We start from the raw sequence: 144,179 nt of genomic DNA on the forward strand, positions 1-144,179 counted from the left end.
GGTCACTAGGAATAATAGTGAGTGATGCCATTCCCATTTCTACCCTTTGAATTCTGGACTTGTGAATCCTGGCTATCAATGAAACAGCACCATATATTGGAAGCTAATTCAGAGCATATACAGTTTTCTAGAGAACCTTAAGCCAGCCCTGCAAGGTTTGCCACCTAGCTGGCACTACAACTGAGTCTTTAAAAGACCATTGCATCCTTCTTTCAAGCCAGCTGCTTCAGAATGGGAAGAACATGGTAAGACCAGTGAATTCCATGAGAATGGGCCCACTGCCACATTTCTTTTGCTGTGAAATGAGTTTCTTGATCAGAAGCCATGCTGTATGGAATACCATGATAGTGGCTAAGACAGTCTGCATTTCACAGATGGTAGTTTTGATAGAAGCACTGTATGCAGGGAAAAAAAAATCTGAATCCAAAGTATTTAATCCAGTGAAAACAAAACACCACCCCTTCCACAGTGGAAATGGTTCAATGTAATCAACCTGCTATCAGCTGGCTGATCATCCCAGGGAATTTTGCCATACTGGGGACTTAGTGTTAGTTGCTATTGTGGGCAGACTAGGCACTCAGTGGTGGCCATAGCCAGGCTGGCCTTGATGAGTGAAAGTCTACATTGCTGAGCCCATTCATAATCTTCATTCCTGACGCCATGGCCACTTTCTTCATGAGCCTACTCCCAGAGGAGGCTGGGAAAAGAAATTGACTGACATCCATAGAATAGGTCATCCTACCCACTAGATTATTGAAATCCTCCTCTGCTAAGGTGAACATTCACTTGAGCACAAATATTTTCATGTGTTTTGCCCATTCTGAAAGATCTATCCACATACCTCTTCCCCAGATTTCTTTATCACTAATTTTTCAATTATGTTCCTTCCAAGTCCCTGACCATCCAGCCAAACCACTGGCCACAGTCCATGAATCACTACATAATCACACATCTGGCCATTTCTCCTTCCCAGCAAAGTAAACAAGTAGGTTAATTGCTCAGATTTCTGCCTGCTGGGAGGATTTCCTTTTACCACTGTCCTTCAGGATGTCCCAGAGCAGGACTATAATGCTGCAGCTGTCTACTTTTGGTTGGTGTCTGCATGTCATGCAGAACCATCTGTAAACAAGACCCATGGCTTTTCTTCTTCTGTCAACTGATAATAGGGAACACTCAATGGAGCCGTAGGTGCAAACTGAGAGAGTAAAGGCAGTGTAGAAGGAATGGGGACCATGGGCTTTTTGATCACTGATTCATGTAACTTATTTATGCCTTCATGGTCTGCCCAGGCCCAATCACCTGCATATCACTTCCACTTGATGATAGAACATTGCTGTGCATGCCCAACTTTATGGCTTGATAGATTAGATAACACCCAGTTCATTACAGGTAACTCAGGTTGTATGGTAACTTGGTGCCCCATGGTTAAGGGTTCAGTCTCTACTAACACCCCACAGCAGACCCAGAGCTGTTTCTCTAAAGGAAACTACTTATCTGTAGATGACAGCAGGGCCTTGCTCCAAAATCCTAAAGGCGTATGCTGCAATTTACCTATAGGAGTTCTGCCAAAGGTCCAAAACAGCATCTGTATCTGCCACTGATCCTTCAAGAATCACTGGATCTCCGGGATCATGGGCCCAAGTAGCAGAGCAGCTTGCACAGCAACTGATGATTAGTTTCTGCTGTTTATAAGCCACATGGTTTATGGTATTTTGTTATAGCAAACTGAGATGACTAAGACAGGGCCTCACTCAAAGTATCAGCTTTTCAGGTCACTCAGTAAATGAGCCAGAGTTACACACCCAGCTGAGGAATATGTTGTTTCCCAAGTTCAGAGAGGCCTCCTAGGTGTTTTGCTTTTTTCCCAGTTGTGGAAGGGATCAGATGCAGCAACTTCATCCTTCACTTTAGAAGGGATATCTCAGCATGCCTCACACAACTGCACCCATAGAAAAACTAACCATCACACTCCCTTACCCCAAACATCATTCCTCATCTTTAAAAGATATACCTGTTCTGGTGTATTTATTTGATTCTGGCACATTTAGGCATCTCAAATGCTCAAAATGCTTCTCCCAATTCCTGGCTTTACTTTAAGTTAATGAATTGTTTATTCTCTACTCCTCAGATCAAATGCTTTAAGTTTCCTTCTTATAAATGTTTTGATATCAAAAAGAACAATACCAATTACCTGTCACATTTCTATATAAGACAGATACATAAGATGCAACACCTCCCATTCTAACAAGGAAGTCAGCTATTAATGAGAATTTTGTCTGAACCTCTTAAATGGACTGCAGCATTGGTGAGCATCATTAGGTGACTTGGGTGATGAAACAAACTTAAGAATTAAAGTGTCATTCAAAAAGCAGAAGGGTCTATATTTTTCTGTTCTTAATTTTTTGAGATATTTTCTTAACACATCTTTGGAATGAGAAAGAGGATTAATTTTCTTATTATTGAGTAGAAACTCTGGAGTTGAACTTCCTGACTGAGTTCAAAAGCTGATTACTTATTTACTGGTTTTACAACCCTGGCTAAGTTATAAATGTTATGCCTCAATTTCCCTATCAGGAAAAGGTTCATAACTATGTATGTTAAAGCATTGTTGTAAGAAACTGTTAGGAATTTAGAGCGGTACTTGTCACAAACTAACAACTCAGTAAATATAAGCTACTCATTGCTATTATTATTACCATTATTATTACAAAAGAAGGTGCACATTTTTTTCTTAAGCATTTTAAAAATGTCAGTTGTCTAAATGCATATTCACAAGGTGAATCTTTGAAACATGGTAGTCTATACTTACTTATTGAGTGATTTAGAGAATCAGACTAGACAATATAAGAAAGCATTGTAAGCTACTGTGTAATATATGGTTTTATTGTATTATTATCAAACAAGAATATAGGTAGAATAGGTTATACATTTCGTAGGCAGTACATTTTTACTTCTTTCCTTGATTGCCTTTGGCATTCAGTTGACTGATCTCTCCTCATGAAAGTCTTCAGGAGCAAAGGAGAAATGCAATGTAATTTGTTCTTGATCCCTTGGTCTCTCAGAAAGCTCTCCAAACAATATGGAGATAAAACTTGAAATTTTCTTAGATCTACTGCATCCTTGTTTTAATTCTACTATGAAGTGCTTCTGACTTTATCTTAAATTCTAGCTTATATATAAACATAGACAGTGATTGATAAGTCAACCTTTTGTTATTTTCATAGCAAATATGCATGAGGTGTATGTTTTGGACAACAGAGATATGCAGCTTAACTTTTAGCCATGTTTTCTGGGGTCTTAGGAGTTCTAAGGTCTCATTCAGGACACATTGATGTTTGATAAATTATTTATCATATTGGATTACTCAAGTTGAATTAATAACACTAAAATAATTTTAAATGGTTGCTGAAGTTGAAATATTTTAAAACATTTAATCATAAAGCTACTGTTAAGCTGACAAACATTAGGCATATAGCAAAATTTCTCAAGACCCCTCTTTTCTTATGTAAAAAAAATGAATAATGAAATAATTGTTAATTTCTGAGCCTTACACATAATGATATTCTTTCATACAAAATCACAACAAACATCAAAAAGAGAAATATATCTTTCATTACTTTTATTTTTTAAACTTAATTACATTTTCTGTTACTTTTTATAAAAGATTTTATTTATTTGATTTTTTAAATATGCAGTGATGTTTAAGATATTATTGTATCTTTTTTCTTAGCATTATGAGAATATTTCTGTCTGGTCCTCATGCCCAAACTCACATGCAGTTATTTGTGAGAATCATCAGCAATGAGCCATTATGTCAAGATCAACCAGTACTGTTCTTAAAAGTGTGAGAGGGGGCTTCTCTGGTGGTGCAGTGGTTGAGAGTCTGCCTGCCGATGCAGGGTGATAGGGGTTCGTGCCCCGGTCGGGGAAGATCCCACATGCCGCGGAGCGGCTGGGCCCGTGAGCCATGGCCTCTGAGCCTGCGCATCTGGAGCCTGTGCTCTGCAACGGGAGAGGCCACAGCAGTGAGAGGCCCGTATATGGCAAAAAAAAAAAAAAGTGTGAGAGGAACAAAAAGTACCTATAGTATTATGATGCTTTTAGATGAAGACTCTACTTTTGAAAATGAGTTACATACTTTTGCCTGCTCTATTTTATCCTTTTGTTTCAGGTGAAATTTCTGGTGCCTTTACCAAATGAAATCTCCTCTAGTATTCTATTTTTTTTTTTTTTAAAGAAGATGTTGGGGGTAGGAATTTATTAATTAATTAATTTATTTTTGCTGTGTTGCGTCTTTGTTTCTGTGCAAGGGCTTTCTCTGGTTGTGGCAAGTGGGGGCCACTCTTCATCGCGGTGTGTGGACTTCTCACTATCGCGGCCTCTCTCGTTGCGGAGCACAGGCTCCGGACGCGCAGGCTCAATAGTTGTGGCTCACGGGCCTAGTTGCTCCATGGCATGTAGGATCCTCCCAGACCAGGGCTCGAACCCGTGTCCCCTGCATTAGCAAACAGACTCTCAATCACTGCGCCACCAGGGAAGCCCTCCTCTAGTATTCTAAATCTCCAGTATATATTTGGGGGAGCAGAGATGACATACACCATGCTCATTTTATCTTATTTGGTTCTCTAGTTATTTTATTTTGCAAAAGGTCAGTGGTTATTTGGTTTCTGCTTCTCACTTCCCTGGCATCAAGTGAAAATAGTTGCAGGTTCTGGCAGCTGATGAACACAGGCTGCAGTCCCAGTTCTGCTACTTACAAGCTGTGTGCCATTTGGCAAGTCCCTTAAAATCTCTGGCCCCTAATTTACTCCTTTATTAAGTGATTATAGTGATTCCAAAATACCCAGGGTTGCTGTGAGGATTATACTGATATTATACATGAAATTATGTATACCCCAGTAGGTACTCCACAAATATTAAGACAGAAATGGAGAAAGGTACCTGTTTTTCCCAGTTCCAGATTTTTGGCAAATCCTGTTAGTCACTACAGTCCACCAAGTTGCAGGCCACTAAACTTTTGTTAAATATTTATCTATGTCAAATTAAAAAGACATAAACGCTGTAGGCCATATACTCAGTGATGAATCATTCATAAAGTTGGTAATTAATTTCTAATTAATCTATCTGTGTAATTTAGGTATTTTAAATCTAAGCAAGCATTTGTTCAGTTGAACGCAAATCTTACCACCATGCAATTATGCCAAAAAAGGAATAAAATCTGAATGAGAATTATATTGTGTGGAATAATTCTTATTATCCAAACTAGAAATTTGAATTACCAATGAAAAAATCTCTCAGAGCAGACATTTTTCTCCTGGTCTAGTGCTCGCTCTTTCACCCTTTCATTAACATTAAAGGACTCACAGTTTTATGAAGGCTGGTTTCACCCTCCCCTCACCCCCAACACACACACTGTCATAACAGTTGGTTTTTCAGCAATAGATCAGTATCAATTAGTCCATTCAGTGCAATCACCAAGAGCAGCAAGAGTAGCACTCTGGCTTGCAATGATTTAATGTCACAATGGCACTGACCATTGAGAGCTTGTTTGGTATGCCATCCATGTCATTCATCATGACTGATGATGTACATATGGCTTTATGTCTCTTTTCAACCTACTCTAGACCTCAGAAATTCCCAGAATATTACTTATTTTTAGTCTTCCAAAAATTAAATTAATATGATTGGATGTTCTCCAAGCTATTATTTAGAGTTTGCTGCCTTTCAGATAAGGTTGGTGTGTTCTATGTGAAAGTGTATGTCATAGTTACATCATTTAATCCATATTAATCAGACAAATAAGGACTAAGAGATGGGACTATAGATCGTCCTGTGCTGAAGAGGTAATGTAATTTTAAAATACTAAACTAGGCTGACATCTGGAGCTGTCTGTTGGATTAACCATTTACCTCAGCACAATAGTTCAGATTTGTATATGTGTCTCAGAAATACATATCCTATGAGACATTATCACTTATCAGATTTGAAAGCTGCATAAAAACCTAAGGGGAAAATAACTGTAAAGAAAAATAGATTTGTAGAGACTTGGAACCTTCAGCGTATGACAAATCTGTCTATAGAGAATTTGCAAACAGTGTATAAGAGTATTTCCTGAAAGTAGATAGATTATAGAAATATACTGAATATAAAAGTGAGAGTTATATTTATTTTTCAGGAATAAAATTCTAGATTTCCTAAAATATAAGAAATAAAAAGAAATAACCTATAAAATTAAAGTTTTATCATTTTAAAGTTTATTTTCAGAAACCTCAATAATTTAAAATTAATATAGAGATGGAATCAACAATAACATCCTCACCATTATAAGACCAGAAGAAAAGAATGAATTACTTCCAAGTGCAAAAGTCTGTATTATCTAATAAATTCTACTTCGGTTTTGAATACCACTGTGTTAAGAAACAAACAAACAAACAAAAACTATTGAGTAGTTATCCAAAAACCCACCTGTATTTCAGTTTTCTCAACACTTTCTCACCTCCACTATAAGGACTGGAAAAGCTAAGTATGCATGCTGTCAATCACCATTTTCAGATAGTTGCCATATAACACAGTTAGGAGTTATGTGGTATAAGTTGAAGTGTTTTAGGGGCTTTTGGGAAAGGGATCTTCCTGATACAGCAAGTTCCTTCCTGCCTTGAAAGATGGTTATGAAGCTTGAAGTCTTAAGGACCATTTTGTGACAATGAGAGACAACTAAGAAAATCATCTGAAATCTTGAGCTACTGATCTCACATCAGTAGCTACCTACTTTCACTTCTTTTATTATATAAATAAAGTAACAATCCTCTTTTTATTTTTTTGTTCTTATTATTTTTAATATTTTTATACAATATTAAAGGATACTTTCCATTTACAGTTATTACAATATATTGGCTATACTCCCTGTGTTGTACAATGCATCCTTGACCCTTTCGTACACCCAACAGTTTGTACCTCCCAGTCCCCCACCCTTATATTACTCCCCCCTCCCACTGGTAACCACTAGTTTGTTCTCTATATCTGTGAGTTTGCTTCTTTTTTGTTATATTCACCAGTTTGTTGTATTTTTTAGAGTACATATATAAGTGATATCATACAGTATTTTTCTTTCTCTGTCTGACTTATTTCAGTTAGTATAATGCCCTCCAAGTCATCCATGTTGCTGCAAATGGCAAAATTTTGTTCTTTTTTATGGCTGAGTAATATTCCATTGTGTGTGTGTGGGTACACACAAATCTTCAACTTATACCATGTAACTCCTAACTGTTATATGGCAACTGTCTGAAAATGGTGATTGACAACATTCCTACTTAGCTTTTCCAGTCCTTAGTAGAGGTGAGAAAGTGTTGAGAAAACTGAAATACAGGTGAGTTTTTGGATAACTACTCAATAGTTTTTTTGTTTGTTTCTTTGTTTGTTTTTAACACAGTGGTGTTCAAAACCGAAGTAGAATTTATTAGATAATACAGACTTTTGCACTTGGAAATAATTCATATTTTTCTTCTGGTGTATATATTCTTCTAGTATATATATTCATTTGTTGATGGACACTTATGTTGCTTCCATATCTTGGCAATTGTATATAATGCTATTATTATTATTGGGGTACATGTATCTTTTTGAATTACTGTTTTCATTTTGGGGGCATATATGCCCAGGAGTGGAATTACTGGGTCATATGGTAGTTCTAGTTTTCCTTTTTTGAGAAACCTCCATACTGTTTTCCACAGTGGCTGCACTGATTTATATTCCCACCAACAGTGTACAAGGGTCCCTTTTCCCCACATCCTTGCCAACATTTGTTATTTGTGTTCATTTTTTTTTTTTTTTTTTGCGGTACGCGGGCCTCTCACTGTTGTGGCCTCTCTCGTTGCAGAGCATAGGTTCCGGACGCGCAGGCTTAGCGGCCATGGCTCACGGGCCCAGCCGCTCCGCGGCATGTGGGATCTTCCCAGACCGGGGCACGAACCCGCGTCCCCTGCATCGGCAGGCGGACTCTCAACCACTGCACCACCAGGGAAGCCCATTTGTGTTCATTTTGAGGATAGCCATTCTAAACAGGTGTGAAGTGATATCTCATTGTGGTTTTGATTTGCGTTTCCCTGATGATTAGAGATGGTGAGCATCTTTTCATGTGCCTGTTGGCCATCTGCATTTCTATTTGGAAAAATGTCTGTGTAGTTCTTCTGCCCATTTTTTAATCAGGTCATTTGTTTTTTGTTTTTTTTTTTTTGATTTTGAGTTGTATGAGCTGTTTGTATATGTTAGATATTAATCCCTTATCAGTCATATCATATGCAAATATTTTCTCCCATTGAGTAAGTTGTCTTTTTGTTTTGTCAATGGTTTCCTTTGTTGTGCAAAAGCTTTAAGTTTCATTAGGTCTCATTTGTTTATTTTTGTTTTTATTTCCCTTACTCTAGGAGGTGGGCCAAAGAAGATCTTGCTGTAACTTATGTCAAAGAGTGTTCTTCCTGTTTTCCTCTAAGAGTTTTATAGTATCCTGTCTTGCATTTAGATCTTTAATCCATTTTGAGTTTATTATTCTATATGGTATTAAAGAATGTTCTAATTTCATTCTTTCAGATGCAGCTGTCCAGTTTTCCCAGCCCCACTTATTGAAGAGACTGTCTCTTCTCCATTGTACATTCTTGCCTCCTTTGTCATAGATTAATTGGCCATAGTGCATGGGTTGATCTCTGGGCTCTCTATCCTGTTCCATTGATTTATGTTCTGCTTTTGTGCCAGTACCATACTGTTTTGATTACTGTAGCTTTGTAGTGTAGCATGAAGTCAGGGAGCTTGCTTCCTCCAGCTCTGTTCTTCTTAAGATTTGTCTTGGTTATTCAGGGTCTTTTGTGTTTTCATACAAATTTTAAAATTATTTGTTCTAGTTCTTTGAAAAATGTCATTGGTATTTTGATAGAGATTGCATTGAATTCATAGATTGCCTTGAGTAGCATAACCATTTTAACAATATTATTCTTCCAATCCAAGAACATGGTATATCTTCCCATATGTTTGTATCATCTTCAGTTTATTTCATCAGCATCTTGTAGTTTTTGGAGTACAGTTCTTTTGCCTCCATAGGTAGGTTTATTCCTAGGTATTTTATTCTTTTTGATGCTATGGTAAATGAGACTTTTTCCTTTAATTTCTCTTTCTGATACTTCATTGTTAGTGTATAGAAATGCAACAGATTTTGGTATATTAATTTTGTATCCTGCAACATTACCAAATTCATTGATGAGCTCCAGTGGTAGTTTTCTGGTAGTATCTTTAGGATTTCCTACGTATACTATCAAGTCATCTGCAAACAGTGACAGTTTTACTTCTTCCTTTACAATTTGGATTCCTTTTACAGGGAATGCAGGGTTTTTAAAATGCATTTGAAGTTAAGAGATCAGCAACCTAAAACCATCTTGTGTATATATAGAATACTATACAAAAAAATCTTATGGTAACTGCAAACCAAAAATCTATAATACATAAAAACAAAAAGATAAAAAAGAATCCAAACATAACACTAAAGACCATCATCAAATCACAAGAGAAGAGAACAAAAGAAGACAGGAAAAAAAATCTACATAAAAATTTCAAAACAATTAACAAAATAACAATAAGAGCATGCATGTAAATAATTACCTTAAAATTAAATGAACTAAATGCTCCAACTAAGAGACATACTGTGGCTGAATGGATACTAAAACAAGAGCTGTATGTATGTTGCCTACAAGAGACTCACTTCAGATCTCGAGACACATACAGACTGAAAGTGAGGGGATGGAAAAAGTATTCCATGCAAGTGGAAATCAAAAGAAAGCCTGAGTAGCAACACTTATATCAGAAAAAATAGACTTTAAAATAAAGACTGTTACAAGAGACAAAGAAGGACATTACATAATGATAAAGGGATCAATCCAAGAAGATATAACAATTGTAAATATATATGCACCCAACATAGGAACATCTCAATATATAAGACAAATATTACATATATAAAAAGAGATATCAATAGTAGCACAATAATAGTAGGGGATGTTAACACCCCACTTACATCAATGGACAGATCATCCAGACAGAAAATCAGTAAGGAAACACAGGCCTTAAATAACACATTAATATATAACAAATGAATTTAATTGATATATATGTATAGAACATTCCATACATTTTTGTATTTTATGTATCTTTATATTCAACTGATACTTGTCTCCTTCAACTTTATTAAATAGATATCAAAAAATAAAAGTTAGAAATAAATGATGAATATATATGAAAATAATAATGTCATTTATTTGAACACTAAAAATATTCAGGTGCCCCTTACACATTATATGAACCTTAGAAGGATGTGAAATTCAAAAAATCCTTTTCATGTAATCAGCTTTAAAATCCTTCTTTAAATTACTTCATGTCAATTTCAAACTAAAATTAAGTTGAGAACTATAGGAAGATACAAAATTACCATAGTAACTCAAAATTTTAAAATATCTTTAGCAAACAAGACTTTTATTTTTCCAGAAGAAAATATTTCCCCAAGGTCAGATAATTCATATGCCATTACCTTTAACTCTTACAGTAGGATGTAACTGAAAATAGTACCTAATCTTTGCTTATATCATGCCAAGATCTCAAATGATGGCAAGTGGTTGAGTGCCCTGTCCTGCCAAATAAATCACCATGGGATAATGACAAGAAGCATAGTTTTAGCTTCAAGATAATTCTTATAATTTGGAGCTCACTAAATATGGGAAAATACTAAACTTGACCTTTAAAAGGAAAAAAAATCACATTAGATGCAACCCATCCAAAATCTCTCAATGCATTTTTAGTTTCTTCTTCATGTGTCTGTGCCATTTCCTGATAATGGCTTCTCCCCCTACACCTCCTTCTCTTCCTCTTCTTCCTCCTACCCTTCCTTCTTCCCGCCCCCCTTAATGGTCTGTGACAAATGAAGTCTCTAAGCAAACTAGTGTCCTATAGCTGTAGTTTATCTGCTGCTCCTTGTGCACCCTTCCAGTCATAACAACCACAGTAGTCAGACTTGGCATTGCTATGAAATGACATATTCTTAAAATGTTTCCTTCTGGCTTTTTTTTATTATTATTCTGACATCTTTTTCTATCAAGGATAAACCATTTTCTAGTCAGCAAATTTAACCAAGTGTTAGAATCTCTACTAGTAGTGACCAACAGCTGCCATTTAGTTGATACTTTAAGGTGTCTTCATATGTCTTTCAGATCAAACTCTGGATTTTTGAAAGTTATATTCTGGCACCACTCATGATTCTTGAATATATATATGTATATATATATGTATATATATATATGTACATATATATATATATGTATATATATATGTACATATATATATATATATATCTTGAAGATATATATATATATTCCATTTATTATAAATATGAAAATAATAATTAGTATGCATAAAATGCTTGTTTTGTTTTGGCACCTGCAAAATTCTTTCTATCAATTATCTCACTAACCCCTCAAAACAACATTTTGTTTAAAGAGAAAGCGTCTTTAAGGAATTTGTTCTAAAGTCATTAGAATTGTTTTAGTGAAACAAATATAACTCCACAATCTCTCTTTCACCAGTTGCCTTACAGGTGAGCATAGTGCACTGATAGGCCCTGGGCTTGAAATCTTCATGAGCAGCAGGGGGTCATTACATCTTCTGAGTACCATTGTGACTGGAAGATTTCTATAAAAGTTCATATTCTTCTCATGATATCTTTAAGAAAGGCACATTCCTTTTTGCTCTTTAAAAGAGATGTCAGTACATAAATATCCAAGGTAGATTTATAGAATATAACATAGTGGATAGATAGTTAGCTGGATAGATATTGATATATATAAATTGAAATGTAAATTTCTAAATTGAGAAATTTACAAATATGTGGAAATTAAAATAAAAAACACAAGAAATCATAAAGAAAACTAGAAATACTTTGGGATGAATGAAAATTAAAATAATACATACAAACTTTTATGGGATATTGCTAAAGCAGTGCTTAGAGGGAAATTTATACCACAAACACTTATTAAAAAAGAAGAAATATTGTAAATTATCATCAATCTTCCACCTTAAGGCACTGGAAAACGAAGTGCAAATTAAAAATAATACAAACAGAAGGGAGGGAATAATAAAGATCGGAGGTAAAATTGAAAAACAATAGAAAAATCAACCAAACCAAATTTTGCTGTTTTAGAAAGATCAACAATTTGACAAAAATCTAGCTTGATTGCTAAGAAAAATAAAATAGAAGACTAGATTACTAATATCATGAATGAAAGAGGGGAAATGCTACAGATATTATGAAAATAAAAGTGGATTATGAGTGTATAATATGAACAACTATATGAGAAAACATTAGATAACTTAGATGAAACAAATATACTCCTTTAAAGCTACAAAATACTAGAACTGGCTCAAGAAGAAATAGAAAATCTGAATAGACCTTATATAACAAATAAAAAGACTGAATTATTTATTTAAATACTCCCCCAAAAGAACAACCCAGCCCAGATGGCATCACTGGTGAATTCCACCAAATATTTAAGAAGAATTAACGATAATTCTCCACAAACACAAAGTCTTCCAACAACGTAAGAGAGTTCCCTTTTCTCCACACCCTCCCCAGAATTTATTATTTGTAGACTTTTTAATGATTGCCATTCTGACTAGTGTGAGGTGGTACCTCATTGTTGTTTTCATTTGTATTTCTCTAATAATTAGCAATGATGAGTATCTTTTCATGAGCCTATTGGCCATCTGTATGTCTTCTTTGGAGAAATGTCTATTTAGGTCTTCTGCCCATTTTTTGATCAGGTTGTTTGTTTTTTTGGTTATTTAACTGTAGGAGATGTTTGTATTTTAGAAATTAAGCTCTTGTCTGTCACATCACTTGCAAATATTTTCTTCTAGTCCATATGCTGTCTTTCATTTTGTTTATGGTTTCCTTTGCTGTGCAAAAACTTTTAAGTTTGATTAGGTCTCATTTGTTTATTTTTGTCTTTATTTCTGTTGCCTTGGGAGACTTACACTGTTGGTGGGAATGTAAACTGGTACAGCCACTATGGAAAAGAGTGTGAAGGTTCCTCAAAAAACTAAAAATAGAGTTACCATATGATCCAACAATCCCACTCCTGGGCATATACCCAGAAAAAACTTCAATTTGAAAAGAAATAGCGGCACTATTTACAATAGCCAAGACATGGAAACAACCTAAATGTCCATCGACAGATGAATGGATAAAGAAGATGGAATATTACTCAACTATTAAAAAGAATGAAATAATGCCATTTGCAGCAACATGGATGGACCTGGAGATTATCATATTAAGTGAAGTAAGTCAGACAGAGAAAGACAGTTGCCATATGATATCACTTATATGTGGAATCTAAAATATGACACAAATGAACATATCTACAAAACAAAAACAGACTCACAAATATAGAGAACAGGCTTGTGGTTACTGAGGGGGAGAGGGGTTGGGGGAGGGAAGGATTGGGGTTTGGGATTAGCAGATACAAACTGTTGTATATAGGATGGACAAACAACAAGGTCCTACTGTATAGCACAGGGACCTATATTCAATATCCTGTGATAAAAACCACAATGGAAAAGAATATGAAAAATAATACTGCATATATAATATATAAATATGCACATATGTATAGCTGAGTCACTTTGCTGTACAGCAGAAATTAAACACAACATTGTAAATCAACTATATACTTCAATAAAATCTAAGAAAAAAAAAAGTCTTCCAAAAATTAGAAGCGGAAGGAACTGTTCCCAACTCAGTCTATAATACCAGTACTTGACAAACTTCAACAATGCTTCATAATAAAAATACTCATCATAATAAAAATAAAAGGGAATTTCCTATATCTTATATAGGGAAGCTATGGAAAACCTACAGTTAATATCATATGTAATGGTGAATAATTGAATGTTTTCTCCTTATCATGAGGAACCAAAAGAGGATGTGCATTCTTAACACTTCTCATAGCATTGTACTAGACTATTTAGCCTGGGAAATTGCTCAAGAAAAAGTAATAAAATTATCTAAGTGGGAAAAGAATAAATCAAATAATCTCTCTTTGCAGATATTATACTCTTGTATATAGAAAATCCCAATGAACCCACTAACATTTTTTTAGAATAAGTGAGTTCAACAAGTTTGCAGGATAAAAGATCAATATAAAAAATTAGTTGTATTTCTTTATACTAACAAGGGACAATCTAGAAATGAAACTAAAATAAATTCCATTTACGTAGCATCAAAAGAATAAAATGCTTAGGAATAAATATAATAAAATAAGTGTAAAGCCTATATGTTGAAAACTACAGAACATTGTTCAAAGAATTTAGAGGAGACATACTAAAAGAAAAGCATCACACATTTATGGATCAGAACATTTAATGTTGCTAAAATGACAATATTCCCCTAATTGATCTACAGAGTCAATGCATTCCCTATTAAAATTCCAACTAGATTCTTTTCAGAAATTGGCAAACTGATCCTAAAATTTGCATGACAATATTGGGGACCCAAAACAGCAAAATAATCTTGAAAAAATAAGAACAAATTTAGAAGTCTCACACATCCCAATTTCAAGATTTACTACAATGTTGCAGGAATAAAGAACTGTGGTACTCATATAAGGATGAAAATAAATTAAGAATAGAAATATAGTTAAAAGGAATGAGATTGAGATTCTAGATATAAACCTGTACATTTATGGACAATTGTTTTTTGACAAGCATGCCAAGATAATGCAATGGGGAAAGAATAGTCTCTTCAACAAATAGTTCTGGGACAAATGGATATCCATATGCATAAGACTGATATTGGACCCCCACCTCACAAAATACACAAAAATTATCTCAAAATGGATCATAATCCAAATTTAAAGCTAAAAATACACAATGTTTAGAGGAAAATGTTGGAGCAAATTTTCATGAGTTTGAATAGGCAAAGCATTAGCTATCACACCAAAAGCACAAGTGACAAAAGAGCATAAAGAAATTAGACATCATCAGAATTCAATACTTTTGGGTTTCAAAGACTACCATCAAGAATGTAAAAAGACAACCTACAGAAAGGGAGAAAATGTTTGGAAATCATACATCTGTTAAGGTGCTTATATCTATAATATATAAAGAACTCTTACAACTCACTAATAGAAAGATAAAATAACTGAATTTAAAATTTGGCAATACATCTGAAGACATTTTTCCAGAAAAGATATAAAAGTGGCCAACAAGAATATAAATAAACACTCGAGATTATTAACCATCAGGGAAATGAAAATCAAACTCACAATGAGATAACCACTTCACTTACCCTTAATGGCTGTAATCAAAAAGACAAAGTATCATGTTTTGCTGAGGATGTAGTGAAATGGCAACACCATAAATTGCTGGTTAGAATGTAAAATGCAAAATGGTGCAGTTATTTTGGAAAATACTCTGGCAGTTTCTCATTACATTAAACATAGAGTAATTAGGAATTGCACTTCTAAATATACACTTAAAAGAGATGAAAATGTACAGCCACACACACACAAGTATATACACATGCAATAGACTATTATTCAGCAATAAAAAGGAATGAAGTACTGATACATGTTACAACATGGATAAACCTCGAAAAGGTGCTAAGAGAAAGAAGCCAGTCACAAAAGACCACATATTCTATGACTCTGCTTTTTAGAAATGTTCAGAACATCAAATCTACAGAGACAGAAAGTAGATTAGTGCTTACCTAAGGCTGGAGGATTGAGGGGAAATTTAGAATAAGTCAATGGGCATGCAGGTTTGTTTTGGGTGATGAAAATGTTCAAAAAGTATTTGTGGCAGTGGTCACACAAGTTTGAAAAACATCTCAATAAAGAAGCTGTATAAAATTTTAAGAATTTATAATGTTGTACTCCAGGTGTCAGTTACATTTATTCTGTCTCTCATCTCTATCTCTATTTATATGTTTCTCTCTGGATACCTTGTGCAGCCTGAGAGCTAATTTCTGGAACTGTAATGTACATCTTTGATATCTATCTTTGTTGTTTAGCAGTTTTCTTCCTCAAATTTACCTTTCCTTAATCTATTGATTTTACATTTTTATATTCATTTTTTAAGATTAAAATTATCCTCTTGTTTTATTGAAATTGTATCTCCTTAATGCTCTCTGGGATTTTAAAAATCAAATCCCTCATTTTCTTTGTTCTTCAAGTTATTTTTTTCCTTGTTTATTGTTTGTATGTTTGTTTTGTGTGTGTGTGTGTGTGTGTGTGTTTTAGTTGGGATATCCTGGGCTTTGTCTTCCATGCTACAATTTTCTTCAAATATCAGGCAAGCAAGAGGAAGTCTTTTCCCTTGACAGTCTTATCATTGGTGGGTTATTTTTAGGATGATCATGTGTGTATCTCTCTTTTATGCTGGGACATTTGTGATAAGGGAATAATATTTTATTCTGGAATCCAATTCCCACATTATCTCCTCCAGTCTCTGCAAAGAGAGTATTGCTCAATTTCTTCAGATGACTTTTTTTTTTTTCTTTTGGTGGAGTCACTGGTGGAAAATTTCATCGTACTTTGAGTACAGCCATGGGATAAGGATAGCAGAAGACTGCTACATATGTTAATTTTCAAATATACCTCAGTTTAAGTTTCATTTAATATTCCAACCACAGTTGGCCCAATCTGCTCTGAGAACAGTCTCTCTCTAAAGCTATGCAGGGTAGATTTTATTCCTCCTTTCTTAAATCCCATCCACACATGCTCTGAAAAGCATATGATCTGTTTCATCTAACAGCATTTTTGCATCATCTTTAAGTCTTCAAAAATGTCTTTCAATCTTTCCTCCATTGATATCTCTCATTGTATCTTTTGTTTCTGTGAATTTAAACATTACTGGATTTTCAAAAAGGAATTTGGGATTTCAGAAAATCATGGACAAAGTATGTGTGTCCTCTTCATAATGTTAATTCACAGGTTCCTTGATTTTTTTTTTCATTTTAAAGAGGTGAATTGTTATTATGGTCTAATAAAATTTATTTTAAAATGCTTACTTTATGAGACTGAGAATTTTTATGTTATTCTGGCCCAAATTAGGAATTGTCTTAATGTAAAGCTCAGAGTTATACATGCCACAAGAAAGAAATTAAGTTAGGGTAGAGAATTGTATATATAAATGTTGCTCTGTAGATAGTAATCAAACAATATGACTGACATAGAAATTTAGAAACATTTATTGAGAAAAATTTGCCATGACTTGGCCTTAATCAGTACTTTAAAAGTGATATCTGAACAACAAAATTATTACACTCAGGTTAACATTTTTATAATTAAAACTGCCTTTAAGAAAGCATTTCAATGGAGATGAGCCAACCCTTTTTTCAAACATTTCTTTCCCTATGGAATTCCTACAGAAAACAAGAACCTTTAAAACAACAATTAAAGGCAATATCAATTGTGGACTAAAAGAGAACCGGGTGCCTGTTACGTGTTTGCTGTCATCATAATTGTGCTCAATAAATATTAAATACCAAAGATTTTCACTGAATAACTGAATCAGCAAATTGACCAAATTTTCTCCTGAAAAACGTTCAGAAACAGTCTGTCCAATATAAGCATCCAGGTCATATGGGACTTTTTTGCCAGTGTATATAGGATCTTTTGAAAAATCCTTAGTACCATAGTGAAATAAAAAATAAACACAAAAAATAGCCTATCATTTATTTTGAAATGATTGCACAGTAGTTTCACATAAAATAAGGCATTCATACTGTTGTATAAATTTGCTGACATCTTATAAAATTACATTACTAATTATGGAAATAATTAATTTGGCCTCTCAGTCTGTAATATAAATATCATAACATTAAAAAATTCCTAAGTGTGTAGAGAGGAGAATTAAATTTTTGGTAGTAATATAAAAATTATGATATAATTTGTAGTCTATAGCTCACTATCATACAGTACATTAGAACTGTTTTTTTTAATAAGAAAATCTAGAGGTATAGTAAGATAATGTCACACTTAAAGCTTTTTGTTTGTTTTTGTAGTTGTTTTAAAACTAAACATGCATTTAACTTTATTGAAAAGAGATTTTTCAAAGTTATTTGGTTATGGAAACCCTTATAGAAAGAAACCACTAAGATATAATATGGAAATGGAATCTCACATGTTATACCATGAGCAACAATAGTTTAAAGGAACAAGTGTCCCCTTCCAATGTAATGTATTTTTTTTATTGTGGTAAAATACATATAAAATTTTCCATTAGTAACATATAGTACATTCATAATATTGGTCAACCATCACCATATCTAGTTCCAGACCACTTTCATTAAGCAGTCAGTCATTCCCCATTCCCTCCTCCACCAAGCCTAGGAAACGGCTAATCTGTGCTCTGTCTATGGATTTGCCTATTCTGGATATTTAATATTGCATTAGCTCAAGTCCTCTGAAAGGCAGAAAAAAAATGAGATTAGATTGCAATAGATATGTCAAAGGAAATTCCTCTGAGGGTGGGGAGGTGGGACAGGAGACAAGGAGAGCCACTGGACTGAGACACAGTTCTGAACCTTGTGAAGGAGAGAGGAAACAAAGGGTTACATAGGCAGAGGCCAGACTACAGTGAAGTTAATGGAAAATTTTGACTAGGTTGCTGAGGAGTCCTTAAATCAAAGTTACCTATCAGAGGAGAGCTGCCTCTGGCAGGATTGGGCTACATTACTACGTCTTTTTGTAATTTCAGTGGAAAAGAAACACCAAGGGTTATAGTTAATATTTTATGGAAGCTGAAAAAGAAATTCTGGTTACATTACTTCCCTAATATTATCCAAAATATTTAAATAAGACCAGTGCTCCTGACCACAAAAAAGCAGGACACTATAGAAAATTCTTCTTTAAAGCTAGCCTTCAACAGCCAGGAATAACATGTGTCCTTTATTCATATTAATGGAAGGAAACAGGCTTAACAATGCATCTTTCACATCAGATGATACTATTCTTAACATATGAGAAATTGTAAAAGTAGGAATAAGTTGAGCATTTAAATCAAACGTAAAAAATATCTCTATAAATAAAAGGGTAAGGTATATTTAATGTAATAGTATTTGCTGAGGGTTAACACGTTTCCTGAAGAAATGAGAAAGCTGTTGGCATGATGATTAAAGTCTGTTTTTCAACATTTTATTGTCTAAAATATTCAGGAAATACAGTTTTACTGTGTGTCTAAAACTCTTACAGTATTTTAAGAACATAAACAGTTGTTTGGACAATCTTGATTTCTGAGGGGACAGTTTTCATTCCATGATGAAAAGTGTACCTACATCCCTTGCATACATGCTACCAAATGGCTTTCTATAATTTTTTTTAAGGGTAAGGGGATATTTGACTACATTAAGTAAATTAAATTCTTTTGTTGTTGATATTTTTATTTGTTTTTCTGAAATATGCACTCTTGTATTAATGCCCTTTCTATTGTATTTAATCACTTCTAAAATGCACATTTATTCACATTTTAATATATGTGAAATCAGAAAGTATTTTTATTGAATGATATCTTAGATGTGATAAAATAGAATAGTATCCTTGTGAAGAAAAACACTAAAGAGGTTTGCTTAGATCAAGATACTTTTCTCATCACATGTGGATTATAATTTTTAGGATCTTGGTGAAGAATTAATCACAGAGATGCTTTCTCAAATTTAGCAATGTGTCTAAAGGTATCATATAAATGTTATTTTACTTTAGATTTCACCATATTTTCCTAGTGGGGTGGATAAGGGCTAAGTTTCTAAAGATAACAATCTATCCTAAAAGTTCTTTGAATCCTTTACCTCCTTTACCTGAAAAAATATTTGAAGATTTAAACACTTGATGGAGTATATATTTCCAAAAAGACAAAATGAATTGTATCCTATTTTTTTCTTTTAACAAAAAGTAACAATGTAAACTTTGTCATTTTTAGTAACACTATTCCTGTATGATTATAAAAATAAAATTATTATTTTAAAATTTTATTTTTATAAAATTCTACATTATACATAATAAAACCATTTTGAATTGGGATTAATTTGTCAAAAGTCATTTTGACTGATACATCTCAATTTGACTATTTGATCTATCAAGTAAGTGGCATAAATCATTGTGAAAATGAGTGGGTTTGACATATCTATCAAATCCTTGTAATAGAAAGTGGAAGAGTGCTGTCTGCTTTAAGAGAAGCTTCTTCATCAAATGTGTCCTTACTTAACTCACATCTTCTAACTTCAACTGTGTTCCAGAAAAAATTTTAAAGAAATCACTAAAGTTTTGAAAATTTTGAAAGCTCATGTTTTTATTGCATGTTCTTTTATGTTACTAATGATAAACTCTGAAAGTGAAATAGTAAATCAGTGATAGAGGAAATAAAGATCTATTAAAGCAAGGATTCTTCCCCAATTTGCAACACTAAAATTCATAGGCTTACTGTTGGTTTTTTGGAGATGAACTTTCTTGGCTCATTTACCAACAAGGAAAAATATGTTAACTTTGATGTAAACTAAGTTTTCCCATGGAATAGAGGTCATAATTTTTTCATTTTTAAAATTTTATTTTTGTTTCTCTGGAGTTAGTTCTCATTTAGAAAGGTCTCCAATGTCTGCCTCCTAAATGGGTTAAAATATTAAATACTGTCATTCAAAAAAAAAAAGTATTCTTCATTCTATTTCTCTGAGACACAAAGATGGCACCTAGAGAGAATGATGTAAAAATTTAAAATAAAAAAAGTATTATTTTCTAGATTATCACATTTTTAGGGGATTGTAAGTGGATAATACAGGCTATCTCAAGAGCATACTACATACATTTTTCCTATTTTTTTATTGAGGTACAGTTGACATACAATATTATATTAGTTTCAGGTATGTGATATAACAATTTGTTATTTGTAGATATTGCAAAATGATCACTGCAATAAGTCTAGTTAATATCTATTAACAGACATAGTTACAGATTTTTTTCTCCTTGTGATGAGAAGTTTTAAGATCTACTCTTCTGGCAACTTTCAAATATGCAATACAGTTTTATTAACTATAGTCACCATGCTGTGTCTTACATTCCCCTGACTTACTTAAAATAACTGGAAGTTTTCACTTTTTGTCTTTCTTCTCCCATTCCTCTTACTCACAGCCTTCAACCCCCTGCATCTGGCAATCACCAATCAGTTGTCTGTATCTATGAGCTTATATTTTTTGGGTTTTTTAGACTCCATATATAAGCAAGTCATATGGTATTTTGTCTTTGTCTTATTTATTTCACTCAGCATAACCCCCCCAGTTCCTTCCATGTTGTTCACAAATGGCAAGATTTTGTTCTTTTTTTATGGATGAATAATATTCCATTTTATATATATATATATATATATATATATATATATATCTTCTTCATCCTTATATATATGTATGTCACATCTTCTTTGTCCATTCATCTATTGATTGATACTTAGGTTGTTTCCATATCTTGGTTATTGTAAGTAGTTCTGTAATGAACACTGGGATGTATACATCTTTTCAAATTAGTGTTTTCATTTCCTTTGGATAAATACCCAGAAGAGGAATTAATGGATCATATCATAGTTCTATTTTTAATTTTTTTAAAAAACTCCATAATGTTTTCCATAGTGACTATACCAATTTATATTCCAATTAGCAGAGCTCAAGAACTCCCTTTTCTCCACATCCTAGGCCAGGGGTCCCCAGTACCAGTGCACAGCCTGTTAGGAACCAGGGCATACAGCAGGAGGTGAGTGGCAGGTGAGCAAGGGAAGCTTCATCTGCCACTCCCCATCAATCCCCATTGCTTGCATTACTGCCTGAACCATCTCCCCTGCACCCTGTCCGTGGAAAAATTGTCTTCCACAAAACCAGTCCCTGGTGCCAAAAAGGTTGGGGACCACTGTCCTAGGCAACACTTGTTTTTTCTTGTCTTTTTGATAATAGCCATTCTAACAGGTGTGAAGTGATATCTCATTGTGGCTTTGATTTGCATTTCCCTGATGTTTAGGATGTTAAGCATCTTTTCATGTACCTGTTGTCCATCTGTCTTCTTTGGAAAAATGTCTAATCATATCCTCTGCCTATTTTGAAATCACATTTTTTGGTTTTCTGGCATTGAGTCATAAGAATGATTTATATATTTTGGATACTAACCCCTTATCAGATGTATGATTTGCAAATATTTTCTCTCATTCAGAAGATTGTCTTTTCATTTTGTTGATGGTGTCCTTTGCTGTGCAAAAACATTTAGTTTACGGTAGTCCCAGTTTTTGAATTTTGCTTTTGTTCCCTTTACTTTTGGTGTCAAATGCAAAAAATCATCACCATCACCACCTATGTTTTCTTTTAGCAGTTTTATGGTTTCAGGCCTTACAATCAAGTCAATCTATTTTGAGTCAATGTTTGTGTATGTTGCATGATAGTGGTCCAGTTTTATTCTTTTGTATATGGCTGTGTAGTTTTCCCAGAGCCATTTTTTGAAGAGAGTGTCCTTTTCCCATGTATATTCTTGACTCCTATGTAGTAAATTGATTAACCATATATGCATGGGTTTATCTCTGGGCTCTTTATTCTGTTCCATTTATCTATGTGTCTGTTATTATGCCATTATTATACTATTTTGATTACTATACCTTTGTAATGTAGTATGGAATCAGAGAGTATGATGCCTCCAGCTTTGCTCTTTCTCAAGATTGTTTGTCTATTTGGGGTATTTTGTGGTTCCATACACATTTTAGGAATTTTTTCCAGTTCCATGAAAAATGCCATTGGAATTTTCATAGTGATGGCATTGAATCTGTAGATTGCTTTTGGTAGTATGGACATTTTAACAATATTCATTCTTTCAGTCCATGAGTACAAATTATCTTTTCATTTATTTGTGTCTTTTTCAATTTCTTTCGTGATCATCTTATAGTTTTCAAGGCACAGGTCTTTTACCTCCTTGATTAAATTTATTCATAAGTATTTTATTCTCTTTATGCAGTTATAAATAGATTTTTCAAGATCTCTCTTTCAGATATTTTTTTATTAGTGTATAGAAATGCAACAGATTTCTATATATTGATTTATATCCTGCAACTTTACTGAACTTATTAGTTCTAACACTTTTTGGGTGGACTCTTTAGGGTTTTCTATATATAGTATGATCTCTTCTGCAAATAGAGTTTTACTTCTTTCTTTCCAATTTGAATGCCTTTTATTTCTTTGTCTTACCTAACTACTCTGGCTAGGACTTCCAATACTATGCTGAATAAAAGTGGTGAGAGTGGGCATCCTGGCCTTGCTACTGATCTTAGAGGAAAAGCTTTAAGATTTTCACCACTAAGTATTATGTTAGCTGTGGGCTTGTCATACATGGTCTTTATTATGCTGAGGTACATTTCCTTCTTACCTACTTTGTTGAGTAATTTTATCATAAATGGATGTTGAATTCTGTCAAATGCTTTTTTTCTTTTGCATCTATTGAGATGATCATATGACTTTTATCCTTCATTTAGTTAATGAATTGTGGATGTCGAACCATTCCTGCATCCCAGAATAAATCCTAAGTTATCATGGTATATGATCTTTTAATGCATCATGAGTTCAGTTTGCTAATATTTTGTTGAGGATTTTTGCATCTATGTTCATCAGGGATATTGGCCTATGGTTTTCTTTTCTTTCTTCTTCTTCTCTCTCTCTTTCTTTCTTTCTTTCTTTCTTTCTTTCTTTCTTTCTTTCTTTCTTTCTTTCTTTCTTTCTTTCTTTTTTTATTTTGTGGTGTCTGGTTTTGGTATCAGGGTAATTCTGGCCTTGTAAAATGAGTTTGGAGGTTTCCTTCTTTTTCCACTCTTTTGGAAGAATTTGTATTAATTCCTTTTTAAATTTTTTTAAATTAATTAATTTATTTTTGGCTGTGTCAGGTCTTAGTTGCAGCACACAGAATCTTTTGTTGCAGCTCACAGGCTCTTCATTGTGGCACACAGGTTTCTCTCTAGTTGTAGTACATGGGTTCCAGAGCACACGGGCTCAGTAGTTGTGGCACATGGGCTCTCTAGCTGTGGTGTGTGGGTGCAGTATTTGGCGGTGTCCAGTTTAGTTGCCCTGCAGCATGTGGGATCTTAGTTCCCTGACTAGGTATCGAACCCACATCCCCTGCATTGGAAGGTGGATTCTTAACCACTGGACTACCAGGGAAGTTGCCATATTAATTCTTTGAATGTTTGGTAGAAGTTACCAGTGAAGTTGTCCAGTCCTGAACATTTGTCTTGGGGGCAGTTTTTACTTACTGATTCAATCTCCTTACTAGTAAATAGTCTGTTCAGATTTTCTATTTCTTCATGATTCACTCTTAGAAGGCTGTATGTTTCTAGGAATTTATCCATTTCTTATGGATAAATGTCCATAAGAAATGTCCAATTATCCTTTTGTTATATATTGTCCAATTTGTTGGCATATACTTGATTATAGGATTCATGTATGATCCTTTGTATTTCTATGGTATCAGTTGTAATATCTCCTCTTTCATATCTGATATTATTTATTTGAACCCTCTATTTTCCTTGTGAGTATAGCTAAATGTTTATCAATTTTGTTTGTCTTTTCGAAGAACCAGCTCTTGGTTTCATTGGTGTTTCCTATTGTCTCTATTTCACTTATTTCTGCTCTGATCTTTGTTAATTCTTTTCTTCTACTAATTTTGGTCTTTGTTGGTTCTTTTATATTTTCTTGAGTTGTAAAGATAAGTTTTTTATTTGAGCTTGTTTTTGTTTCTTGAGGTAGACATTTATTGTTATGTACTTCTCTTAGAACTGCTTTTGCGGTACACATTTTGGTATGTTGTATTTCCATTTTCATTTGTCACAGTGTATTTTTTATTTCACTTTTGAGCTCTTTTTTGACCCATTGGTTGTTCAGTAGCATGCTCTTTAGTTTCCACATACTTGTGAATTTTCCAGTTTCTTCTTGTAAATGATTTCTAGTTTTATGCCATTGTGTTTAAAAATACTTTATATGATTTCAATATTCTTAAATTCGTAAAGACTTGTTTTGTGACCTAACATATGATGTATCCTGGAGAATGTTTCACGTGCACTTGAAAAGATTGTATAGTCTAGTCTAATGTGTCATTTAATGTTTTCTTAATGATTTTCTCTCTGGATGATCTAGACATTGATGTAAGTGGGGTATTAAAGTCCCCTACTATTATTGTGCTGCCATCAATTTCTCTATTTAGGTCTATTAATATTTGTGCTATGTATTTGGCTGCCCCTATGCTGGGTGCATAAGTATTTACAGATGTTATATCATCTTGTTGGATTGATCATTTTCATATGTAAAACGCTTCTTTATCTTTTGTTATAGTCTTTATTTTAAAGTCTATTTTGTCTAAGTGAGCCTAGGTAGCTATACCTCAGCCTTCTTTTGGTTTCCATTTGCATGGAATATATTTTTCCATCTCTTTACTTTCAGTCTGTGTGTGCTTACATCTGAAGTGAGCCTCTTAGTACACAATATACAGGTGTGTCTCTTTTTTTTTAAATTCATTCAGCCATTCTATGTATTTTGATTTGAGAATTTATTCCATTTATATTTAAAGTAATTATCGAAAGATATGTACCTATTGCTATTCTGTTACTTGTTTTCTGGCTGTTTTATAGTCCCTCTGTTCCCTTTTTCTTCTCTTACTTTCTTCCTTTGTGGTTTGATGACTTTCCTTAATGGTATGCTTAGATTCCTTTCTGATTATCTTTTATGTATCTACTATAAAATTTTGCTTTGTGATTACCATGTAACAACTTATATTTATAACAGTCTATTTTAAGTTGGTAGCAACTTAAGTTTGAACACATTCTAAAATTTTACATTTTTACTATCTCCCCACATACACTTTATGTTTTTGATGTCACATTTTACATCTTTTTATTTTTTGTATTTCTAACTTATTATTGTTGCTACAGTTATTTTTTACTATTTTGCCTTTTTTACCTTTATACTAGCTTTATAAGTAATTATTCTTCTGTCTTTATATATATATTTCCTTTTACCAGTGATATTTATATTTTCATATGTTTTCTTATACTAATTAGTGCCCTTTCTTTTCAGCTTAAAAAGCTCTTTTAACATTCTTGTAAGGCCAATTTAATGGTGATGACCTCCTTTAGTTTTTGATTGTATGAAAAACTCTGTCTCTTCCTCAATTCTGAATGATACCATTGTTAAGTACTGTATTCTTGGTTGGAAGTTTTTTCAGTCAGCACTTTGAATATATTGTGCCACTCCCTTCAGGCCTGGAAGATTTTTTTGCTGAATAATCTGCTAATAGTTTTATGGGTGTTCCCTTTTACATAATAAGTTGTGTTTCTCTTGTTGCTCTTTAGATTCTCTCCTTGTCTTCAACATTTTTCATTTTAATTATAATGTGTCTTGGTGTGGATCTTTTTGGATTCCTCTTTGTTTTAACTCTCTGAACTTCTTGGGTCTGGATATCTGTTTCCTTCCCCAGGTAAGGGAAATTTCCAGTCATTATTTCTTCAAATAAATTTTCTACCTCTTTCCCACTCTCTTCTCAATCTGGGACTCATAACGCACGTTAGTCTGCTTGATATTGTCCCATAAGTCCCTTAAGTATCTTCACTTTTTAAAATTCTTTTTTTCTCTTTACTCCTCTTATTGTGTAAGTTCCTCTGTCCTGTTTTTGAGTTCACTGATCCTTTCTTGGCTTCAGCTAGTCTCTTGTTGAATCTCTCTAGTGTATTTGTTAGTTTTGTTACTGTATTCTTCAGCTCCATGGCTTTTGTTTGGAACTTTCTTGTATTTTTAAATTCTTTTTTCAAGTTCTCTTTGTGTTTATTCACTCTTATCCTGAGTTCAGTGAGCATCTTTATGACTACTACTTTAAACTATTTATTAGTTGAATCACTTATCCATGTTTTGTTAAGGTTTTTTTTGTTTTGTTTTGTTTTTTAGGTCTTAACTTGTTCTTTCATTTGATACATATTCCTCTGTTTCTTCACTTTCCTTGACTCTCCGTGTTGGTTTCAATGCATTAGACGAAACAGCCACCTCTCCCAATCTTAAAGGCTTGGTCTTGTTTAAGAGATGAAACATGTATTTCAACACTGCCCTGGGTATTAATTGTCTCTCAAACATTTACAATTTTCCATATAGGCTATTTTATTTTTAATAGCTCCCAGGACCTCAGTGTGTGTCAAGACCATTCAGTGTCCAAAGGGGAGGCTCTTGGTCAGAATCTAGATTCAGGCTGATTGGGAGCCATACCCTCAGGCAGCAGCTTTTAAAGAATATAAATAAGTACAGTCCTGTGGGACCACAAGTGTAAACCTTTCTGGACCCCAGAACCAGGTGATCGGGTGGTGTTCCCTAGGCAGCAGTCACAAAAATTTAGGGCTCCAGATGAATGTTTAAGGTTGGTCCTTTCTGGGAGACACAGGTGAGCTGTAGTGTGGTAGAGAGTGAGTACAAAGATAGCATCCCCCAGCCTACATTCTCTGAGAGCACGTTTGTAGGCTCTAGATATTTACCATACAAGAAGCCTACCGCTAAAGCTGAAACTCCAGAAGCCCTCTTTCACAAAAGGCTGGGGATGTGTTTCAGTTTGCTGTCTGTGCTGTGGCCTGTGAGTAGTAGGCTGCCAAGAACTTTCTCTCTAGTTTGTCATGTGGCACCCTGCAATGCAAGCCCCTCTGGCCACCAGACCAGACGATTAAGTGTTATCCCCTGTGTGGCAACCACAAAAACCAGGGTCCCAGACATAAAAAATGGGGCACCAAATATGTATAAGGTCACCCTTCTGAGAGATGTTGGCTCTCTGGAACATAATAAAAGAAGAGTGTGAAAATAGTGCCTATCCTCCCAGGTCTCAGGAAAGGTTTATAGTCAGCCCTTAGATTCTGTTTAATTAGAAGCCAGTCCCTTAGGCTGCACCTATGATTAGAATCTAAAAGAACTCTTTAATAGAAAGATGAACTTTTGGTTCCATTGTCTCTTGCTTTGCCTTGGGGTAGTAGCTGTTTAAGAAATTTTTATCCTTTGGTTACAATTCTGTGGGACCCACAAGCATAAGCTCCACTGAATACCAGAGCCAGTCAATGTAGATATTTCCCCTAGCAGCAGATGCAAAAATCAGGGCACCAGACAAAGGTATAAGATCCTTTCTGGAAGATATCAGCAAGGTGGAATGAGGCAAGGGAGAGCACAAAGACTGTATCCACCAGCCTCCATTCTCTGAGAGCACCTCTGCAGGTCCCTATAAAAGTGCCAAACCAAAAGTCTGCTCCTCAGGCCAAAGCTTCTGGACAAGCAAATGTACTTCTTTCTCAGAAGAATGGGGGTGTTTTCAGTCTGCTTTATGTGCAGTGTCTTGGGAGTGGTAGTCTCCCAACAACTGACTCTCTTATTGTTACCATCCCATGAGACCCAGGAATGCAAGCCCCACTGGTGTCCAGTTCCAATTGATCAAAGGGTGTCTCCTGGGTGGCAGCAAAAACTGAGTCACCAAGCATAAAGACTGGGGCAGCAAACATGTATAGAAGCCTCTCTCTGGAATAAACTTGAGCTCTGGAGTGTGGCAGGGAGTAAACATAAAGATGGCACCTACCAGCTGAAGCAAAGCAGAGATGGAGTCCAAAGATGGCACCTCCTGAAAAAAGAAAAAAATAGAAAAGAAAAAGTAAAAGAAGAAAAGAGTGGTACTTCCCTGGTGGCGCAGTGGTTAAGAATCCACCTGCCAATGCAGGGGACACAGGTTCGAGCCCTGGTCCAGGAAGATCCCACATGCCGTGGAGCAACTAAGCCTGTGCACCACAACTACAAAGTCTGCCCTCTAGAGCCTGCAAGTCACAACTACTGAACCCACATGCCACAACTACTGAAGACTGCATGCCTAGAGCCCATGCTCTGAAACAAGAGAAGCCACCACAATGAGAAGCCTATGCACCACAATGAAGAGTAGCCCCCACTCACTGCAACTAGAGAAACCCCACATGCAGCAACGAAGACCCAACACAGCCAAAAATAAATAAAATAAAATAAATAAATTTATTAAAAAATATAAAGAAGAAAGAAGAAGAAAAAAAGAAAAGGGAGAAAAAAAGATGACATTCACCAGCTTTAGCAAGGCAGTGGGAGAACATAGAAGATGGTGCCTGCTGGCTGAAGCAGAAAGATGGCCTCCACTGAAAAGAACAAAAGCTGGTGCATACTAGTTTTAGCAAGGTAGAGGGAGAGCAGAAAGATGGCACTCACCAACGTCCATTCCCAGAGAGTACCCCAGGAGGTCCCTGCCCCTCAGACCACACTTTAAAAGTAAGAAATGAGCCCCTTTCACATAAAGTCTGGGTGCTTTCCAAAAGGCTGCTTCTGTACTGGCATGGGGGCAGATGAGTCTGCACAGGAGCCCTTTAAAAATGGTTCTTCAGTTCATCACAGCCACATGGGTCTCCTGGGCACAAGACAGAGCTCCAAAGACAGATGTTTGGGGAGCTTGTCTCTCAGGTGCCAATCTTAAGAGTTGAGGTGCCTAACGTGGGTACAATTTTTTCCTCAGAGAGAAGCTCCAGGTTTTGAGTTCCCTGCTGATTGTGGGTTGCCCACCATGCGAGGTGTGGGTTTTAAGGCAGAATTCTGTCTCAGCCTTGCATGTCTGCTTTTATGTGGTTTCCTTCTCATTTGCCCAGTATGAAGGAATTGCTCTGCCAGTTCTTGGGTTGTTGTTTTTTTTTTTTTTTAGTTCTTAGGTTTTTTGTTTTTTCCAGGGGAAATCATTCCATAAATAGCTGTAAATTCAGTGAGTCTATGGGAGGAGCTGAGTTCAGGAGCTTTCTACATCACCATTTTGAACTGGAACTCTATATACATTTCCGTCATGAATAATGATAAATGCTGATAATTTTTCTTGAGCCTCAGAGTAAGCAGAGAGAGATTCTAATCCCTTTGACAACCTGAAACATTGAGCTAAGAAAAGTGCTTACAGTAAAATGCAGCTTTATTATAAGTAGAATGAAAGTTTTTAAAATTGCAATAGTAGTATTACAGGTTTATCTTCTACTTCTTAAAACTTAGTTCCAAATGGGCCATTTTCAATGGAAATTTATATTCATTTATTATTTTATTACCAAGGCTTTAAATATTTTGTTTAGGAAAAAATATTTAAATTTGATTAAATAACAATATTCATTTAATGCTTAAATTTTTTCCATTCTTCCCCTTAAAAAGTTGAGGGAAATATTTCATATCAGTAACATACTCAGAAATTATTTAGAATAATAAAATATGCCATAGAATAACTTCTCTCCTGTCCACTATTTGTCATTTGTGCATTTGTACAATGATAACAGAAGTCATCTGTATGTTATTGGGGACATTGAGAACAGTTTTTGTAAAACAAAATTTATTCTAAAACACAAATTCAGATACTTCTGTTAGTAAGTGAAGGCATTTATTATAATGCATGTATACATTTATTTATCAAAAGCAGAAAAGGATAATCCAGATCCAAAATGTGTCCATTGAAATATATAAATTAAAAGTTTATTTGTCTGTTAAGTTTCCTATTCTCTGGAATTACCAACAAAATTATTCAGGAAAGATGAAATAATCAAATAAAATATAAATAGTAGGTATGTTTCTCAACTATTCCGATAAAGTATGCAGGCACATATACACAAGGGACACATGATTTTTAATCAGAAGTGATAGGTAAAAGTTGACATTGCCAGAAGCAAAATGCATTTGAAAGCTATGGTTATGCTGTGTAAAAGAAAAGAAAGCCAATTTTAAACATGAAGCTGTTAGCATAACCTTATCTTCCGCTAGGGCTTCAACTCTATTATTTTTAACTGAATTTCTATTGCAAAAATAAATAAATAAGTAATTTATAATATGCTCCTAATAGTGGTTTGGGATAAAATATAAATTCAAGGGCTCAAAAGTCAACAAACCTCTAAAAATATTACCCATATATAGGACTAAATAAGGTCCTATATATAGGACTTAGTCTGAATATTTATTAAAAAAAGAGACAAGATTAGACAGAGTAGGGGCTGAAGAGGGAGAAAAGTACATAGAGATAGGTAGATAGAGAGAAAGTGAGAGTAGAAAGAGAGGGAGGGAGTGGGAGAGAGGGAGAGAAAGACAGAGAAAGGGAGAGTATTTGATGAATACTATTTCTGAACATTGGGCAATTTTATAAATACAAGTTTATAAATAGTTTAATATTTAACTAGTTTAGAATTAAGACACTCACATTGAAATGTAAGATGGAAAATAACCAAACAAAAACCAATAAACTGCAGAAACAAAATTGATAAAAAATAGACTTATTTTGGGATTTAAAAATCATTTTCAGGGCTTCCCTGGTGGCGCAGTGGTTGAGAGTCCGCCTGCCGGTGCAGGGGACACGGGTTCGTGCCCCGGTCCGGGAGGATCCCACAGGCCGCAGAGCGGTTGGGCCCGTGAGCCGTGGCCTCTGGACCTGCGCGTCCGGAGCCTGTGCTCCGCCACGGGAGAGGCCTCAGCAGTGAGAGGCCCGCGTACCGCAAAAAGAAAAAAAATAAAAAAAATAAAAGAATAATTTTCAATGATGCAAGATTATTAAAAAATCAACTGCTCATCAAATGTAAATGTGCTGTAGAAAAGTGACTTCTAACCTAAAATTATACTTACAGTTATAAATTCCTTAGCTTCAGAGTCATTCACAAATCTATACCTTATAGTCATTCAATATGTACCTGTTGGGGAGGAAGACATTTTCCTCTACCCTTCTAGGTTCTTCTGGCTGGTCAAAGAATATAATTGATATGAGACAGATTAACAGGAGAAAATAAAACTAAAGCTTAATAACATGTATACATGAGAGGGACCACGGAGAACTGAGTAACTGTCTAAAATGGCTGAAATCCTCACTTTAAATACCATCTTCAGCTAAAGACAAAAGAGGATAGTGATTTGAGACTTCAATGGAGAGGAAGGCAATTGCCACGGAGATAGAAATGCAAAAGTTTGGTAAACAAATGTTTGTTGGACCATGCAGAGATAATAGGACAAAGAGAGGAATTTTTTTTTTTTTTTTTGCGGTACGCGGGCCTCTCACTGTTGTGGCCTCTCCCGTTGCGGAGCACAGGCTCCGGACACGCAGGCTCAGCGGCCATGGCTCATGGGCCCAGCCGCTCCACGGCATGTGGGATCTTCCCTGACCAGGGCACGAACCCGTGTCCCCTGTATAGGCAGACGGACTCTCAACCACTGCACCACCAGGGAAGCCCAAAAGAGAGGAATTTTAACAACAGACTTTGTTCCCTCTCTGCCCATACTATAGTTATCTATGGTGGTAGCTCCCTTCCTGGAACAAGTCCTCTAACTGCATTCTTTAAGCAATGAGGAGGAAGGTCAAAGTTTCTTGTGAGTCTTTTGGAGCTTGATTGTTTTCAGTTCAAAATAATCTGCATGCCGAAGAGACATTTTGGGGTGGCAAGTTTTCCTCCTCTACATATGCAATATAAGCTGTTTGTTTTTATTGCTAACACCATGAAAGTTTATGGTATAGATTGGTAGATCTCAGAGGCCAGCATTAAAACCTTTAAAATTTTTCATGTACTGTTACCTAACATAGTATTACAAATAATTATATCTATCAATGCCTTAACATTATAATAAATTATTACATTACAGATAAACTGTTATGAATCAAAATTAACTTTTGAGGATGTATATTTCTTTACAAAAAAGAATTAATAAGTTGAATTTTAAAATGGAAGTGAAACTGCACAACTCAGATTGGGACTTGAGCCCACCAGCCAGCACTCGAACCCAGCCAAACCCCATAATGGGACTTGAACCCACTGTCCTTTAACTGAGATCACATACCTGGTGTCAGTACTTAATGAAGCTTAGGTTCTTTATGTCTCATCACAGAAAGAATTCAGTGAGAGACAAAGCGATAGGTAAGAAGTGGATTTATTTAGAGAGATACACATTCCATAGACAGAATGCCATTCGTCTCAAAAGGTGAGAATGGCCCTGGGAGAAACACACTCCACATACAGAGTGTGGGCCATCTCAGAAGATGAGAGACCCCAAAATATGGGGTGGTTAGTTTTTATGGGCTGGGTAATTTCATAGGCTAATGAGTGGGAGGATTATTCCAACTATTTTGGAGAAGGGGCAGAGATTTCTAGGAATTGGGCCACTGCCCACTTTTTGGCCTTTTATGGTCAGCTTCGGAACAGTCATGGCACTAGTGGGTATGTCATTTAGCATGCTAATGCATTACAATGAGCATATAATGAGGCTCAAGGTCTGCTGGAAGTTGATTCTTCTGCTATCTTGGTTCTAACCAGTTTATGTCATATCCTTAAGTGCTATGTCATTCTTTTAGAGATTGTGCCTTGCTCCCTTCCCTCCTGTTTCAGAAGGAGCACAGGAGAACGAAGTACATAGTGTTAACAGATTCCCACCTTCTGTAGAAAGAGTCAGTAGGTAATGTCTATAGCTAATACATTAAAAATAGTGGGTGATATAAACATAATTCAGAAGTTTGACTCAGCAGGAATAGATGAAAATACTTTTCTACAGAGTGAATCTGAAGTTGAGGAAGAGTGGAAGTGAGGTCTGCCACATTTCACTAAAGGCATTTTAATATTTAGTTTTAGCAATTGCACACATTTCTTTGTTGAAAAATATAACTTTATAAAATAAACAAGCAAACCGGCAAATTAACTAAAACATAGAAGGTATTGCGATACAGTTCTGGGAGATATAGAAATAAGCATACCTTATGTTGCTGTGAACTAAAATCTAGTGAGATTTTAGGTAGAAACCTTGAAATTATTTAATTAAAAATATACTAAAAGAATATATGAGTAAATTATATATTTTGAATATAGTACATCTGTGATGTGAAGATGAAGTTTACCAGAGAAAACAGAATATAGGTGTAGAGAAGAGCACATTTAAAAGCTATTATAAGTTATGAGATATTATAACTTATGAAAGAACTTTTGGTATTAATTTGATTGGAGTAAGAATTTAGTTAATAAATGAGGGAAGAGAAAGTTGGGAAGCAAACTTAAGATGAGGCCTGATTATTAAGACTATATTATGTCAGAATAAGAAATTAAACCATTTTTTCTGGTAATGTATAATCATCAAATGTATTTAAGATGGAGGAGTATGTGATCAAATTTGAATTATAGAAAGATCACTGTCAATGCTTATGTCAATGGACTGAATGCAATCAAGCCAATTAACAAGCAATTGAAATAGATGAGGTGAGATGTGGACTTGTAGACAGTGGCAGTGGAGATGGATCAGGAAGGAAGGATGCATATAAGGTAAGGAGGTAGCAATTATGGACTTAATATCCGAATAGCTGTGGTAAATAAGAAAAAGAAAGATGCGACCAATAAGTTAAGAGTTTCTAGTGTGATAGTTGTGCAAATGCTAACGTCAATTGCTTTATTTGGGAAAAAAAAAAAGAGGAAGAAACTAAAGACAATTTTCAAGTTCCAAATATAAGATCAAATTTTACATAAAATCGAAAAAGTAAAACTAATATATAAGTTTTTTCAAATGGAATTGTTTACACAGATATGGACCTGTCAGTTTATAGGAGAATATATCACTCACATTTAAAAATTGGGTCACATGGATTATCGCTTGAACAATTCTTATCCAAGAGCTGTCCACATAGATGATGCCTTTGGTAAGTGATTGCAGGACTGTGAGAAACATATATGAATACATTCAATCAGTATAAAAGAAGCTTTGATTCCTCCTAATGCAGACTGATTCACTTTTGTCAAGCAAATTCTCATGAATGAGATACACCATAGCATAAAAGAATGCATATTTATTATACATGAAAATGTAACAGAGAAAATATTATATATTCAAATGACAAAATTAGGTTAGATTTTGCCATATGGTTATACAATATTTTATTATTTAAAGTTTTGTGATGGATAATTTAAAAAGTTAGTGTTGTGGCTTACAGCATAAAACATTTCTTAAATTCCAAGAGACATAATTATAAGATTCATCTATTACTGACATGATACCATTTTTATAACTTCGGTTGTAGTCTCATATTTTGCTTTTATTTTTGATGAAAAACTTGTGATTGAATTAAGAGTATCTTAACTTATTTATTTATTTAAGTATAGGTTTGCATGTGTACTGTCAGGTTTGGATTTCTTAATAAATGAAAAATTAAAATCTCATAAGAAACAAAACATAGCTTCCATATTATAGGTCAGATTACCAGGCTCTTGAAGGAAAACTGAAGTGATATTGGCTCATCTTCTCCCAGAGCCAATAGACATATTTTTTAGAGATGATAGTTGTAGGAGAAAGGGATACTTGAGTTAGACATTTTGGAGATGAAGCAGTTATAAAACCTCAGCGTGTAAACCTAATGACTAGTGCTAGACATGAACTGGGGATGTTTATTAGCAATGAAGAGGGCAAGAAAGATTGGAAATCAAGAAGTCAAGTGTTGGGTGGGGCATTAACATAGACTTCGGAATCACCCAATTTAGGAAGGCAGCGGTTGGAAAGAAAGACTGAACTATTGGCAAAAAAAATAGATGAGGAGAAATAGCTGAAAGTTTAAAAAAATAGATGACAAATAGATAATTCCATCAGATCTTCACTAATGAGTAAGTAATTATAATTTACATTTTGCTCTCTTGGGATACAAAAATAAATGCCTCTTAATGTATTCTATTATTTATTTTCAATAATGCTCATACAATCAACTTGCACAAGAAATTTTCTTAGATTATAAAAGGTAAACTTTATTTGTTCCTTGCTTAAGGTAGTATAAAACAAACTTTTATAAGGCCTGCCTGAAATCAAGAAAAACCCTGAGAAAAACATTTAAGGCTTGAGATAAAGGCTACAATTTCAAACTTTCAAAACTTTGACAGAGACCAGAGAGGGAGATGACAGACAGCTATTTTACGAATGTGAAATGTTGTAGCCCCAAACTGTTGTAGTGTATGCTTGATACCGTCTTTGACAACTATTTCCTAACTTCAGCAAGCTAGATTACTTCAAATGTGTTGCTAGAGAATTTTAGATATACATATTTTTAAAAATAAATACAGATTAAAAAATGTTAGGGGAACTTGGAAGGTATACATGATGATGGTAAAGGAGATAATAATAATTTGGGACTCCCTCAATGAAGACATTGCACAAATCATTAAGGATTTCTTACCAAGCAAGTATAACCACATATAAATGTGTTCTTTTAAGATGAACAATGATGAAATAGTGGAGATTAGAAATTTTAAAAAATATTATTTGAACACAAACTTTTTAATTTAAAGTTTATTATTGAAATCTATTTTAGCTCAACCATGTGCCAGGGAGAGTTTTGTGCTAGTTTCATTCTATTTCATTTTCTCTTTATAAAGATACTATAAGTATTAGTATTTTTATTTTATAGGTAGGAAATGTTTAAATGAGACAAAGAGAATTAACATATTGCCTAAGATTACACATCTAGTAAATGGTAGAATCGTCTTCCTTAATAGTACAGCTTACTTTCTGCTTAGATCATGGTGACCCAGAATGAGGTTGACGAATCTAGTGAAGTTATCTTTTTATTTAAGATTTATAAATTACATAAAAAAAAACTTCCTGAAACAAATATGTTTCAGGTATCTCAATAATTTTGTATTTCATCTTACAACATTCCATTATTATTTTAGCCTTAGAGGTGAAAAATAATATATGGAAGAAGCCATGTGTGGACATTTTATGCAGGAAATTAAAAATGTTATCTTTGATAATTTGCATTTTTATGGTAATTTTATTGGTGAATGTTATTGGCAAAAGTATTCTATAATGACCTACCTTTTGTTGTTGATTTTTACTCATTGATAAGAAAGTAAGTAAATATTTTATGATTATTGTAATTTGTTGGGGCTTTATAGTTTTTGTGTAGTATCTTCTAAAACAGAATATGTCAAAGTATATTTTAGCTTCTCTCTAGAAAAGAATTATCTTTATCTTTAAGCCAATTCTATGTAGAATTCCTTTATCACGTTTTGCGACCATATAGGATTTTAATTTACTATTATAACGTAGTTAATATATCTTTGTTAAAAATTAATTTAGATACTATTGTTCAAATACTTAGGTTTTCTCATAGCCAATTAATTATATCAATGTAAAAAACAGCACTTATATTAAATTGTCATCTTCACTGTATTTATTTATCTAAAATTATCAAGTGGTTGTTATGTGACAGGAGCTATAATAACTGCTGGGAATATAAAGATAAATAATTTATGTCTCTATCCCTATTAGGAGCTCATGATCTACTTGTTGGCAGAAATATACAATACCATTTAACAGAGATTTGAATCAAGTGTTCTGGGAGCACCAAGATGTAAGGCAAACCACAAAGTGAGTGATATAAACCTGGGCTTGAAAAAAGAGCAGTTATTGCATTGGTATTCCAGACAATGATGGCATAGTCACAGATAATGTGATTTGAAAGACTAAGGTGATTTTGGCGACAACTGAAGCTTCGTGTGACTCTAATACTAAATGGTATAGTTAGGTTTGAGATACATATTAGATCCTGTAATTGCTTGTTAGCATGGATAACTGGATAAGAAAGAAGAGGAGGAGAAGGAAAAGAGAAGAAGGAAAATATGGTGGTGATGATTTTAAAAATTGTGTGAACATATTCTAAACTTTATTTTATTCAAATACAAATATTCTTTCCTATTATTTGATTGAAGTGAATGGATGTACTCTAAATATCTAGAAAAATATTTTCAGTTACTTTCATGAGTTAAATGTATCAATTTAACTGTAAATTTTATTATCCTTAAGATTTCAAAAGAGGTTTCCATATAAATGAAAGAAAAAACAATGTGAAATAGACTTTCTTGACCTTTATTTTTAAAAATTTCTGGAAGTTTTGTACTAATATCAGCATTTAATTATTATTATTGCACAAAATAATGCCCTTTTATGTATATCTAAAAGTGTTCAGATAGGTGATTATTTCACTAATGTATATTTTAAGTATTTTTTTCTTATAAGTGGGTTTGACTTATCGATGCAGAGAAAAGGCATTTTTATTCTTAAAGATTGTTTACCGTAGATAATAATGAGAAATATTATTAAGATATTATTAATAATTATTAACATTATTAACATTAAAATAGAATGTTAGAATATGAATTTCACAGCTTATTATAAGTCTATACATTTTTTAAAATTTTATGCATGATTAGAATGATTAAAATCTATGTGGAGGCTCTAATTACATAAAAATATGTAATTTAAAAATTGCTTAAATCCAAACAAGATAAATAAGAAAAGTAATTGGAATATTATAATGACTTTTAGCTAATGTGCAAGTTTTAGAAAAAGTAATGATCTACATTAAATTCCAGCCAGTTATAAATATCAAAAATGACAGTTAAAGCATACAAGTTTTAGTGTGTATTTATTATATTATGTGTTCTATAAATAAAAGTACAAAATGGGACTTTTAAGACCTATAATTTACAGATTAACCACATACTTCAAGGTACACAAAATATCCTATAAAACACAACAAATATTAAGAAAATATAAAAATAAATTTCTCTTTATACAGTATGCATCTTAGTACAGGATAATTGATTTCAAACAATTACAAGTATAAAGATTGGCAAAATTCTTTGAGCTGTTTAACTGCTATTATCTGTTAATATTGACAGAAATGTTTGTATATTTTTTTGGGGGGGAATTTTTTTTCTTTTTATTCAAACAGAAAGTCACAAAAATTATAATCATCCTCATCAGTTCACTCAGTCCCATGTAATTAATTTTTTTAATCTTGATCTTTTGTTAGCACTTTTAAGAATTCATTAGTTTTCCATTAGAGTTCTGAAAGTGCTTATTCATTTAGTTCAGCAGTATAGTCAGTTACCAGAAACCTGTACTTGTCAGAGTCTTTTCCATGAATTCCTTGAAGATGAAACCCCTTTATAGGAACATTTTTGCCAAAGCGTCAGAGTACACCCAGAACTGTCTGTAAATGACAAAAGACTTAAAAATGACCACAGTTAAAGATTTCATGAAAGTTCAAAATAATGCAATTGACCAGGAAATTTAGTTATTTCTGAGATATACATTTTAAAGTAATAACTAGAATTATGACTTATAACTTTATACCAGAACATATAAGATTTTTAGAAATTTCATGTAATGTCTGAAACATTTATATTAACATATTTCCATACAAATAACCCAAAGAAAGTTTAGTATTAGTTGTTTTTTTTTTGTTTGTTTGTACTGCAGGTTCTTATCAGTCATCAATTTTATACACATCAGTGTATACATGTATATTTTATATATAGTAGAAAAATTGCATACACACATAAGTTGCTTGATATTATATGTGAAAATAATTCTTTAAATTTTAGTTTATATTTTCTTTTCAAATTTGCATCTAATAATTAACTTTAAAATATTTATTGCTTTAACAAACATATAGTCTTACTGTATGCCATACATTGTTCTAAGAGGTTTGTAAACATGATTCATTTAATTCTCATGTCTTAGTTCTGCTATAACAAAATGCTACAGACTGAGTGGCCTATAAACAATAGAAATGTATTTCTCATAGTTCTGGAGCCTGGGAATTCCACGATCAAGTCACCAGCAGTCTTGGTGAAAGCCTGTTTCCTTGTTAATAGATGACTTCTTTCATCTCTGTCTTCACATGCAGATGAGGAAAGGGAGTTCTCTGGGGGCCTCTTTTATAATAGCACTAATCTCACTCAGGGGGGCTCTACTTTCATGACTTAATCGTCTTGCTAAGGCCCCACCTCCAATACCATCATAACAGGGATTAGATTTCAACGTATGAATTTTGGGGGTACGAGCATTCAGTCTCATAAAAACAGTATGAGGTGTTTTTCATTATTATCCTCATTTAATGATGAAGAGAACAGATGGCTTGAACAAATAGCTAGTTCAAGCTAGTATGTAACAGAGTCAGGATTTGAAACCAGATAGTCTGAATCCAGACCAAGGAGTATCTTCAACCCAGCTTATATATATTTTAAAATATGCATTAAATCATTGAGTATTCACATGTAACAGTAGATTAATAATACATATCATCATCTACAGGTAAGGAAAATATTTGCAATTTAGATTTCTTCCTCATCCTCCTTTCTTTCCATCCTTTTCATCCTGTCATGATCCCCAACATTAACAGAAATATGGTTTTAATTTTATAGACAAACAAACAAACAAATGTTCAAGTTTAAATGCAATAGACTCAACGTAGCTGCTCTGAAAATATGTGATTTCTTTATTAGGGCAAATGAATAGGAAACATGGAATGAGAGGGCAGTGTATCAATACACAGTGTATAAGAGAGTATACTAATACAGTACAATGGTATTGGCACAAAAACAGAAATATAGATCAATGGAACAGGATAGAAAGCCCAGAGATAAACCCACACACATATGGTCACCTTATCTTTGATAAAGGAGGCAAGAATATACAGTAGAGAAAAGACAACCTCTTCAATAATTGGTGCTGGGAAAACTGGACAGCTACATGTAAAACAATGAAATTAGAACACTCCCTAACACCATACACAAAAATAAACTCAAAATGGATTAAAGACCTAAATGTAAGGCCAGATACTATCAAACTCTTAGAGCAAAACATAGGCAGAACACTCTATGACATAAATTCCAGCAATATCCTTTTTGACCCACCTCCTAGAGAAATGGAAATAAAAACAAAATAAACAAATGGGACCTAATGAAACTTAAAAGCTTTTGCACAGCAAAGGAAACCATAAACAAGACACAAAGACAACACTCAGAATGGGAGAAAATATTTGCAAATGAAGCAACTGACAAAGGATTAATCTCCAAAATTAATAAGCAGCACATGCAGCTCAATATCAAAAAAACCAAACAACCCAATCCAAAAATGGGCAGAAGACTTAAATAGACATTTCTCCAAAGAAGATACACAGATTGCCAACAAACACATAAAAGAATGCTCAGCATCATTAATCATTAGAGAAATGAAAATCAAAACCTCAATGAGGTATCATCTCACACTGGTCAGAATGGCCACCATCAAAAAATCTACAAACAATAAATGCTAGAGACGGTGTGGAGAAAATGGAACCCTCCTGCACTGTTGGTGGAATGTAAATTGATACAGCCACTGTGGAGAACAGTATGGAGGTTTCTTAAAAAACTAAAAAATAGAACTACCATATGACCCAGCAATGCCACTACTGGGCATATACCCTGAGAAAACTATAATTCAAAAGAGTCAAAAGAGTCATGTACCACAATGTTCACTGCAGTTCTATTTACAATGGCCAGGACATGGAAGCAACCTAAGTGTCCATCAACAGATGAATGGGTAAAGAAGATGTGGCACATATATACAATGGAATATTACTCAGCCATAAAAAGAAACTAAATTGAGTTATTTGTAGTGAGGTGGATGGACCTAGACTGTGTCATACAGAGTGAAGTAAGTCAGAAAGAGAAAAACAAATACCATATGCTAACACATATATATGGAATCTTAAAAAAAACAGTCATGAAGAACCTAGGGGAAAGACAGGAATAAAGACACAGACCTACTAGAGAATGGACTTGAAGATACGGGGAGGGGGAAGGGTAAGCTGGGACAAAGTGAGAGAGTGGCAAGGACGTATATACACTACCAAACTTAAAACAGATAGCTAGTGGGAAGCAGCCACATAGCACAGGGAGATCAGCTCGGTGCCTTGTGACCACCTAGAGGGGTGGGATAGGGAAGGTGAGAGGGAGGGAGACGCAAGAGGGAAGAGATATGGGAACATATGTCTATGTATAACTGATTCACTTTGTTATAAAGCATAAACTAAAACACCATTGTAAAGCAATTATACTCCAATAAAGATGTAAAAAAAAAAAGAGAATATACTAATACAGTACAGAATGCTGAATAAGCTTTTATTTATCATTATTTTTAGTTACAGAAACTAATATCTTAATCTCTGCATAGGCTCTTCACAATATTTTCTATTATTTTGAAACTTTAAATATGATTTTGGCTGGCCCTAGATTCTTGCTTACAAAAATCTTTTCAAATAAAATTCTATAGAAAACTGGAAGACTTGTTTCTGATTTGTCATTTGCTCTGTTTCTCTGTGCAGTACTGGGACTTTGTTATTAATACCAACAGCGTTTTTCTCTTTGCTCACCTGTAATTTTCTAACTTATCTTTAATTTTTATGTTTCTTCCCTTTCACTTTCAAGATTCAGATCTTTCTCTTAATACCTTTCTTATTCTTCCCTGCCTGAGTCATGGAACTAAATTTAACTTTCCCCATAAATGTCAATATCAGCATAGTAATTCTGCTTCTGCAAAGGATTCTCCCATATTCTGCTGAGCAGGAAAATGCTAGGATACTTGACTTCTGGAAACCATGGAGGACAGGGAAGGAAGTGCCACAGTCCAGAATGCAGACTTTAATCTACAGCTCTAGTGGTCATGATGCACAACCCTGCTGCATTCACTTGAGCCCTGTGCCACCAAACTAGATGATTCTCTCCAATTGTTTGTCTGGTTGTATGGATTCTAGTTACTCCTTTTATGATTGTTCTATCTAGCTGACTACCCTTACATAACAAAATTAGTTTATATAGTCTGTTTGTTTTTTTTAAATATAAAGAATGCACATTTTTTCCTATGGTATCTTAATGCTGATATAAACTCCTTTCTCTCAAATATCCTTTTTTGTTTGTTTGTTTTGTTTTATGATAACTGAAATCTTACAAAGGTGATTTTGAGTCTTCAGGTTACTTTTCAGTAGTAATTGTGGATACATTGCTTTGCTTTTGTTTTTGCTAAGAATCACTATCCCCAATGCTCCTTTACTCCGTAAGTCAGAGGAGCTCATCCTTAACTTGTGATACAGCAACCTCTCTTTAACATTTTCTCACTGAGAGAAAGCACAGTAGACCAAGGCTCTTCTTTGATAAATCTTAGCAAATGGCTTAAGTGTTGGCAAATTTATTTTCAAATCTCCATAGCTTCTTGTAAGAGAAAGCCAGTGCAGGCAATATTTGTCTTTTTATTTTGTTCAGTGAGAGAACAAGTGTTTTAAGCTCATAATTTCAGAAAGTACATACAGGATAATTGCCTAGCCTGTCATAATTCAATCCCTTTACGATAAAAATGTTTCTGTCTGTAGTCCCTACTGATGGGTAGCCCTAGAAGCCAAATTTGCATGTGAATTCTCCACTCCCGTAGCCCATCTGGAAATAACTGGACCAATAGTTGATACCTGAGATAAGGATACCATTCGGTAGGCTTGCCAGATCACTAGAGGGCACAGTGTGAAAGGTCTATTCCCAACATGACTTAAGTCTCACTTTTCAGAACATTGTATTAGGAAATAATGAGAGAAACATGTAATTACTAAATAGTGAATAGACAGATTGAGAAAATGCATTAGATCATAGGCTATGAGTAAACCAAAATTTAAAGTGACATAACCAATTATTTAGAAAATGCTATGGCATAGATAAGGTATATGGAATAGAAGCAAGGGGAAAAGATTTCAAGGAGGGAAAAAATGAAGAGAGGCAAGGACCAAAAAATGGTTAAATCTTATTAATGAAGAAATACTATTATAATAACCCCAAAACACCTGCTCCTGAGATTTCTCAAATATGCAGTTTTCTGCTTTTGTCCCTGAGCTAGGCCACAACATGATTTCAAGTTTAGCTCGTTGTAACTTACTGAATTGCTTTTGGACTAACCCAGCTCACACATATGCATTTAACTAAACTATCCTGAATAAGTGCCTGGCCCTTTGCATTCATTAGGAATGCTGTAACAAAATTCATGAATTATGAACCTCAGTAGGACCAGCCAGAAAATACATTCACACACAAACTCACACACACACACACAAACCCCTGAGATGAATATATATGTAGGTACACATGCATTCTTTTTCTTACTATTGCATTTTGAAATGCTCTGCCTGATGAGCAATTTAAAGCAAAAGATAAATTAATTTGATGCCACAGGTCTATGAAATCCTGATAAGTTTCACACATAGTATTTTTCTCTCTGGTTTATAAACACTTTAAGATCTTTAATGACAAGATCATTAAAAATGGTGGGGATGGTTATACATTTAAAAAAAAAATCTACAAATTAATTTCTTCCATAAGATATAAAATATTATCTCAAATATCTTTCAAATGTTTCCTCTCTGGTTATATTGAATTCATGCCTAAAGTACCAAAATTTAGAATTCAGGATAATGCCATGTAGAAGGCACTTGGCTTCCCCATGAGGCAGACTAATTTGAACAACAGATTTAGAAAGACAGCCATTGCATTTCCTTTTGACCCCTGAGTCAGACACTGAATCTTGCCTGTGGCTATATTAGAGCACTTATGGAGAATTGAATAAGAGAGGGCAATGCTGCATATTTCAGAATTTAGTTTGTTTTTATTAGACAAATTTCCTCTCCTCCTCCCCAACTACCAGCTGGACTTATTCTCTAAAACTGCAAATCCTCTCTGAGGAAATCACTTTTATTTACATGTTAAATTCTTATGAAATGTGTATGTATGCATATTAGCTATGCCTCAAATGATCTGCTATTCTATAAAGTTGGAAAATCACCTGCTTAAAATTAGAGAAGTGTAGGAGGAATGGGATATGCATTTTTAAAGCAGATTGAGTAACACTGATATCATAATTTGACAGAAAAAGCTTAATTACTAAAGAAAACTACTTTCTCTTTGGAAAACTTCATAGGCCAATGCTGATTATCTATTTTCCTTGTTAAATGATTGTAGGGGATCTATAAATAGGTATATCTTCTCCCACTAGTGCTAAATATGCTTTATTTTTATGACACATTGAGATATTTTCCTCATGTCAGCTTTTATTTGATTTTTGCCTTTCCCCAGAACATTTTGTAAAAGTGTAAGTTAAACTAAAAAGATAGACCTAAAGATAGAACTTGTAGCATAATTTCAAAAATTCATATGGTATTATATATTTTGTATTGCAAAACTCTGTGGTAAGAATTGACCTTGTTATCTAAATTACTTTAGAGGATAAGATAAAGTATAAATTTTAAAAATTAATAAAATTTCAAGTTTCACTAGAAAATTTTCAAGTAATCTAGTGTGTGAAATTAACAAAATGCCTAATTTAAAGTGATTTCGAGTGTGACATTTTAAAAGATGTAAAACGTTTCTAAGTTTCTGACTTCATTGGCTGAAATAAAATAAAATGAAATACAGATATTAATAACTACTTTTTTAGTTTAAAAATCTCTGCAATTAAGGTAAAATATTTTAAAATTTGAAATTCTCTTGATTGACTATTTCACATGGATCAAATATATTGTGTTAGTTTTAATAGCTGGCAATATCTTCCATACTTCATTTATATAATGTAGTCCCTGATGTTTAAATTAAAAAATGCCAAAATGGAGCTTCCCTGGTGGCGCAGTGGTTGGGAGTCCGCCTGCTGATGCAGGGGACACGGGTTCGTGCTCCGGTCCGGGAAGATCCCACATGCTGCAGAGCAGCTGGGCCCGTGAGCCATGGCCGCTGAGCCTGCGCGTCCGGAGCCTGTGCTCCGCAGTGGGAGAGGCCACAACAGTGAGAGGCCCGCGAAAAGCAAAAAAAAAAAAAAAAAAAAAAAAAGCCAAAATGGGACTTGTATATATCAATCATTGTTAACAATGTATGTATACAGCATCATGTAATTGAGGTTACCACTATCAGGGTTAGTTGAAAGATGTAAGAAATAATTAGATTGGCAATGAACTGCTCCATTTTAGTTGCTACAAATCAATGTTTTAATTATAGAATGAATGCCTTGATTCCACACAATACATGTATACCACAAAGTTAAAGCCATTATACTAGAAAAATTTAGGATCAAAATACAGCCTTACAAAGGTCATTAAATTTTAAAAAAATGGTTTGTTTATTTAAAAAGTAAAGAAAAAAATCTTTGTTATGCTTATGATAGTTATCAAATAAATACCACCATACTTTATATCTTGTATTTATCTTGAAATATATAATGTTAGAAGAAACCCAGGATGCTTTGGAATAAAAAAAAAATACAAAATCCAGTCCTAGGCTTTAATAAGAAACAGCAAGAAAAGGAGAGTTATGGATGGATTTTATTAACTTTCTTTTAAAAAGTAAATAAATCATAATGCCTTTATTGTACTAGCTCTCCTTTCAAGTAATAGGAAATAATGCTCCCCAATCTTTAAGGTAAATATACATAAGTTACAGTTATGCTATTTTTGTATGTGAAAAAGTTTGAAGAAAATTTATCATTTATTGTGCTCAGAAATAATCTTTTCTACAGTACTGCTAATAAATGTTTTAGAATTTTCCTAAAGGTTAATATGATAGAGGGTACAATATGTCATAAAGAGCCTAAAAGTTTTAAAGGGTAGTAGAATATTCCATCCCCATATAATATGTTACTGTGGCATAAGGATTATTTTGAGCTAAAAGCAATTGAGAAGAAACAGATACAGGAAAAACTCTCTGCCTTTACCAATTGCCTAAAAGTAGGATATAAATATGAAATAGTGTCTATCCTCCCTCCTCAAGCTGGAAGGACAGAAGTTAATCACTGGTGACAACTCTGGACTCTTATCAGCTCAAGGACCACACCAGAGGAATCTACATAACAAAGCTTGTTACAATTAACCTTTATCTACCATTAATATTTGCTTATTAAGTATCCCCCATATATTTGCTTTATATTTACCTTCTAAAAATTTGCTGACAACTAGATGCTCAAAGTCCTCTTTCTTTCACTTTTTGTTTCTTTAAAAATGTATTGTTCTGGGCTTCCCTGGTGGCGCAGTGGTTGAGAGTCCGCTTGCCGATGCAGGGGACACAGGTTCGTGCCCCGGTCTGGGAAGATCCCACATGCCACGGAGCGGTTGGGCCCGTGAGCCATGGCCACTGAGCCTGCGCGTCCGGAGCCTGTGCTCCGCAACGGGAGAGGCCACAGCAGTGAGAGGCCCGCGTACAGAAAAAACAAACAAACAAACAAATGTATTGTTCTGTTAAGAGGCTATATAAGCCCAAATTCTAACCACCCCTTTGAATAGTTACTCATCTCTGAGTGCTCCCATGTGTATGCATGTTGCACATGTTAATAAACGTGTTTATTTTTTCTCTTGTTAATGTGTCTTTTGTGAGTCTAATTTACGAGACTCCAGCTAGAGAACCCAAATGAGTAGAGAAAAATATTTTTTTCCTCCTTCACACTTTCATAGAGAGTTGTATCTCTCATGTACCATAGACAATAATATATGAGTATTATCAAACATATCCCTGCCTTAAAACTACTCCCAACCCAAACATGGAGAAAGGTTCTTGTTTACTTGATCAGCTCTTGGGCTGTCCTGTTTCTCGGAGAATAACTAAGAGAAAAGTAAATAAATCCGTCTATTTAATGAAGAGCTGAAACAAGTGAGAAAAACAGCTAGCACTGTCTAGCAAGTTGTTGGCAGAGTAAGAGTAGGAATCTCCAGGGCACTTGGTAGCTATAAACAACAGAAATTACAGGAAAGAGAATTTAAACTGTTACTCAGAATTATGAATTTAATCACTTTTAATGTTTTTCAAGTAATGTGATGAAGAATTATTTTAAATTTTATTTGATACTAGCATTTTAAAACAAATTCTGTCCTATACCAAGACTGGAAACAGTGGCAAATTCTTTTTTTAAATTCAACTTAACTGTCCCCTTTAAAATCTAAGTCTATAGGAAGAGTGAATGTTTATTTTCTTGTAATAGATTTTCAAATATTTAAAATCAGCTTTCATGTCCTTCATAAGTTCTACTTCTGCAATCTAGTTTCCCTTCTCCTATTTACCATCTCTATTTTCTGAACACCCTACACCCTGTTTCCTAAGACTTTCATATCCCTTTTCACCCCCTTCTGAAAATACTCTTATATGATTAATAACTGGAAGTATTTTCCAAATATTATCAACCCTTCATAAGCTTATTCCTTGTCTTGACTGGGATACCCTCTACTAATATGCTCTGATTATACCGTCAGCATACTTCAGCACAGCAAATCCGCTATCTTGTAAGGTGTTAGGGGTCAATTAAAATCCTCATACTGTATACAAATGACTGTCAAACAAAATGTCCTCCATCCCATTTAATTACATCTTTAATTTATATGCAAAGACTATATTAATTCATGTTAAATCATTTAACTTGCCAAAATGATATTCTATTATTTAAAACACTTGGAAAATGAGCCATCAATTCCACTTGTGTCATCTGCCATTTCTGTTATGTCAGACAAGTATTATCTCTCAAGATGGAACAAATTTTTCATTTCTTCTACATTACCCAGCTCAGTAAATGGCAGCACAATTCATATAATCTTCTAATTTGACAAAATATTGTATTATCAAAATCTGGTTCTGCAGTCTATAACCAGGATACACCCACTTCAAGTCACTTGAAGGAAGAGATGAGTAAATTGAAATGTATAAAATGTTCTAGATGAAAAGAGTTAATATAATATTTATTCTGCCTATATTAACATGAGCATTTAATGCAAATTCTATTATAACCTGGAAATTTTTTTTTTTAATTTGGACAACATAAAATTTAAACTTCAAACAGTGGGCAAATACTAAAGAAGATAACTACAAAAACAGCAATAATGAAAGATGCCACATATCAGTGCACACTCAAATCCCATAAATATAATTTTAGTGTAGCTCAGAGTCACAGAATAGAGAAGCCTGATTAGATCCTCATGTATGGAAGCTAATATATGGAAAGCAGTAGTTCAATTTAGTGGAAAAAATGTATTTTTAAATAAATATGCTGCCATATGATTAAAATTTTTATCATCCTACACCATTTTGCACTTTAAAAATATAATTGTCTTAAATATTTTCTTAAATACATTGAGCATCACTTCAGATGGTACTATAATATTTTTTTCAACCATCAAATATAATTTGCAATACTCATGAGAAGTGAGATAGTTTATCACATTTCCCCTATTTTTACTTATTCTGGTGCTATTCTGGTGATCTCTTTTCCTGCCTGAGTTACCAATCTTCTTCTGTTATCATTTTCTTTCTTTTTAGAGAACTTCCTTTAGCTATTCATTAAGAGTAAGTTTGCTAACACCAAATTTCCTTAGTTTTCTTTCATCTGAGAATGTCTATATTTGGCTTTAATTCATGAAGGGTATGTATATAGATGAGTATATATACAGAATTCATGGTTGGCAATTCTTTTCTTTCAGCTCCTGAAAAATGCCATGCTGATTTTTGGTCTCTATGGTTTCAGATGAGAAATTCACTGTCTTTCAAATTGGTCGTTCCCTGTAAGTAATATTTAATTACTCTGTAACTGCTTTTAAATTCTTTATTTATTTTAGTTATCAGAAGTTTAATTACAATGTGTCTTGGAGTAGAATTCTTTGGTTCTATCACATTTGGAATTTGCTAGGCTTCCTAAACCTGTAGGTTTAGATCATTCAGTAAACTTGAATATTTAGCTGTTCTTTTCTTTGCATACTCTTTCAGCTCTACTCTCTTTTCAATGATTTTAATGTTTCAAATGTTATAATGATTATAATGATTCAAGTGTTAGCTTTTTTATTATTGTCCCAGTTCCTGAGATTTGTTCTGTTTGTTTATTATCTCTTAGTTTTTCAGTTTGGGTAAATTCTATTGATCTATCCTCAAGCTCAAAGGTTTAATATTCTGTCATTTCCACTCTAATATTGAGTCCATCCAATGAGGTTTACTACATTTTTTAGGTTGCATCATATCCATTAGTAAAATGTTAAAAGTTTCAATTTGCCAAAAAGATGTAACTCTTTCAAATATGTTTGCACCAGATGGAAGTAAATAAAATCAAAATATTATAATATTTTATGTGAAATATAAAATGTCTTATATAAAATATATTAAAGTTCAGTTCTTTATATTCATTAGTTCTTTTTATAACTTCTATTATTTTCCTAAGATTTTCCTTTTTATCTTTCATAATCATTCAGATTGTCATTTAAAATTTTCACTATGTTTTCTCCTTAAACCATGAAATATGTATCAGTATGAGTCTTTGAGCATATGTGTACCGTTATTTCAAGGAAGTAGGGGTTTTTAACTAGTTTTTGGTTTTAATTTCTCTTTATTTTATTATTCTCAGATATGATATATATAGTACCTATTTAGAAATTTTCTGAAGTTTCTTTTTGGCATAATTTATGAAGGTTTTATATTATTTTTATGCACTTAAGAAAAATGTGTACTATCTAAATTATGGATGAGAATTCCCTTTATATCTAAAGGGCAAACTTGTTATTTGTGTTGTTTATTTCAACTACATTGTTGCTAATATTTAATCTATTAACCTATCAGTAATCAATAGATGCATGCAGAAGATTCTTACCTTATGGATATATTACTGTTTTCTGTATTTATACTAATATTCTTTTCTTTTTATATATTTTATACATACTCTTTCACCTTAAAATACTGATATTTAATATGCAAAGATGCCATATTTTAAGGTAGCATGCCCAGAATCTTGCTATTTCCCATAATAAGAGAAGAACGTAAGTTCACTTTTGCATTCCTTGGTTTCCCTCCTCTTCAAATCTTACCGTATTGATAATATCTTGCCTTCAAATTTTGGATTATAATGAACATCCTCTCTCCCTCTCTCTTTCTACTTATATCTAAATATCTATCTTTGTGTCTTTTGTTCTAGTTATTTTATAAAGAGTAAGATGTATTCACATACACAATGTGAATTTTTTTCTTTCTTATATTGTGACTTTTGTACTCTGAAGTACCTTTCAACATGCAATGGTTCCTTTTTTTGATATATGTATAAAGGAGTCAGAGAAAAAGAAATAAAAATGAAAAGGCTAATAGGCTAATAGAGATGGCTTCCCATAAATTAAAAAAAAAAAAAATACTCACTACCATATTGGACCATAGTTGCTGTATTTTCTGGCACATATCTTTTGCAAAAGAACACCAAGCCCAGTCATAGTTGAGTGGTATTTCTCAAACCCTTAGCCCCATTAATTAAACATCTCTGACTGTAAACTTAGGTTGAATAATAAAGCCGTTTCAGCCTTCATTCATTTGTGGCTAGACATTTCTGAATATTTATTCATGTAGTTGACATTGCTTTGGAACTTGGTTCTGCTTAGTGGTAAGATCCCAACCCCTCACCTACACACCTACCTTTTTAGTTCCATTTCAATTCTACCTCATTCCTTAGAGATTCAGTTTTACTCATTATCATGGGTTCTCTTTTACTGTTACTTTATTTCTTTTACACAGAGTCTTCCAGTCCTGGTTTTCTAATGTTATCTACATACATTTTTTCTATCCTTTTTAAGTATTTATGATAGAAGATATAGGTTTCACCATGAACTCAGTTCACCATCTTGATATGTAAATCTTCTCTATATTTATAGCTGATAAATTACTTTTGGACAGAAGAGAATGAGGGAATAAAAAACAAACCTTTATGGAAAGAAAAAATGGGGCTTTATCAATTGAGGTTAAAATTCTTAAGGGTTTAATTTAATTTGACTTATTCTTGGTTAGGCATTATAATCATTTTTCGAATGTTAGAACCAGCATTTCCAAAGCTCAGAGTCAAGAAACTAACACACAGAAACTTGGGGTGGGGGTGCTGTGGAGGAGACAATTCTTCAGGACATGTTACATCATATACAATTCTCTCTGTACACAAGACCTAAGAATTTGAATGAATAGCAAATCAACAATGATTTTGGAAAATGTACTTGATGCTACTCTTTTCAGAGTGAAGAGTCAAAGATCTTGTTCATGCGAATTTTACACTCTTGGTTAAGGCTTTTTGACAATTTTATTGTGAACTTCTTTCTTTCAGGAAATGAAAATGAAGGTAAAACTAAGTATTTGAGATTTCTACCAGGAAGGTTATTAATAATAGAAATTATTTGATGTTTAAAATTACATTCTATAAATATTTGGTCAAAGGGGCTTATAAATATTCTGACATAACTCATATTTGTATATCACTAGTGTAACTAAATTAACTCATCTATAAAAAGTTCCTACCATGGCAAAGCTGTTTTTTATTTTTTGGTTATATATGTATTATGCATTTTCTATCCCCTGGTTTTTCTTTGTATTAATGAATGCTATGCAAGATTAAGACCAGTATACTATAATGGTATTGGGTCATGAAAAATAAGAAAATATGAAATTAAACATTTTCTTGTCTTCTAATTTATTTTTATTTATTTATTTTTTTAATTGGGGTATCATTGTTTTACAATGTCGTACGAGTTTCTACTGTACAATGAAGTGAAGTAGAGTTCCCTGTGCTATACAGCAGGTTGCTTTCTAATTTAGTACAAGTGTTAAGGTCTCTTAGTAAATAATTATAATTGGAGATAATGCTGTTTTGTGATTGTGTGCAGAAAATATTCTAGATTTTTAGAATGGATTACTCACTTGTGATTTGAAACAGAAAGACTTTATATCAGGACATTTTTGAGACAAGTCTTAGTGAATATGCCATAAAAAGTTGACAGGAGTTATTTGAATTAGAGAAAAGATGTGAACACAAACTGAAGAAGAGTTGTGGTACAATAAAAAGTTCAATTTTATTGTATCTCATGGTGAGCTAAGGTAACTAACAGTGAAGTAAATTTAGATTATGGAGGACCTTAACTCTCAGGATAAAATATTCTTATTTTTTTCTGAAGGTGGAGAGGCATTAATATTTCATCAAAATATGATCTAGTCCAACCTGATTCTGTGAGATAATAATTTGATACTAGTTTACAAAATTCATTAGAAGAAAAGAAAGAAGATTAGAATTGGAGATACTAAGCGCCATAGAGTACAATAGTGCAGGCCACACATGCTTGGGGTTTTCACTAAAACAGCAGAGTTGAGAATGGAACGGACCAAATAATTCGTCCCTTGCAATTTCTAATAAACAAACAAACAAAAAATCAGAGGTGAGTTTTATTGTTTCATTTTTCATAAACAAGCACACAGAGGCACTGAGAATCATAGTAACATGCTGTAGTAAATATAGTCAGTCAGTGCAAGAGCTGGTAAGTAAAAACTTGCCTGAATTACCTTACAAGTCACACTTTTTTTGTTTTTTACTATATTAAGATACTAAAATAAAGAAATGGTTTAGATAATATATTTATAAATTTCCAAGTTGTATATTTTCTTCAAATGTACATGCATTTTATTTCACTTCAGTGACATAAAAATTGTGACATTATAGTCCATTGACAGAGGAATGGATAAAGAAGATGTGGTACATATATACAATGGAATATTACTCAGCCAAAAAAGGAACAAAATTTTGTCATTTGCAGAGACGTGGATGCACCTAGAGACTGTCATACAGAGTGAAGTATGTCAGAAAGAGAAAAACAAATATCGTATATTAATGCATATGTGTGGAATCTAGAAAAATGGTGTAGATGATCTTATTTGCAAATCAGAAGTAGAGACACAGACTTAGGGAACAAATGTATAGACTCCAAGTGGTAAAGGGGCGTGGTGGGATGAATTGGGAGACTGGGACTGACATATATACATGACTATGTATGAAATGGATAACTAATGAGAACCTACTATGTAGCATAGGGACCTATACTCGGTGCTCTATGGTGACCTAAATAGGAAGGAAATCCCCAAAAGAGGGGATATATGTATACGTATGGCTGATTCACTTTGCTATACAGCGGAAACTGACACAGCAGTGTAAAGCAACTATACTCCAATAATAAATAAAGTGTACAACTGGAAAAAAAAATTATTAAAGCAAAAAATTGTGACATCACAGAAATATATTAAAATATTTGAATTTTATTAAACTATTTTATTAAAAAAGCTTGTCTTCTTATTAAAGAAATTATGAGAATTTTAAAATAATATTTTGCTCTATATGCTGAAAATGTTAATGATCACAAATTGATATTTGCAAATTGAATGGCTTTTCAGTTGATAACTTTTATATCAATTATATTTCTCTTTGAAGTTATATTAATATGCCATTGTAAGTGATTGCTAAAAACACTTGAAGGCACGAATCTTCAATAATCATTTTGTTAACAATTAAACATCACTAAATCAACAGTTTATATAACTGCCTTCTGATAACTGCCTTATCAGAAGGAATTGTAGAAAAAATCCTTTTGGGAAAGCGTAATTGTAGACTAAAGTAATAATGGAAATTGCTAAAGGGTCTTAGTAGTAATTTGCCATGCTTTATTAAAATAAAGTAATAATGGGCTTCCGTGGTGGCGCAGTGGTTGAGAGTCCGCCTGCCGATGCAGGGTACACGTGTTCGTGCCCCTGTCTGGGAGGATCCCACATGCCGCAGAGCGGCTGGGCCCGTGATCCATGGCCACTGAGCCTGCATGTCCGGAGCCTGTGTTCCGCAACTGGAGAGGCCACAACAGTGAGAGGCCAGTGTACTGCAAAAAATAATAATAATAAAAAATAGGGCTTCCCTGGTGGCGCAGTGGTTGGGAGTCCGCCTGCCGATGCAGGGGACGCGGGTTCGTGCCCCAGTCCGGGAGGGTCCCACATGCTGCGGAGCGGCTGGGCCCGTGAGCCATGGCTGCTGAGCCTGTGTGTCTGGAGCCTGTGCGCCGCAACGGGAGAGGCCACAACAGTGAGAGACCCGAGTACCGCAAAAAAAATAAAATAAAAAAAAATAAATAAATAAAAAAATAATAAATAAATAAATAAATAAATAAAGTAATAATGACAGAAACTAAGAAACAAAGTCTTTTCTAAAGTCACGAGTACCAGGTCTAGAATCTCAGGTTTTGATTACTGATTCAGTGTTTTTTTCACTACATTTCATTGCCTTCCTCTGTGATATAAATAAAACTACAGTATGCAATGCATAATGAACCCAAATGACATAAAATATAGTATTGAAAGTTTGAATTTTTGAATAATATATTTTCATACAATAAAGCAAACATGATGAAATCAATCTTCACTACTTACTATAAATGCCTTTTATATACTTAACATATGAGATCAATTTTTGTTTGCTTATATACCAAGTAAAATAATAAAATACCATATTTGTGAATCTGTCATAATTTAAAGGCAGATGCTTTCCTGAGAAATATTCTTTTTATTCAACACTTTTCCTTATGTGTTAAAAGTAGTAACCCTAACATAAACTTAAGACACCATTTTAAATATTTTTAAATTCTTGGCAAAAATATTGACATATATAATGATTGAGTGTTAAAGATCAAATTTTAATTTTCACTTAAATTATTAAAACATTGAGTTCACAAAAGTCATTTTTCATGTATTTTTTTTAAATTTCTCATTCTTTAAAAAAAAATTTTTATTGGAGTAGAGTAGATTTACAATGTTGTGTTAGTTTCAGGTATACAGCAAAGTGAATCTGTTATCCATATACCTATATTCACTCTTTTTTAGATTATTTTCCCATATAGGCCATTATGGAGTATTGAGTATAGTTCCCTGTGCTATACAGTAGGTCCTTATTAGTTATCTATCCTATATATAGTAGTGTGTCTATATCAATCCCAATCTTCCAATTTATCCTTCCCCACCCTCTTATCCTCTGGTAACCATAAGTTTGTTTTCTACATCTGTAACTCTATTTCTGTTTTGTAGATAAGTTTATTTTTACTCTTTTCTTAGATTCCACATAAAAGCAATATCATATGATATTTGCCTTTCTCTGTCTGACTTACTTCACTCAGTATGACAATCTCTAGGTCCATCCATGTTGCTGAAAATGGCATTATTTTGTTCTTTTTTATGGCTGAGTAATATTCCATTGTATGTATGTACCACATCTTCTTTATCCATTCCTCTGTTGATGGACATTTAGGTTGCTTCCATGTCCTGACTACTGTAGATAGTGCTGCAATGAACATTGGGGTGCATGTATCTTTTCAAATTATGGTTTTCTCCGAATATACACCCAGGAGTGGGATTGCTGGATCATATGGTAGCTCTATTTTTAGTTTTTTAAAGGACCTCCATAGTGGCTGTGCCAAGTTACATCCCCACCAACTGTGTAGGAGGGTTCCCTTTTCTCCACATCCTCTCCAGCATTTATTGTTTGTAGATGTTTCTGAAGATGACCATTCTGACCAGTGTGAGGTGGTACCTCATTGTAGTTTTGATTTGTATTTCTCTAATAATTAATGATGTTGAGCATTTTTCATCTCATTCTTTTTTATATATTAGTTAAATCTCCATCATGGGACCCAACAAATAATTTTATTGACAATTTCCCTCTGATTTAACCACAATGCTAAATGGTTTATATGATCTTTGCTTAGATGTTTACCTCATCATGATTATTTAGGAATTTAATAAATATATTCTTTATCTATCTGAATCTACCCAACTAATTACTGTAACAAGTATATCAGTAAATAAAATATAAATAAATTAATACTGTGCACTAAAACAAACATTCTTTTTTGTGAGTCTTCTGTAGATTCACCATTTTTAATGTTCTATGCAGCTACCTTATATTTATAATAAATACCATTCAAACTGTCTTCTCACATATTATAAATTATAATACTTCATTTATTTATAAGTCTAAACTTATTTTAAACATTTATTTTTGTCAACAAAATAATCTATTTGATTCTTTACAGATTCATTTAAAAATACGTAACATAGCTTTAATTTCAAATATATCATTTAGTATGTTACTTAACAAAATCAATTATCTACCTTTTTTTACTTTATAAAGTATTAGAACAATCAGTGCTTTTCACTTCACTTTTTAATAATTTCATTACTAAACTTTGAGACCAAATTCTTAGAGAAATACAACTGTTTACAAAGAAATTTCCACACAAACACATTAGATGATTATCAGGCTTATATAATTGTTAATATATTTAATACATATTTTGTCAACTTTTCTTTTTATAACTTAAATTAATATAAACCTTCTCACATTAATATTGTTGACTTGGTTTTCCAAAAATTCCTGTTTAAAATACCCAGTGGTCTTACTCTAACTCTGGTCATAATACATTCAAATTAAGTGTTTTCTTGTGATAATTTATCCTTATGTTTTAAATTCCCAATTAAAAAAAAATAAAAAGATATACACTGATTTCATTTAGGGATCAAGTTTTATGTGGAATCTAAATTTGTGCATAGTTACTTAAGAGAAACTTGAAGTTCTTTATCTTAATATTTTATTCTTATTCTATAAAACAAAGATAAACTAATACTAAGCATTTTCATTGTCTAAAAAGAAAAAACTCAGATAAAAATGTGTATATTGATATTTCCCAATATTAACATTTCTTCTTTAAAAATTACATTAAATTGTTTATGCTGATTTTGTCGTATTTATCTTCCAGGATAGTAATTCATTATGTCATGTATTTATTTTTGTTCATGATCATGGTGATCTAGGTGAAAACCTTAAGGAGTAAATGATTAAGGCTGTCATTTTAAATCAGTCAATGACCAGGTGCACATCTAGGTTAGGCAAATATCTTCTCTTTTACAAACTAAAAAATAAAAACCTGCTTTTGTAGCTTGCTGTATGATAATAAAAGGAAATAATAAGGAAATAGCCCTTCAAAATTCAAAGAATTTCTGGATGCAGGATTTGAGAAAGCATGATGTATTTCGCAGAAGTATATGCAGATGACTCAGGCTTTAGATTTTAAGAACTGGTGAGAAAAGAAGCCAGAAAATCAAGCAGTTGTCAGAATCTTGTAGTAGATACTAAGAAATTTGAACTTTGTTCTGTGAGTGATGGGACCGATTAAATGCTTTTAAACAGGGGAATAAGTTGGTCAGATTTGTATTTATGAAAGAGCATTCTGGCAGCAGTGTGGAGAATGGATCTGTTGTGGGCATGATTGGAGGCAGGAAAATTTGTTAAGAAACATTTTCAAAGAGACCGTTGATATGACACTGGGAATACAAGGCCCCCATTCTAGCTCAGCCACTAATTGTCAGTATTGTTACCTCCAGCATGACACTAGCCCTCTCTCAAGCCCACAGATGCCTGAGAAAAATGAGAAGGTTGGTCCATTTGGTATCTAAGGTCCTCCTGCTCTGATGGTGTAATGCTATAGACGCTTCCACAGTGTATTCCATACATAAGGAAAAAAGACCTGCTTACTCAGTGGGCATTTGTGTCTTTTTCAAGATGATTGCAATTATTAGAATTTGTACCATAAACAAACACAAGTTTTTCATATATAAACTCAAAAGATCAATAATATGTTAGCAATATATATCTATTGAAGAACTAATTTTTAGCAATCCCCTTCTGAGTCCCTATTCTGCCTTTATATTAAAATCTGGAGAACAAAGATCTCTCTCTAAGGTGATAAAGTACAGTTAGTATGTCCTAGTTTTTAAGGCAAGGCAGGGGTTGTCTCTTATCATTAACTCTTGTAATTCTTAAAACATTATGTACTTGTAGAGCATACTGGTAGAGTAGTTATGATGCTATTTATAAAAATGCCAGGAAGTGTGTTTTAAATATAGTTGATAATATAAAGTTTTCAAACACATCTCTGATTTTGAGTGATTTTTTTTTAGCGGTTCACTTTTTGATCATATAGACATATTCATTTTAACTTATTTCTCCTGTATAAAATTTAAACTGAGTGATAAAACCCTGGACACTGTAGAATAGCTTTAATAACAGTTATCATTATCCTCATTATTAAAATCACAGAAACCAAGATTGTACCTTCCTTGCTCATCTGTAAAGATTCGCTCATTAATGCTTTGCTCGAGTTAAATGACTGTAGGTATAACATCTATTTTGAAAAATATCTACATTCTATGACAGTTATATAAATTTGCATGGTGCTGATAAACTTCTTATCTTTATTTTAACTACAGTGTTAAAAATGGCAGGATTTGAGGCTATTTTTTTTTACATTATTTTTGACCTGGAAAATTCTGAAAGAAAACTGTCACTTTTAATATTATGACTTTGTATTTTCTTGATAAATGTACATATTCCTTTTTATAATGCAACATTTGTCTTCAAAAGCACACTTTTTTAAGAATCATATCTCTGCTAACCTTATAACAGCACCTTCTCTGGGTATTAGGATATTTCTGGTTCTTCAGATTTTTTTTTGTTCTGGTTTTCATTCACTGCCGTTGTTTCCTAATGCGAACTGCTTATAGGGCTCGTTTTGGCTGTTTCGGTTTATCATGGATTCTTTTAGCTCATGTTATTTCTCCTTGTAATATTCAACCAAGATTAATGTACTCTACAATAAATTATATACGGCATGTTAACATATTAGAAAATGAGTAAATATGGTATATATTTTACATATGTAATACATGTAGCATATTAAATACTTTATGCCTGCAAAAATAGTTCTATGAGACTTTGGTGCTATTTAGAGAAAAATATAACTGTAAATTGAATAGAGTTCTGGGAACCAGAATTTAGCCACCACTCTGACATTAATTATCTGAAGAATCTTGGGTGAATCTATTCACTTCTCTGACAATTCTGTGTGCTTGTCTTTAAAATGCATAAGGTGAACTAAAGTTTTATTTTTCCTTCTATCTTTAAATATTTGACTCTGAGTACCTATATTTTAAGGAATAACATTCTCTCAGCAAATTACTTTGGTAACTATACAGTTATATATATATTACAACTCAAATAAAGCATCTATAAATCTCTTACATTTATAATACATTTAAAGTTTAGTTTACTGTAATATCAATATCTAAGTAAACAGTGTGATATAGCTCTGAAAAGATCTAATGAGATCCTCAGCTGTAGTGATAGTCAAAAGCTATGGCATATATGTATTGCTTCAAGTACTGTCTTCTTCTCCAACACCCCTGACATTGCTTTAGTTCACATCTACATTTCTCCAATGGCCCCTTAGCTTTTCTTACGAGTCCATTTTTTCTTAGCTTCAATCCTCTATGCTGGTAATTATCCTTCTAAAAATAACTGCTCTTTTGACACTAAAAATAATAAAACAACTTCCATTAACCCTAAAGATTAAAGCCCAAGTTTATTAGTATGTTATGTAAGGTCCTGTTTAATTGTGTGGTCAGAGTTTCACCTATGCCCACATGCCTAATTTCTTGTGTAATTCTATAGATACTTAACTACTCACCTTCTAAAACTCATCTTTTAAGTTGCACCACTTCCAAGAAAAAATTATGACTCTTTTCTCCATCTAAAACACATGTATATTTAGTTATGTGCTTTTAAGGTACACATATATACTTCAACCTGTATCTCCCTTAAACTGAGGCAGAAGAGGCCTCTGATCTTGGTCAGTACATTAGAAGACCCACAGTTCATAAACACATAGAAAATTAATAAAGTACACTTGGGTACCTCTGTCACTTTGGATCCAATGCTCAGGGTTGGCACAGGGTGATCACAACCCTAAATGTCTGTTCTGTGAGCAATGTCTTTCTGGATCTGGAATAATTCTTCACTGCATCACTTGCATATGTCCTTGAAATAATGGATGTCTGAATATTGAGAACATTTGTGGATTGTACTGCTGCCTACACTACAAAATGCTCTGTGACAGAGTGTGGAGATGATTTGAGCAGAAGAAGCATTTAGGTAAGAGAAAAGACAAATTAATTAACTTGTCAAATCCTTCCTCTCAGCATGAACGCAATAGATGCCTGTATAACCAAGTGTCATTTCCCAGTAGCGCCGAGCAACCTTTTATTCTTTCTTCACTTTTGTTTCAATTCGTGGTTCCAGAGATATTCCAGAATTACACACTATTCACAACAGTTGCACATGGTGATTGAGGAACATATTGAAACATTAAACAATCTCTCTTATTGTGAATGTATATATATGTAGGCCTAGATGAAATATGCTTATAGCATGATATCAGTTCTTTACATCAGTAACAAGATGAAAATTAACCATTAGCATTTTGAACAGTTTTTATTTCATATAAATGTAATGATTTATTTCATTTTTCAAAAATTTAAATTACTAACTTAATGTTTAATATCCTTTTGAATTTAAAGTGTTGATTTTCTTTTAATTTTAGTGAATATTTGTTTTAAAAGAAATATTTTTTAAAAAAAGAATGTTTGAATTTTACATTTACTTTATTTTTAATTTTGGAAAATATATACAAATTTACTTTTGAGTACAATTATTTTTGATTCTTAGAATATTATTACTATCAATAGGACACAAATTTTGTGAAAATCGTTATTATACCAAAAAAAAAAAATTTTGCTACTGTGAAAACCAGAACAAATAAATTTTTAAAAATAATTATATAATAATATATTAATTATGTTTAATTTAATATTCATCCAAGTATTGCTTCCCTAACAATTAAACAGTCAAACATGGGGCATATATAGTCAATTAAATGGTCTCTGAACTCTCTATATGATATGATGGATGTTCACTAAACTTTATGATAATGGATATTCACTAAACTTTCAATGAAGTCAAATCATTATGCTCTACACCTTAAAGTTTTATGGTGCTATATGTCAATTACTTCTCAGTGAAACTGGAAGAAAAAATTGTCTCTGGTATTTTGCTGATTTTCAGTCATATATGTCATAGCTTTTCATAATTTTCTAATTTATTAGTGTGAAGTAATTATGACAGTAGGAGAGAAGAGCATTTTAAACAATTTCTTTTATGTATTTCTAACTCTTAAACATAATCTGTCCTCTTGATTTTGGCCCCATAAGTATAATAGATTAACACTTTCCTATTATGTTGAAATAATGTGTTCCCTTCTTTTCTGTGGCCATTTCAATAGGGATCCAAGCATAATCCCTGTCTCTGGTCAGTATAAGAAATGCAACATTCAAACAAAATAAATTGTTCTAGGCAACTGACTAGCCCAAGTGCAAAACATGTTTACATGGAAACCTTTAATCTCACATAAGTGATTATCATCTAGAATCTTAGAGTCCAAGCCCAGGTTTAATAACAATTTATACAGAAATACCTCAAGATTTCCTTTTGCCTCACTGAAACTCAAAACCTTCCAGCTTTGAGGTTGCTGTTTTATAAGGCACTTTCTTCTTTAATTCTGAATTTGAGACACCTTAGTGGACAAAGGCTATTCCTTGGCATGCTTGAGAGTGCAGGGATTGTCTGAAGAGTTTCTCTATAGATAATGGACTGTTTAAGGGAAGCAGCTGGTTCTAACTTATTCTTTATCCATAACACCTAGGTTAGTGATTGGCATGCAATGAGTACTCAGTACAGACTTGCTGAATGAATACAGAACTGGACAAATGAATGAATTAGTGGTGAGGCTATCAATCTATTCTCCATTCAGGATACATTCCCTATAGGTTTTCCTTTTCAGTTTTAGAGTCCACATTTTAAGTGTGAAATATACACAAATACATGTTGATAGATTAATAGGCAGGCAGTTTCAGACACTTATAATGCTCTTCTATGATAAATGGCTGACAGGACTAGATATGTCCAATGTAAAAAAAACAAAAATGGTGAAGAGTTTTGAAAAGGGCTCATTTTTTTTTAATATGTGAAGAATTCCCCTACAATAAGACATCTGTGCTATGTGTATGTTCCTTGTGTACAAATTTTCTTGGGTAATAATAATTAAAAATTATATAATTTTCCTCAGTCTCACACACTGACTTGTCTAAACAGTTTTACAAATAACTCATTTCATTTTTATAACAACCCTTTAAGGTAGTTACTTTCATCATCCTCGTTTTACAGATAAGTAAACTGATGTACAAATTGTGTAAGTAATAAAGTTACAGAGCTCTTCAGGGTCAGTGCTCTTAACCACTATGCACTCTGCCTCTCTTCTGATTTTGTTTTTCTTTCTCTATCTCTTTCTCCTGAGAGGTATGAATATTACACTATCTATCAGTCATATAGTGAAGAGGAAGGTATTGACAATAAATAAGAATTAAGAGAAAAGGTTTTAGGAAGGTGGGGAAGAAAATATTTGCCTTTGGCAAAGACTTGCTTTCTTATATCTAGGATGAGCTTAGGTTTCCCAGTGTGGAATTTTGTTCTATAGGACCTTATATGGCACCATATCATGTAGGCACATCAAGATATCAATATAGGGCTAGCAGCATCAGAATGCAACCAATTTCAGTTAAAAATCTGATTACCCTATTGTATATATACTGGTTCTGTGATTGCTCTGATTTTATTAAAATTTTCTTTGAATATTTTAGCATTTTCCCATCAGGGATAAATTATGTCAGTGAGAAGTTTATGTGTCCAAAATTGGTCCATAGTACTAAGTGTGGCACAGCATAATTAGGGATATAGTTCTACAAGGAAGGTAAATCTATGCACAAGAGGAGTGATTTGATACCACTTAGAAATACTCTATAGCTTAAGTCAGAAACAAACTTAATTTTGTATTTTCTAAGAAAGTTGTCTACCCTCCTTATATATTGTTATATTAAAAAGAAACTGAACTGAATAAATTTTATTTTTCTCCTGTGTTGTTAACAGGAGACAATATTGACAAACTGATTCTACTTGTTAATTGTGTGCAATGCCTACTTAATTGTATAAGGCCTTTTAAATTTTTTGGAATTTATTTCAAAGGAAATGAAAAAATATTAAAGAATTTTAAGCAGGTAGGTGAAAAATAAGATTTGCCTAACAAACAAACTCTGCTGCATAAAGGATGACCTATATTGGCAACACTGGATGCAGGCATCCCAACTTGAAAGATTTTGCAGTAGGTAGGTGATGAGTGATGGTGTCTTAGATTACAGTAGTATAATAGGCATGTTGAGGAGTGGATGCACTTAGGATACATTTAGGAAGAAAACTTAGAATTTTATGGTAAAGTTGCATGTGAGGAAGAATGTGGAGTAAGGATTTCTTGTTTGGGCAATTAGGAGTCAAATTCAAATACGTAGTGTGAAATTTCCATTGAGCATTTATATGGAAATATTATGCCTGGAGTTGGATATAGATTTAGGGGTAGTCAGCATATAGATGGTCATTCATTTGGTAATTGAGTATTGTATGCTGAATGTGCATCAAGCCAGCTGGTTTTGAATCCATGGGATCCAAATCTAATGTTGCTTCTATCTAGTAGCTGTGTTAGTTTTAGTGAGAAAGATACATGCTATTAGATACTCTCTAGCCTTCAGAGTTCCAGAGAAAGGAACATTAAGTTGAAACATGTCATTAAATTTAATGTGTTTGGAAGAAGAGAGGGATAGAATTCCTGGAATAAGGAAATGGCACGTGAAAATGGGCAGGAACAAAAGCAGCTTTGGAAGTAGAAATGCTGTGTAATTGTAGCTCAAAGAAGAAAGTAAGGAGCATGATATATCATTGTTGAGGTTGGTAGAAACCACATGACACAAGCCTTTCTGGACTATATTGGTAGCCACAGGGAGATAATTCAGCTGGAAAAAATATTTTATTTTATATTTCAAGACTTTAGCTGCTGTGTGAAGATTATATTAAAACCGTGAGGGGATGGGGATGCAATGTAGATATTCAAAACTCATTTCATCTCTGTAGAAGATTGATATATTGATATCATTATTTGGATTAAGGTACTTGGAGTAGACCTAAATGGATGTGGATAGAATTTAAAATATATAATATGCAGAATTTATAGGAATTTGATATGTATTGGACCTGGAGATAGTTAGAATGACCTTTTAGGATTCTGACTTGAACTTGAATATTGTCCCTTAGGGGAAAAGAAACATTTGAGAAGTTGCAAATGTTTTGGTCTGGGAGGAAACAGGTAAAGGGATCCATATTGGACATACTAAATTCATGGAACTTCAAGTCAGAAGTTCAATTATATAACTTGTTATGTGGATCTATTTTTCAGTTACAAAGTGGGGGGGGGGGTAAAGTAAAAGGTGTTAATGATCTGAAGGTCCCACTGATGACATATAATAGTTTGAATGGGAATTCTTTATCAATTAAAATATCACAGGATGGAAGATTATGATTAGAGATTTAGAAGTTTGAGTAATTCAGAGATGTGTTAACTTTCAAGTGACTTTGTCCACGATTTATTATTGATCCTCAGTGTAAAGTGGATAAAGATAAGAAGAGAAAGTATGTAAAAGTAGAGGATACTCAAGGAAGAATCCTGAGTAATTATAACTTAAAAATTGTTAGTTGAGGAAGAACCAGAGAAAATCTTGAATAGAAGATGCAAGGTAATTTACACAATACAAACACAATTAACAAATCAAAAAGAAAAAAATAACACACATAAATAAACTGGTAGTTATATTGCCATGCAAGACAAGGGTAAAGAGATATTGGTAAAGACAAAATATGTTATTTCAAACCTAGTCAAATGGACAGGTAGAATAATTGCTAAGTATAATTTGGATCTATGACATCAGTTTATTACTAATGAAGTGGCTAGGAGGAAGAAATGTAGATAACTTGTGTGAAAATAGTATAATTACTATTATTTCACTGGAGAATAAGAATACACCAATAAATGCTATAACTGCCATTAAAATGCTCTAAATCTAGGGTATTACTACCTGGTATTACTACCAGGTCCAGTTTATCAGTGCAGTTGAAACTTACTTGCATAAGACAGATTCTGAAGAGAATATTAGTTCTCTTAAGATTTTGCTCCAGTTATTGGAAAGGCTTAGTGTAAGATATTTAAAACAGCACTATTTCAAATATGTTTGTATTCCTACCGCATAATCCTGTACTTGATCATTTTTTGCAAATATATTTATTTAAATATTGATTTCTATCTAAAATAGATATTCATTATTAAATATCTGTACATGACTACAAATTATATGTAATAGTATTTTGGAATATACAACTATTTATATAGTTTCTTTTAGTTTAAAAAATGATAATAAACGCTTCTTGTTTTCATAATAGAATGTGTTTCCCAAGGTCATATAAGAAATAAAATATAGTCAGAGTAAATAAAGTATATATGTTCTTGTTTACTTGAAAAACAGAGCATTTCCTTCAGTCTAGATTTTTCATCAGGATATAGTTATTGCTTTTACTCTTATCACTCATTCTTCTTTACTTTGTGTTGAAAGTATTTGTTGGTATAAACTGTGTGTTTTCAGAGATGGTTAAGATCAATAAAGACCAAAGAAAGAAATAAAGTCTCCCAAGAAGAAGCCAAAGACAATACTTAGTATTTTGGAACTTCTTAAGGGAATTGGGAATTAGGACCATTCCAGATAGCTCTTAAAATCATCTAAAAGTTTCATAGTATAGCACTGTGCCAAGAAGAAAATCACAAAAATTCAGTTCATGCTAGAAGCTTTTTTGTTTGCTACTTATTTACTTATTTATTTTTGGCTGCATTGGGTCTTTATTGCTGCATGCAAGCTTTCTCTAGTTGCAGGGAGTGGGGGCTACTCTTCATTGAGGTATGCGGGCTTCTCATTGTGGTGGCTTCTCTTGTTGCGGAGCATGGTCTCTAGGCACGCGGGCTTCAGTAGTTGTGGCACACGGGCTTAGTTGCTCTGCGGCACGTGGGACCTTCCTGGACCAGGGCTCAAACCCGTGTCCCCTGCATTGCCAGGCAGGTTCTTAACCACTGCACCACCAGGGAAGTCCCATGTTTGCTACTCTTTTGAACATTCAGACCATTAAAGGAGACTGTCACTTTTCATTTAAACAATGTTTACTAACAACCATCTGATAAAAATTCAACATATCGTACAGCCTGAGGTAAAAGTAATTTCTCATGTCGTCATCAAAAGTGAAACTGTCAAAGAAGTAAATAATCTCACCGAAGGAGACAATGTATTACCCACTCAGAGTCTGTTCAATCTTCACAAGGTACTTAATGCAAATGCTGTCACCATTTTATGTGACACTACTATTGGGAAAAAAATGTGAAAATAAGTTGAAATATTCTGTTTTGGCTTGTGAAAAACTGTAGATGTCACAAATAGTTCGTTATTACTATTCACTGCTTAATCTGCATGCTAAAGATTTTTTCTTTCCTCCTTTCTTTTGGTAGTAGACAAATTATGAGGGGGAAGGATTAGCTAAAAGAGTTTGAGGTAGAATTCATTAAGGATAGGAAATACAAAGAGAAAAATATGACAAGGTAGATAAATATTTTCAAGATATATTTTTTATTAAATAATGCAAAGTCTTGACTGATAATGGTAGTGACTAAGTTGTCATTTCAAATTCTATTACATTTTCTGACATTCCTGTAGCCATTATTAACTTCTCAGTAGCTGATTTGAGCAAAACAAAGAAAGAAAACAAAACAAAATAAACATCTTTAGTTTTTAATATAATTTTTTGTTACTCTTCTTTCACTTCACTAATTATTCATTTCATATCATCAACAAAAAAGTTTTTTGACTTGACTGTTTTTGTCTCTATTTGGATTTTGGATGAGTTGGCTTATGGTTCTTATCTTTCGTCCTCTTTGCACACATACTCAATTCTCTCCTCTTATATACACATTATTACAGCATATTGTTAAGTCAATAGAAAATTTTCAACAAAGTAATATGATGTATTAACCATTTGTCACATATTTAATAGTTGCTTATATGTGGTATGGACATAATAATGAAGATAGGCATCTGCAGTCTTTGTGATAATTTTATATAGGAAAATCGTAGACCTGTACATAATGGCAATAAAGTATTATTGAGGACAATAATAAGGGAAGCATTGTTGTCATAAGAACACTCACCAAGAGCATGTTATATTTCTAAATTAAATCTCCTTAATTACTTTTTAAGATATAAACCTATTAAAGGAATTTATTCTTAAGAAAATACAAGTATAAGATTCCAAATTAACAACACAGAATAATTCACTCCATAAAGGTTTTTTCTTTTATCGAATGATTCTATTAGTGTCATCACAAAAACACCTTTCAATTTATAAATCATCAATATATATATTTTTTCCAGGAGAGTATATGCTAACAAAGCAAGATTTATCTTCAATAAAAATATTTACAAACTATATGTTTATATCTTTTTACAACTATAAAGATGAAAAATAAACTACCAAGAAAATTAATAGCTAAAACATATCAAACACTTGTTATATCAAACAATTTGCTAGTGCTTTACATGCATTAGTTTATACAGTGGTTCTCAATGTGTTGTTTCTTGATCAGCAGCATCTGAAAACTTGTTAGAAATGAAAACTCTCACTGGAAACTCAGAGTAATTCTGACACAAGCTTAAGCTTTAGAACAATTAAGCTAATATAAGTTGCATAACCCTTATTTAATGCATGGTCTGTTATTGTCACCATTTTACAGAGGAGAGTTTTAGCTTGATTATTTATCTTGCCCAGAATGACAAAGAAAATAAGTGAAGACTGTGTGTCCAAATCCAGACACTTGTTTGATTTCATCCCTGCACCTTACATCACATGCCTTACATGTAAATAGTAAGAAAGGTCTTAGGTACTTTTAATCAGGGAGTTACCCATAGCATAAGAATTACATTATGGACCTTAGAATCAGGTCTCCAAAGAGTGAGATTTGGTTGGTTTGTTCTCTCTCTCTCTCTCTCTCTCTCTCTCTCTCTCACTTTCTCCCCCCCCCCCCACTTCTTTTCCTCTAGGTAGATATAGTATTTTCCTGTAAGTTTTAAATTAAAGGCCTTATCTAAAACACTTGATATGTTTTAAATATGACTTATATTTTCTATGGCTTTTAAATATGACTTCTATTTTCTCTATGAAAATTTGTCACATAGAAGTTTTGCAGGGAAGCTTTGGGCAGTCATTAGTCCATGCAAAACATTCTTATTGATTCTCCTTGACTTTTTGCTTGCTGTGTTGGATCTATTTAGGTAAAATTCACCAGGTCCATAAAACCTGTACCAGTCTTAACATCAAATTAAAATAGAGCAAATAGGATCAAAGAGGGTACACTCATAATATTTTTAGGTATGTCAAAGAATATGTATTTTTAGATATACCCACAAGCAGAAAACTTAGTATATCTCTGACATTATATTTGGGGAATATAGAGCTGATTATATTGTATGAAGAGCAATGGACATCTTATGTTACTTAAAAATATTTTTTCTTGCTCTCTCAGACTGCCATAAATTCCACTACACTTTTAGTGTTTCCTTAATGGTGTTTATGTCATAAACTACTATGTCAATCTGTCCACGCTACTGAAAAGTTAAATAGAATCATCTTATCAAATATCTTTTCACATTGACAAGCAAATGAGAATCAGAAACACCTGGGGATAATCTAGTAGCAGTTTCAGTTTGATTTAGTGAAAGAGAGACAGCTATATCCATGTCCCAGTGTACTTCAAAAATAGAACTGGCCTATGGATTCTATTGATACCATGCTTTTATCCCTAGTCAGCTAAGTGCAACTTAAAGACCACAGGTGGTAAAGTGACAGATTAATTTCGAAGAGGAGCAAAGAAAAACTATTTGGGAGAGCTATTTTGTTACTTCAGGAAACATACATAGAATTTTTTGAAATTTGTTTTTGTTTTGTTTTAATCTCAAATGTCCTTGGAGGTGTCAAGAAATAACACTACATCTATCTACCCGAGTTCAATGTTATTTGAAAGGTAGCTGAAAGGCTCACATAAATGGAGATTAGAATGCCATCTTTGTTATCAATACAAATGATTACAGCTTGGATATGCAGCCACAAGGACTTAGTACATTAATACTGAATTAATACTGTACCTATATTTGTAGAAGTCCATTATAGAGCATAGTCTGTCCTGCTAAGGTGACAAAGAGATCACACCAGTATTTGTTTTCTCTGCGGCAGGCACAGAGAAGATGAGAGGAAGAATTGAGGTGAACATGTCTGGTTTTCTCTCCCAAACTCACTATTAAGATAAATAACTATCCCTTGTTTGGGAAGTAGTGGGAAGAGGGAGACTAAAGAGAGATCAGAGACTTTATACCATTTCAGGTTTTTTTTTTTTTTCCTTCACATGGAAACATGAAAAGCAGTAAATAGATTTTGTACCCTCTGTTATTTGGAGTAAACCAAGTGACTCAACAATAATTCAGTGACTTAAGGAGTATAGACATTTACTTTCCATTCATGAAGATTACATGGTAATGTTCTAGGTTGGTTGTGGCTAGGCTATGGGATTGGACTGAAATGGCTGATCCAGCTTCAGCTCCTGGCTTGCAAGGAAAATCCCTGCCCAGTGGAACTGGAAAAGCATGGAGGAACACACAAGGAAGGCTCTAAAGGCCAGACCTGACTTGGAAAGCTCACATATCCCCTATGCTCATTTCCTGTTGGATAAACTTATGTTAACAGTCTCAATGTGTTCTCCTTTGATCACCAAATATCTGTGAATAGCCTTTGTCTCATAAAAAGAACATATACTATGTTTCCTTAACGTTGTTGCTTCCCGGTTTGAAAGCATTAATTAGTGCTTCTGTAATGAAATTCAAAGACAATTTGTGACTGTATGGTGATAACTTTTGTTTGAAAATGGACCAGTCACATGAATACAAGATAAAACCCCTAAAATAATTATCTCTCTTGGTTCTGATTGAAATCGAAGTCCTATGATCCATATAAAACATATACACCTAAGGGTTTAAAGCTTCAATCTGCAGACTTGATGGAGACATATAGTAAAACACAAAACACTGTTATAATTTCTAGATGAGGCTTCACTGGAGCTAAATGGTTCTCTCCTCCCAAGTTTAACCATTTCCTCACTCTACCATGAAATGTAATGCTCAGCTGTGTTCACAGCCTGCACTGTAAATTTCCCATGGCTGGCTTTGCTAGGTCTCTGTAACGAAAGCTTACTAAGGCCTGAGCTGAAAACCATATAGCCTAGCCACAACAAAAGTCTCTATAGCTTTGGTTACTTCATTCTACTTTTAATTCTATTTGTCAAAATGTCAAGCCAGCTCACCAAGTGCTGAGGAGCATAGTCAATAAATAGCATTCTTCTCTTGCCCACCTTAAAAGAGAGAGAGAGAGAGAAAAAAAATTTGAGATAGAAGAAAGCTGACAGATAAAAACACAAGTTTCTACTTAGAGGGCATGATATAAGGGGTTTGGATATAATTCCAGCACCAAGTGGAAACCTTGTGAAGAGGAGTTGATTTGATATAATGTAAGCCTTGAGAAAATCATGTTGACCACTCTATACAGAATGAATTGAATGGGTCAAGTGTTTAAATACTGACAACCTGTGGAAGCTGTTTCAGTAATTCAGGTAGAGATGTTTATGGGTTGGGATAGAAATAGTTCAGTGGAGAATGAGAAAGGTTAATATTGGATTAAATTTAGGAAACAGTACAGACAGGACTCAAAGGTGGATTAAATATAAGAGTTAAGGGGAATAAAATATTAAGGAATATTCCACATTTTCTAGAAAAAATCATGTACTCTAAGTGGAATGACTGGGGTGGGACCATATTTTGCATGGGCACATAAAGTGAATGAAGCATATTAAGTTTGAGAAGTTTATTAGATGTACAAACTGAGATATCCAGGCAATTAGATATGTAAGGCTGAAGATCAGGGTGTTGTCCAAGACTGAAGATACATGTTTGGGGATAATCAGCACATAGATGCTTTTTAATATCATGAGACTTGGTGAGGACATTCAGTTAAATTGTACAGGAAGAAGGCCTGGTTATGGTTATGATAGATGCTGATGTCTGAGAGTGAGCAGTGGAACAAGCCAACAAAGACCATAGAGAAAAAGCTGGCAGTGAGATAATATCAATATCAAAGAGCATAGTCATGGAACTCCAGAGAATAACTTCAGGAAAGTGACAAAATGTCTCAAATGCTGCTTAATGTAAGGTGAGGATAGGGAATTACTATTAGTTTGTCAAGATAAAAGTCAATAGGGATTTTGATTAAAATCAATTCAGAGGAGTTGTGTGGACCAACAGCCAATTGGAATAGGCTAGAGTGAGAATGAGAGGTGAGAAAAATAAAATAACAAGTATAAACAAAACTTTTGTGAACATTTTATGGCTGATCAGAAAAATGATCATGAGGTCAATGGAGTTTTCTTTTGTTTTTTTATATTTCTTTGATGGTTAATACTTCTTATGCCCTGTTTAAGAAATCTTACTTATTCAAAGGGCAAAAATATATTCTCATATGTTACCTTGTAGAAACTTTATTGTTTTACCTTTGATATTGAAATATACAATTCATCTGGAATTAAATTTTGCATGTAGGAGGGAAATTTGTGTTTAGACATCATTTCTTTTTTTTATATACATAATTGTATATATATGTATATGCAATATTATATATAGTATATGATCTTATACCTGTATATTGTATATAAATGTGTGTGTGTATATATCAGAATGGCCCAGCATTCTTTATTGAAAAAAGTCTCTTCTACAGTGCTCTGCAATTTTGTCCTAGATCAAGTGTCCATTTATATGCTGTCATTGTTTTCTTTTTTGGGAGGTGTGTATTCTCCCATTCTTGCCTCAAGATTACACTGTTCTAATTTCTGTAGCTTTAAAGGAAGTCTTCATATACAATATAGTAAATACTCCCACCTTGTTCATGTTCTTCAAGGGTGTGTTTTTTCTTGGCCTGTTGTACCTTCATATACAATTTTAATTTAATAAATAGCATTTATAGTCAATATTCTCCATACCCTCACCACACAGAGGTTTTGAGATACACACCTAATGCACTACACATAGTTTGTAGTTAAAACTTTCAAAGTAACAATAGCAATATCTATCTAATAATAAATTCTTCAAATTACACAATGTAAATTGTATGTTAAAGTCATATATATATATATATATATATATATATATATATATATATATATATATATATATATATATACTTAAACTATTGGATATTGTGTAGAGCTTAGAATCTGAAGAAAGTTAATAAAATTACTCCTTGGAACAATAAATATATGTCCCAAATTATGCATGTAAAATTTGAGAATTCAAGGACTTATCCAAAATTCATCCAAGAACCTCTAGTAAAAGGACCTGTTTGAAGCAACAAATATGTCCTTCAGTAGGTGGCTGGATAAATAAACTGTAGTAGGTACAGACAATGGAATATTGTTCAGTGCTAAAAAAGAAATGACCTTTCAAGCCATGAAAAGACATGGTGGAGCCTGAAATGTATATTACTAACTGAAAGAAGCCAATCTGAAAAGGAATACTGGAATCATATATACTATATGATTCCAACTATATGGAAAATGCTAAACTATGGAGACAATAAAAAGAGCAGTGTTCTCCAAGGGTTCCAAGGTGAGGGATGAATAGATGGAGCACAGAAGATTTTCAGGGCAGTAAAAATAATCTGTATGATACCATAATGATGACTACTAGTCATCATACATTTGTACATAACCAAATAACGCACAACACCAAGAGTGAACCATAATGTAAACTATGGGCTTTGGGTGATTATGATGTGTCAATATAAGTCATCAGTTGTAACAAATGTACCACTCTGCTGGGGAGATGTTAATAATAGTAGAAGCTATGCGTGTGTGAGTGTAGGGGGTACAAGGGAAATCTCTATACCTTCTCCTCAGTTTTGCTGTGGATATTAAACTTCTCTAAAAAATAAAGTAATTTAAAAAAAGATCTGTTTGATATTTATTTTTATGTGCCTCATTTTTAAATAACTTTCCTTTGTATACTTTTATCAATTAAGTATGAAAGAGAGAATCCTTATTAAATCCTTGATTATTTTTCTAATGTAAACATCATATTTCAGATAATCTGCAACTCAAGACTTGAGACTAGGAGGGCTACCATATAGTTTTGATAAATGTACAACAAAAGAAAGAACATATTGTAAGGTATTATAGAAAAACAGTTGTGTGTCAGTCTTTCCTCTGCAAGTGAAGACTCCCTGGCTGGAGGTGTAAGAAGCTTCTCATCTTTGACAGTTTATATTGAAGACTCACTGACAGTACAGTACTATCATGCTGCTGGGTATCATATTAGGTGTCAACATTTCAGTAAAAATCCAAAAGTCTTTGTAGTGTGATTTTGAAGCCTGAGGTACAATTAGTTTCCTTAAGCCTTTCTGTTGACCTTAAAAATCTCTCTTTTTAGTCTTCTAAATGTAGTAAAACCTAATACAGACTTTTTACTATTAGTATTAAAATTGTACACAGGGCTGTTTTAATTAAACTTAGGAGACAAAAACACCAATAGTGAAGAAATTTTTTATATATGTCTATTAAGATAACTCATTAATTATTAAAATCAATGTGGATTAGAGTTTGTAATTAGAGTTTGATCAATAATAGCAGAATATATTAATCATATATATCTGATCAATCATATCAAATACACTAACATCCAATGACAATTCTCTTATCAATATAAATATTTTAAAACAACCCCACTTAAAAGATTTAGGTAAGATGGCAGAATGCTTGGAGGACTATAGGAGATTCCAGAGATTGTGTAAGAAATTTTACTATATGTATATATAAGGACAAATCTACGTATTTTTTTAAAGTGTTAAGAACACTTAACATGAGATCTACTCACTTAACAAATTTTTAATGGACAATATATTATTGTTAACTATAGGTACTCTGTTGTACAGCAGAACTTATTCAAATTGCATAACTGAAACTTTATATATTTTGAACTCCCTATTTTCCCCTCCCCCCAGCCTGTTGTTATCATTCTACTCTCTGCTTCTATGAGTTTGACTTCTTTGATACCTTTATGGAATCATAAAATTTTTGTCCTTCTGCAACTGGCATATTTCACTTAGAATAATGTCCTCTAGGTTCATTCATGCACATATTTACTTTTATTGTAAGTCATATCATTTCTATTATTTTTTACTTTTTAAATATAAAAGTGATTTATTTGCAAGGTCAAAAACAATAAACAGAAAAGCAAGCAAACAAGCAGTATTTAAAGCTATTTGAAGTAAAAACTTAACATATAGTGCCTAATGATCTGTCTCTCACCCTCTAGCTAGAGGCAGCCACTGTGCAGAGTTAATGTGTATCCTTCTAGACATTTATACACATAAACTTCTATAATTTCATTATTTTGTAAGTTCTATTTCATTTAATAATTTTCACTATGTTGCAGCAACTATTGCATCACACTTTTAGAGCAATATTTGTGCTTATTTGTATATATGTTTATGTGCAAATGCATACTTTATTTGTATTATAATGTTTTTCTCAGGGAAATTTTTTCAGTGTTTCACAATGACTTTTTTTCCTTAGGAAGAGTAAATATTAGATATCCTTGAAAGCCTCTTCAACATTAGAAAGACCAGTTTTAATCTTTCAATGTATTAATAGAATGAATTATATGAATAGAATTTTTAATATTAAAATACTATTTAATTCCTGCAATAAACTATAATTGGTCAACATGTATTAATCCTTTAATATCTTGCTACATTTTGTTAGAATGTATTGAAGATTTTTGCTTCAATATTCAAAATGAGATTTTTGTGTCATTTGCTTTTGTGTACTTTATCAGATGTTGGTATCTATGTTATTCTGTCTTTATATAAATGCTTGAGGAGTGTAACAGTTCTGCAACAGTTTAAACAGTTTAAACAGCTCTGTCAAAGACGGTCTCTTATGTTTGATAGGATGCATACATGACAATTTCTGGCCTGCTGATTTTTGGGAGAGGTAACATTTTGATAGTTTTTCTTTTTGTTCTCCTAGTAATTGAATAGTATGAGTTTCCCAGCTTCCTTGGGATCAGTGTTTTCATAAAGTATGCATTTCATTAAAATGTCCAAATTTACACTTATTATATATGCTTTTATCTCTTTTGTACTTAAAATTTTGTGTATTATAACTTATGTTCTCCCTTTTCTAATTCAGTTAGCTCTTAGAATGTATATTTAATGTTTGTTTTTAAAGAGCTAGCTTTTGATATTATTAATTCTCTTAATTTATAAATAATTTTAATATATATATTTATAATTTATCTCTGGATTATTTTGGGCTTTTTAAATTCTTTTCAGACTTTTTAATTCACTAACCAATTTTGCCTTTTTAAAAAATTTACATTTGTTCTCTGAATTTTCCTCTCATTACCTATGCAGACATAATGTAGAGGATACACATAAAATATTTCATTGTCATTACTTCTTTTCCCCATTCATAACACAATGTTCTCTTCTCTTCTTTCCCTCCTCCTCCTCTTCCTTCTTCTCCTCCTCTGATCCTCTCCCTCCCCCTCCCAATTCTCTGCCTCCTCCCTTCCTTCTCCCTCCTCCCCTCCTTCTCCCTCCTCCCCTCCTTCTCCCTCCTCTTTCCTCTTCTTGCTCCTCCTCCTCTCTTGTCTCCTTCTGCTTCTCCTCCTTTCTCCTGGCCCTCAGATGCAGAGGTGCAAGTTAATTCTACCTCACTGCTCATAGTTTATTATTATCAGCAGTCTCATTAATTCCTGATTTTTCCTTTTTTTTTTTTTGATGTATTTACTTATCCATTTATTTATTCCTGTTTCTTTTTTCTGATTCCTTTTTTTATTCCTCACTATGGACAAGTTCTATTAATGCTTTTGATGAATATCTTAAATTCATAGGTATCATTGCTAAAAAAGCAGCTATAGTTTAACTTTCTCCACTCTTTGGCACTGAAAAATTCTCAGCAACCACAACTGATACTGAGATAGCAATCTTTTTACATGTTCCTTTGCTAGAAGTAACAACAATTTGTAGTTGCAGTGCTGATTTGCTGATGAGCTGAAGTAGTACAGTTGAGCTCCTACAGAAGGATAAATAGCTGTGTATTATTTAACAATTGAATTTACAAACATTATGAAGATACAATATTATTTACTTCACTACCAATCATGATCAAGCTTTTAATATGACAATGCACGTTATGAATTTTCAAGAAATAGTATAATAGACTATTGCAAATCTATTTGAGCATATAACGCTTATCAAGGAAGTGTCATGTGAGACAGGAATTGCATGGAAAAACACTTAAAAATTTTTTTTCTCAATTCTAAGTTTGCATTTTTAGTACCCTTTACTTTACTTCTTCTTTATATGAGTAAAGGCTAGATTATTTTGATTTTTCCAAACTGATTAATGAATTAACTATATGTATATGCATATATATGTGTATATATATATATATATTCTCATGACCAATATATCCCTTCCCCTTCTAACTTAAGTGTAACCACTATTGCTAGCATATTTTTATACTCTTACTAGACATGAATATTATATTTACACATTATATATGGTATTTTGCTAGTCTGTTTCCATTTTATTCTAATGTAATTATACCCTGTTATTCTGCCACTTGCTTTTTTTACTCAACATTATTTCTGAATAGTTATTCATAAAGAACACAATATGCTACATCATTATTGTAACTACAGTACCATATTACATTCTATGAATATACCACAAATGATGTATCTATTTTCCTACTTTTTGAGATTTGAATTGTTGTTTTGAATTTTCCGATATTGCATACAATGGAGAGACAAACATTATATATACATATATATGCATTCCCATTCCCATAAATAGACAGATATTGATATAGATTAATATGGGGAAATTCCCATTTATAATCATGGTTTGACTATTCTTCTGTTCTGTTCCATTTTAATGTTCATTAATTTATAGTAACATTAAGAGAGTAAATATATTAATGCTAGAAAATAAAAAAAATAATTTATTTAAGAGAAAAGAAATGTAAGTACAGTCATATAACTTCAGAAGACAAGTTTTTAAACTGTAAACACAAAATGTCATTATCAATCTTTGCTTTTGTAAAATATATCACCAACTGTATTCACTAATAGGAAGCTACAATCAGTGATACTCTAGTTGAAATGGACACTCCTATATCTTGATTTTTAAAATATCATTCTCCAATTTAAAAAATCCAAGGCTCCTAAGAAAAATATCTGATTCTAAATCAGGCAGTGGAAGAATAAGGTCAATTTGAAGCATCTTGCGCCAAAAAAAAAGAAGTATTCAAAGATGAATGGAAGTGAAACAAATGGACATAGGTTCCCAGTCACCAAATTCAAGACATGAACATGAAAACAATGATTTTCATTGATTTTAAAGACTGAATAAATAAATATCTATGAGTCCATTGTGTTAATCAAGTAAGAGTTTACAATTTTTATGTTCCTGTTTTAGATGACTGTATAACAACTTTTTCATCTGAAAATGAGTCCAATTTTTTGGTCCAGTGGGGACTTTTCAGAATGATTATAACACCACTCAGTAATATAGAAGTAACATTCCAAATATGCACAATGTTATAAAACAACAGGCATATGTATATCCTGCTACTGAAGCTGTGTCTACAATTTGTTATCCAATGCCAACAGAAAATTCTCAATGTCTTTAGAATTACAAAAACATATAGTTTTCATACTTGCTCTTTGTGTGCTATCAGACAAGAAAGTTACTTAAGAAACATGGGAAATGCAGAAATTACTATAGTAAATATGGTGTTCTTTTTCACTATTAAAGTTGTATATTTCCTTACATTACAGAAACATTTTTTTTGTACTAGAAAATGCAAGTAATGCTTTCAAAAAAGTAAATGTACAGTTATTTGAAAAACGATAAATGAAGACAATACATGGCCTTCCATTAAAAAAAATTGAAGATAATTATAAGACAAAAAGCATTAAACATACACTCTTTCATTTTATGAAAATTTTTTGTCATCCCAGTTTATTAGGAAAACCTCTATTTTGTAGAGGAATCCCAAATAATGATTATAGAAAGTGATATAAAATTAACAGTTTCTTTGTAATATTCTATAGGGATATAAACTTACAAGAAAAACGAATGGGTGCGGAAAATCATGTATAATATGGTGGGAAATAAGCTATTCCCATAATGTCACTTAATCATCTTATAGTTGAGTTGCAAATTGCATACAAGATCAAACTTAGCATAGATAATTGTGAGTAAACCATATTTATATGCCTTCTAATGGGATTCAATATAAAATACATAGCACTACAATATTACTGAAAAAATATTTTACTTAAATTTAAATAAGTCTTTAAACATAAATTTCAGTCTGGAAAATTTAGAAGATGGAACCTTTTACAAGAGATTATGTCTGGTTTCATAAAAATGTTAATGTCATATTAAAAAGCTGGGGAGGGAGCCATGCTTCCAGATTAAAAGGTATTACAAAGACAAGTATCTAAAACAAAGTGGGAAGCTTGATTGGATGTTTGATTTAAAATAAATAAGATACATTTTGACAACAATTTGAGGAGTTTGAATATGGTTAAGTAGTGGGCATTTACTTAGGTTTAATTAAACTGTTTTATTTATGTAAGAGAAATTCCTTGGGTTTATGATATACATTCTAAAGTATTTAGGAGTAAAAGGTCATTTGCCTGTAAATATTTTCTACAAATATATCTGCATGTACACACAAACAACACACATACAAATACATGATAAATCACATGTATGGGTCTGTGTGTGTATATATATATATATGTATATATATGTATATGTGCATATTATATATACCACATAAACAAAGATGACAAACATTAATAATTGTTGACTCTAGGTAATCTAGGTGATTAGAATGTGGATGGCCATCCTTTCTGCATTGAGTGCATGAATATTTTCAATTTAAACATTGAAAAAATTATTTAATTTCTGCTAATGTCTTTTTCTGATCTTTTGCAGGGAAGCTTATCTTTGTTAGTATTATAGATATTAGGTTTCTTATATGTTGGGAATTTGGCTTTGCAGCCACTTTTTGAGAAAGTGGGAAAGATTTTTTTGTTTTTGTCATTATGTTGTTCTCCTGTATTTATTTCTTTTTCACATTTTCACAGTTTCTTTTTGGCTCTGCCTGGTCCTAAGCCTCTGTCCTGAGCCAGGTGTTGTAATCACAGGCTGTTGCTCCTGCTTTGTAGTGATATTTGGGCTAGAAACTCATCCATGGTCCCAGTGGGAGAACTGGATCAGCTTCTGCTTGCAAAACTTCTTGTCTTCCACTATTCAGAGGCTTGCATCTTACTCTAAAGCTGTCATATCAGGCCTAGGGTGAGCAGCTTTTATTTTTTAGCAGGCTTTTAAGATAGAGGAACCTCACATCAGCTGCTGGTTTTAAACTCTGGAACTGGCTCCAGGCTCTCCTCTCACATTAAGCAGTTCAGGCTGATGATCTGAGTAGTTTTTGAGTATTTTATGCCACCCTACTACTATCTTTATTAGCACCTAGAGCTCAACCCACAGGTTTCTACTTACAGCTTTGAATGTTGTTCCTTTTTAGGTAATAAAGATGTGTACATTGTTTTAGTCTTGAAATGTCCTTTTCTTATTTATTTATATATTTATCTATCATTGCTCTGTATGCTTGCTACTCATTGGTCAACAAATAATTATTTGTATAACACATTTTAGGCATCTAGATATCAATTATTTTCATATTTTGGAAGACATGCTTTATCACGTCATAAGACAATTTGCTTATATTTTCTTCTAGTGTTTTAATGATTTGCTTTTTAAATGTTCTTTCACTTTGGAGTTAAATAGAAAAAGCAAAGAACATCACACCAACCCAAACCATGAAAAAATCCATAAAAATCTATAAATTGTAGTGCTTCTGAGCCCATTTTCATGCTGAGTTCTCAAGGCAATCAGGTGAACTAAATTTGAAAGTGTGACGTGCCCCTCCAAGAAAAGACAAGACTCACAAAACGTTTCCTTATTGTCAGAGTGTAGGAGAAAGAGCTTGCTGCTGTATAAGCAGATAAGAAGACAACTACTGAAATGTTCATGGACAGATGGCAAATTTTAGTGGAGATAAGAAAACTATGAAAAAGTGAAAAAAACAAATTCTAGAAATAAAAAAAATTAGGAATGAATAATATTTTTGATAAACTTAACAAAGACCTGAGACAAGAATTCATGAAAGTAATGACAAGTCAATAGAAATTATCCAAATTGAAGTATAGAGAGAGGGAAAATAAGTGGGGAAAAAAAACACAGAAAAACCCAGAATATCAAAATTCTGTTAGACAATATCAAACAGTCTAATAGTGTTTGGACTTCCACATTGAAAAGAAAGAAGAGAACTGAATGGAAACCTAGAAGCATTTCCTTTTGCCCCACTGAATTGAGGTGTTACCTTATCATACACAAAATTTCCACATATATTTACATCTTTCTGTGAGCTTTTCATTTTTTTCATTTAGCTGTCTATTTCACATTCAGTAGGGTATTCCACCAATTAATAAGAATTTCTAACATATTTTAATATCTGATTTGACCACCTCTCACTTATTTCTCTTCTTCTGCATTGTTTTTCTTTAATAATGATTTTTAAATTATTTTCCTTATAACATAATAGAATTAACTTATCTAGTGTTAAGAAAATATGTTAACATTGATGTATTCACTCGAATCACATTATTTTGTAAACTAACTTAGAGAGGCTTGACATATTTAATAGAGAAATTTGTTTTTCCACAAATGCTATATCTTCTCCTTTTTATAGACTATTTTAGTCTATTTGTTAATATGTCAAAGTTTTTCTCATATGGGCTTTGCACGTTTTTTGTTAATGGAGGATATTTTCACAAATACCTAGTGATCCTCAGCTGCATGTTCATTTTAAGATAAGGATTCTAAAATGCTGGTCCACTGAATGGTAATTGGTGAGGACCACAAATTTGGTTGGGAATCCTCAAAAGCATGTCTTTTATTTGGACATAGACAGAAATATTTTAATATCCTTCTAGGCATGTATAAGGTAGACTGCTAACATTCTGACTGTATGTCTAATGGATGATTTCTATATTTTTCACTTGAAGCTTTCCTTGATCTTTCATTCCATCTTTCAGTTGTTCATTCTAAGTCCAGAGATATTTGTCTTCCACTCTAGAGTAGGAAGTAATCTGGTGTCTAAGTGCTTGTTACATGTGTTTAAACAGCCCTTCTCTATTCAGCCCTAGTCCATACCCAATCTCAGGGAATGCTGATGTTGCCAATCTTTAGGACTTTGTAGGTCTGTGCAGTATGAATCCTCTTTTCTTTTAGATTATCTCCATGCTTATGTTTTAGTGTTCTCTGTTCTGGTAAATCATTCACCAAGTTTCAACTTTATCTCTTCTCCTTTACTTCACACATTGTTCATTACTTTTTACTCTCTATTTGTGTTTTAATAAGGTTTCAGGTGGAATTAAATTAAATGCTCTCAAATGATTCAGATTTAACTGTTTAAAATCATCGTGCTAATTAGGAGCCAGAGAAATGTTTAAATTTGGTGTTGTTTTTAAAAATGCAAGAAATGAATAGTGTTAGAATATAAAAAGATAAATGTGAATTTAAAATGATAATAACCCATATATTTGCCAAGGAAACACATTTAAGGGAATTTATTAAATATATTAAAGTGAATTTTGGGGGGTTGGGAAGGAAATATCTATCTCAATGAAGAGGAAAATATTATACCAAAAATTGATAATGTTTATGTGTCAAAAAAAGAAAGAAAATAAAAAGTAATTGATATGTCTTTCTTATTTTTTTGTGCACATGGTTGGCCAGTTATTGAAACATATATATAAACATTGCATTAAGCAGTAGTTCATTTTAAATAAAATTGCAGATCTATATATGCATTGTTTTATACTTAGAATACAATATTACTCTTTAAGTTATACTCTGGATTTCTGTCTTTGCCTCTTTTACCAGGGCCTTAACAGTTGTTCAAAATATCATTTTCATTTCTCTATTCCTTTTCCCTCATTCTTTAACAGTTGGTGATGAAATAGTGCTATGAAATAGTGCTATGCATAACTATTAAATTATATACTATAAATAAATATGTTATCTGGATGCTAAAGTGAATTTTATGAAAATATTTCCCTCAGTTCTTATTTTTACATGACAGTCCTATACTTCTCTAAATCTTATATCAGTTAGGGTCTGTACTCTAGGGTTATAAAAACAATTTAGATAAATCTGAGATAATGCCATTAAACTGCTCAGTGAGGCCTTTTTGTATAACAGATTCTGCAGACGGTATTCTGATTCAATTATATTTTGAGATATTCATAGCAAACTGTTGATTCTTTCATATAATATTCTATAATATGACATAATCTGTTTTCCCATTATTGTTTTATATTCATATAATTTCAAAATTCTTCTATTTTCCATAAAGATCTTTTTTGCTTTACTTGTTACTCTAAGCTTTATTTAGCCACATCAAATTTGAATTAAGACTTAAAAAGTGACATATATTTCCCACCATTGTATTACTTTGAATCACTAATAAGAAAAAGATGACAATTGTAGGTTCTCAGATGTTTGTTGGTTATGGGTATTTTTGACATTTTAGAAATAAGAAATTGTTAGATTTTATTCTCAAGGCATGTTCAATCTCTTAGGATCATTAGGCAGTGTAATATAGGAAAAACCACAGAACAACCATGTCATAAATAATTGGACAAAATTGGTTATTCCTCTGCAAAATAAACTATTAATTTCAGAGTTCAACTTAGAGAAACTAACAAATGGGTGTATTTGGTAGATATCTTGCAAGTGTTTTGGAAAAATTACAACTACTTAGTACTAGATGACATCAATTTACATGAAAAACTTGGTTAGTGATTGGGTGTCATAGGCAAGAGTTGTGCTAATTAGAAACTTGTGACATAATGATTGCAATAGTTTATCATCAATGTTCGTTTAATAGAAACTGATAATATAGCTAAACTTTTGAGATAGCAAGAAATATTCCAATGGAAAGATATCATTACACAATAGATTTGAAGTTGTTTCTCCATTTAGAATAGGTCTACTCCTAAGAAACAAATATGTGATAAGATAATAATATTATCTATACTGTTTCATGTAGAGAAGATTATTTTTCAGTTACCCATTATTTCTGATAAAGATACTAAGACTGACTATCATGTTTTAGACCTAAAGTTGTATTTAGGTACAAAAGAAAGTTAAATTTTGTTTGTTAGCTCTCTATCCAGTGTACTGTTTGGAAAAGCATAAGCATAAAACTATTCTTTTAAGGATAATTTTTATTATTATAAGAGTATATTTGGCAGTAACCAAGATATTATATTTTTAAAAGAAAATTTCTTTATCTTTAAAGTGCAAAGTATGCCATTATGACTTTTCCCTACCTTCATTTTTATTCTTTTCACCTTAAGTTTTTGATAATTCAAACAACTGAGATTTGCTTGTTCTTAAGAGCTGTTGGTGTAAGTGTGTGATGACTTTAACTTATTAATATTTTTCAGAATAAAAAGTAATAGTTCCTGTACATTGTTGTTATGCTGTCAATTTCCCATTGCCATTCAATGACTTAACTGTTCATTTTTATATCAATATCTGATTACCTTATAATTTATCACCTTTCCTTTATGTAATAATTCCTCCAGATACAACCCAAAAGGTAGTATTAAAAAGTTACCTTAAATCATATGCTTTTCAGATGCCATTTTATAATTATTATATTTAAAAAAATTCATGTAACTGATAGTTTGTACCCTTTACCAACAGCTCCCTATTTCTCCCACCCTGACAACCACTTTTCTACTCTCTGTTTCTATGGATTTGACTTTTTTCTTTTTTTAAATTTCACAGTATATACATATATCAAATCATCACACTATACACTTTAAATGTCTTACAATTTTGTCACTTTATGTGAACCAATACATTTACTTTTGATTTAGAGTAAATTGACTCACGATTATGATTAAATAAACTTTATTTTCTCAATTTAAGCTGAATTTAAGGTGATCCTAAAATATGTGTTATATCTAAGTCACTTATGGTAGTAAAAATCAATATCATTCGGCTTACTAAAATTTTAATTTATATTTTAGTTTAATAGAAAGAGTTTTTCCAAATATAAATAACATGAAAGCAAAGACAGATTTCCTACAGCATCTTTTAAAAAAGAAATATATACCCCGTCCGAAGCTGAGCTGTCAGCACAGCCCTTTTGCACTAGGAACTCTGGCCTGAATTCCTGGGTGAGAGGCCTGTGGACATGGCACCCTATGAGCAAGTGAAATTGGACAAGCACCAAGGAAATAAAGGATCAAAGAACTAAGTTAAGGAGTGTATGACATTTCCTACGGATAGGACTGCATTTACCAATGGGCCTGTGATTCACCAAAATATAACATTTTACTAGATGCTGCCATATCGCTGTCTAACAGGACTGTTGAGATTAGAGTCCACCACCAAGCCATGTGGATGAAAGGCTCTTGGTGCTGTAGCCAGGAGTCACTGCTGTGCCTCTGAGGTGGGAGAGCCAACTTCAGGACACTGGTCCACAAGAGACCTCCCAGCTCCATGTAATATCAAATGGTGAAAATCTCCCAGAGACCTCCATCTCAACACCAACACCCAGGTTCACTCAGCGACCAGCAAGTTACAGTGCTGGACACCCTATGCCAAACAACTAGCAAGACAGGAACACAACCCCACCCATTAGCAGCGAGGCTGCCTAAAATCATAATAAGTTCACAGACACTCCAAAACACACCACAAGACATGGACCTACCCACCAGAAAGACAAGATCCAGCCTCATCCACCAGAACACAGGAACTAGTCCCCTTCACCAGGAAGCCTACACAAACCACTGAACCAACCTTAGCCACTGGGAGCAGTCACCAAAACAACTAGAACTACAAACCTTCAGCCTGCAAAAACGAGACCCCCAAAAATAGTAAGTTAAGCAAATGAGAAGACAGAGAAACACACAGCAGGTGAAAGAGTAAGGTAAAAACCCAACAGGCCAAACAAATGAAGAGGAAATAGGCAGTCTAACTGAAAAAGAATTCAGAGTAATCATAGTAAAGATGATCCAAATTATTGGAAATAGAATGGAGAAAATACAAGAAATGTTTAACAAGGACCTAGAATAACTAAAGAGCAAACAATGATGAACCACAAAATAAATGAAGTTAAAAATTCTCTAGAAGGAATCAATAGCAGAAGAACAGAGGCAGAAGAACAGATAAGTGACCAGGAAATAAAATAGTGGAAATAACTACTGCAGAGCAGAATAAAGGAAAAAGAAGGAAAAGAATTGAGGACAGTCTCAGAGACCTCTGGGACAACACTAAATGCACCAACATTTGAATTATAGGGGTCCCAGAAAAACAAGAGAAAAAGAAAGGGAGTGAGAAAATATTTGAAGAGATTATACTTGAAAACTTCCCTAATATGGGAAAGGAAATCGTTAATCAAGTCCAGAAAGCACAGAGAGTCCCATACAGGATAAATCTAAGTAGAAACATGTGAAGAAACATATTAATGAAACTCTCAAAAGTTAAATACAAAGAAAAAATATTAAAAGCAGCAAGGGAAATCAACAAACAAAAGACAAGGGAATTCCCATAAGGTTAACAGCTGATCTTTCAGCAGAAACTCTGCAAGCCAGAAGGGAGTGGCAGCACATATTTAAAGTGATGAAGGAGAAAAACCTACAACCAAGATTACTCTACCCAGCAGGGATCTCATTCAGATTTGATGGAGAAATTAAAAACTTTACAGACAAGCAAAAGCTGAGACAGTTAAGCACCACCAAACCAGCTTTACAACAAATGCTAAAGGACCTTCTCTAGGCAAGAAACACAAGAGAAGGAAAAGACCTACAATAACAAACACAAGAGAAGGAAAAGACCTACAAAAACAAGCCCAAAACAATTAAGAAAATGGAAATAGGAACATACATATTGATAATTACCTTAAATGTAAACGGATTAAATGCTCCCGTGAAAAGACACAGACTGGCTGAATGGTTACAAAAACAAGAACCATATATATGCTGTCTACAAACGACCCACTTCAGACCTAGAGACACATACAGACTGAAAGTGAGGGGATGGAAAAAGATATTCCATGCAAATGTAAACCAAAAGAAAGCTGGAGTAGCAATTCTCATATCAGAGAAAATAGATATTAAAATAAAAACTATTAGAAGAGACAAAGAGGGACAACTACATAATGATCAAGGGATTGATCCAAGAAGAATATATAACAATTGTAAATATTTATGCACCCAACATAGGAACACCTCAATACATAAGGCAAATACTAACAGCTATAAAAGGGGAAATCGATAGTAACACATTCATAGTAGGGAACTTTGACACCCCACTTTCACGAATGGACAGATCATGCAAAGTGAAAATAAATAAGGAAACACAAGATTTAAATGATACATTAAACATGATGGACTTAATTGATATTTATAGGACATTCCATCCAAAAACAACAGAATACATATTTTTCTCAAGAGCTCATGGAACATTCTCCAGCAGAGATCATATCTTGGGTCACAAATCAAGCCTTGGAAAATTTAAGAAAATTGAAATTGTATCAAGTATCTTTTCTGACCACAATGCTATGAGACTAGATATCAATTACAAGAAGAGATCTGTAAAAAATACAAACACATGGAGGCTAAACAATACACTACTTAATAACGAAGTGATCACTGAAGAAATCAAAGAAGAAGTCAAAAAATACCCAGAAACAAGGGACAATGGAGACAGGACTACCCAAAACCTATGGAATGCAGCAAAAGCAGTTCTAAGAGGGAAGTTTATAGCAATACAATCCTACCTTAAGAAACAGGAAACATCGCAAATAAACAACCTAACCTTACACTTAAAGCAATTAGAGAAAGAAGAACAAAAAAACACCAAAGTTAGCAGAAGGAAAGAAATCATAAAAATCAGATCAGAAATAAATGAAAAAGAAATGAAGGAAATGATAACAAAGATCAATAACACTAGAAGCTGGTTCCTTGAGAAGATAAACAAAATTGATAAACCATTAGCCAGACTCATCAAGAAAAAAAGGGAGAAGACTCAAATCAAAAGAATTAGAAATGAAAAAGGAGAAGTAACAACTGACACTGCAGAAATACAAAAGATCATGAGAGATAACTACAAGCAACTCTATGCCAATAAAATGGACAATCTGGAAGAAATGGACAAATTCTTAGAAATGCACATCCTGCCAAGACTGAATCAGGAAGAAATAGAAAATATGAACAGACAAATCAAAAACACTGAAATTGAAACTGTGCTTAAAAATCATCCAACAAATAAAAGCCCAGGACCAGCTGGCTTCACAGGTGAATTCTATAAAAGATTTAGAGAACAGCTAACACCTATCCTGCTCAAACTCTTCCAAAATATAGCAGAGGGAGGAACACTCCCAAACTCATTCTACGAGGCCACCATCACCTTGATACCAAAACCAGACAAGGATGTCACAAAGAAAGAAAACTACAGGCCAATATCACTGATGAACATAGATGCAAAAATCCTCAACAAAATATTAGCAAACAGAATCCAACAGCACATTAAGAGGATCATACACCATGATCAAGTGGGGTTTATTCCAGGAATGCAGGGATTCTTCAATATATGCAAATCAATCAATGTGATACACCATATTAACAAATTGAAGGAGAAAAACCATATGGTCATCTCAATAGATGCAGAGAATGATTTCAACACAATTCAACACCCATTTATGATAAAATCCCTCCAGAAAGGAGGCATAGAGGGAATTTCCTGAACATACTAAAGGCCATAAATGACAAACCCACAGCCAACATCATCCTCAATGGTGAAAAAGTGAAAGCATTTCCACTAAGATCAGGAATAAGACACGGTTGCCCACTCTCACTACTCTTATTCAACATAGTTTTGGAAGTTTTAGCCACAGCAATCAGAGAAGAAAAGGAAGTAAAAGGAATCCAAATCAGAAAAGAAGAAGTAAAGCTGTCACTGTTTGCAGATGACATGATACTATACATAGAGAATCCTAAAAATGCTACCAAAAAACTACTAGAGCTAATCAATGAATTTGGTAAAGTAGCAGGATACAAAATTAATGTACAGAATTCTCTGGCATTCCTATACACTAATGATGAAAAATCAGAAAGTGAAATCAAGAAAATACTCCCATTTACCACTACAACAAAAAAATAAAATACCTAGGAATAAACCTCCCTAAGGAGACAAAAGACCTGTATGCAGAAAATTATAAGACACTGATGAAAGAAATTAAAGATGATACAAATAGATGGAGAGATATACCATGTTTTTGGATTGGAAGAATCAACATTGTGAAAATGACTCTACTACCAAAAGCAATCTACAGATTCAGTGAAATCCCTATCAAACTACCACTGATATTTTTCACAGAAGTAGAACAAAAAATTTCACAATTTGTATGGAAACACAAAAAAACCCGAACAGCCAAAGCAATCTTGAGAACAAAAAACGGAGGTGGAGGAATCAGGCTCCCTGACTTCAGACTCTACTACAAAGCTACAGTAATCAAGACAGTATGGTACTGGAAAAAAAACAGAAATATAGATCAATGGAACAGGATAGAAAGCCCAGAGATAAACCCACGAACATATGGACACCTTATCTTTGATAAAGGAGGCAGGAATGTACAGTGGAGAAAGGACAGCCTCTTCAATAAGTGGTGCTGGGAAAACTGGACAGGTACATGTAAAAGTATGAGATTAGAAAACTCACTAACACCATACACAAAAATAAGCTCAAAATGGATTAAAGACCTAAATGTAAGGCCAGAAACTCTCAAACTCTTATAGGAAAACATAGGCAGAACACTCTGACATAAGTCACAACAAGATCCTTTTTGACCCACCTCCTAGAGAAATGGAAATAAAAACAAAAAAAACAAATGGGACCTAGTGAAACTTCAAAGCTTTTGCAAAGGAAACCATACACAAGACCAAAAGACAACCCTCAGAATGGGAGAAAATATTTGCAAATGAAGCAACTGACAAAGGATTAATCTCCAAAATTTACAAGCAGCTCATGCAGCTCAATAACAAAAAAAAACAAACAACCCAATCGAAAAATGGGCAGAAGACCTAAATAGACATTTCTCCAAAGAAGATATACAAATTGCCAACAAACACATGAAAGAATGCTCAGCATAATTAATCATTAGACAAATGTAAATCAAAACTACAATGAGATATCATCTCACAGCAGTCAGAATGGCCATCATCAAAAAATCTAGAAACAATAAATGCTGGAGAGGGTGTGGAGAAAAGGGAATACTCTTGTACTGTTGGTGGGGATGTGAATTGGGACAACCTCTATGGAGAACAGTATGGAGGTTCCTTAAAAAACTACAAATAGAACTACCATATGACCCAGCAATCCCACTACTGGACATATACCTTGAGAAAACCATAATTCAAAAAGTGTCATGTACCAAAATGTTCATTGCAGCTCTATTTACAATAGCCAGGAGATGGAAACAACCTAAGTGTCCATCATCGGATGAATGGATAAAGAAGATGTGGCACATATATACAATGGAATATTACTCAGCCATAAAAATAAACTAAATTGAGTTATTTGTAGTGAGGTGGGTGGACCTAGAGTGTGTCATACAGAGTGAAGTAAGTCAGAAAAAGAAAGACAAATTCCATATGCTAACACATATATATGGAATCTAAGAACAAAAAATGTCATGAAGAACCTAGGGGTAAGACAGGAATAAAGACACAGACCTACTAGAGAATGGACTTGAGGATATGGGGAGGGGGAAGGGTAAGCCGTGATAAAGTGAGAGAGTGGCATGGACATATGTACACTACCAAATGTAAAATAGATAGCTAGTGCGAAGCAGCCGCATAACACAGGGAGATTAACTTGGTGCTTTGTGATCACTTAGAGGAGTGGGATAGGGAGGGTGGAAGGGAGAGAGATGCAAGAGGGAAGAGATATGGGAACATATGTATATGTATAGCTGACTTACTTTGTTATAAAGCAGAAACTAACACACCACTGTAAAGCAATTATACTCCAATAAAGATGTAAAAAAAAAAGAAATATATTACATATGAAACTATTTTAGGGATGTTAAGCCAACATCTTACATATGAAAAGAGAAATATTCAAAGAATTTGAATTGGCAGTTTACAATTGAAATGCATTTTTTGATATGCCTATATCTAAAATATGTTAATATGTTATTAATATTAAATATAATATTTAAAATGGGTTTCAAAAGGAAATTATTTGAAAAAATCTATCCTTTAAATAATTATACTGACATTTAATGTTAATACATTTTACTTATATTTTTATTAATTTTGTATACTATGTAGAGCTTGATGATGTAATGCTAGAATTTATTCAAAAATACATTTGATGGCATATTTCTTCTCTTTGTTTTTAAAGCATTCATGAGTATTATTCTAAGACAAAGCATTTTGAATCTGTAATCAGTCTGTAAAAAAAAATCACAGATATTCAAAAAACTTGATATTTCTTTTGGGGCTTAAATTATACCTTTGAAAATCAACAAATATAACTCATAAACTTTCAAATATCATTTGAAAATATTTTTTATGATTTTCAGATGATAGAACATCAACTATTACTACTTCATCTAGTCTCATCAACTCAAGCAGTACACATTTCTAACATTTTGTGATGTAAATTTGTTTAAGAAGGACTGACATAGGGGTATTCAGAAGTGAATCATTTAGATCAGCAAGTGTTGGCAAACTTTTTCTGTAAAGTCCCAGATAGTAATATTTTAGCATTTATGGGTCCTTTGGATTCTGAGGGAACTACTCAAGTATGTCATTTTAGCATAATTGTAGTCATAGATTTTATACACACACACACACACACACACACACACACACACACACGGAAAGAGAAATATTTTGTATTAATAAAACTATTTGCATGAATAAGTGTGGAAAAATTTTGACTCACAGGCCATAGTTTGTGAATTAGGAAACTAGACTAATCCAAAATAAAGCTTGCAATCTACATGAAAGTCCATATTATAAAGTAAATTTTAAAGAATACTATAAAAAGTAGAAAGATTATAAGTATTTTAACTACTTATTAACCATTTCCTCTCTCCTAAACATTTATCATTTTTTAAACTTCTTAAAAAAGATCTTCCATTTGTGTCCAAAGCAAAATACCTAAATGCCTCCATTTTCTTGTTCCTCAAAATATATCTAGAGTTTATATCTCCTATACTCACTATTATATTTAACTCATTTTTTTTTCTCATTTATACTCTTGATTATTTATTTTTCCTGAGGGATGAAAAATGCTTTAATGCTTCATTTAAAAGAATACAGAGAAAAAAATTAAATGATGGAAGTCATAGAGATGACTCTATAACATTTTATCTTTTCTTATTTCATGTCTCTTTACCTCTTTTTATATTTCTGCTTGCTTAGTGTTTCCAATAAAGCATCAAAGAAGACAGGGCCTCAAACGACAGACTAAGGTACTAAAAGGATAGATTCAGATTCAGAGACAACACACTTTATACTCCAAGTGGAGTTGACACAGAGACATTTTGGTCAGACCAAGATGAAATGGTACAAATATATGTGTCAAAGTGACCTGGAAAATAAGACGAACTAACATAAAGCATTTCTGGCATTTCTGTCTTCTTATAATATATGGAAGTAATTCCTTAAAATATTGAAATCATTCATATTCTAGAAACAAAGCAATTCTCCTATTTTTTTTCTGGGTTAATATTGTTCTTCAACATGGAGTGTCTAGAATAGAACTTCTTTGGTTGTGCATGATGGAAAACTGTACTTGCTCATAAGTAACTTTCTATTTTCCTTGAGAAAGGTGATTTCATTTGAGAAGGTAATTTAATTTTTGTGCCATTTAATAATTTTTTTTGTTGTTATGCTATGTTATTCAATTAGTAAGCATGAAAGTAAAAAAATCTATTTTCTACACATGTAATAATTTTTCAAGGATCTTTCATCAGAAAAATTATGGAGGCAAGAGTAATTGAAATCAGGCTTCCCTGGTGGCACAGTGGTTGAGAGTCCGCCTGCCGATGCAGGCGACACATGTTTGTTCCCCGGTCCGGGAAGTTCCCACATGCCACGGAGCGGCTGGGCCTGTGAGCCATGGCTGCTGGGCCTGTGCATCCGGAGCCTGTGCTCCACAATAGGAGAGGCCACAACAGTGAGAGGCCCACATACCACGAAAAAAAAAAAAAAAGAGTAATTGAAATAGTTCCTCATGCTCTAATATACTCGGACACACAAATGTCAACATGCTGTAACTTTGGGGTATATTAATACAGCATTACACTTTAATACTAAAGAGAGCCAAGGAAAAGTCTTTAGATAATCAGAAAATTTCTAGCTAGGTTAAAAAAGTGGATGTGTTCTAGTCTCCATTCTTTTAAACTTTTTATTAATGTCTTGATTGAATATTTGAATGAAATAGCTGCATTTACCTTTGTCTCTTGTCATAGAGAAAATAGCAATATAAACATTTTCCTTTGTGCTGTTTCAAGAACTATAAGAGGACTTTATTGGTAATTTTTCAACTCCCTGTTGATTATTTAATCAAAAGACTTCACAGTGTCACAATAAAATGTCAATCTTTTCCCTTACCCAGAAGAAACTTCTTGGACATGTGATCTTAAATACTTAAAAAGTAACTTTCTACAGATAGCTCAGAGCAAAATTTTAATATGTTGTAATAGAATTTAAAATATTATAATAGGCCAAATAAATACTTGGCCTGAAATAATTTTGTTCGTATTTCACAGTTTTCAAATTTATTTCTGAGGAAATCCATAGTGTTGTAAAGTACATAGGGAGGAGAATACTTTTTAATCAGTGATGTACACACATTAAGCTACAAAATCATTACAGGTGTATGTCTTTATTTCCTTAATTCATACCATCAAATGTCTTCTTTTTAGTTATGTATATTAGAGTATATGTAATCAAAATGATTATCTACCCCCTCACACACATACAGCATCACTTGGGAGGATTAGTTGAAAAATAATGTCTTTCAAATTCTCTAGATCAGAGTTTATTAACTCAAATGCCTTCAAGAGCCACACAGGAAATATAAATGGGTCCAGAATGATAAATGCAAATGAATCTCTTTGACATCAGAAGAGAGTTGTTAAATAGATGCTTCCCACTTCAAGTTATAAAAACCTGACTCAAACAACCTAACTAGTGCAATATGTTTCACATAACTGGAAGTCCATCTAGTGGGTCATTTGTAGTGTTTGTAGTGTTATCACTGTAGTGTTATCCAGGCTCTGTCCAATTTCTTCCAGTTTTCACCCCTCATCTCTGTGTTGTCACTGTGGCCTCCTTCATGCCAAAACTTACCTCCTTTCATATCTAAAAGAAGAGAGAGAGCCCTCTCAACAAGGCTTGGATAAATGTTTATCCCTTCTCTGGCTTGGTGCACTTTAAGCCATATGGCTATTTACTGGCCAAAATAATCCCCAGGGAGGATTTCATTTGTTAATGAGTTTAAGCTGAGTTTTCTGAACAACTCACCTGCAAGAGAAGTCTGATTATCTTAACTGGCCAAAGCTAATTAGGACTGGACAAATCGTCAGTTTCTTTTGAGTTGCATAAATTGCATAGGCAAAGGTTGGCTGTCTAATTAAAAATGAAATTCAGCTGGAAGGAAGCAAATAAAAGATAAATGTTGGTGAACAATGTAGAGTGCCTCCATACCATATGACCCAGCAATTCTTCTCTTTAGTGTATACCCCAGAGCATTAGAAACCAGTATACAAATATTATACAGAAATATTTATAGCTGCACTATGCACCATAGCCAAAATGTGAGTGAAAATATCCAAAAATAAGCAGATAAATGAATAGTGGTATTATCTATAAAATGGAATACTATTAAGCCATAAAAATGAATGAAGTATATATATGCTACAACGTGGATAAACTGTGAAAATATTTAGCTAAGTAAAAGAAGTCAGACACAGAAGATCACATATTGTATGATTCTATTTACATGAAATGTCCAGAGTAGAGAAATCCATAGAAATAGAGAGCAGATTTGTGTTTTCCAGTAACTGGGGTGAATTGGAAATAGGTAGTCACTGCTTAATGAGCACAGGATTTTGTTTTGAGGTGATGAAAATGTTGTGAAAATTGATAGAAATGGAGGTTGCAGAACATTGTGATGGTACAAAATGCTATTGAGTTGTGCGCTTTCAAATGGTTAATTTTAGGTTATGTGAATTTTGCCTCAATAAAAATAAATAAATAAAAAATATAAGGGACATTTTAAAAAATGCCTACAAAATGGGGGATATTTGATATTTTTTTCAGGCTTCTCAGGATCACATATCCAGTGTTGTCACATCTTTTTTATATTTTGAATAAAGTTGGAATAAAAAAATAAAACCCAAACTTTAGAAAAAAGTTTGACAATCTCTTCTAATGTTAAAAGCACTCTATGAGACAGCCATTCCACTCTTAGGTTTACTCAAGAGAAATGAAAATATGTATTCATAAAATATCTTGTATAAAATATTTTAGGTAGCATTATTCATAAAAATCAAAAATAGAAACAACTCAAATATCCATCCACCTGACAGTAGATAGAGGAATTGTGTTATATCCATACAATAGAGTACTACTCAGCAATTATAAAGAATGAATATAACAGAATGGATGTATTTTTCAGATGTTATTTTGAGCTACCATTTAATGTCTTCTAAATATTTCTTCCTCAAAGGGGTGCTGTAAGAGAATCTTCTTTTTAAAGAGAAATATATAGACAGATAAGGGTTGGGAGGCATGCCTCAATGATTTCCTATTAGCTCTTTCTAGTTTCATTTGATAATTTGTGCTTAATAAAGTATATCCTAGATAGTGTGAATTATATTCATGGAATCATATCACTTGGCTCACTTTAGTTTGAAGTAATGTTATATTTCACAAACTACAATCATTTAAATTTTATTTCAGATCAGTTTTATGATTATATTTAACACTTTCATGATTAATCATAAAATTTCAAGCTTTCCTTAACTCACTTCTTACATCATTAAAGCATAGAAATCTTGTAAAATTTATGTAATTTACTTTATACTAAACAGGCCTATGTATTAAAAATGCCTATTATGGTGGGATATTTTTACTTTTAAAAATAAATTACTTCTGGAAGAAATATGATGTATTTTTACTTTTTTTATTGTTTGGGACATCACAATTTAAGTGCTTAAAATATTAAATTTTAATTCTTATGCTCTTTTACACTTATAATTTTTTCCAATTTTAATACATATATTCAAATAATCTTAGATTTTTCCTGCATGGCATGTCTTGTGTTTGAATGTCATTGTCTAATAGTTGAGTCTATTCTATTCAGGCACCCACAGATTTATACATAAAAACTCACACGAGTACTTAGTTTTGAAGAAATATTTCATGACATTTCTGTTTGCAAGCAGATACAGTCATATTTTCAGTAAAGTATAACAAAAAGGAAAAAAAATGGGTATACTTGAAGAGTAATGCTGTGTTTGTCAGCTTTCCAACAGGAAGAACACATACATTCAAACTGTCAGAAAATTAATAAAGGGCTGTTTTTAAATATTTGTACAAAGTCTAAAGTAGAGTGCAGTGCAACAGGATCTCAGCTGATTACTCTGGTCTGGAAAGGACAAAGAAAACATTATACTACTAGAATCAGAGCGTTTGCCTGAATGGAGAACACTGTCGACAGGACTGGTCCATGGTCAACCTGAGGCAATATGGTTGGTAGAGATCCCTGGGCATATACACCCTCCTTTCCTTGTACTTCTAACCTCTGATCTCCTGCAGGCTCCAATGACACAAACCCAACTTGAATCCAGAGGGTAAGAAGTCCTTTGATGCTGACCATGACAATTAGCCTCCAAGCCATAGAGCAAAGTGGACAAGGATGGAGAATGCATAAGATGCAATAAATAGAAGATATCTAATCATTGGGCTTTTGTCTCAATTAAGTAAATATTAGTTCAGTTTTCATACCATATCTTTCTTCATTTCTAATTCATTTATTTTACCTAAATTTGATATGAAAATAGAAGTATTTGAATTAATGTCTCTATTTACTTGAATTTCTACTTAATAGACAATAGAGAACCTATTTCTTCCTTTTGAAGAAGCATTTCAGTTTTAGGCAAAACAACATATATACTACCATTCTTCATATATAACAGTAGATTTTGACATTATTCTGTACTTGGGGTCCAAAAAGTCTATAGCCTAGAACAAGGGATCAAATTTATGTGACTTTAATTAAAAATATTTTTTGTTTTGTCTATACTATCACAAAAAACCTCAAAAAAATAACAGACCTTCTACAATAGATAACTAACTGTACAATATAGTTTTGGACAATGAGATCAAGAAATAGTCATCCCTAATAACTGTCAAGATAAGTAAGAACTTTTTTCCTTCTTGTCTGAAGATGGGAGATGTATAGAAGATGCAAGATAATCATCATTTACCTTATATCCATATTTGTTATCATAGATTTTTACTGTAATTTTTATTCATTCAAAAACCTTCCTTTTAACTTTTATATATTCCATTATAACTGAAATATGGTTAAAATAATGAGGAAAGCATATCTTAGACTTTTATCATTGTTTTGCTTTATTAATAACCTGAGATTGGCAAAATACAAATAATATAATATTGAAAAATCATGAAATACTCAAAGAAAATTAAGAATCTTGACTTTTCCTATATTATTTCCACTAGCAATTTACATATTAACATTTAATTTGTTAAGTTGTCAAATTATTTAAATATATTCCTATAAAACAAATAGTTTTTCACATAGAAAGAAAATAAGCCATTGTCCCTAATGAGTCATAAGATTTAGTTCAGGAAATACATACCATACTACAAATTTCACAGGCTATAAACAGAATTTAGAAATAAGTTAAATGAATAATTAGTTAACATAGAGAAACAGGGTAAAATAAAAATGTACGCAAGCAATTCAGGCATTTAATAAATGTTGACTGAAGTATATTCTTGGTATATGTTATATAAACATACCTAAGTTAAGATCTGTAAATGTTCATTAAATATATATATATATATATATATATATATATATATATATATATATTCACACACACACATAGCAGGTACCAAAATATATTTATTGTAACACCCAATAGTATGGTGAGATGATTACTACTTCGTACTCTTGACCAATAAATGACAGTGTCACCTTGATGTAGCATACTTTCCTTAGTTTGAGGACTATTTGCCCATCTGTGTCCTCACTCATTGTTTCTCTTTCTGCCTTTAATTTTTATTCTGGTAAACAGCGACTAGAAAAGGTGAAAGTGCTTGAGGTGCTGCAAAAGTGCCCAGTGAGAGTATCACTAAAAAAAAGTGAGAACTTTATGGTTGCTTGAAATGGGTGAGTACCTACAAGGCGAGCCAGAGTGAAGATATGAGAACTCTCAGAAATCAGTTAGGAAGGACTTGGTGACAGTATCAAGAAAAGTGATCTGTGGAAGCAAGCAGAAGAAACTGTGGTTGAAAGAATATTACCACTGCAGCGATTTTAAAAGGGACATAAATCGTTATTAGCAATTTACCATGTTAACAACACATGTCCATAGGAGCTATGCTGGGATTTCATGTGTAGCTGAATTTAATTAGCACTTATTTTAAGTAAGGTGACACCCTCACATAACAGACTGGGGACTTTATTTCATAAAATAGATACATTCTATTTGAGGGAGATACAGTTATGCTAAACAGAACTTATCACTCATCATATTGATTGAAACATGTGGAAATATTTTTCAGAATATTTAATGTACACTAATCTTATATCTCACTGTTCTCTGTGGTAAATGACCCTTGTAATCTTTACAAACTAAATGTTAACTTTTATATAAATATTCATTACAGTTTGTACTTTTTTAGTTATTGTCAACCTCTTCTCCTTTTTGATAATCTTCTGCACAGTGACAGTCTTTAGAAACACTATCTGAATTGGTAAGCCAAATAAAACACACTTTCTTCCTGACATTGTCTTAAACTACTCCAATTATTACTGGTTTAGATCATTAGTGACTTAAGTTCAGAAAATATATTCCTACATTTGTATAATAAAACCAAATAAGTTATTCTTATTATAATTTCCATTCTATGTTTACCTCTTAACTTCCTTCAAGTTCCTTCTTACCTTCCTCCATGTGTTGAAAAATGTATGTCTTATTGTGGACTCATAAGTATTTATTTATCTCAACAATACTTTAAGGTGCCTTGAAAGGGCCTAATAAAGTATTTGGAGTTAGAGATAATTGAGAGGATTTAAACACTGGCAAAATGAAAAACTAAAAAAGAATGGGATATGGTTTGTATACTGAAAATAAAAGCTATAAGTAAGTTTTTAATCTTCAAATTCTGAAACACTGCATTCCTTTGATTCAACTTCCTTGGAGAGAAAATTTGAATTATATTAATTGAAATTTAGAGAAAAAAGCTAATACAAATGAGTTTCCCAATATGCAATCTGGCCCGGAAGAGCAATCTCTGGGAATTCAGTGAAAGTTAGAACAAGTGGCTCAAAGTAGTTGTGCCATCTGTCCTTTCTGGCCAGTCCACATTTGATGGTCCTTGTGTCTGATTGTTTTTTTTGTTGTTGTTTGATTGATTCTTTGGTCAGTAATTCAATTCACCCTCAGATATGGAATTTAGGAGTAGATGTAAAAAAATTATTGCACTTTTAGATTCCCTTATTTTTGACAATTAGCATTCCATTAATTTTGTAATTCAAGAATTGTCCTCACTGCCACTTTCTCAACTTATTTGTGAAGGAAAAGGGAAGATATTTTCAAAAATGCCAGGCAAAAAAGTAAAAACAAACAAACAAAAACATACAAAATTTTACACTCAAATATTTTTGTTAAATGTAGTACTTTAGCCAAAAAGAGGTCATTCAGAAATAGGAAAGCAAGACTGACATTTTATAACACTAGATAAACATTGACATAAGGGCAGATATATATTGTAAATTTGAATATAAAATCGAATAAAATGTTTAAAACTATATAGAATATGATAAAATTATAGTCTAATAACAACAGAATTAATACATGTGGTTTATTTTTAATGAGAAATGTGAAAAATTAACATGATTAATTTTTAAAAAGATTATTACAAACTAGTTTTCTCCATCAAATTATCAAAGATAGTTAAAAGTAAAAGTGTTTTTAAATTCTGCTTTATTGGATAATCAGAGATTTGTAACATGATGACAAACCAATTATTATATTCATATGATGGAAGGATTTTTAAACATTAATATGATACTATAGATGATATGCAAAATCCATAATATATGAAAATGAAAAATCAAGACAAATATATGTATAAAACATGCATATATATTATTAGAATAAATATATTTTAATACTTTTTAAACTTTTTTCCCAAAATTGTATTATTCTATAATTAGGAAATAAAAATCCTCAAATAATAATCCAGTCCCTATGTATATGCAGAATCAAAATATATTTGGAAGAAAATTATGTGTTGTGCAATTGTGTAGAATTAGTTTTTATTTCTTATTTGTATAAATGTTTAACCAAAACAGATTTTTGCTTAAAATTAAAAATTTAAAGATATGATCTGGACTCAATAAATTTTATAAGTGATGTTACAGAGCACACTTTCTATAGTCTTTTTGTACCTTTCCTAAAATATTTAATTTTCATAACTTTCTATGTAGTATAAAATTTCAATCTCTTTATACAAAATAGGACTCCAATGTTCTGTAATTTCTTTTTTTCAGTTAAGAAGTTATATTTGACATTTTTAAAAAAATCAGCATGTATATCTCTAACTCATTTCATTGTGGTTCATTTATAGATGCATCATACTTTACGAAATCAATCCCCTTTTGATGGAAATTTAGATAGTTTATTACATATACATTCATGCAAAAGAAAACCCTGTAGAATAAATTGTTAGAAGTAGTAATAATGAGTAAAATATATAAAGTAAAGTAAGAAAGAGGCTTGATTATCCAATAGATTATACTATAAGACCAGAATTTGAGAAACGTTGTCAGTTTTTGAGGTAGTGAACATTATGACTAAGGTCACATAAAAGGGACCACATTTTTTTGTTGTTGTTGTTCTGTGCAAAATGGATTAAGAGGTGCAAAATCAGGTTTTCTCTCCCTTCTTCCCTCCCTCCCTTCCTCCCTCTCTTCCTTTCTTCCATCCTTCCTCACTCCCTTCCTTCCTGTGTCACACCCTTCTCCTTTCCTCTCTCCCTCCCTCTCACATTTTTTGTTTTTTCTGTGTATTTTTTCTTTGATATGGTGCAGTTTTTTCTTTTAATTCAGTTTTATATAATTTCAGGAAACTTTCATTTTGTTACATTTGATATAATAAATAGATGTTCATGAAATAAATATTGTATATACAATAAATATATAAATATATATTTCCCATAACAAATGATAAATGGTAGGTCTTCCTTAAGGGACAGATGTTATTGCACCCAAATGTTGATAAAATTCAGTTGCAAATTGAAATACTATCAAAATAAAGTAGTAAATTGGTATTTATACAAATGATTTCATGGTTTTCAGATACTATAAAAGGGAGCCAACTCACTCATTTTTAAGTAACTGCTTTAAAAATACAATTGTTGTAAAGGTCAGTGGAATAATGTATAAGATTAAAAATACAGAAGAAAGTAAAATGCAAAATTATGTATATGGTAAATATTATAATAATTCATATGCATAATGATCACAAGTTGTCATAAATACATGGCATTTCATTGTATTCATATGATGTTTCATACAATTATTTTGGTGTATATAATTCAATTAATTGACTTTTACTGTATTGAAATTTTCTGCCTATATCATTTTATACACTTTTTGTTAATTTTTGATCTACCTTCATTCCTAATGGCATAAAATCAGAGCATTCCCAGTTTGTAATCCTGCCTATGCCATGTGTACTTAAAACTATACATTCGTTAGATTTTTGTTATATTTGGAAATTCATAGTAAATAACATTTTCTGAGAATCATTATCCCAAAAGCAATGGCAAAATTAGATCATGATCCCATATATTAGAATGGTAGTAGAGATAATTGCAGGGAAAAAAAATTTTGAAAACACAATTACCGAAGAGAATTCTATTTAGTTTTTGCATGTCATACCAGTTATTTAATAATGTATAGATACAGCAATTACCACAAAACATTGGAATGAGTTATTTTATCCAAGAAAAGGTTAAAGTTGGTAATCTTTTTGCAAAAACATATTCCAGGAACACAGAAGACTGCAGCTTATAAAAATAAAGTTATGTTTTCTAATATTAGTTGCTTGCTTCATGTGGTGTTTTATATTCTGTTACTAAATATCTATAATAGAGTTGCTGATTTATACTTGTGTTAGCTGACTCAACAATGAAAAATTCCAGCAAAAAAATTATATAAGGAAGAGCAACTGCCCTGATAAACATTTCCTTAAAATAACCTAGATTTGGAAGCAATTATATCCAGTAGTAGTTGTACTTTCTGTACTTTCTTCTCAATCTCTAAAATATCTCCATTAAAGCATAACTCATTTAAAGACATCTTCCCATAAAAATGGAAATTAAGCAAATATAGTTTCAGTGGAGAATGAGCCAACCCAAACAATTTTCTGCAGAGATGTGTTTGTGTTCAGTTTATTTCTTAACTTAACCTCTAGGGAGCAGTTGTAGAAAAGTTGACTCTGAAACTATTCTCTAAGAGTAAGTTATCTTCTTGTCTTCTACTTGGACTGAAATCCTGTCAGGTAAAAGGCCACCTCACCTTACTGACTGCTTGTACTAACACCTTTAAATGGGGTGCTCTTTGGGATAAGTACAAGACAGAATTTCAGGAGACAAAGAATGAATTGATTTTTATTTCATTTTGTATGTGAATACCCTAGTGATGAACTATGGTAAAGAAAAGTGGAAAATTTAACAACCAAGAAAATATTCAAAATTTTAGCTGTTTCTGCAGATCTTTTCAATGCTTTCTCATTATTACAGGGTTTAAAAGCTTTGTGTTTAGTTTATCTAAATTTTAATAGATTCAGAGCTTTGATTTATTGTATTATAATTAATAAGAGATTGCTTAATCTCAGAGTCAATATAGTTGACTTACAAATGGAAATCTCCCTTTCCAATAGAAAAGATCACCCAGAACATTAAAATCATGAGGTCTAATTCTCATAGTCTGTATTCATACTGAAAATTAATATCAAGAAATCCATAGTACCTTCTTTCTTCTATGAGCTATGATGTGATCTAGAGTCATATTACAATTACCTGCAAATAGAAGATATTCTGTCTCTTACTAATAAAAAGTATAGTCTGTTATTCTGGTTTCATCAATCTCATGTCTAAATTCCCTTAATGTCTAAAAGAAGGGGCTACCTCCCTAAAATTTGTTGTATTATGCCTTGTAAGAAAAGGAATGATTTCTTTCAATTTAATTTAAAAAAGTATTATAGGCAAAGCATGTGCAAAGCAATCTGTTATGTGCTGAGGATATGAAGATGAATAGAGCCAAGATCCGGTCCCCAAGAACCTTAGAGTCAAACTATAATACAGGGATATACAATACACATCAAGCATGTTGAGTGCACCACCGGTGGGAAAGTTCAGTGGGCCCTTGTTGATTGTGACAGAAAAGGATGTCTAAGGTGATGTTTAACCAGGGAGGACATTTGTGCTAAACTCTTGAGAATGTGTGAGAATTCACCAGATATTGATGTAGAAAATGCATATTCTATAGAAGGGCAACAGCACCAAATATATACAGTTCTGATAGTGCATAGCTTATATTATTCATTTACGAAATATTTATTGAGTACCTATTTGTTGTCTGAAAATGGGAAACACTCATGTATTACAAATTCAGGATATCTATCCTCAAAAGCTCAAAGTCGGTTGGGGAATATATGCAGTCATCTATGACAATCCAAGACAACAGAGTTCAATAAGGGCCTATTAAATGTGGTCACATGAGAGATTTAGAAAAGATATTTAACCAGTTTGAGTTAATAATATGCAGTTTTGTAAAGGAGAGAGCACCACCAATGTATATAGAATGAATTTAAAATTAATCAACTTTTAGAAACATGCTGAAGGTAAACACTGCAACCCCCCAAAATCTCTTTAAAGATATAACTATGTGTAACAGCGTAGCAACTCTGAGAAGTTGAAATTAGGTGAAAGAGAGATATCATGAAGTGCCCAGCTATTTGAGAAAATTCATTGATTATAGAATATTTCTTTATTTATTTTTAATTATTTTAGAATATTTATTGATTAGTTACTATATGTCAGGTTCTACAGTCATTGTTTGATATACAATGAACAATATATTTTCTCTTTCCTCATATTGGACAGACAAGTACTCATGAAAGTGCAATTAGAGTGATAATTAAATGAGTCTTTAGGTATGAGGAAAAGTTTCGTGCAGATGAAATGTTTTATTTAATTGTATAAACCAGGTTAGTCAGCAAAGATACAGGGTGGGCTGAAGAAAAGAGACATTCCAAAAGACAGGAATGTTTTGTGTAAAGTAATAAAAGCAAAGAAAGCGTGGAACTTTCAAGAAACTCTAAGTTATTTAGTATGGTTAGAAAAAAATGTGAAGAGGGCCAGATGAAGCTGGAACATAATGAAAGTAGATCCTGGAAAATCCTTTTACATTTTGATAAAGAGTCTGGGCTTCATTAAGAGGGAGATGAGAAGCCATGAGTTAGGAAGATTGTTGTCCTCATATCTGGGTGCTGGAAAAGGCATTTTCCTGTAGTGTGGATAGATGCTATTAATAAGGATAGGAACCAAAACAGGGGACTATTGTAGTCATTCAGTAAAGAGAGGATGGGGGTCTGGACTAATGTAATGGGGATTAAGGTATAGATTTACAAGAAAAATTGTGGGTACTGCTATTTGCTCAGTTGTTTAAAGAGAAAGATAAACCTAAACTGTAACCAGGTTTGGGGCAACTGTATGAAGTGGTGCCACTAAATGAATAGCTGACACTTGTCAAAGAAAAAGTAAGGAGTAAAGAGTAATACCTTTAGTTTGGATGTGTTATTTGAGAAGAATAAAGCACAAGATGAAAATATAAGGAAATAAAAATAAAATAATCTTTGGAAGTGGAGTGATACGATAATGACATTTTAGAATGATAATCAATGAAAATTAAAAGAATTGAAGAAAAGTGGTGATGGAAACAAGAAGTTTTATTTTTATAGATCAAGGTAGCATAGATAGTAGAAGGCTGAATATGTGAAGATTGATAATGAAGTTCCAATGACACAGTTTTTTGATCAGATGAATATGAGGCAAAGAGAGGAGCAGATAGACTGACTCTCAGGTTTTAATCTTGGAAGACGAGAAAGATGACAAACTAAGGAGATGATATGTATAAAGTGAAAGTTTGAGGGAAAAGATGGGGAGTCTCAATCAGCCCTCATCAGTTTTAGATACCTATCGGGAAATAAGTAGTACACAATTTTGAATGTCAAGAAAATCTCAGGGCTGGAGAATTATTGTATTTAGTTACTAGAGTCAGGGGGAAAAATGAAGTCAGTCAAAAGCATTCATAGTTTTATTGATCTTTGCTATCATTTCCTTCATTTCTTTTTCATTTATTTATGATCTGATCTTTATGATTTCTTTCCTTCTGCTAACTTTGGGGTTTTTTTTTGTTCTTCTTTCTCATTGCTTTAGGTGTAAGGTTAGGTTGTTTATTTGAGATGTTTCCTGTTTCTTAAGGTAGGATTGTATTGCTATAATCTTCCCTCTTAGAACTGCTTTTGCTGAATTCCATAGGTTTTGAGTCATTGTGTTTTCATTGCCATTTGTTTCTAGGTATTTTTTGATTTCCTCTTTGGTTTCTTCAGTGATATCTGGTTATTAAGTACTGTGTTGTTTAGCCTACATGTGTTTGTATTTCTTACAGATTTTTTCCTGTAATTGATATCTAGCCTCATAACATTGTAGTCGGAAAAGATACTTCATACGATTTCAATTTACTTAAATTTACCAAGGCTTGATTTGTGACCCAAGATATAATCTATCCTGGGGAATGTTCTATGAGCACTTGAGAAGAATGTGTATTCTGTTGTTTTTGGATGGAATGTCCTATAAATATCAATTAAGTCCATCTTGTTTAATGTATCATTTAAAGCTTGTGTTTCCTTATTTATTTTCATTTTGGATGCTCTGTCCATTGGTGAAAGTGGGGTGTTAAAGTCCCCTACTATGATTGTGTTACTGTCAATTTCTCTTTTTATGGTTGTTAGTATTTGCCTTATGTATTGAGGTGCTCCAATGTTGGGTGCATAAATATTTACAATTGTTATATCTTCTTCTTTGATTGATCCCTGGATCATTATGTAGTGTCCTTCTTTGTCTCTTGTAATAGTCTCTGCTATAAAGTCTATTTTGTCTGATATGGGAATTGCTACTCCAGCTTTCTTTTGATTTCCATTTGCATGGAATATCTTTTTCCATCCCCTCACTTTCAGTCTGTATGTGTCCCTAGGTCTGAAGTGGGTCTCCTGTAGACAGCATATATATGGGTCTTGTTTTTCTATCCATTCAGCTAATCTATGTCTTTTGGTTGGAGCATTTAATCCATATACATTTAAGGTAATTATCGATGTGTATGTTCCTATTTCCATTTTCTTAATTGTTTTGGGTTTATTATTGTAGGTCTTTTCCTTCTCTTGTGTTTCTTGCCTAGAGAAGTTCCTTTACATTTGTTGTAAAGCTGGTTTGGTAGTGCTGAATTCTGTTACCTTTTGCTTGTGTGTAAAGGTTTTAATTTCTCCATCAAATCTGAATGAGATCCTTGCTGGGTACAGTAATCTTGGTTGTAGGTTTTTCTCTTTCATCACTTTAAATATGTCTTGCCACTCCCTTCTGGCTTGCAGTGTTTCTGCTAAAAGATCAGCTGTTAACCTTATGGGGATTCCCTTATGTGTTACTTGTTTTTCCCTTGCTGCTTTCACTATTTTTTCTTTGTATTTAATTTTTGATAGTTTCATTAATATGTGTCTTGCCATGTTTCTCCTTGGATTTACCCTGTACGGAAGTCTCTGTGCTTCCAGGACTTAATAAACTAATTCCTTTCCCATATTAGGGAAATTTAACTATAATCTCTTCGAACATTTCCTCAGTCCCTTTCTTTTTCTCTTCTTCTTCTGGGACCCCTATAATTTGACTGTCGGTGTGTTTAATGTTGTCCCAGTGGTCTCTGAGACTGTCCTCAATTCTTTTCATTCTTTTTTCTTTATTCTGCTATGCAGTATTTATTTCCATTATTTTATCTTCCAAGTCACTTATCCGTTCTTTTGCCTCAGTCATTCTGCTATTGATTCCTTCTAGAGAATTTTTAATTTCAGTTATTGTGTTGTTCATCATTGTTTGTTTGATCTTTAGTTCTTCTAGGTCGTTGTTAAACATTTCTTGTATTTTCTCCATTCTATTTCCAAGATTTTGGATCATCTTTACTATCATTACTCTGAATTCTTTTTCAGGTAGACTGCCTCTTTCCTCTCCATTTTTCTGGTCTGGTTGTCTTTTGCCTTGCTCCTTCATCTGCTGTGTTTCTCGGTCTTCTCATTTTGCCTAACTTACTGTGTTTGGTGTCTCCTTTTTGCAGATGGCAAGTTCATAGTTCCCATTGTTTTTGGTGTCTGCCCCCAGTGGCTCAGTTTGGTTCAGAAGGTTGTGTAGCATTCCTGATGGAAGGGACTGGTGCCTGTGTTCTGGTGGATGAGGCTGGATCTTGTCTTTCTGTTGGGCAAGACCACGGCTGGTGGTGTGTTTTTGGGTGTCTGTGACCTTATTATGATTTTAGGCAGCCTCTCTGCTAATGGGTGGGGTTGTGCTCCTATCTTGTTAGTTGTTTGCCATAGGGTGTTCAGCACTGTAGCTTGCTGGTCGTTGAGTGAAGATGGGCCTTAGCATTGAGATGGAGATCTCTTGGAGAGCTTTTACAGTTTGATATTACGTGGAGCTGGGAGGTCTCTGGTACAAATGTCTTGAATTCAGCTCTGCCACCTCAGAGGCACAGGCCTGACACCCGGCTGGAGCACCAAGACCCTGTCAGCCACGTGGCTCAGAAGATAAGGGAGAAAGAAAGAAAGAAAAAAAAAAGAAAAGAAAAGAAAGAAAAGCAAAGAAAGAAAAGCAAAGAAAGAAAAGAAAGTTATTAAATAAAAAATTAAAAAATTATATAAAAAAATAAGTAATAGAAAAGAAAAGAAAGAAAGACAGAAGAGAGCAACCAAACCAAAAACCAAATACACCAATGTTAACCAGTGTTAAAACTATACTAAAATAAATAAATAAAATAAATAAATAAATAAATAAACAAATAAAAACAGACAGACAGGGCCCTAGGACAGATGGTAAAAGCAAAGCTATACAGACAAAATCACACAAAGTCCACCACCTCAATTTGGGATGATTCATTGTCTATTTAGTTATTCCAGAGATGCAGGGTACATCAAGTTGTTTGTGGAGCTTTAATCTGCTGCTCCTGAGGCTGCTGCTAGAAACTGCCCTTTCTCTTCTTTGTTCACACAACTCCCAGGGTTCAGCTTTCGATTTGGCCCCACTTCTGTATGTAGGTCACCTGAGGGTGTCTGTTCCTGATCTAACAGGAGGGTTAAAGGAGAAGCTGATTAGAGGGCTCTGGCTCACTCAGGCCAGGGAGAAGGAGGGGTACAGAATGGGGGCAAGCCTGTTGGGGCAGAGGCCAGTGTGACGTTGCAAGAGCCTGAGGCATGCCATGTGTTCTCCCGGGGAAATTGTCCCTGGATCACAGGACCCTGGCAGTGGTGGGCTGCACAGTCTCCCAGGAGGGGGTGTGTGGATAATGACCTGTGCTTGCACACAGGTTTCTTGGAGGCTGCAGCAGCAACCTTAGCGTTTTATGCCCTTCTCTCGTGTCCGCGCTGATAGCCGTGGCTCTCCTGTCTCTGGAGCTTGTTTAGGTGGTGCTCTGAATCCCCTCTCCAGAGCACTCTGAAATAATGGTCTCTTGCCTCGTAGGCAGGTCCAGACTATTTCCCGGACTCCCTCCTGGCTAGCTGTGGCACACTAACCCCTTCAGGCTGTGTTCATGCAGCCAACCCCAGTCTTCTCCCTGGGATCTGACCTCTGAAGCTGGAGCCTCAGCATCCAGCCCACACCCACCGAGGTGGGTGAGCAGACAAGCCTCTCGGGCTGGTGAGTGCTGGTCCGCATGGATCCTCCATGTGGGAATCTCTCCGCTTTGCCCTCTGCACCCCTGTTGCTGCATTCTCCTCTGTGACTCCAAAGATTCATCCCCACCCTCCCACCCCATCTCCACCAGTGAAGGGGCTCCCTAGTGTGTGGAAACTTTTCCTTCTTCACAGCTCCCTCTCAGAGGTTCAGGTCCCATCCCTATTCTTTTGTCTCTGTTTTTTTCTTTTTCTTTTGCCCTCTCCAGGTAGGCGGGGAGTTTCTTGCCTTTTGGGAAGTCTGAGGTCTTCTGTCAGTGTTCTGTAGGTGTTCTGTAGGCATTGCTTCATATGTAGTTGTATTTCTGATGTATTTGCTGGGAGAAAGGTGAGCTCCACGTCTCACTCTGCCATCTTGAAGGTCTCCCTCAACTTTAATTCTTTAAGTCACCACTTACTGTATTTTAAGTTGACTATCAATATTTGTGTAATCAAAGTGGTAAAATATACTATTGTATAGAACAAAGATATTTTAGATTTGTATTAATTTCTGTACAATCAGTGAATAATGAGAGCTCAAAAAATTGTATATATAGAAATTAAACTCTAAAACCTAAATCTTGAAGTACCAATGTAAGTGTATACATAAACATCTTTCCCAGACGAAATTATTCCCATTGTATAGACTAGAAAATTGGAGCTTCAAGTGGATAATAATTTTTCCATTGTTATATTACTGTTGTGTGGCAGAATTACACCAAGCACAGACTAAGGATAATAACTCTGACGATTTCACTTCCATGATCATCAAATACTCCTGAAGTGGATCTGTCTTCTCTCCTTCTCAGTCCCTATGTATTTTTATATGCCATGCTCCACACCTGATATATGTTCCCATCTTAATTCCTGGCCACAATTCTTGTAAGCCCAGATATTAAAAATGAAAAACTGTGATGTGGCAGAAATTTATAAAATATATGAGTAAGTGAGAAGAAACATGACACCTGTTTTCACTTCTCAAGAATTATAGGTGAGGACATTTTGGACCAAGTGAAAATCACTTAGTAAATTTGAAAATTGTTCAGCATTGCTAGGAGAAGCTGTGAAAGGCAGACATCAGTGTTGGCTTTTGATAAGAATGCAGCCATGGGGGCTTCCCTGGTGGTGCAGTGGTTGAGAGTCCGCCTGCCAATGCAAGGGACATGGGTTCGTGCCCCAGTCCGGGAAGATCCCACATGCTGCAGAGCAGCTGGGCCCGTGAGCCATGGCCGCTGAGCCTGTGCTCCACAACGGGAAAGGCCACAACAGTGAGAGGCCCGCGTACCTCAAAAAAAAAAAAAAGAATTAAACCATGGACTTCCGGAAATTGAGGACTTCCAAGATGTTCACATTTTCCATTGTTCATTTCAGTGACTTGAAAAAAATATTAAAAATATATTGTTTCTTCAAGACAATCACAAACAAAAACACACAAACATACTCATATGAAAGAAAGGTAGAAATAAAGAGATGTAAAGAATATAACAAATATTAAAGAAATAGAGAGGCTGTTGTAGTATTAATAACCAGACAGAGGGAATTCCCTGTCAGTCCAGTGGTTAGGACTTAGCATTTCCACTGCAGGAGGCTGGGGTTTGATCCCTGGTCAGGGAACTAAGACCCCACAAGCTGCATGGCACTGCCAAAAAACAAAACAAAACAAAAATACCAGACAGAATTTATGACATAAAGAAGTTCTGTACATAATAATAAAAGGACAAATTCAACAAAAAAGGAACTTAGCAAAGAGAATAAGAAAGACCAAGCAGAATACTTAGGACAGTCAACTCCTGGTGAAAGAGAAGACTTGTAAAAGGAAGATCACTCCAGTATATAAAGAAATTAAGAGTCAATTACAAGGAAATATTTCAAAAAAATGAATTCTGAATTATTAACTCTAATTAATGCAGATAATCATGTTGAGTAATGAATTATTAGCATGGAATGTCTAAAGAAAAAATAGTATTCACAAATAAGTAATGTAGGATCTTAAAAAAAAAAGCAATGAATATGAAGAGAGAGGAAAGAAAATTTAAAAGCAAAGGAAAAAATCCCTTGGAGACCTTATTTGATGATAACACAAGTTCAAAAATAAATAAATAAACAGGGAGGTAGAAACATTTAATAATAAAGATAACAGTATCTATAGACATCTATAGATTGAAATCATTCACCAAGATCTAGACAGGATGGATTAAAGAAAAAAATTACAGCAGAAATGTTGTATGGAAAAATATCACTTAAAATAATAATGTGATAACTATTTTCATCTATCAGATTGATAAACATTTAGATTTAAAAGATTGTTAATATTTAGTGCCCTCATGGTATATGGGAAATTCATGTTCTGGTTTAATTTGTGGGACTGAATTGATGGCAATTTGTTGGAACAGAATTGCACAGAGTACATACTTTTGATTAGCAATTTCACCTTAATATTCTATAGAATGATTTCTACCCGGTATAATTATCCTTATGCTTAAGCACAGGTTTGGATACAGATAGACTAAGTTTTCAGTAATTCTAATCTATCTGCAGGATAATCTAAGAAAGAATAATACATAGTCAACTTTATGATTAGGTAAAGTGGGAAGAGATTTAGAAGAAATGTGGTAAGCTTAATAACAAGGTATAATCATTTATACTGTTTGGCATTACCAAAATGAATTTTTTTAAACAAAGCTATCTGCTAGGTAGTATTTCTTTTAGGTGAAAACTGGTTGATAAAACCAGGCACAATAGGTAAGCATGCAAATATATTGAAATGTATTAATAAAGTCTGTATTCACAGAGGAATGCATACTATATTGAAAGGATTTTGGTTTACTCATGTCCTCAAAATAGCTTGATAACTGTTAGGAACAGTATATTTAAAAGTTCAGTTTAAAGTACATGTATCATTTTCACGTCTGCTGGCCTTCACCAAGGAGTCTCATATTTTCTATGCCTTAAAAAAAATCCCCAGTAAAAGGGCTTTGAGTGAGGCACCAGTAATGTCTACAAAGTAACTTTTAAATTGGGGATATATCCAGTCTTCAAAATAAGCATCATAAAAGTTTTTACCATTTGTCAAAAATCATTCTTTTTAGGAAAACTGTATTGAAGGAGAGTAAAGGGCTTAACATATTTGGGTTAATATTTCATCATTCATTATTTAATTTCCATCTCTTCATGAGACTCCTAATATGGTAGGACTCAAAATATTCTTTTGTGTTTAATGGTCTTAGTCAGTAGTCAGCTGAATATTATAGGAATCATTGTAGCTGTATCATCTATCATCACTGTAATCATTATTATCAAATATTTATTGAAACTACATCAGATTTATTTCACGCAACTGTGTGTCTTTATATGATATTCCTGACTAAGTTACAGTAATTTTTAAAAATTTATTTATTTTTTTATTTTTGGCTGCATTGGGTCTTCGTTGCTGCGTGCAGGCTTTCTCTAGTTGCAGCAAATGAGGGCTACTGTTTGTTGTGGTGCATGGGCTTCTCATCATGGTGATTTCTCCTGTTGTGGAGCACAGACTCTAGGTATGCGGGCTTCAGTAATTGTGGCTTGTGGGCTCTAGAGCGCAGGCTCAGTAGTTGTGGCGCATGGGCTGAGTTGCTCCACAGCATGTGAGATCTTCCTGGATCAGGGTTCGAACCCATGTCCCCTCCATTGGCAGGCAGATTCTTAACCACTGTGCCACCAGGGAAGTCCCAAGTTACAGTAATTTTAATACAAGGTTCATACTCTGAAGATTTATTTCCTTTACAACACAATTATAGAGGGAAGAAAACAGATGAAATTCTACAAACTCTGTCCTTTTCTCATTTAGCATTCTGTTGTTCCGTGTGTTGTGTTGAAGTCCCACCAGGTGGCTTAGTCTTTAATTTCAGTAACAGCTATTTACTGTGGATTCTAAAATGGCATTCCTATTGAAAATCAAAACTAAAGGAAAAAGAAAAAAATTTTTGGAAAGTGTTTTATATGAAAAAGAGAAAAGCAATTCATTCACAAAAAGTGAAGTAAGCCTGACAGGATCTTCTAGCTTTTCTTTTTCCTACTTATCTATTTTTATGTCTCTAAAAAATATACACATACAGATTTCTAATAGAATATTGATAGAGTATAACAGTTGATATTAACAAAGCTAATTAACAACATTGTATTACAGTATTTAATATATCAACATTAGTTAAAAAAACAAAACACCTATGTCAGCAAGGTGAAGAATCCAGAACAAATTTTATCAAAACATTAAAAATTACAAATGAAAAATATAACATGTTTTGGTTTATTGACTGATTACATTTCACAGATCTATCAAAATATCAGTGCTTTCAAAATATGTAAATGAAATTGCAAAATATCCAGTGTTTTATTAGTAAGAGATCAAAATAAGGAAGTAAGTGAGGTCAGGATATTTACTTCTCAGCTTTGCTTGCTGATTTGCAGTGAGTTGATTGTCTCCCTCTATAAAAGCCATAGTTCTATTCACAGAATCCTCCCACTTTACCATCTTTATATTTTGGAAACTGATCTTTTGTATCCTCAGGCCTTGGGTTGGGAATGGCCCCCTTCATATTCCTAGCTTCAGGGTACTTCAATTTCTTAGTGGTTTCCTTAAACCCTGACCACATTTATGTGGTAAACAGTCAATTTATTTAAGATTCCACAAATTACACAGTTTGGGAAGGCCATTTGTTAATAGGAATCTAGCTGATACAGTTAAAGATTCTAGGCTGGAATGACAGAAATACAGTTCAAAAATAATTATAGCTAGATTTAACTTAGTTTTTTTGTTGTTGATTTTTTTCTAATTTTTTAATGGATAATACAATGTTCTAAATAGCTACTGACCAGAGCACTATGTAGACTTTTTATCTTATAAAGTGTAATCTTATAAAATTTTATATTTTAATATTCATAGCGCTGAGAATATTTTACATAATATTAAAGTCTAATAGTGATTATTAAGAAATGACAATATTGGGCTTCCCTGGTGGCATAGTGGTTGAGAGTCCGCCTGCCGATGCAGGGGACATGGGTTCGTGCCCTGGTCCGGGAAGATCCCACATGCCGCAGAGCGGCTGGGCCCGTGAGCCATGGCCGCTGAGCCTGCGCGTCCGGAGCCTGTGCTCCTCAGCGGGAGAGGCCACAACAGTGAGAGGCCTGCGTACCACAAAAAAAACAAAAACATAAACAAACAAAAAAGAAATGACAATATTAACAATAGATTAGTTTCTCTTTCCCTTAGATTGAGTTTTACACATAGGTAACACTTTACTCCTATGGAAAAAAAAAAGAGGAAACTGCTAAAGATTATCATGCAAATTTCTCTGCCTTGAGGACATGCACTTTATGAAAATTATAGTTGGAAAAAGACTAGGCATCTATGATGGCAGGAGGAGGAACAATATTTGCTGTTTTAGATTTGTTTTCTGTTCATGCAAAACTAATCTCTTAAATTGTTAAGATGTTTTTCAGAAAACTCAATCACAATCAAGCCATCATGATTTTCTCATTTGTCAAATAACTAAAACATTCTGTATGAAAAGTAAAGTTATCTAAATTTTTAGCTTGGACCTTATATGAAAGAAAAACGTGCAATTTTTAGAATGTTGTAAGTTTTAATAGGTAAAACAACTATGCAGCTGTGATTAGTCATGGGCTAAATGCCTCCTCAGAAGAGTTACATAATAAACCTTTTATTCCTCATGTCTGAATCATGAATATTCTGTTGAACGCCTTCATTGTGTGAGGAAATTTAGAAAGTAACGGATAGATTCTTTCATGCTATACAAACATTCCTAGTGTGGTAAGTCCTGAGAACTGCATTCTGAGTTTTAACAACTTACAGAAAAGTGAATTGAATTTCTGAAGCCTGGGAAATGATAAGAGAGAGGTGAAAAAGAGATAGTGTGCTAATGACCCTAGAGAGTTTGAAAATGTTATGGTCATGTCTTGAAAGAATCTCCTAAAAGGAGATAATGGGCATGGCTGAATCTGTAAAGAAAAGATCTTGCTATCAAGTGCCTGAGAGCATGGCAGTCAAGAGCCAGGGACAATCAGCCAGAACCTGAGTAAGTTATTCCATTCCTTCAGAGTGAGGCTGTGCCTACACTACCAGAAATGAATTAACCAATGCCACTTTTTTCCCCCTCCACACTAACATTAACAGACTATTCTTTTTTCCTTTGCTCATATTATTGTAATGTGTGTTAAAACTCACACATCGTGAAAGATATATAAAGGATATTTCATGAGGTTAACTGACATGGTATTTGGGAAATGAAACCTAAGATTTGTAATACTCCAATATTGTAAATTCATAGTTCTTTCTCCTGTTCAGTTAATAGCTTTAAATCAACGTATTTTATTTCTTCTTTATTTCAGTCATGCATTAAAATATGTACCCTGTAGGCAATGCTATCACCCAGAATTATGTCATATTTGATATCTCAAACTCTTGAATTAATCAATTACAATATTCTTATCTTTCCTGACTTTTTATGCCAAACATACTCATGTTACCCTATGTTTCCCTCCCAATTTTTAATTTTTCTCCATGTAATTGTTTCCTCTCTGTATAGACCAAATTTAGGCAATCAATGATACTGTTGGAGGTGCTGAACATAATCACCCCATTTCTTTCTTTTCTTTTTTTTTTTTTTTTTGACCACGCCGCACAGCACTCAGGATCTTAGTTCCCAAACCAGGGATGGAACCCATGTCCCCTGCAGTGGAAGTGTGGAGTCCTAACCACTGGACCACCAAGGAATTCCAATCACCCCATTTCTTAATCCATGGCTTTAGCTTCCACTTGGCATTAAAACAGAGGCAATGAAACTTGAGGTTCTTGAATATTATTCTCCTCACCTAAATGACAAGATAATTTCTTCATAGCTAATTTTCTTGTCTCTGCCTCAGGACAAAAGTTCTATTCATTTACAAGTTGTAACAGTGCCAGTGCTGAGGAGCAGAGGAGTGAAGTCCTTGTAGACTTGTAAACAACTGTGTCCCTTCAGGCTTTCATAAAATACTATTCAAAGATGGTTGAAAGCATCCTTCTCAAATTATGTTGCTGCTCCTTATAAAAATTCTGGTCCTATTGTTTTCCAAAACTAAAATCTCCACTTTGAGTTATCTATTTCATCAGTGCTTCTTTCTCTTCCTTCTTTCTCTCTCTCTTCATTGTATTCTACTACATGGTCTATATATACACATTCAAGTCTCTCTTTTATTTATTTATTTATTTTTTTCAGTATGCAGGCCTCTCACTGTTGTGGCCTCTCCCGTTGCGGAGCAACAGGCTCCGGACGCGCAGACTCAGCGGCCATGGCTCATGGGCCCAGCCGCTCTGCGGCATGTGAGATCTTCCCGGACCAGAACACGAACCTATGTCCCCTGCATCGGCAGGCAGACTCTCAACCACTGCGCCACCAGGGAAGCCCTCAAGTCTCTTTTTGCAGGAATGTTGAGCTGAGTTTCCCTTCAAACTGCCAGTAACTCAACAGTCATAATTATTAGAAAGCTCTAACCCATAACTCTTTACCTCTTTTCATAATCTCAAACTCCTGGCATCCTGGACTCAATATCCATCATTCTTATAATACTGGTTCCTCAAAACTCACCATGCTTTTCCTTTCTTATGAATTGAAATTTTTATTGAGAAGATTGCAGATTCACCTGCAAGTGTAAGAAGTAATATGGGTAGATCCCTTGTGCATTTTGTCCAGTTTCTCTCAATGGTAATATTTTCCAAATTGATAGTGTAATAACACAACCTGATGACATTGATACAATCTAGGAGCCTTATTCAGATTTCCCAAATTTTATTTGTACTTACTTATGTGTCTTAAGTTTTACACAATGTTATCACCTGTGTAGGTTCTGTATCCACCACCATAGTCAAGATACTGAATATTTCCAGCCCTAAAAACTTTCTTCCTTTTAAAACCATACCTACTTGTCTCCTGCATTCTGCCTCTGTCCATAATACCTGGAAACAATAGATTGTTCCTGGTTCTTTTCTATTTGAACAATAATCTTCCAGGATGGAAGTCTTCTTGGATTTTTCTTAATGAAGACTTACATCAGACTCTGGTCAGGAAATTCCTGGCTCTTTTATGAAGTCTCTTTGATTTCCTGACTCCTTTTATGGACTCAGTTCTTCAATTCCTCAACAAGGATTGTGTGAGAAACCTCTTTGTCTTCCAGACAAGGATTGTGCATGAGACTTTCTAGCAAGATTTTTTCTTCCTTGCTCCTTTTTCTGCTTTATCATTCTCCTCTGAGGGGTAACTCTCAATCTACTTGGAGTCTACCCTCCCTTACTGACTATATGCTCTTCCACTATGGCACTAATTATGTCCAATGTCTTTTAAAATGGCAAAATTTCACACAGGATAATTTGGAACTCTAATGATGTCTTTGAGAAATTTGAAATCTTCCCAAACTAGCTTATGTGAGACATTTCCCTTCCATTACCGCTTGTCCTCCTTCCACCTTTTTATCACCTTTGACTTTCATCTCTCTTGAATCCTTGGGCCTGTCCCCCTTCAATATCCCTAGCTCTTCCACCCCTTTTCCTTCCACCCCTCTTCTACCCCTCTACTCCTGCCAGACCTTTCCATTCCCATTCCAGCTCCTCAACACACTACAATCACTAGAATTTGAGGCCTTCTGACACACTGGTGACTCTTGAGGGGCCCAGAGACCCCAAAAGTGATACCCAAAGCTTAAAAAGCTAATTGGAAACCATCATCACACAGATGACTTTGGAGATATCTAGATGGCTACATGGTGCCTCCTCCATCCCTCAACCCAAATTTGGTCCATCCATCCACAAGATCAAACATTAGAGCAAAGAAAATTTTAAAATGTTCTCCACAAATACTGGTGGGTATGCTTTAGCCCTCATGTTGAGCAAATCATTTCAGCTTGTTTTACCTGTCAAAACCTCAATCATGATAAAAATACAAAAGTGAGGCAAAGACAAAAGTCAACTCTGTATTAAACCAATGACACTTGTTTTTCTATGGTTATGTCTGACTTCTGGCTAAAATTTTAGAATAAATGTGGTAAGCTCTTTATTCATGTCTGTATGTCTATGTTTTTGTGTATATATATATATATATATATATATATATATATATATATATGTCATGTAATGTGATATTTTCTTGTTTCAGATAGTATTACCAAATTAACTTATAAATACTTTAAAGTATATGTGTTCTGAGTTATCAATGTTAAGTATAAAACAATGATACATTTTTATTCTACTTGGGTATGTTCTTCCTAAGCTTACACGAGCACTTGTTATATCAGTTTAAGGACAGATTCCAAGATTTTTTTGTTTACTTAAAAACTTTAAACATAGGTTAAATTAAGCATGCATGTTATGTAGGATGTGAGTGTGTATGTGTGTGTGCACATGTTTTGTTTGTTTGTTAAGAAAAAAGACAAATATCATCCTAAAGTAAAATAACTGATTGTTCCAGAAAAAAAGGGGAAATATATGACTGAAAAAAACCTGAACGTTATGAACTGTTATAATATTTTCACAAAAAAATTTATTAGTCATGGCCAAAAAAAGTGAGATGTGTTCATTTATAAGTTTAAAAAACATGGCTTTCCTATCAAAGAGTATACTGAAGCAAAACTAGAGTTTGCCTTTCCCTCTGTTGATATGCCAACATTTTTTTTTGGATATTGGTCTGCTCTAATAGGTTGTAAAAGATTTTCTTTACCTTCTGAGTAACCTGCCTAGAAGGCAAAGATTCTGTGTCTGACCAGAATACATTTCAATGTTTAGGTTGATTTTATGTCCCTAATTATTTAAGAAAAGCAAGTCTTCTCAATTAAAAAAAAAGTTTTTATTTGTTTTTTTTACAATCAGATTACCTCATATATTTACATTTAAAACATTTTATTGTTTCTGTAATTAAATAGGTAGCCAAGTATTTTTTTTCTCAGTTATCCTATTTAACCAAGTGTTCAAACCTCCAGGCAACTTATGATATTTTGCCTTCCCAACAACTAATCTTGAATGATATCTTTTGCACATGAAACTAACTTTAGTATTTCACAGATGGACTCTGGAAAAATCACAAAAAAATCGTGCTTTCACTTTGCATAAAGAGAGGTATTAAAAATAATTAGGCTTATTTAATATTATTATAGACTTACTTAGACAGTATTGTCAAACTTTAAAAATGTTTAGCCTTCCCTAGATCAAATGTGTATTGGTAATATTATTTGTAATACTATTAATATAAATATTTTAAAACATATAATATACCTAGAGTTTGGACAATGCCCTCACTGTCCATATGTTTTAATTTATCAGAGTTCACCCATCTTCCCTCCTTGTTGGGTCTGTGTGTCTGTCTGGCAGTCAGGCTGTCTTTGCAGATGCTACCCCATGACTGGGAGGGACCTGGCAGTGTGATGGGAAGTGCCTGAAATGGGGCAGAGAGCCATGTGCTTGACAGGGTCATGGTGTTCCAGCCAGGTGTCAGGCCTGAGCTCTGAGGTGGGAGAGCTGAGTTCAGGATGTTGGTGCACCAGAAACCTCGTGGCCCCACGTAATATCAATCAGCAAGAACTCACCCAGAGATCTTGGTCTCAATGCTAAAACCAAGCTCCACTCAATGACTAGCAAGCTCCAGAGCTGGACACTCCATGCCAAAAAACTAGCAGGTCAGGAACACAACCCCACCAATTAGGAGAGAGGCTGCCTATAACCATAGTAACTTCACAGACACCCCAAAACACACCAAAGGACTCCAACCTGACTACCAGAAAGACAAGATCAACCTTATACAAGAGAACATAGACACTGGTCCCCTCCACCACGAAGCCTCCACAACCCACTGAACCAACCGTACCCATTGGGGGAGTACACCAAAAACAACAGGAACTACAAACCTAAAACCTGTGAAAAGGAGACCTGAAACACAGTAAGTTAAGCAAAATGGGAAGACACATAATCACAAAGCAGATGAAGAAGCAAGGTAAAAACCCACTGGACCAAAAAAATGAAGAGGAAAGAGGCAGTCTACCTGAAAAAGAATTGAGAGTAATGAAACTAAAGATGATACAAAATCTTGGAAACAGAATGGAGAAAATACAAGAAATGTTCAACAAGTACCTAGAAGAACTAAAGAGCAAACAAACAATGATGAACAACACAATAAATGAAATTAAAAATTCTTTAGAAGGAATCAATAGCAGAATAACTGAGACAGAAGAACGGATAAGTGATCTGGAAGATAAAATAGTGGAAATAACTACTGCAGAGCAGGATAAAGAAAAAATAATGAAAATAATTGAGGACAGTCTCAGACACATGTGTGACAACATTAAATGCACCAACATTTGAATTTCAGGGGTCCCAGAAGAAGAAGACAAAAAGAAAGAGACTGAGAAAATATTTGAAGGGATTATAGTTGAAAACTTCCCTAACATGGGAAAGGAAATAGTCAATCAAGTCCAGGTAGCACAGAGAGTCCCATACAGGATAAATTTCAGGAGAAACAGGTTAAGACACATATTAATGAAACTATCAAAATTTAAATACAAAGAAAAAATATTAAAAGAAGCAAGAGAAAAAGCAACAAATAACAAACAAGGGAATCCCCGTAAGGTTAACAGCTGATCTTTCAGCAGAAATTCCGCAAGCCAGAAGGGAGTGGCAGGACATATTTAAAGTGAATGAAAGGGAAAAACCTACAACAAAGATCACTCAACCCAGCAAGGATCTCATTCAGATTTGACAGAGAAAATAAAACGTTTACAGAAAAGCAAAAGCTAAGAGAATTTAGCACATCAAGCCAGCTTTACAACAAATGCTAAAGGAACTTCTCTAGGCAGGAAACACAAGACAAGGAAAGACCTACAATAACAAACCCAAAACAAATAAGAAAATGGTTATAGAGTCAGCTCAGCACGTCACCAGTCCCTCCCATCAGGAAACTTGCACGGGCCTCTTAGATAGCCTCACCCACAAGAGGGCAGACAGCAGAAGCAAAAAGAACTACAATCCTGCAGCCTGTGGAACCAAAACCACATTCACAGAAAGACAGAAAAGATGAAAAGGCAAACGGCTATGTACCAGATGAAGGAACAAGATAGAACCCCAGAAAAACAACTAAATGAAGTGGAGATAAGCAACCTTCCAAAAAAAAATTCAGAATAATGATAATAAAGATGATCCAGGACCTCAGAAAAAGAAGGTAGGCAACGATTGAGAAGATGCAAGAAATGTTTAACAAAGACCTAGAAGAATTAAAGAACAAACAAACAGAGATGAACAATACAATAACTGAAATGAAAACTACACTAGAAGGAATCAATAGCAGAATAATTGAAGCAGAAGAACAGATAAGTGACCTGGAAGACAGAATGGTGGAATCCACTGTTGCAGAGCAGAATAAAGTAAAAAGAATGAAAAAAAAAAATGAAGACAGCCTAAAACACCTCTGGGACAACATTAAACACAGCAACATTTGCATTATAGGGGTCCCAGAAGAAGACAGAGAGAAAGGACCCAAGAAACTATTTGAAGAGATTATAGTCAAAAACTTCTGTAACATGGGAAAGGAAATAGCCACCCAAGTCCAGGAAGAGCAGTGAATCCCATACAGGATAAACCCAAGGAGGAACACACTGAGACACATAGTAAGCAAACTGGAAAAAAATTAAAGACAAAGGAAAATTGTTGAAAGCAGCAAGGGAAAAACAACAAATAACATACAAGAGAACTCCCATAAGGTTAGCAGCAGATTTCTCAGCAGAAACTCTACAAGCCAGAAGGGAGTGGCATGATATACTTAAAGTGATGAAAGGGAAGAACCTACAACCAAGATTATTCTCTCCAGCAGGATCTCATTCAGATTTGATGGAGAAATCAAACGCTTTACAGAAAAGCAAAAGCTAAGAGAATTCAGCACCACCAAACCAGCTCTACAACAAATGCTAAAGGAACTTCTCTAAGTGGGAAACACAAGAGAAGAAAAGGACCTACAAAAACAAACCCAAAATAATGAAGAATATGGTCATAGGAACATACATATCAATAATTACCTTAAACGTGAATGGATTAAAGGTTTCAACCAAAAGACACAGTCTTGCTGAATGGATCCAAAACCAAGACCCATCTATGCTGTCTACAAGAGACCCACTCTGACCTAGGGACACATACAGACTGAGAGTGAGGGGATGGAAAAAGATATTCCATGCAAGTGGAAATCAAAAGAAAGCTGGAGTAGCAATACTCATATCAGATAAAATAGACATTAAAATAAAGAATATTATGAGAGACAAGGAAGAACACTACATAATGATCAAGGGATGAATCCAAGAACAAGATATAACAATTATAAATATATTTGCACCCAACATAGGAGCACCTCAATACATAAGTCAACTGCTAACAGCTATAAATGAGAAATTGAGAGTAACACAATAATAGTGGTGGACGTTAACACCTCACTTACACCCATGGACAGATCATCCAAAATAAAAATAAATAAGGAAACATAAGCTTTAAATGACACAATAGACCAGATAGATTTAATTGATATTTACAGGACTTTCCATCCAAAACCAGCAGATTACACTTTCTTCTCAAGTGTGCATGGAACATTCTCCAGGATAGATCACACCTTGGGTCACAAATAAAGCCACAGTAAATTTAAGAAAATTGAAATCATATCAAGCATCTTTTCTGACCACAACGCTATGAGATTAGAAATGAATTACAGGGAAAATAATGTAAAAAACACAAACACATGGAGGCTAATCAATATGATACTAAATAACCAAGAGATCATTGAAGAAATCAAACAGGAAATCAAAAAATACCTAGAGGCAAATGACAATGAAAACACGATGATCCAAAACCTATGGGATGCAGCAAAAACAGTTCTAAGATGGAAGTTTATAGCTATACATGCCTACCTCAAGAAACAAGATAAGTCTCAAATAAACAATCTAACCTTACACCGAAAGGAACTGGAGAAAGAAGAACAAACAAAATCCAAAGTTAGCCGAAGGAAAGAGATCATAAAGATCAGAGCAGAAATAAATGAAATAGAAACAAAGAAAACAATAGCAAAGATCAATAAAACTAAAAGCTGGTTCTTTTGGAAGATAAACAAAATTATTTAAGCATTAGCCAGACTCATCAAGAAAAAGAGGGAGAGGACTCAAATCAATAAAATTAGAAATGAAAAAGGAGAAGTTACAACAGACACTGCAGAAATACAAAGCATCCTAAGAGACTACTACAAGCAACTCTATGTCAATAAAATGGACAACCTGGAAGAAATGGACAAATTCTGAGAAAGGTATAACCCCCCAACAGTGAGCCAGGAAGAAATAGAAAATATGAACAGACCAATCACATGTAATGAAATTGAAACTCTGATTAAAAATCTTCCAACAAACAGAAGTCCCAGAGGAGATGACTTCACAGGTGAATTCTATCAAACATTTAGAGAATAGCTACACCCATCTTTCTCAAACTCTTCCAAAAATTTGCAGAGGAAAGAGCACTCCCAAACGCATTCTATGAGGCCACCATCATCCTGATACCAAAAGGAGACAAAAATACTACAAAAAAAGAAAATTAGAGAGCAATATCATTGATGAATATAGATGCAAAAATCCTCAACAAAATACTAGCAAACAGAATTCAGCAACACATTAAAAGAATCATAAACCATGATCAATTGGGATTTACCCCAGGGATGCAAGAATTCTTCAATATACATAAATCAACCAATGTGATAAACCATATTAACAAATTGAAGAATAAAAACCATATGATCACCTCAATAGGTGCAGAAAAAACTTTTGACAAAATTCAACACCGATTTATGATAAAAACTCTACAGAAAGTGGGCATAGAGGGAACCTACCTCAACATAATAAAGGCCATATATGACAAACCGACAGCAAACATCATTCTCAATGATGAAATACTGAAAGCATTTCCTTTAAGATCAGGAACAAGACAAGGATGTCCACTCTTACCACTATTATTCAACATAGTTTTGGAAGTCCTAGCCATGGCAATCAAAGAAGAAAAACAAATAAAAGTAATCCAATTTGGAAAAGAAGAAGTAAAACTGTCACTGTTTGCAGGTGACATGATACTATACATAGAGAATCCTAAAGATGCCAACAGAAAACTACCAGAGCTAATCAATGAATTTGGTAAATTTGCAGGTTACAAAATTAATGCACAGAGATCCCTTGCATTCTTATACACTAATGATGAAAAAACTGAAAGAGAAATTAAGGAAACACTCCCATTTACCATTGCAACAAAAAGAATAAAATACCTAGCAATAAACCTACCTAGGGAGATAAAACAACTGTATGCAGAAAACTATAAGACACTGATGAAAGAAACTAAAGATGATACCAACAGATGGAGAGATATACCATGTTCTTGGACTGGAAGAGTCAACATTGTGAAAATGATTATACTACCCAAAGCAATCTACAGATTCAATGCAATCCCTATCAAATTACCAATGTAATTTTTTACAGAACTAGAACAAAAAAAATCACAATTTGTATGGTAACACAAAATACCCTGAATAGCCAAAGCAATCTTGAGAAAGAAAAATAGAGCTGGAGGAATCACGCTCCCTGATTTCAGACTATACTGCAAAAGCTACAGTAATCAAGACAATATGGTACTGGCACAAAAACAGAAATATAGATCAAAGGAACAAGATAGAAAGCCCAGAGGTAAACCCACACACATATGGTCAACTTATCTATGACAAAGTAGGCAAGAATATACAATGGAGAAAAGACAGTCCCTTCAATAAGTGGTGCTGGGAAAACTGGACACCTACATATAAAAGAATGAAAATAGAGCACTCCCTAACACCATACACAAAAATAAACTCAAAATTGATTAGATACCTAAGTGTAAGACCCAACACTATAAAACTCTTAGAGGAAAACATAGGAAGAACACTATTTGACATAAGTCACAGAAAGATCTTTTTTGATCCACCTCTTAAAGTAATGAAAATTAAAAAATAAATAAATAAACAAATGGGACCTAATGGAACATCAAAGCTTTTGCACTGCAAAAGAAACCATAAACAAGCCAAAAGGAAAACCTCAGAGTGGGAGAAAATATTTGCAAATGAGTCAATAGACAAAGGATTAATCTCCAAAATATGTAAACAGCTCATGCAGCTCAATATTAAAAAAAACAACAACCCAATCCAAAAATGGGAAGAACACCTAAATAGACCTTTCTCCAAAGAAGACACACAGATGGCCAAGAAACCCATGAAAAGCTGCTCAACATCACTAATTATTAGAGAAATGCTAATCAAAACTACAATGAGGTATCAGCACACACCACTTAGAATGGGCAGCATCAGAAGATCTACAAACAACAAGTGCTGGAGAGGGTTTGGAGGAAAGGGAGCCCTCTTGCACTGCTGGTGGGGATGTGAATAGATACAGCCACCATGGAGAACAGTATGGAGGTTCCTTAAAATCTAAAAATAGTATTACCATATGATCCAGCAATCCAACTACTAGGCATATATCCAGAGAAAACCATAAATCAAAAAGACACATGCACCCTAAAGTTCATTGCAGTGCTATTTACAATAGCCAGGTCATGGAAGCAACCTAAATGCCCATAGATAGACAAATGGATAAAGAAGTTGTGGTACATATATACAATGGAATATTACTCAGCCATAAAAAGGAATGGAATTGGGTCATTTGTAGAGACATGGATGGATCTAGAGACTGTCATACAGAGTAAAGTAAGTCAGAAAGAGAAAAACAATCATTGTATATTAACACATATATGTGGAACCCAGAAAAATGGTACAGATGAACTGGTTTGCAAGGCAGAAATTGAGACACAGATGTAGAGAATAAATGTATGGACACCAAGAGGGGAAATCTGCAGGGACCTGGGGGTGGTGGTGTGATGAATTGGGTGATTGGGATTGACATGTATACACTGATGTGTATAAAATTGTTGACTAATAAGGACCTGCTATATAAAAAAATAAATAAAATTAAATTAAAAAATTAAAAAGAAAACAAAAAACCAAAAAAGGGCATCTACTATCAATTTTACAATTTCTTCTCCATTCCAAATTTTGATTTAAAAAAATGGTAATAGGAACATACATATCAATTATTACCTTAAATGTAAATGGATTAAATGCTTCAAACAAAAGACATTGACTGGCTGAATGGATACAAAAACAAGACCCATATATATGTTGTCTACAAGAGACCTGCTTCAGACCTACGGACACATATAGACTGAAAGTGAGATGATGGAAAAAGATATTCCATGAAAATGGAATTCAAAGAATGGTGGAGTACCAATTCTCATAACAGACAAAATAGACTTTAAAATAAAGACTGTTACAAGGGACAAAGAAGCACACTATATAATGATCAAGGATCAATCCAAGAAGACGATATAACCATTGTAAATATTTATGCACCCAACATAAGCACACCTAGATACCTAATGCCAATGCTAAGAGCCAAAAAAGGGGAATCCATAGTAACACAATCATAGTAGGGGACTTTAACACCCCACTTTCACCAATGGACAGATAATCGAAAATTAAATACATAAGGAAACAAAAGCTTTAAATGAAATATTAAACAAGATGGACTTCATTGATATTTATACGACATTCCATCCAAAAACAACAGAATATACTTTCTTCTCAAGTGCTCATGGGACATTCTCCAGGACAGATCATATCTTGGGTCACAAATCAAACCTTGGTAAATTGAAGAACATTGAAATCGTATCAAGTATCTTTTCCAAAATGAACGTTATAAGACTAGATATCAATTACAGGGAAACCTAACTGTAAAAAATACAAACACATGGAGGCTAAAAAATACACTACTAAATAAGCGAGAGATCACTGAAGAAATGAAAGAGGAAATCAAAAACTACCTAGAAACAAATGACAATAAAAACGTGACAACCCAAAACCTATGGGATGCAGCAAAAGCAGTTTTAAGAGGGAAGTTTATAGTGATACAATCCTACCTCAAGAAACAAGAAACATCTCAAATAAACAACATAACCTCACAACTACAGCAGTAGAGAAAGAAAAACAACAACAACAAAAAAAAACAAAGTTAGCAGAAGGAAAGACATCATAAAGATCAGATCAGAAATCAATGAAACAGAAATGAAGGAAACAATAGCAAAGATCAACAAAACTACAACCTGGTTCCTTGAGAAGATAAAAAAAAAATGTTAAACCATTAGCCACACACATCAAGAAAAAAAGGGAGAAGACTCAAATCAACAGGGTTAGAAATGAAAAGGAGAAGTAAGAACTGACACTGCAGGAATACAAAGGACCATGAGACATTACTACAAGCAACTATATTTCAAAAAATGGACAACCTGGGGCTTCCCTGGTGGTGCAGTGGTTGAGAGTCCGCCTGCCGATGCAGACAACATGGGTTCATGCCCCAGTCCTGGAAGATCCCACATGCCATGGAGCGGCTGGACCCGTGAGCCATGGACATTGAGCCTGCGTGTCCAGAGCCTGTGCTCTGCAACGGGAGAAGCCACAACAGTGAGAGGCCTGTGTACCACAAAAAAAAAAAAAAAAAAAAAAAAAAAGGACAACCTGGAAGAAATGTATAAATTCTTAGAAAAGCACAACCTTCTGAGACTGAGCCAGGAAGAAATAGTAAATATAAACAAAGCAATCATGAACACTGAAATTGAAACTGTGATTAAAAATCTTCCAGCAAACAAAATACCAGGACCAGGTGGCTTCACAGGAAAATTCTATCAAACATTTAGAGAAGAGTTAACACCTATTCTTCTCAAACTCTTCCAAAATATAGCAAAGGGAGGAACGCTCCCAAACACATTCTACGATGCCACCATCACTCTGATACCAGAACTGGACAAAGATGTCACAAAAAAAGAAAACTACAGGCCAATATCACTGATGAATGTAGATTCAAAAATCCTAAACAAAATTCTAGCAAACAGAATCCAACAGCACATTACAATGATCATACACCATGATAAAGTTGGGTTTATCCCAGGAATGCTAGGATTCTTCAAAATCCGCAAATCAATTAATGTGATAAACCATATTAACATATTGAAGGAGAAAAACCATATAATCATCTCAGTAGATGCAGAAAAAGCTTTTGACAAAATTCAACACCATTTATGATAAAAACCCTCCAGAAAGTGGGCATAGAGGGTATTTATCTCAACATAATAAAGACCATATATGACAAACCCACAGCCAACATCATTCTCAATGATGAAAAACTGAAACTATTTCCTCTAATATCAGGAATAACTCAAGGTTGCCCACTTCCACCAGTGTTCTTCAGCATAGTTTTGGAAGATTTAACCACAGCAATCAGAGAAGAAAATGAAATAAAATGAATCAAAATTGGAAAAGAAGAAGTAAAACTGTCACTGTTTGCAGATGATATGATAGTATACATAGAGAATTCTAAAGATGTTATTAGAAAACTACTAGAGCTAATCAATGAATTTGGTAAGGTAGAAGCATACAAAATGAATGCATAGAAATCTCTTGCATTCCTATTCACTAATGATGAAGAAGCTGAATAAAAAATTAAGGAAACACTCCCATTTACCACTACAACAAAAAGAATAAAATACCTAGGAATAAACCTACCTAAGGAGACAAAAGACCTGTATGCAGAAAACTATAATACACTGATGAAAGAAATTAAAGATGATACAACCAGATGGAGAGATATACCATGTTCTTGGATTGGAAGAATCAACATTGTGAAAATGACACTGTGACCCAAAGGAATCTACACTTTCAATGCAATCCCTATTAAGCTCCCAATGGAATTTTTCACAGAGCTAGAACAAAAAATTTCACAATTTGTATGCAAACACAAAAGGCCCTGAATAGCCAAAGGAATTTTGAGAAAGAAAAACCGAGCTGGAGGAATCAGACTCCCGGACTTCAGACTACACTACAAAGCTACAGTAATCAAGACAGTATGGAACTGGCACAAAAATAGAAATATAGATCAGTGGAGTGGAGAGAAAGCCCATAGATAAACCCATGCACATATGGTTACCTTATTTTGATACAGGAGGCAAGAATATACAATGGAGAAAAGACAGTCTCTTCAATATGTGGTGCTGGGAAATGGACAGCTACATGTAAAAGAATGAAATTAGAACACTCCATAACACCGTACACAAAAATAAACTCAAAATGGATTGAAGACCTAAATATAAGGCCAGACACTATAAAACTCTTAGAGGAAAACAGGCAGAACACTCTATGACATAAATCACAGCAAGATCCTTTTTGACCCACATCCTAGAGAAATGGAAATAAAAACAAAAGTAAACAAATGGGACCTAATGAAATGTAAAAGCTTTGCATAGCAAAGGAAACCATAAGCAAGATGAAAAGGCAATGCTCAGAATGGGAGAAAATATTTGCAAATGAAGAAACTGACAAAGGATTAATCTCCAAAATATACAAGCAGTTTGTGTAGCTCAATATCAAAAAAACAAAAACACAATCCAAAATGGGCAGAAGACCTAAATAGACATTTCTCCAATGAAGATATAAAGATTGCCAAGAAATGCATGAAAGGATGCTCAACATCACTAATCATTAGAGAAATGCAAATCAAAACTACAATGAGGTATCACTTCACACTGATCTGAATGGCCATTATCAAAATATCTACAAACAATAAATGCTGGAGAGGGTGTGGAGAAAAGGGAACCCTCTTGCACTGTTGGTGGGGATGTAAATTGATACAGCCACTATGGAGAACAGTATGGAGCTTCCTTAAAAACTAAAAATAGAAGTACCATATGACCCAGCAATCTCACTACTGTGCATATACCCTGAGAAAACCATAATTCAAATAAGTCTTGTACCTCAATGTTCATTGCAGCACTATTTACAATAGCCAGGACATGGAAGCAACCTAAGTGTCCATTGACAGATGAATGGATAAAGAAGATTTGGCCCATATATTCAATGGAATATTACTCACCCATAAATAGAAATGAAATTGAGTTATTTTTAGTGACATGGTTTGACCTAGACTCTGCCATACAGAGTGAAGTAAGTTCCAAAGAGAAGATCAAATTCCATATGCTAACACATATGTATGGAATCTAAAAAAAGAAAAAAAAGGTTCTGAAGAACCTAGGGGCAGGACAGGAATAAAGATGCAGATGTAGAGAATGGATTTGAGGACATGGGGATGGGGAAGGGTAAGCTGGGACAAAGTGTGAAAGTGGCATGGACATATATACTCTACCAAATGTAAAATAGATATCTAGTGGGAAGCAGCTGCATAGCACAAAGAGATGAGCTCGGTGCTTTGTGACCACCTAGAGGGTGGAATAAGGAGGGTGGGTGGGAGACGTAAGAGGGAGGGGATATGGGGATATATGTATACGTATAGCTGATTTAGTTTGTTATACAGCAGAAACTAACACACCATTTAAAGCAATTATGCACCAATAAATATGTTAAAGAAAAAAAGTTATCAGAGTTCCAATCCTGCTGTGCCTGATGTTAGATAATACAATGTAATTGCTTATCATCTCAATTATTTTTTTAATTATCCTGGTCTCTATTTTCCATCTTTAACTTAAATCCATTATATTCTAGACCAGTTATTTCCAACTGGGGATTCACCTTTGGAGTTTTATTTATATACAGATGTGTAAAATCTTTTCTTAATTTGCTGTTAAATTTTATTCAGCTACCTAAATATCATGGTTATAAATATGTTCTTAGAATCATATAGATGTTCTCTCACTGCCTTAAAACTGTCCTTTGTAAGAAGGCCATTATTGTGGTTAAATTTTTATCAAAACAAATGCTCCCCACATGAAGAATTCTTTTTCACTGGTACAGTAATTAAATCCAACAGTTCTCCCTTATTCCCCGAAATTACATTGTTCTTGTCATTCTCAGTCATCTGAAATAATAGAGAGAACAAATAGATCTTTAAAATTAAAACTTACTAAACTGACAGGAAAAAACTCAATCTCCTATGACCTAACATTTTGCCCTTTATCCTTGATTGATTTTCAGTCCTGTCCTACTGGATTACACCATTAGCTCCCTAGAAAATAACTGGATGACCCATGAACATTCCCTACACTGCCTAGGATTTCAAATCTGGCCAATTCAGATATTCTAAAATGCAACAAGGGACTGATTAATTATATGCACACATATCATAAATAGAGGCTGTTTTCCTTCAGTATTGGAGACTTTGTTCTCTGGAAACAACTCACTTGAAAACAAATCTTAACAGTCTCGTTGGAAGTGTCCTTACGTAGTCCCTTACTCTATACATTGTGCCAAACCCTAGATGGTCCAACCTTAGATTCACGTCCCTAAATTAAAAAGATGCAAAAACTACTCTGAATAAAAGTCCACCTCCAATTGGAGACTAGAAACAGGCTCTCTTAAGAGTCCTGAGGAAGCAGATGACACCACGGAGTAGTTTTCTGGAGAACTTTGGACAAGCAGATGACATCACAAGGTGGTTAGCTTCAATTCTAGATGTTAAAACAAGACCCCAAGGATTACCTGTCTACTTCTTATTCTCACCATTTTTATTGTCATTCTTTGCTATATCCTATTTCTTCTCTATTCCTTCCAGTATCACTTTTGCTATTCACATAACTCTCCCCATTACAACTACACCTGTCCATAATGAAGCTTACTTTGTATTATTTTCTCCTTCTCTTCACTCAAGCTGTTCCTCCTATAATAATTTTCCTATACCTATAAGGACCCAAAAATGTATGGCATTCCTTCACTGAACTCAAAGCACAATCTGACAATCCTAATTTTGATAGCTGACTATGTATTTGTGTTCCTTTGAAAGCCTCCAGTTTACCCCAAATTCCCATCCCTGTCTCAGATTTAAGGACGTTCTTTGTGTCATCACTTAGAAACAATTTAGCTTTTCTCTCTAGACTTCAATAAGAATCTAATCCAATCTCATACTTTTTAAAAAGCTCATGTGAACTCCAAGATGTAAGTCCATAAGTAAATTAGTTCCATGAAACTTGGATAACCCCTATGGCACATGTTTTATTTCTGGCAGCTTGCAGACACCAATCTCTGGGTAGGGGAGGAAATCCTTGGGCCCACAGGATGAAGAGACTTCCTGTTCTGGGTCACTGAAACTGGATCTCATTTTCCTGTTCTGCCTGCCTAACCCAATGTGTCTGTGTGGAAAAGAGTCTTGGTGCACAAAGTCTAGATGCTTCCTGGAGTGTGCCACGTGCTGTAGCTCAGTTTTTGTTGTTATTCTGCCTTTCTACTCCAGTATCTCTTAGCAGAACATGGATATCTCATGTTTGGTAGGGAAGGGTATTATTTTACCTGGACATTTATTTTTGGTGGAGCTTCCAATTCCATCTTGCTTGTGGTGTTGGGCTCATGTAATATTGCTAGAGGGACTCACATTTCAATCCAGGGGAAGAATAAGCCTACATAGGATGCCTTCTCTTACTAGGACAGAAATTGGGAAACACTGAGTTTGGATGGCCTTCCTCTGTTGGATGAGGAGATGCAAGATGTTTTGTCCTCCAGTCTTCGGGTCCACAACCTGTCTGCCTTCTCCTTAACATCTTTTAGCTTTCCTTTTGTTATTTCTTATACCATTTTCTGGATTTATAAATGTAATTAGCAGGTGAGAGCTGGAAAAATAAGTGTATATCACTGATTTGGTCTCACCATGATTTTTTAAATCTAAATAACTTCTTTTAACTTAGATATTTTTAAAGTGCATTGTATATTGCATAGAGATGACTAATCCTGTCTGAAATTCTCATTTTTCTTATTTCTGTATCACTGAAATCTACTTTTATATATTTTCTTCAAAACAATCTTCCTTTTCCTTCTTGGACAATCTTCTTGTGCTCAATATTCAAATACAGATACTCCAAAGAGGATTATTTTGTCTGTTTCCTATAATCATGCTATATTTTATCTCCTGATTTACCACCATTTGTTCACAGTTTTTGTAATAAAGTAGGGACACACAATTTGTAATAAAGTAGTAACACCATTTTTTTCTGATTCCCACCTTTATGTTCATAGTCTGTTGCTGGACATAGTTTTATGAATGTGCTGAGAATTTGGCAAAAACAAATGCTTAAAATTTCTCTCAACAGCTATCCTACTGCTGGTGTTTCCCTCTGTATTTCCTAATGTAAATTCTCAAGACTCAAAAACTTAATAATGTTCTTTGTCTTTTGGTTGCTACTTCTAAAAATTCCCCTTTTAAAGTTTACTCACTAGAACAAGTCAGGCCATCATTACCTTGCTCATAGAGTGTTAGGACAATATCTTCCTAACTGCTCTACTTATATCTACTCTCTTCCTCTTATAAATCATTCTTTATCCTATCACCACAATGAAACATTGGAACATCTTCCCACGGAAAATGCATGAGTCTCAAATCCCCATACGTGCTTCAGCTTTACTCAAATTATTCAATATTTATTTCTAGTCCTTTTCTAATTTTATATACATATATATATATATGTATGTATATATAAAGTTTTGAACCCATACTCATGTCCCAATTGAAATCTTATTTCTTTATAGATATAAACCTTCCATAATACTCCAAGATGAAGTTATTATTCCTTTTCATTTATAATGTAAATAGTAATCCTTTTGTCCTGTGCATGCTTCTATTATATCACTTATGGGAGAAATGCTTAGATTTGCATGGCTCTATCATAATATTTTCTATGTGAAAAGCATAGATAGCTCATTTATGTTTGTATTCAAACCATTCTAGCACAGGTTACATTAAAATACACTAAATCATTATTTTCCATAAATTGTATATGGTAGGTAGCTTTAAATATATTATGGCAGCTCAACTACATTAGATATTATAATAAATACATTACTTTCCAAAATTCCTGTCTAAATGCCAACTTTTCATACAAGTGGTATATATACAATTTAAGAAAATTTAGATCAAGAAGGAAAGAATTAAGTTAATTATTATTATTCAGATATGTGAATACAAAGATGATTTACCATTAAAATGTTTTATTTATTACTTCTGTATTGGTACAAGTGAACATGGCATATAATTCAGAAGGAACAAACTGCTAATCAGTTTTCTTCCTCAAAAGACTATATTTTTCCTGACTATTTTTACTAGCTTTTAAGACACAGTCTGCCAAATAGAAGCACACATATTTATGTATCTGTCTCTCCCTCTCTCTCTCTGTCTCTTTCATTTTGTTTACACAATGGTATCAAATGTTACAAAATGTTTTTGCCTTATTTTCTTCCTTAAAATATAAATCTTGGGGATTGTTCCATATCAGTAAATGTAGAACTAACTTTATTTTCAGTGACTTAATATTAAGTTTTGGTTATACATTTTATATATATATTATATACATATAATTTATTTAACTTGTGCTATAAGTTGGACATATAGGTTTCAATATAATTTGATATTGCAAACAACAATGCATTGACTATTCCATCAACACTGGGAATAGGCTGAAAATTTACCCTACTTTCAAATTTGAAATTTATCATGCCACAGTTTTGTGGATACTGGCAAAAGATATAACACTCCTTGGTTAAAGGCAAAAGACATTACTTGTTGGCAGAGTATGGTATTTGCACTGATTCCTGGTGCCCTAGTTTCTACAGGGTGATGAGATGAGGGTCAGGTGACACCTGCACATTAAATGCATGATGTTACAAAAGAGGAAATTTGAGTTTAGAAAAACCAGGACAGTAAGTCTGCCACCCAAATTTTGCCCCAGAGGGAGACATTTTCTTTATTATACCGGGCAGAAAACAAGATTGATGTTCACTCTGGATGGAACATTATCTCTATTTTCCAAAGCTATTCTGTACGCAAACTTCCTTGAAGAGATAGTCTAGACTATCAGTAACTCTGCTCACAAGACATGTGGAAATGTGAAAGATTTTTGGAGGATTGTCTCCCAGTATGTCTATATTCAAATGACATGTATATGTTTTTAACTGGAGGTTACATTTCCAGTAACAAAACTGCTGAGTTGCATTTAAGCATTTTTAATTTAGACAGACATTTCCAAACCATTGTGTAGCAATGTGTAGTTTCCACTCTCTCCAGCAATATTGAAGAGTGCCTATTTTGTGAAACCCACTCCAACTCAAGGATTTATCAAACTTAAAAAATTATTTAGATATAAATAACATACAACATTATATTAGTTTCAGATGTACAACATAATGATTCAATATTTGTATATATTGTGAAATGTTCAAACCATACATAATTACATTTTTTTCCTGTGATGAAAACTTTTAAAATTTACTTTCCTTGAAACTTTCAAAAATACAGCACAGTATTATTAACTATAATCATCATGCTGTACATTACATCCCATGATTTATTTATTTTTATAGCTGAAAGTTTGTACCTTTTGACTTCCTTCACTCATCCCACCTATCCCCAGCTTCTGGCAACCACCAGTCTGTTCTCAGCACCTGTGAGCACATTTTTATTTTCTTAATTTTATTTTTTTTAGATTCCACATATAAGTGAGATCACACAGTATTTGCCTTTCTCTGCCTGACATTTCACTTAGAATAATGCCCTCAAGGTGTTATAGTTCTCATGTGTAACACAGATAGCTAGTGGGAACCTGCTGTGTAGGTCAGGGAGCTCAGTTCAGTGCTCTGTGGTGACATAGAGAGGTGGGATGGGGGGAAGGGAGGTCCAAGAGGGAGGGGATTATATGTATACATATAGCTGATTCACTTGGTTGTACAGAAGAAATTAACACAACATTGTAAAGCAACTATACCCCAATTATAAATAAATAAATAAATAAATAAATATCATACTAGCACATATACAAAAAAAGGTGTGGTAGTTCTATTTTTCATTTTTTGAGGAACCTCCATACTGTTTTTAATAGTAGTTGCACCAATTTACATTGCCACTGACAGTGCAGAAGTGTTCCTTTTTCTCCAAGTCCTCCCCAACAGTTATTTCTTGTCTTTTTCATAATAGCCATTCTAAGAGCTGTGAGGTGATATGCAAATCACCTGTGAGGATTTGTGGTTTTGATTTGCATTTCCCAGATAATTAATGACATTGAGCACCTTCTTATATACCTCTCATATTTATATTTTCTATGAAAAAATTCTTATTCAGATCCCCTGCACATTTTTTACTCAGATATTTTGCTTTTTGCTGTTGAGTTGCCTGAGTGTTTTTATATATTTTAAATATTAACCACTAATCAGATATATAATTTGCAAACATTTTCTCCCATTCAGTAGGTTGTCCTTTTATTTTGTTGATTGTTTCCTTTGCTCTGAAGAAGCTTTATAGTTTGATGTAGTTCACTTGTTATTTTTGCTTAAACTTTTTAATATTTTTAAATTTTATGGATGAAATACTGTTTTCATAATATAGCAGTTTTCATGTTTGAGAGACATTTATATTTCATTTGTTGTGTCTGTTCATAGCTTATGTTAATTTTCCTACAAGATTGTAAATCATTATTCACACTAATTTTAAGAGCTTTTCATATATTAAGGCAATTTTTAGCTCTTTTTATTTTGCTTGAGTTATAAATATTTTCCTTTTCTGTAATGTATATTTTGGCACTTTTACTGTGTTTTGTTTGTTTCGCAGTCTAGATGTTTGGCTTTTTATATGCAAAAGTACCCATCTATGTTTTTCAAGGCAGTTGGGTTTGTGTTATCTTTATGAAGTCCTTCTACATTCTCCTTTGCTAACATGTAATAGCTTTATTGTCTTATTTTCACTTTTAACATTTAAATCCCTTTGTAATTTAATTCTAAGGTATCAGCATAAGTTATCAGAGGCCAAAAAATTTTCTTGTTTTCCTAACTTTTTAAGTTTAAAAAATACTTTCATTATAAATAACACTTTCACTGTATTTTATATTCTTGTATATAGTGAGCTTATCTGTGGACATTATATTCTACTAATCTATCAACCACAGTTACAATATTTTAATTATTTAAGATTTAAAATTCAAAGTAATGACAGAGAAGAATAATCTACCCTCTATACTTTAAATGTTACTGATATTTTAATTTATTGTTTCTTACAAATTTTACCAAACCTGGCTCATTCCCTTTATTCTCCAAAAACATTTTGGATCTTTAAAAATCTACTTTAAGTTTTAGGTTTCTAGACTTCTTTAGAGTGAATTGACATATATATCCTTTTCACAACCATATAATGCCTTGACACTTGTTTGATTTCTTTGATATCCTTAGTAGTGCTTAAATTTTTTCATTATATAAATCCTACCTATTTCTTATTAATTTTTTCTAGTTATTTCATATTTTGTTGCTATTTAAGTGAGTGTATTTTTTTCCAGTTAAAAAATTGTTTATTAGGGAATTGATTTATGCATATTATTTTATACTCAAACAAATCATTGAATTATGTAATAGATTTTCCAGAGAAACAATTATATATTCTGTAAGTAAGAGTTTTTACACATGACATTCCTATATTTATTTATAGCTCTCTATGATTGTATTCACTTTTACTCCTTATGGTTTAATATTGGTTTTTAATATTGGTAAATTATGGCATCCTTATCTTTTCCCTCATTGTTTTGCCTCATTTTAATGAGAAAAACACTTTTAGTCAATTTACAAATGTAAGTAGATCATTTTTCTATTATTCTTTTATTAAGAATATTTTAGTATAAATATTTATTGATTCTTTGACAGATGTTTTATTAAGTATATGGAGATATTCATCTTCTTTATATATCAAAATTTTTATTTATTTTAATGGATTTCCTTATATTTAACTTTTGTATTGCTCTAAGAAACTCTCATTAGTCATGATAGACTATTCTTTTAAATTGCTGCTAGTTGCTATTTGATTATCTTTTTTCTCTGGTTCTTTGCTTTGATGTTCATAAGTAAATTTGATCTTTGTTTTTTAAATTTATCTTCTCTTTTTGGGATTGTTCACTTATATTTATCTAGAATGTCACTCATTTTACCTACATTTTCAAATTTAATTTGCATAAAATTGTATAGTTTCTTCTTTTTGTTGATGGTTATCTCTCCATTCTTGTTTTACTTTCTGTATCTGATAATTTCCCTCTTTGTTCTTCACTAGATTGGTTGAAGGTATGTTCATTTATTTTCCAAAGAAACAGTTCATGGCTTTATATATTTATCATGATTTCTGTTTTTCTAAATTGTTATCTTATGGTTTCATCTCTTAAATTCTTTCTTATGCTCTTTTGTTTGGGGTGGGAGGGAGTGGTGTCCTACCTTACTGCACAAAGTACATAATCATTTTTTTTAAACTTTTTTGAACTGAATTCATAATTCATCTATTTTTTTCTATTTCATAGGGTTTTTTTTAAGGCTAAGATGTTTTTGCTTTTAGAGTTTCTGATTTGAAGAAATATTGTCATTATTCTGGATCAATATTCAAATATCGTGTATTGGATTTTTGCTTTTATCCCTTAAGAAATGTGTTTTTAATATTTGTTTCTTTGTCATAAGTTTCCAGGAATTAGATATTTTTAGTTGTGAATGTTCCTAAATTATTAGTATCCAGTTTTGCTGTCTTTGCCATCAAATAATTATTTTCGTTATTTGTGTTATTTGGAACTTATCCATTTTTGTGTTAATTATTATGAATTTTCCACAGAAACTTTAAAAGAGATACATTCTCTCTTTTAAGGTGTGTAATTAGTTATATTTAATTTTATTGCCTTATTTATTTATCTTCAATTCCCTTTTTGTTGTTTATCCACTTGATCTATCATGAACTGAAGAAATGAATTAATATTGTCTACTAAGAACATGTTTCTAGTAATTTCTTCTCTTCTTCCTGAATGTCTTGTTTTTTGAATATTGCCTACTTTATTGGACCCACAGATAACATTTATAATCACAAGTGACTTCCTTGTTTTGTTTACTAATTTTTACTTCAAATTCTACTTAATCTGATGATAATATTGAAGTTCTACCTTTTTAAATTGTAATTTTCTAATTTATCTCTGGCCATGTTTTTATTATAAATATTTTGGCATCCCAAGTTTTGGTAATCCTTTATATAATACATATAGTTGAATTTTGCTTGCAATTCCATCTAAACTTCTGTTTCTTTCACTGTTCAACTAAGCAGAAAACAAAACAATTGCATCCTTTGTTTGAGGTCTTTATAGAAAAATATCTTTTAAATTACTGGTCTGTTCTTTTTTAACAAGTTTCAACAACCTTAAATTCATAATCCCAGCCTTAAAATTTTGAAGTGTTACTATGATTTACCATTTTATAATCTCAATATATGCTAAAATTTTCTTTAAAATGGTAAGTATAGAATCGAATGACTTTTTTTTAGACCACTACTGGTAATGGAGACAGAATTTCCATTTTTTGCAGAAAAGGGAAATCTAGGAAATTGAAGGTGACAAAATAACCTTTTGCTTTAATAAGAGATAAGCAGAAAGATACTATACATTTTTCCAATATATTGAAATATAGTACTACCAATTAGAATTTTATGAAAAAATATGTTGCAATCTTAGAACACAATATGTGAAACCTCTAGGAATAAGTCTGCATAGAAATTTAGAAGATTTATATGAAGTAAGTATAGAATTTTAGGGATTGGTATAAATAGATAATTGCAAATACCTTATAAGACCAACTATTTTGAGGCTATAATAGTACAATTAATATTACAAATTTAATAATTCCTTTCAACTTATGTTTAATGGTTTTTAACTCATAACAGTTCTACCAATTATCTGGATTTTAGAAAAATAAATGTTGTAAAAAAGTGGATTATTGATGGGAAGAAGGAGATTTCCATTACAGATTGTGATTACATATTAAATATGCAACAATATAAATATTCTTAAAGCCCAAGAATAAGCAGATTGACCAACAGAAGATATTTGAAATCACTAAAATTAACACTGATATATAAGGAAATGTATATGTAAAACACATCACAATATAAAGCACACATTATTGGTTACCAATATTTTTATCTATCAGAATCCAATATGAGGAATGTATTTTTAAACTTAAATAAAAAACAACAAATTCTGAAAACATTATTTAATGACAATAAATTTGACAACTTAAATATTAAACTTTCAATATAACTTCAAATATAGTGAACACAGTTTTTAAATAACTGCACAATGAAAAAATATTGTAATTTTTGTAAAGGTTTTTTCTCTTTATACATACACATATATATATATATATAAATATATATATATATATAGTTTGGTTACAACAAAATTATAGGATGTGTGTATGTGTGTACATAACAAAAAAATTACTGTAACGAATTTTTTAAGAAAGCTAAAGTACAAATATCCATAAAGAGATTTATGTTTTTGTATTATTTTATTTTGTATTATTTTTTAATATTTTAGCAAGTTTAAACAATTTGCCATAAAGAATACTATACCCAGCAAAACTGTTGTTCAGAAATGGAGAGATGAAGATATTCCCAGACACACAAAACCTGAGGGAGTTCATCACCTCTAGATCAGCCTTAAAGAAATGCTAAAGAGAATTCTTCAAGTTGAAATAAAAGGATTCCAAGTAAAACATGAAAATTAAAACTTGCTGGTAAAGATAAGGGAGAAAACGATTTGCCATGAATAACTAGTATGAACTATAAATGAATTTTAGTGTAACTATCTGAGATTTTTCTTATTTATCATCACCTATAGATGTATATATATGTTTTGGGAAGCCTTGGGCACATGAGGTAGTGTTTCAGCTATACTTATATTGATCACATTTTTATAGAAATATTAAAATCTATCTTCTCCCTTTAACTTATAGATCACAAGAATGTGATTGAAATAACGTACTATTTGAATTCTACCTTAGGATGCATATGTCTAACTTCTCACAGTGAAAAGATGGAATTGTGTCCTTCTATTTTATTATATATGCCATTTCTTTTCTTTTTTTTTTTTTTTTGCTTTATTGCACTGTTTAGAACCTCTAGTGCAAGGCTGAATGGAAGTGATAAGAATGTATATCCTGGCTTAATTGCCAGTCTTAAGTGGAAAAATATTCATGTTTTCATCATTAAATATGTTAGCAGTACATGTTTCATAAATGTCCCTTATCAGTTCAAAAGATGGTTTACTTCCTTCTTAGTTTGCCTTATTTTTTCATGAAATTTCATGAAATTTCATGAAATTTTTCATGAATATATATTGAATTTTATCAAATAGTTCTACATCTTTGGAGATAATCATATAATTTTTCTTGTTTATATTGATACTATAAACAAATGCATTGATTGATTTTCACATGTTGGACCAAATTGCATTTCTGGGATAAAACACATGTGGTCATGCTGCATTATATTTTATTATTTATTTTAGGGAGATTTATTAGCTAAAATTTGGTTAAGAATATATGTATCTATATTCATAAAGAATACTTGTATATAGCTTTATTTATTTGTAATATCTATGTCTGACCATGATGTCAGGGTAACGCTAGTCTCATAGTATGAACTGGGAAGTTTTTACTCCTCTTTTATTTTCATGTAAAATTGTAATTTAATTCTACCTTAAACTTTTCGTAGGATTCACCAGGAAAGACTTCTGAACCTAGATTTTCTTTTTTGTGGGAAAATGTTTAAACAAAAATTCAGTGTCTTAATAGATATAGAACTATTCTTGTTATTTTCAAAGGAGTTTCAGTATCTTTCCAAAAAATGTGTTTGTTTCATTGAAGTAGTCAAATATGCTGGTATGTAGTTATTCTTAATATATACTTAATTGTATTTTAAAGTTTATAGGAATTTCTAATTCTGTAAGTCTTTCCACTCCAGTATGTAGCATCATGAACTAGTCTCAGGCCTGTGTGTTTCCTAATGATTGATGTGACTGATTCTTTCTGGTAGTCTCTCCATGGCCTTGGAGAGTTTTCTCACAAGTGTGCCCTGATCTGTACGGAACTCATGACCAGAGAAGAACCCTTCTCAGATATCTGAAACCCTCTCTATTTATGTGCAGCTCTCTTTTCTCCACTCACCTGCCCTGGGAATTTTACTGGCCTTGGCTTCCATGAATTCTGAATACTGTCTCTTCTTTGCAGAGAGACTGCTTGCTCTGTTCAAGTATTCCTTCCCTGTATTGCAGCCTGGATATTGTCTTCATGCAGTAAACTGGGGCTAATGTAGGATTTACCTCATTCATTTCCCTTCTCCCAGGGATAACTATCCCTTGTTGCTTGATGCCCAATGTCTGAGGAACTGTATATATATATATATATAATGTATACACATACACACATATGACTGAAAAAGGAGATAGAGGAGACCTGAATGTTATATTCTTACAGAGGGACAAATAGAGTGAGTCAGTCTAAGATAAAAGAACACTTTTCCAGATTTGTGCTTGTGGACATTAAAAAATAGTTGTATCTCTTTCATAATTTTCTTAAGTTCCCCTTTTATTCACATTAGTTTTTATGTTTAGTGTAGCTAATTGGCTTGTTGTTTGTTTTAGCGAGGACATGAAACCTAATTCAAATATAAATGCTATAACATAGAGGAAAAAATGTAGTTTAAAACACCTCACATTGGTTGAAGAAAAATGCATTTTTCAATCAAGGACAATATAATTCTATCTTAATATACAATGTGACAACCATATAGCAAATTTCAAAGCTTACTGGCAATACAGGAGACTATTTGGTTCACAGATTTATATTTGATTTCAGTAAAGGAGAAAAGTACAGATGCTTTGGACCGTAGTTCAGAGCTGAATTAACTCTGAAAGATTTGAAAGTAATTTCCAAGACCATACAAGTATTTAATGAATCAAGTGCCAAGGGATGTGAAAGTGCTTGAGCAAGAGATAATAATAAACCTCCCCCTTTTTGACCCACAAATCATGGATGACTTTCTGTACCCTGGTAGGTAGGACAACAAATTTTTCATGCTCAGGATGAAGTAAATCAAATAAATATAAAGAAAATAAGTGTGCTCTTTATAAAGTAAACAAAACAAACATAATAAATACATTTTGAATAAAGTTATTATTTATCAAAGAGCTTTTCCCTGGAATTCCTTTATATCTTTGTAGAATATGAAATTGTTTGCTGAAGGAGCTTCAAGGACCAGTTTTTTTTTCTGTAACTCTACCTCCTCCCAGAAAATATGGGTGTCTGTCAAAAAGTTACTTGTTTTTATTCTTTTGATGCTCTTTTTAGATGATTTGACAATACTATCCTACTGGCTTAGGGTCATTTAAACAAATAATGTGTGTTCTCTCTCTCTTCTCTGCTTAGTTTTTACTAAAATCCTCTATAGTCTTATTTTGAAAATAACAAAAAAATGCCTTTTTCTCCATAATATGAGACCACCCCAGTATGAAAACTCATGGGTCCATATATCACATTTCCCATGTTATCTAAAGTTTACTATGGTTTTGTATATTGTGATTGCTTATAACACTGATAATTTTTGCTGTTAAAAATCACTTGTACTAGAATATATAATAGAAGAATAACAATGAGCTTTTAAATTCCAACAAAGTACATTAGTTAATATACTAATCATTAGAATTAAATAATTTACCATCAAAAATTGCTTACATTGACATATATAATAGAAAATAAGCAGAGATTTTTTTCCAGAATAATACATTAATTAATGAATTAATAAATAGTTTTATGTAAGGTCAAAGAGCTCCATAGATTCTGAGTCTTATTTAGAAATAATCAAATGTATCTCTGAAAAATTAATAATGGAATCTAGTGCCTCATC

The sequence above is a fragment of the Stenella coeruleoalba genome (genome assembly GCF_951394435.1).
Source record: "Stenella coeruleoalba genome assembly, chromosome: 5".
NCBI lineage: Eukaryota > Metazoa > Chordata > Mammalia > Artiodactyla > Delphinidae > Stenella > Stenella coeruleoalba.